Here is a 112145-nt window from a genome sequence, read left to right on the forward strand (position 1 = left end):
GGAAGCAAACAGAATGCTTGTCAGGGGATTGCTTGTCAGGGGATATGGCAACAACTTCATTTATTTAAGCGTAGTATGAAATTTGTCTGTTGCTTACCTTCTTCTCCAACGACGATCTTGAAGCCAAGAAACTTCTCATACCAGAAAATAGCTTCTTCGATCTTATCCCGCACTGCTGCATCTTCATTACTACTTGCTTCAAGTGTTTCAAGAGCTGCCACAGGCCATAAATAAAGTATAACACTGGGTTGGCATACTACTTGACATATAGATATATGACGACTTGTGTGAACGATCAGGCACAACAACCACCCAAAAGATGAAAGTAGCATGGGAAGGCTAGATAAGGTGTACCCTGAAGTTGCTCGGATACGACTGCGGTGTGTTCGTCTCTCTTGTCCCTCAGATCTGCAACCAAGTTACCGAGCCGCTTGATCCTAGCAGTGGCATCTGAAATCGACTCGGTGGCAAGTTTGCCCTTTGATTCCTCGCGCAATTGAACTGCAAAGGGCGGAGTGGAGTTTACACACGCACACACCAGACTTGAGCCTCCATAGCATGGTCCGGTCTCATGAAACAATCAATTGCACAATCATCTAGCAAGGTTAATGATGCAATGTGTGTGGTTTTCGGGTCAACACGAGACACAAAAACTGTACATATCATCAGAAATTCAGAGTAACAGGTAAATTAGGTGAGCGTTATCCGAAAACCGTGAACAACAGAAACGGCCACTGCTGAAGAAGGGGGGAAGGAACTGAACTGCACAGTCCTGGAGTCCACCACGTTACTACACTACCCAAAATGTGCCAGAGGAAGCTTGCAGCACGTACCAGAGAGAGTTTCGGCGAGCTGAGGTTGGAGGCCGCGCAACTGATCCTTGAGTCCTTTGAGCTGCTCTGCACCACTCAAACCGCACGGAGTCACTCGAAATGGTGGGGTTCCCGCGGGACTGAACTGGGATGAGGGAGCGGGAGGGTAGAAGGAGGGCGACGTGGGCAGTTACCCCGGCGCGAGAAGGCCTGGAGGGCGAGCGATCGGGCGGACGCTAGCGCGGCGTAGCCCGCCTCCCCGTCGCGATGCGCCGCCATCCGCCCCCGCAGCGCCGCCACCGCCGCCTTCCTCCACTGCGGATCCAGCCGTCCCGTCCCACCTCCGCCAGGCGCGGTGGCGACGGGGGCCGCCATCTGCTGCTCGGCCGACGACGTCATCCCCTGCTCGGCTCAAGCGGGCCCTGCACTCCTCCTACGACAACGGCCGGCGGTGGTGCCACCGGGTCCGCGGCGGCGAGCGTCTCTCTCTCTCTCTCTCTCTCTCTCTGCAGAAGAAATGCTGGGGGGGTTTCTGCGAGAGAAGAAAGAAGGGAATTAATTCGAGAAAAAAATTAGAGGGAACTCGAGAAACTTTTTGGAATTGGGGTTTGTGTTGTTGGAGCAAGGAGATCCGTAGTTGGGCTGGGCTATCTGTTTAAGATGGGTTTCGTTGCGAGTCGGGTCGTGGGCCAAGAAGGTACGTAGTCGGGCCGGGCTGGATGGTTTATTTTGCGAGAAAAAAAAAATCTACAAAGAACGCAATTGTTCCCGGGACAAGAAATGAAACGAGCTACGCTTAAGATTATAAAGTATTAAAGTTAATATAATCTCAAAAAAAGTATTAAAGTTAATAATAATAGTATTTTCCTAGATCCGTCTCTTTTCGGCCAATTGAAATCTCACGATGCGTGAAGAACCTAGCTAGATCTCAGATACTTTTTATCCAAATACTAATGGATGAAAGTGCCAGATTTTGGCACTAACTTCTCCAAGCATAAGTGCTAATAAGTTGGGTTAAATTTAGCTAAATTTTAAAATAATAGCATGTACATTAAAAAATGGAGTAAGTACTAATATATGTTAAGATTTAGCACTCAACTTCCTCGATCTCCTGTAACGGACACAGGAAGCGTGCGTGTGTTTCGCCTCATCCATGGATAATGAGCTAAGACTGAGAACTGGATAAGATAAAGATTAAACGACTGATCATCCACACTGGAAACACACAGACACAGCACGACGAACAGACCAGTCAGGGATGTATGGCCGCCGGTGGTGTAGGCATCGACATCACGCGGAAACGGACACGGAAGGAACTCCGTTCGGCTAATCATCATCAGGGATTACAGGAGAGCTCTCGTCTCGGCCGCTACTCTACTCTACGGGTCTGTTTGCTTTGCCGCCTACGGCGCCGCACCGCGCCTAAGGCGCGGCGGCCGATTCGGCCGCCACACCTGCGGCGCGGAAGGTGTGGCGCGGTGCGGCGCCGTAGGCGGCAAACCAAACACGCCTTACGTCTCTACTACCCGGCTTGTGCTAGCCATCCACCACCACCTGCAGCAGCGGCACAAAAGATCTGGCCCGTGCGATGCCGTCGCCTCGTTGAGCGGAGCCACACGTTGGCAAGCCCCCGGCCCGGCCCTTCGCCGTCGCGGCGCGCCGCCGGACTGTGTCCTCCACGCAACCGCCGCTCGCTCCGATTCCCTGCCCGGAGCACGTCGGCCAGGTGATGCCTGATTTGGTTGCCTTCCTGTTGCCCTCGCGCCGCGCTCCGTTCCCACGCAACGCATTCCCCCCGTCCCCCCCCCCCCCCCCCACCCCAAGCAGGGGAGAGGTATCCGCGACGGGAGCGAGCGCTGCCGCTGCCGTTGGGCTCGAATCTATGGCCGCCGCCGCCGCCCGTGTGGCGCACGGGAGCGGCCGCCTCAGCCGCCCGCGCCCGCCGCGGGTGGGGCTGCGCGGCGCGTGGGCGGTGGCCGCGGCCGCGGCGGAGGGGCCGTCCTGCCTCTACGTGGGGCCGATCGAAACCGCCAGCCAGGAGAAGCTGGAGGCGCTCTACCGCCAGGTGCGTTACTAGTTTGTTCCTGCTCGGTTTGATCAGTCGTTTCACCTGCACCTCTCGGATTCAAGGGAAACAAAAAAAACGGTTCTTTTTTCATCATACCTTAATAGCAGTCCACAGCAGCAAAAGCAGTCGATTGTTAATTGCACAATTGGAGATTGGAGTAGCCGTCACTAAGATGTTGATATCGTCAACCCTGTGCAGGCCAGGGATTCCTACTACAGCGGTCGGCCATTGATCGTCGATGACATGTTTGACAAAGTTGAGGTAAACTCAGACCTCTGTAACAAATCAAAATTAACTGATACCTAATCCTCCACACATTTAGACTTCAGCTCTGTCTTTTCACACATCAAACCCTCACAGTTGAAGCTCCGGCTGTATGGCTCCAAATCTGTTGTGAAATACCCCCGTTGCAGCCTCATAAGCCAGTCAACTTATGCCGACGCTGAGGTAACCTTTCACATTGTTACTCACTTAGAACTTGGTCCCATTCCCTCAACGCCAAGCCTAAGATGGCTTACACTTGATGTTTCCATCGGCCTTTGGGTATAGGGCAGGAGGACCAATCAATGTTTATGGCATTATCAAGCATCTGGATGCTGCTGCTCCTGTTTGGCACCTCGGCCTTCCTGGTTCCAAGTCTCTACACCCTGAGCCTTGCATTCGGAGACGCATTCGGAGCAAGGTACCTCTTGTACGGTACAAAGTCCCTTGACGCTATAACAAGAGTCAATGACCTGGCTTTAGTTGGACTGGGCTACCTGGTTGGCTACCCCATTGCATCTGCTTCTGGTAAGGAATCGATCTTAAGTGCTGTTACTTGGAGTTTATCCTTCACCATATCATGTGACACATATGTCTTAATTTCCACTCCTGGTGTTAACCATCTGATTGAATCTTTTTCCTTGGACAGTTGGTGCACTGCGAGGCTTATTGTCAAATAATTTGGTTGCACTGAAAGGCTCCTGCCCAAATTGTGGTGAGCAGGTCAGCTTTAGTTCTAGTAATGACAGTGATCAATTATTATTCTGTTTTTTTATCGTTTATCTATAATCATCTGGCGGCCTGAGACACTTGAGCATGTTGCTGTCAGGTATTTGCATTTGTTAAGACTGATAGATCCATTCGAGCACCTCATAGAGCAGAATGTCATGTTTGTGAATGCCCATTGGAGTATCGCACTAAAATCGAGGTATGTGAAATACCTGTCATTTTCAAACCACTTCGCGGTGTACATAAATTAAAGGATCACAGCACATACACCACCCTTGCTGTTTTACAGCGTCACAACACAGACCGCACCCTTGTTGTTTCCACAGACACCAGCTTCACAATGCAGATCAGTTGAAGTTCACTGAAAAACACCATCAGGCTACACTCCAGAGATGCAGCCCACATTCCCACCAAAGGACAGATTCCTCTGGTGCACTAATGAATATACAAGAAAAACTTACTGTGGGAGCTTTGATTCCGGATTTCCATAGGGTTTGGGAGTTAAACTATTTAGTGGATCTATATTTTTTGGCATCACAGAACAAAGTATATATATGTTTTCCTTGCGGTTTTGCTATGCAGAAATCATTATCAGGGCCTAGAGGAAGCTGGGTCTACGGCCGAGTTTATCTAGTGAAGCAAGGGCATCCTAGGAAACGGAAATGGATAAAAGACTAGAGTTCCAATGGCAGCTGCTGAAGAAAGTTAAGATATCTTTGCGAGATGGGCAGATGGCACTCTTGATTGACTGAATCATTTTTCAGATACCACTCTTATTGTTCAGGGAGGCTTATTGTATACGAATTCATTGAAAGATTGATCAAGCCATTATTTTGTAAAAACAAATAGTACATTCCTTTCTGAGATTTCCAAACACTGCAGATGAACCCATGTTGCATTGTACTCGTCTTTTTCTGTTTTAGATAAACCAATGATACAATGATAAAGGATCACTCCAGAAGCTACAAAGGCATCCATGCTATCAGGAGGGAGGATCAAAAGGCTGAAACTCTGCAGCAAATGTGTTTAATCATTTCATCAAAGATGTGTGTGAATTAATTTATTCTGGATACTCAACATCTATAAAGAAGTTACAAACTTGTTCAGATGCAATTAGCGGTATAGAAGTGTATATGAAGTTTTCGGGATTAATCAGTATGCTCTCAGCTGAATTTGCGAATCTGGGACCTGTGTTGATTCCAGATAACACTTGATTAACAGCATCAGTTCTACGCTCGAGTTCGGCTTCCATAAGATAAACCAAAGCAGCTTGAAAAGTTTTGGCAGTTGCAGAGCTGTTGGCTTGAACAGAATTTTATAACACTCCAAACTGGATGTAATTATGTATGTACATAGTGTACTTTACAAAGACTCAAAGATGTAAAAACTACAATATAAACACAAAACATTCAGAACTCCTGCCTCTTTACAAATCCCTCTGTGAACCTATATTATGTTACCTACACCTGCAAAAGAAAAAGGAAAATACTCTGTCGACTCAAACTGGTCTTGAAGAAGAGGCAGGCTTCCCCTTCATGGACGCTTTCACGCCACTGCTGTCCAAGCTCCGACTGCTCGGCCTCTTTTGTAGGTAATGGTGCCCTCCCTCCTTGGCGTCCTGGAGCTGTTCTAACGCTGTTACCACCTCATCCATGCTGGGCCTGTGCCTGGACTCCACCGAGAGGCATTGCAGTGCCAGAGCTGCAGCCTTCTGTGCCCTAGCGAGGGAGTACTGCCCGCCCAGCCGGGGGTCCAGGATACGGAATATGCGTCGCTTGCTTCTCAGGTATGGCCTAGCCCACTCCACCAGGTTGTGCTCCCCATGCGGGCGGTTCTTGTCCAGTGCGCGCCGTCCTGACAGCATTTCTAGGAGTACTACTCCAAAGCTGTAGACGTCACTCTTGGCCGTCAGATGACCTTCGCAAGGCAAATGAAACTAGTTAGTAGGTCCTGTAATTAGATTCCAAATGACTCTAAATGGGCTTTAGAATACTCCATAGGGAGTGGCAGCAGCATGATGGTGAACAATGTTTGAAGTGAGACCGTAAGGTTCAATATACAATCCTCACAATGCAATTATGTTTCAGATAGATTTTCTTAAATTTTGGCAATACAATTTCAACCATTTGAATGTGATTAATGGTACAAGGTGCATACAATGATTTGGAAACTGGAACAGCCGCAGTACCTGTCGCAAGGTATTCCGGAGCTGCATACCCATGAGTACCCATCACTCTGGTGGAGACATGACTCTTGTCGCCAGTTGGACCATCCTTCGCCAGCCCGAAATCAGAGAGCTTTGCATTGAAATTCTGCAGAAAAAGTATTGCTATGAGCTCAACTAATTAAGCTTCTTCTGTTGGTCCCAAAGGATAAGCCTATTGAATGTTGCATACCGCATCTAGAAGAATATTAGAGGTCTTGAAATCACGGTAGATGACTTTAGCATTATCACTGTGGAGAAAGGCAAGACCTTTAGCTGCAACAAGGGCAATTTTCATTCGTAGGTTCCAGGGAAGTGGCTGGAAATGGGAGCTCCCTGCATATTGAGAATTGAGACATTATTAGTATCATTCCTTCAAATTTGAACAATAGCAGTGATAAGCTAGGAGAAGAAAAAGACCACATGCTTACTTCTGAACAGATGATTCTCCAAACTCCCGCGTGGCATGAACTCATAGACAAGGAGCCGCTGTTCATCTTCGAGACAGTAGCCAACGAGCCGTACAAGATATGGGTGTGACAACGTTCCAAGGTAATTCACCTCAGTCTGCACATCAAAGGAGCAGCAGGAATGGCATGAAACGACAGGACACTTTAGCCCAACAAACAATAATTCAGTGTATTGTAGATACTAACCAGCCATTCCTTGTGGCCCTGGTAACCTTCCTGGTTCAGCTTCTTGACAGCAATGACCATCCCTGTGCCTGGTCTAGTCGGGGCAAGTGTCTTCTCATCGATCCAACCCTTGAAGACCGACCCAAACCCACCCTCGCCGAGCACACTGTCCGGTCTGAAGTTTCTGGTGGCAGTCCTGAGCTCATTGAAGGTAAAGGCCTTGACGTTTGCCGCCTCCAGAATCTCATCCTCGCTACGTGGGGTTGGCAGCATTGACGCCGAGGACGCATGGCTGCTGGAGCTGCTCAGGGCGGCCCCATTCCTACTGGCAAACTTGGAAGTTGCCCCTGCTCATCATCAAAAAAGAATAGAGTTTCAGACTTCTGTCCATCATATGAATATTAAGTTACGAGCATCTTATTACTGTGTATTTAGGAGTATTTGGTTTTCTTTCAGCATTTTAGGGAGACAAAGAAAAGTTCATGACCTCATGGGCGAAGCCGCGAAGTTATTGTTAAAAGGTCGCACGGAAAAGAAAAGGAACTTTCCTCTTTACTTCTAGAGCTCGGCGTAGGAACAGCTTAACTTTCAGCGCGGCAGTCAAGAACATTGAAAAAAAGGGCGCCGAGATTTAGCTAAAAAGTTGCATCCAGATTGAAGTTGGCGCTCACGATTTGACAAGTCATATGAAGTTAGCTGTACTAGCAAAACTAGCGCATCTAGTACACTGAATAACTCGTCTCCTAAAATGGAAAACGAAAGGTTTGGCCTTTGTACATGGAAGGATCCAGGAGGAAGAATCCAAGCTGAAAAGAGGCTTGCGGTTTTCTTTTGAGCACGCGCGGGCAGCACTAGGTGCCAAACCACGCGATCACGGGTGATGGATCGATCGTACTCAACCATGATCGATCCTACGCAACTAGAGTAATTAGCTTGCCTCAAGACAATAAAAAAATAACGGGAGTGGATTGGCATCGCCCTACAGAAACACTAGCTAGCTAGTGTCCAATCGAATGGAACAGTATAGAGGACAAAGAAAGAGCACAAAATTAACACGAAGCCAGGCCATGGTTGATTAAAGAAGTAAAATAAAGTGATCCGAAGAAGTAGTAGGAGAAGAGAAATGGAGAAGGTGGACCGGGAGGAGCCTGACCTGATGATGGGGAGAAGGCGCCGCGCGACGGGCTGTCGGAGCTGATCTTGGCGCCCCAGCAGTTCCCCATGGCGAAGCACGGAGCCGATGGACCCCCGGTGGAGACGGCGCGCCGGCTTCCGTCCGGGAAGCGTACCGGATCGGATCCCGAGAGTTCAGAAATGGAGCCGCGGAGGAAGCGCGAGCTCCGAGGGACTGGAAAACCCGCAGGTAACTCGAGGTGGCCCGATCCCCCCTCTCACTGAGCTCGGAGATTGGGGAGAAGAAAGAGGGAGGGAGGTGGCGAAGAGAGGAGGGAGGGAAAGGGCGGGGGGTTCCGGCAGAAAAGGCGATGGCTTTGCGCGGATGGACGGGACGGGACGGGGACGGGATGGATGAAACAACCAACCCAAGCAAGGGGGCGGATAGCTGCCCGCTATCCCTTTCCGGCTCACGCCCCCCGCGTTGGCCTCGAACCAAGGGGGGCTCAACTTTCCCACCCGCCCGGCCACCAGAGGCAGAGAGAGAGACAGGCAAGCGGCGAGAAAGGCAGAGCTCAGCTGGGGGGTGGTGGCCTGGTTGTGGTGGGGGATCAGGTCAGATACTGCCTGCCGCCGCCGCTCCGCTTCACTTCTAGAAGGAGGGGGAGGCAGCCATTAATGGCGGGGCGGGGAAAGGCGAGGGGTGGTGGTTGGGTCAGCCAGGAAGGAAGGCGGGGGGCGGCGGGGCCCGTTGCCGGTTTTGCTGGCCTCGTTGCAGCCCAGCCAACCGGGGTTTTACTCGCACCCACCTCCACGTGTACACTCACTGACACGTGGGCCCGATACCAAGTTGGGCACTCTACCTTTTTGAAAAATGCCCGGCCGCTGGGCACGCACGCCGTACGGCTCCATGGAGTCCAAAGGGCCGCAAGTTGACGGCTTGGGCGGAAGCCGCTGAACCGTGTGGAAGCGTTTGTTTTATTGTTTATTCGAAAAAACAAGTTGAATTCAAATTTGTTGTTCGTCACAGGGTCACAGGGTCAGACGTTTTCGCGGGCGCATGTGTGTCCCTGGCGACGCCAAGAGAGACGCGGCCGGACGCCCCCCGTGCGTCGTGTGAATCCGGTTCTTCCCGGGCTCCGTTTCGCTTTTTTGAATAATCGGAGGGGGGCGGTCGGAGGCGCCGCCGTCGTGATCGTTAAGCTACTAGGAGTATCTTAATTTGTATTTTGTCTCCTTTTCATCCCAACCGCCAGCAGGGACGAGGTCTCAAATCTCGATATGCCACACACGCAACGACGATAATAGTTCGTATAGGAGTATTTCCAAGGGCAAAAGCAACAAGTAGTAGTAGGAAATGAATCAAAACAGTTTGTGGGAGTATTGCCACTCAAAAAAAAAAGGTGTTTGGATCTCAAGCGCTAATAGATAGAAGTGCTAAACTTTAGCATTACCTTATTCAAACAGAAGTGCTAATGAGATGGTCTAAACCTTAGCCAAGACTCGAAAAATTTTAACATATATATATATATATATATATATATATATATATATATATATATGTGCGCGCGCGCGCTAACATGTACTATAAATTTATAAGTAGCACTCAATTTTAACTCCTTCGAACATACTCCAAATCTTAATGCCAGGCGCATGTTCACACACAGCGATGGTTCACGTTTCCAAGCGCAATCAACAAGTAGGAAATAAATGAAATCAGTAGTAGGTGATTGTTGAATAATTTGTTATATAATTTTTTTCTCCAAATATAGTACTACTTGTTATGTGACCCTCACCTTGTAACCTAGTAAGCAGTACTGTATGCAGCTGACTATCTAAATTCACTCGCTAAATTAGTAACTTGCATACACCCTCGATGATGAAGTAGGCTCATTGGCGTGCCTAGGCCCGTCACCGTCCAACCATCAAGCAATCTGTCAGATGTGCGTGGTGTATGGACAAAAATGAGCTTTTTTCGCGGCCGCAAATCGCTCCGTCTGATGCAAGCGCGCCAAATCGCGATGGCGACGAGGCAACCACTCGCGCTCCGTCGTCTGACGGATAGCATTTCGTTCGAGATTATTACTTTAATTAGGGACCGGGCTGGCTAACCTCATCAGGTCGGCATGACAGAGCAGCAAGTGAAGAAATAAATAAAAATGCTCCGATTATTCCTACCTAGCTACTCCTAGGTACATGTGTAGGGTGTCACCTACTACTCCAAGAAATTGTTGGTAGGAGAGAAGGAGGGGCTTCGACAAATATATAGTTTTCCATCCGTGCAGTGCAGTGTTCAACGAAACGGTAGGTGGTCTCTGCATGCTAGGGGTGTCTTTTATTATCCATTCCTTTCGTTTTAAATTACTAGTTATTTTGTTTTTTCTAGATGCACATAATTTATTATGCATCTGCAATAATTTATATTTTATTATACATCTAGAAAAATCAAAACAAATAATAATTTAAGATAGAATGAGGCCCTATTTGGCGCGGCTCCTTCCGGCTCCGGCTTCTGCACTGTAGCAGGTGGAGCCGGGGGAGCCATGTTTTGCAGCTTCACCGGCTTCCACTGGCACCTATACAGAAACGGCTTCGGCTCCATGGAAGCTTCAATGCTGGAGCTGTTTAGGAAATGACCGTTTGGTGGAGCTCCTCAAAAAGCCGCTGGTGGAGCTGCTCATGCCGTGCCAAACGCACAGGCCCTGAGTAGTACTCAAGTCAATAATTTTGGCGTAGTACAAGTCAATTTATGCACATAGAAAAACCATCGGTTTTCCTATTACACTCCATGCACATGCGCAGCATCGAATTGACTTGTACGCCCGGACGGTAGTCCGATCCTACAGGTAGTAGGTCGATAGGTTCGGTTTGGTACATCTCCAACGCGATTCTCTCCATGGAATTGTATATTTGTACTATGCGACTCGCGGTGAGACCGGGCAGGCGAGCAGCCGGCCGGTGTGAAGCTGCGTGCGCGTATAGGTGCTTGCATTGTTGACAACCGCAGATAGATCCGAGGGAACTTTGTGTCATCTGCCTGGGCTCCAGGGGACACGCACGCAGCCTCCAGGGTGGTAGTACTCGCGAGCGCGCGCACACACCACCACGCAAAATATTTTCGCAAAACCAAGGGTCCAGCTGCACGAATATGCTGCGTGTGCAAGTTGGAAGCGTCCACTATCCTAATTTAATACTATATTAATTAAAACTGAATGGAGAGAGTAATTAATTAATTACTCCTGCTGCTCCGTCCTGGGACTTAATTTTCTGGCGGCGCTGATGCACTGTGCCGTAGCCCGTAGGGTACCCGTTCGTTAAAAAAGAAAAGAAAAAGAGGTGGTGAACAGCACACGTTAAGATGAGACGTATGGATCGGAGTCCACGCTAGCCGGATGCGAACAAATAAGAGAGTACATTGATTATAGTAGTACTTCCTTCGTTTCAAATTATAAAATATAAATTATCTTGGTATTTCTAATGCTATGTAGATTCATAGCAAAATTATGCAACTTAATTTGGAACGGAACGAAGAGAGTATTAGACAATCCGCAGGCCGGCGAGATTAGTACCATGCAGGCTAGCACCGTACTATAAAATAGACATGTGAAGGAGCACTACCTGATGAAACGAAGCAGGAATCGAATTGATGGCAATTCGTTGTGTGCTATGTCGGCACGGCAGCCGAACGTGTATTATTATGTGTACTATGTATGTGTACAGTACACGATACGTACCCTCTGTTATTTGTGAGGCCGTGCGTCGTCGTCCTTGCTGCACCGCGATGCATGCAAAAATGGGACGAATCACGCGCGCGCGGCAGCAGGGGTCAAACTATAATCACGGGATCATATCATAGCCCGGCCGTCGGCCGGGTACATATGATTAAAGCAGATGGCAAGTGTCCGTCCTAGTCAACGGCGGGGGGGGGGGGGGGGGCAGCAGGGCCACGGCACCCCCCAATTTCGCAAAAAAAAATTAGGCCCCCTCATCCTTCATCGAGTAGCCACGGCAAAGCCCATAGACAGTATCGCACAAGCCCAAGAGAAACCCCGGCCCCACGGGAGAGGGTCACCGTCGCCATCGCCCGTCGCGACCGCCGGCCCAGGCCATGGCTATCGGCTGCTTGTCTTCCCTACCGATGAGCGGAATCACGAGCCTCGACGACGCCGGACAGGAGCGACGCGCGGAGGCGGAAAGGAACCAGCAGGCAGCCCCCACACCTAAGGTGAGGAACGAGCAACGCTGGGAACGAGGATTCAGTATTGCATATTTGCATCTGTAGTCTGTAGAGCACTAGAAGCTAAGAAAAGAAATATGCCTTTTGTAAAATGCAACTAGCTTTTGTGAATGGGCTATGGTTCCTGACTACATGCCTACACGAACACCATAAAAATTTGGTGTCAAATACACTTAATGGCAATATTATCTAATGTATGCATATTGATTTTGGTCTTCCGGCCCCTTTGGAATTTTTGCTGGCTCCGCCACTGGTCCTAGTGCACACTGGGTTCACATTACAAACCCCGGCCGCGTTCCCTTGATCGAATTGAATCTGGAAAATCGGAAATAAATCTCGATCGAGGAGAAATGTTCATTGTCCCCGTGACGGCCCCAATGCAAAAGTCGTCGTCAGACATCACCGGCACCGGCACCGGCACCGGCAGGCAGCAGGCAGAAGGGCGGGAGAGGGGGAAAAAGTGGATGAGCAGCAGCAAACGTTGGTGCACGTGAATTATTTATTGCTACCCGTGTATGAATGGAGGCGGCCCGAGTCAACGCTATACGCTGTGCCAGGGCCAAACTTTAATTCCAGGTCAGAAGGTCGCTACTACAGTATATGGCGGCCCGTCTGTCTCCCTGCTGCAAGAGTTGGTGAGCCTTTCCCTTCTTTTTTTTTTAAATTTGGTTTTTCATTTCCTTTTCAAACTCTCTACTGCTATAGTAACATTTGACAATTTCTATGCTACGTGCCCGCTCGGCCTTTCCAATATTTGTCTTATTTTCACCCTCGGCGAGATGTTGGCCCGCTACGTCTTGTCTGGGCCATGAACCTCGTTCCGCGCTTCGGCCCGGGGCACAGGCCTATTATGCTTTTTCGGTCTGCTGGTGCCTGGTGCCTGGTGCCAGTCAGCCCACTATTTCTTCTTTTGCCTTTTCCCTTCTCCCTACTTCTCTTCTCCACTAATATATGTTTTTTATTTCTTTTGGCTTTAAGTGTAATGTCCCTTTTGGAGCAATCGTCGTCTTTACTCGACAACTTTAGGAGCGTTGATTCATTATGTCGCATCCAACATTTTTATGTACTTTTTCCAACATGTTCTGTTATTATTAAATAAGTTGCATGGAATATTTTATAATTTTACAAGAATATCACTTCAGCCTTTTCTTGTTGGCTCGATATTTCTTCTTAACGACTGGATTTTCCCTAAGACATGTGAATTTTATTTTTTTGTTGATCCCGCATTATATTCAACATTTTTATTAAGTTGCCCTCAAAAAAAATATTTTTATTAAGTTAATTTTGTTTCATTGATCATTTTTTTACTAACACAAGCTAATTTAAAAATTATTTTGTTCCTTTAAAATTTTCATTAATAACTGGCACCGCATTTCTTCTGACAATGGTTACAGATTCCAGCTAACCTAATGTTTGTTTGTCGATTAAACATATTTTTAGTGCAGGGAGCGAGGCAGGGAGCCTACTGCATGTGAAAAGCAAAATGAATATCATTAGAGCTTGCTGGGTTGGAATTTTTCCTTCTTTATTCTTCATCATACCCACTCTGTTCTGCTGGCAACCAGTAGCAGTGCTTTTCTCTCACATTAAATTAGCACCAGCCACTAGTCAGGCATCAGTATTTGTTGGGATCTTTACTTCTTAGATGTCCAAACAGGAAGCATGAACAGTATGAAAATGGCAATAAAAATAGGCTCGAAATTCTTCAGTTAATAACCAGAAAATTCAACCCTTTACACTGTGGAGAGAGGGGGCTATTTATACCCCTGACCCTCGGCCAGATTTCCCCAAATTGCCCCCTTCCAATCCACGTACAGCTCATTTACAGATGGTTTCAGGGTAAAATTATAAGGTGAGAGGTATATAAATACGACCTTCTCACGTATTCACGTTTTACATGCATGTCTGCTCTCGACGAAGGTCTTGGAGTCCTTCGTCTGGCCTGTTCCCCCTTTTGATATCCTTCGGGCTTCAAGATCCTTCGCAGGTCGATACCCCCGATGGTTCTGTCTTCAAGCGGTCGGTCGTCACCTCCTTGTCCGAAGGTGAGCGTTCTGACCCCTCATGAGTCCTGAACCTCTGCCGAGCTCCAGGGCGACCCGACTGCTTCCTTCGGTGATCCGAAGATGGATCCCTTGGCCCTGAGCGCCTTCGCAAGCGAGAGTCATCCTTCGGGTGTGTTTGCCTGGTCGTCGAGGCCCTGCAAGTAGATTAGGAGACGTCCACGAGGGGAAGATCCACCTCCGGGTGTACTCCCGAAGGTCCAATCCCCAACAATATTTTTTTCTAACACGAGCTGATTTAACAATTATTTTGTTCATTTAACATTTTGAAAATTGGCACCGCATTTGTTCTGTGATCCAACAATGTGTACGGATTACAGCTAACTTAAAGTTTGTTTGTCGATTAAACATATTTTTAGTGTAGGGAGCTAGGCAAGGCCTATTGCATGTGAAAAGCACAATGAATATCATTAGAGCTGCTGCTTGGCTGGACAGTTAGACAGCCCAACTGCGACGGTACTTGTTATTTTTCCTTTTCTACTCTTCACATCATACCCAAATAGGAATACTGCGAGCCCAGCTGGTCACCTATCCGTCCTCATCCGTGTGAACTGTTCTTCAAGCTCCGTCTCACCTCATTCGCGCATTCAGGACTATAGATGGCCAACCGGGCCGCACGGCACGGCACGGGCCCGGGCACGCCGGAGCACGGCACGGCGAGGCACGGCCCGGCGGGGCACGGCGGCGCGGCCGTGCCGTGCCGCGTAGTGCCGCCGTGCCGGCATCCCGGCCCAGGCACGGCCCGACGCCGGCGCCGGTGTGCCGTGCCGTGCCCTTGGGCACGACAGCACGACGGGCCCGGAACGGCGCCCGGAGGGGCGGCAGATGGCAGCGGCGGCGGCGGCCGGGGGCGACGACGGCGGACGCGCGGCGGCGGCCGGGGGTGGCGACGGGGACGACGGGCCCGGAGCGGCGGCCGGAGGGGCGGCAGATGGCAGCGGTGGCGGCGGCCGGGGGCGACGACGGTGGACGCGCGGCGGCGGCCGGGGGTGGCGACGGGGACGGCGGACACGCATCGGCGGCGACGGCGCGGGCGGCGGCCGCGGGGGACGACGGCGCGGGCGGCGGACACGCATCGGCGGCGACGGCGCGGGCGGCGGCCGCGGGGGACGACGGCGCGGGCGGCGGCCGCGGACGGCGACGGCACGAGCGGCGGCCGCGGGGGACAACGGCGCGGGCGGCGGCCACGGGCGACGACGGCGCGGGCGGCGGCCGCGGGGGACAACGGCGCGGGCGGCGGCCACGGGCGACGACGGCGCGCCGGGGTGGCGACGACGCTGGCGGCGGCCACGAGCGCCGAGAGGAGCTGCAGACGGCTGCGCGTGAGGGAGATGAGTAGATTAGGGTTTGGGTTTCCAAATTTACATGGGCTGAAGCTGTTAAAATGGGCTTTTCCCGTGCTAGGCCTTTAACCGGGCCGTGCCCGTGCTAGTGCCGCGGGCCGAGATTGCGGCCCAGGCACGGCCCGAGGTCTGGCACGGGCACGGCACTGGCCCGGTCGGTCACGGGCCGGACCGGATTCGGGCCGTGCTTTTTTGGGCCGGGCCCGTGCCAGCCCGTCGGGCTCGGCCCAGTTGGCCAACTATATTCAGGACCAGCACCCACACCCTGACGCCCACCCATGCCAGCCAGGCCCGTTTTTGGGCCCGTGCGGCCTGTGCGACCGCACAGGGCCCCCAAATTTTGAGGGCACCTAAAATATAATAAGTATACTAAGTGTAGTTATATAATGAACTTTATTTTAATTGTGTTTTGGCCCAATACGAAGCAAACTGTGGCCCAGATACATCAAAGAAGATGAAACGTCGTCCAATCTGCAGTTCGCGATATCCTTTCCGCTTCCTCGCCTGGGTCGCGACGCAGCGTCGCAGGACAGGCGGCACCGCGGCAGGCCTGTCGCGCACGACGTGTTCCGCCAATCCGCCTAAACGACGTCGCCGTCGACGCCCTAGTGCCCTGCATCTAGTAGACCGCTCGGAGATCGCGTGGTGGCCTGGCGCCCTGCCTGCCTGCCTGGCCCCGACGTCTCACGGCCATGGTTAACCTAACCGGTGGGAACCGGTCCGGTTTGACCGGTTACCGGTCAAACCGGTCCGGTCCGGTTCCGGTTTCGGCCGGTACCCAACCGGCCCAAATTCAAATTTTAAATTTGAATTCAAAAAATGAAAAATTCCCAAAAAATTCATAAAAATACTTCAAGGTGTGATGAATCTAATGGTGTCAAATTTTTTCAAAATTCATTCATTTAGTATAGTTTGTGGGAATTTAAAGTTAAATCAAAAAAGAAAAAGAAAAAAAATGGGCCGGCCCATGAAGGCCCACCGATCACACCGGTCAAACCGGCCGGTAAACCGGTCAAACCGGTCGGTAAACCGGTCAAACCAGCCGGTAAACCGGTTGCACGGGAGCTTTTGAATTTCAAACCGGTCAAACCGGCCGGTAAACCGGTCGGAACCGGTTGCATAGGAGTTTTTGAATTTATTTGAATTTGGATTTGAATTCAACCGGTTTCCACCGGTTACCGGCCTAACCGTTCCGGTAAACCGGTACCGGAGGGCGGCGGTTAGGCCGGTCCGGTCGAATTTTAAAACCCTGCTCACGGCTCACGCCTGCACCAGGTAAGGTTCCGCCCTGACACAATGTTGCTTTTTTAATTACTAGTTCCAATCCAAATGCATATATTAATTTTGTTGTTTCTATTGCTAGTCATGTCTTCTAGAAAATATGCATCTGGTTATCAAAAGCGTCAAAAGAAACAGAAGGAAAATCTGATATTGAAATCTTCTTGTGATAATCTTGAGGCCATCCTTAAAAGAGATGGAAAATCTGATATCGATGCTACTGAGCTGTATGGAGAGTTGAGAATTCTTCGAGATTTCTTTCCAAGAGAAGATATGGGTGCAATCGAAATTCTAAAGTTTTTGAAGCGGCATGATTGCTTTCCCAATGCAACAATTGCATATAGAGTTATGTTGACTATTCCAGTGACAGTTGCATCAGCAGAACGAAGCTTTTCTAAATTAAAGCTATTGAAATCCTACTTACGTTCTACAATGACACAAGAAAGACTTAATGATTTGGCCATGATAGCACTTGAGGGTGATCTGTTGGAGAAGATTGATTATGAGCGTATAATTGAAGAATTCATTTCAAAGAATACTCAAAGAATGACGTTCTTCAAGTGAAGATCATGCAAATTGCAAAGAAGAGTTGAATAATGAATGAATAGGTATGTTAATTCTTGAAATATCTTATTTGCATGCACTATGCTATAACATATATGTTATTTTTATAGTAATTATTAGCCCACTAGGGCCGTGGTTCATAATTTCGCACAGGGCCTCCGGATTTGCCGGTACGGCCCTCATGCCAGCATAGTACCGGCCAAGCTTATCGTCGACGGCCGTCGTCTCCCGCGAGTCGCGAATCCTCACCGCACGGAGCTGGGGAAGATGCCTCTGACTGACATGATGAACTAACTACGGTGGCACAACAGAAACCGGGTGATCAAAACTCACTCGATCAATTATCGGTCAGCTTTCCGCTTAAGCGCAATGGCTCGCATTCAGACCATTTTTACTCCGATCCGTGCTATACTCGCTCGCTGCCTCGTAAACCGCGTCAAATTCCATTACACGCACGTGCCAATAATCCCCCAGCTGGTGCCGTGGCAGTCGCCGGCACGTGTCGGCGTGTCGCGCCGGCGCGCGCCCACAACGGAGAGCAGCACAGTTGTGTGCCTGACGCCGGCACAGTTGTTTGCCGGGCGCGGCCGCAGCTGCACGCCTGTCAAGGGGGGACAGGAGAACGTCGAGCGGGGAGACGGAGCAGAGGTGTCGAGGCGGCGAGGCCACACGTGCGCTCCCGCGGCGGCGACCTGCCGAGTGGATCGGGACCGGGGGCGGGGCCACCCCGACCTCCGCTGACCTCACCCGCGGGCAGGCCACCTGGCCCCCGGGGCTGCGACCACGGCGGCGCCCCACCCTACACGGAGGCGCCATGCAGTGCCAGGCGCCGGCCGGCCGCCCCACCACCCGCCGGCCCCGCTTGTCTCTATCCATCCCCCCCCCCCCCCCCCCCCCCCCCGCCCCGCCTTCATTGCATCGGCATGCATGCCAACTGCACACACCCCCATCCCCCGTCCCCCCCGCCGCGCCTATAAGTACCCGGCGCCGGGCAAGACAAGCCTTCACGTACAGGGTCGCTAGCGGGCACAGGCAGGATTTGCATCACCAGGCACAGGCAGGCAGGCTCAGTAGTAGTCGCCCGCCCGTTCTATATATATCTAGGTAGCTAGCTAGTGGTCCCCGGAATTGATCGGCGGGCATGGATGTGGTGGTGCAGCACCAGCAGCAGCCGCGGCTCCCGTTGCCGCCGTTTCACCAGCAGGCGGGTGTTCCTGTAGCGGCGGCGGGCGGGGGTGGCGGCGGCCGGCAGCCGCCGCCGCCGCCGCAGCAGCAGCAGCAGCAGAAGGGCGGAGGCGGGCGCAAGTGCTGCCCGCTGCGGCGGTCGCGGAAGGGGTGCATGAAGGGGAAGGGCGGGCCGGAGAACCAGCGCTGCCCGTTCCGCGGCGTCCGGCAGCGGACCTGGGGCAAGTGGGTGGCCGAGATCCGCGAGCCCAACCGCGGCGCGCGCCTCTGGCTCGGCACCTTCGCCACCGCGCTCGACGCCGCGCGCGCCTACGACGCCGCCGCCAGGGCGCTCTACGGGGACTGCGCCAGGCTCAACCTCATGCCCGCGCTCCCCCAGGCATCGGCGGCGGCGGCGAACAATTGCACGGTGGGCATCAAGGCGTCCCCGGCGGCGTCCCCGTCCTCCCCTGGACACCACCACCAGTACTACAACTACAAGCAGGACGAGCCCGTGATGATGGCCGCCGCGGCGATGACGCGCTCCGCTCCCAGCAGCTCCGCCGACGACGCCTCGCCCAACTCCAACTGCTGCTCCAACTACTCCAATTCCAGTTCCTCGGCGGCGGCGACCCCGACGGCGGCCATGCAGCAGATGATAGCGGACGAGCTGGCGGCGGCCGCGGACCACCACCACCAGCAGCAGCAGCAGCAGCAGGCGGAGGCGGACGACTTCGAGGACTACGTGACGCGGCTGCCCAAGGCGGAGGACTTCGGCCTCGGGGGCTTCCAGGAGGTGCCCCCCGAGGTGTTCGACGAGGCCGCCGGCGCCGGCATGTGGGACGACACCGTCGCCTGGCCGTCGCCGGCCATGATGCTCGACTACGCCCTGCAGGTCGTCCCTCTTTAATTGACCGGACGGCGACTCGATCACTCATCCGCCGATGACGCGCCGCCCTGCGCCAACTCGATCGAGTGTCTTGCTAGCTAGCTTCATCGATAGCCGGTCGCCGCCGGCCCAGCCAATCAGCGCCGGCCGCCGGCCGCCGGCGATCGAGGAGGGAGCTAGCGGGTCGATCGAGCTCGTGTACGTGGCGAAGTGGATCGACGCGCGCGCGCGAGGACATGATCTATATGCTCTTTTCTCATTTCCTCCTCTCTTCGTGTGGGTTCCATTTCGACAGATCTGCTTCAGGTTTGTACAGTATATCGACTAGTGTGTATGCATGCATGTATGTATGGTACAGTACGTATGAGTTGCGAGCTAGAGCTTGTACCGTGGTGCGGTACACAGCACCTGGCTCGCCGTAGGTACGAATACAGTAGTGGTATTGTATAGCTAAAAATACATATGCCTCGCGCGTGCGGGTCCCTTACATATATGTATGTATAAATGTACAGTGCTAATTAATGTGTGTATGATGTAATGTACATATATATGGTACTCTCTTGGCATTATTTGATCGATTAGCTACGCGCGCCGACACTGCATGCATGCACATCTCTTCTCTGATGAAGACAAGGTGGGGTCACATTCTGGAGTCCTGGTTGCGCCACGTCATTCCTTCGAACCTTTCTTTGACGCAGGATCTCGGCGGGTCCAACGTACCTGGGTTTCTCGAGAGTTCTCGAAATTTCTTCGGACCTCACTCCGTAGCTAGGTTGTCCTTTGTATCGCAGCCAAAAATAATCACAGCCGCCGTCCAGTGTCCTAGGTTTCCCGTTTGATCTCGCTCAAAATATCATCTCAGCCGTCAGATTATCGTCACTGTTAGATCATCGCCGTGTGATGTGATGGGCACTGCAGAATTTTTTTTGGAACTAAACAGTGCCAAATCATCGGCATCGAGTGGGACTCGGAAACTTCCACCGTGTGTTTGGTTGGGAGAAGGAGTCCAACCCGGATGGGTAGGACCTCTTTTTGGAGTGTTTGGATGGAGGCAGCAGGGGACGGAGCGGACCCAAGAGAGGTATATTCGGTGGAGATGCGGGTTGGATCTATCGCACGAAATCTGGCGGACGAGTTCGCTCCGCTCCGCTCTGACGCGGCGTCTCTCTCCCGTCACTGCCCCATCTCTCTCCCGTCTCTCCTCTCTGCTGCACCATGCCCCCATCTCTCTCCCGTCTCTCCAGCCCAGCGCGCGCTCGTGCGGCCGGAACGTCTGCAGGCTGCAGCGCCGACTGCTCCTGCGGCGGCGGCTCCGCGGCCGGGCAGGCGAGCGCCGCGGCGCGGCAGCCACCACCAGCAGCAGCTGCACGGGCGCGGCCAAGGCGGAGAAGGGCACCGGCGAGGGCGCCGGCGGAGGAGGCCATGGCGGCAGCAGCGCACAGATCTAGCGACGGAGGACATGGCGGCGGCCGGCGCGAGGGCGGGGCCATGGTCGGTCGGCTGGCGGAGGCCGCGGATGGGGCCGGCGGGCCGAGCGCGCGGCGGCCGGCGGCAAGGCAGGGCCGGCAGGCGAGGTGGGGGCAGCAAGGTGGGGGAACTCGCGCCGGCTGCAGCTCGGCCCCACGGCGCCGGAGCTCGCCCCGGCGAGCTGCGCGGCAGGCGCCCCCCCCCCCCCCCCCGCTCGGGCTGAGGAAGAAGGTAAGGGAGAGAGAAAAAAGAAAAAAAAGGGCGAGAGGAAAAAAAGAAAAAGAAAAGGATGAAAGCTTGACAGGTGGGGTTCATTGGTTGCAAGTGAGACCCTCACTAACGGTGTTATCATGTCATCCAACCCGTATTCCCAATTCCTTCAACTAAATATGGAATGGGTTCACTCTGTCCTCAAAATCAAAAGTGCAACCAAACAATGGATGAGTTGGCTCTGTCCCCAAAATCTGAATTGGATCCAACCCAACCTAGTGATCCGGCGACTAAACACACGGTCAGTTTGTTGTTTAGATCATCGCCATCAACAGAGACTTGGATCTTGGCAGACAGCTTTGATCCGCGATCCAGCACGGTGCGAGTGGTGTTGGCCTGCGCTATTGATGACATGACCTCATCTGACTTGCGCTGCTAACTTGGCCTGCGCTGCTGATGACATGACGGAATCTGGCTGCGCCGCTAATAATCCGGCCTGCGCTACTGATAACATGACGCGATCTGGCCTGCGCCACTAACCTGACCTGTGCTATTAAGCCTCTGTTTAGATCACAATCCGTAAATCTCGTAAACATAAAAAAAAACATCACATCGAATATTTAGACACATACATGGAGTATTAAATAAAATATATTTACAAAACTTTTTGCATGAATGGGCTGTAAATCACGAGACGAATCTAATGAGCCTACTTAATCTATGATTTGTAACAGTGATGCTACATTAACCATCCGCTAATCATGACTTAATCATGAATTAATTAGCATCATTATATTCGTCTCGCGATTTACAACCCATCTGTGCAAAAAGTTTTATAAATAGATTTTATTTAGTACTTCAAATTAATAAGATTTCATCGCAAAATTTTTGTGAGTTTCATCTAAACACGCCCTAATGACATGATGCAATCTGGCCTGCGCCGCTAACGCGGCCTGCGCTACCGATGGCATGCCGTGATCTAGCCTGCGCTGCTAACCCCACGTGGTCCGTTATCTAGAGCGAGACTCGAAATGTTTGGGTCGTCGCCTTCTAGAGAGATTTGGCAGATAGTTTCGGGCCATGTTTAGATGCCATAAAGGTAAAATATAAATTTTTTATAAATCGTTTGTATGCTGTGATAAAAATAGTCGAAAAATAAATCACAATATAAAAATGGACTGTAAATCGCGAAACAAATCTAATGAGCCTAATTATGACGTGACTAGGCACTAAATTGCTACAGTAATACTACAATAAACATGGTCTAATGATAGATTAATTAGACTCATTAGATTCGTCTCGTAGTTTACAAACGAGATTTATAATTAATTTTGTGATTAGTCTACATTTAATACTTCAAATATTGAAGATTTCCTGACAAAAACGCAAAAACACAAAATACAAAGTGATCTAAACACACCCTCAATCCCGCACCACGTTGGTGGCATGCGCTATACTGAGCCATGTGGTGTTGGTCTGCACTACTAATAAGATGACGTGATCTGGCCTGCGTCTATACTGAGCCATGTTACTGTAGCATCACTGTAGCCAATCATCGATTAATTACTGTCATTAGATTCATCGTGAAAATGTTTTGCAAATAAATTTCGTTTAGTACTCCATGCATGTGGGATTTTTTTCTCGGGAATTGTGTGTGATAGTTATGACAGAGAAATCGCCCAGTCTGCGCTATTAATGGCCGTGTTTGGTTTTTTTCATAGAATTACTGTAGCACGCTTTGACCGCTAATTTAGAGTATCAAATGGAGTCTAATTACAAAACCACCTCCACAACCCCCGTGTAAATCGCGAGACGAATCTAATGAGGCCTTTGACCGCGTGATTCGAGGATGGTTACTGTATCATCACTGTAGCAATCATCGATTAATTACCGTCATTAGATTCGTCTCGGAAAATTACACTCATCCCTGAAAAGGTTTTACAAATAGACTTCATTTAGTACTCCATGCGGACGTTCGTCTTTTTTGTGTAAACTTGATTTGATGGTTTACCAAACACGCCCAGTCTGCGCTATTAATGACATGATGCGATCTGCCTGCGCCGCTAACGCGGCCTACGCTCCTGATGGCATGACGTGATCTGGCCTGCGCTGCTAACTCCACGTGGTCCGTTATCTAGAGCGAGACTCGAAAATCTTCGGGATATTATTTGGGTCGTCGCCGTCTAGAGAAATTTGGATCTTGGCAGGTACTCGTTTCGATCCCACACCGCGTGTGTAGCGTGCGCTATACTGAGCCATGTAGTGTGGGTCTGCGTTGCTGATGACATGACATGATCTGGCATGCGCCGATAACACCACGTGGTTCATCTGCGCCGCTAATGGCGCTCGTTTGGAAAGTCCAATCCTTACCATCCATAGTTTCTCGAAAGTTCTTTATGCCTCGCCTACGTTGCCGCCACCAAACCACCACCCATGGGGGCTTAGACGCTTGCGCGTAAAGTCTAGATCTTGAGACATTGCTGCTCTAAGATGCAGGGGTTGAGCGGTGGGTTCAGATCCGAATACACGGGTAATCTGTTACAACGCAAATCAACGATGTTATAGCTGCATTGGTCGAAAAACAGTATAGTGAGATAACTGTCCAAATTAGACCTCCACCACCATGCATGGCAACAACCGGCAATAGTGAGAAGGGTATCGAATCCGGCAAAAAAATGTGTCACCTACGAGCAGAATCATCATGCGACGCTCGCAAGATGTTATCCACCACAAATCAGCAGTGGCGGACCTAGAAAGTTTCTGGAGCCCGGGCCAACATATCAACGATCAAAAACTGTCTGCCGTTGGCTCACGTTCAAGACCACTCACCACTGTAATTTTGCTCTGCAGCACTGTAGCTCCACTTGCACTAAAAAAAGAGCCAGGGCACGTGCCCAGGGTCGCCGGGGCCTGGGCCCGCCCCTGCAAATCAGTAAGGATCTATCTATCGCGTTACCACCGCCTATCTAGTTGTTGCTCATTACACAGTGCGACCGTCCTCAATGTGTAAAAGCATGCCCAGTTGAATAATGCACAATACTACTACTATATTTTTCCTCACTCTTTGAATTTAGGTACTTGAAAATATTCCAGAATTGGCAAATTGTACTAAAGATAGCACGGGGCACACCGGCAAACCCATCTTAGTTGGGTTGAGATTAAAGGAAAGCTATGCCTAATTTGAATCAAAACTCTCCGTAAGCATGTTGATATATACTAGTCTTTTAACTTTCGTACACGATTTGTCGACCGGTGCGCTAGGCTGAAATATAATTAATAGGATCAATTCGTGCGGTGCTCTAAAGTCTTAACAAATTACACGGGTTATATATTATGGCCTGGGGGCACGCACGGCCCCAACAAAGGAGGCGCGCGGCGGCGCTAGGAGTTGTAGCGTGATCTTGACTCGTGGGCTGGCTGGCTCTGGGTCCGGCCGGGGATCTATCCACTGGCAGGGGTTGAGGTTGAGGGTGGGCGCGGCACACGTGCCGCCATGCATGGATCGCGCGCTGCACTGTGCATGTTGATATATACGGAGTATCCTCATCCAACTTCTTCATCAGCTATATAATGCATGTGCGCACGTGCTCATAGAAACACACAGCGCGCGCGGGCATGCACGCCGACATGTGCGTACCAAATTAACGTTGCTGATGGCTGCTTGGCAGTTAGTTGGCACGGCACGCAGCAATGGAGCGTCAAGAGGTCCATCTGGCGGGTGGCTTTTCGCTTGCGTGCCTGTTTCACTCTTACCACGTAGAGTAGTGGTTTCTTCTGGCAGCAGCTTCGAGTCTTTGAGACGATCCGTGCCAGGAACGAGCAGATCAGGCGACGACGATCCCATCAGCAGCAGCGTGCGCGGATGCTCGCCGCGCCGGCCGGTTCAGCCGAAACATTGTACCGGGACGACGACGTACGTAGCTCCGAGCAGCATGCGAATTCGTGCCGCTCATAAATTGCGAGTACGCATGCACTGCGACATTGGTTACGCGCGCCCACACACGTGTCGATTTACGCGGCCGGGGCCCGCAACACCTGCGAGCTGGGAGCCGTGACATGCATACGAAGCTCCGATCCGTTGCCCGACCCACCACGGCCTGGTGGCTGGTGCCGTGGCGTCCGTCGTCCATCTATCCTTAGGCCAGTGCATGCCCACACCACATCCCGTACATGCATGGATGCATGCGACGCGAGCGCACGGCACAGAGCAACACTGTACCTACGTGGGCACCCGTTTCAGGCGCCCTTATTAGATTGTTGCTTTCCCAGATTATTGCTCCTCTTATTAATGGCCCTATTTAGTTTCCAAAATATTTTTTACAGTACCCGGCGCATCGAATGTTCGGACACATGCATGAATACCCGGATAACAACATATCAGGAGTCGACCATTAGGCTGTGTTTAGTTCGCAAAAATATTTGAATTTTGGTACTTTAGCATATTTCGTTGTTATTTGACAATTAATATCTAATTATTGACTTAATAGATTTAAAAGATTCATCTTGTATGAAACAGTTATACTGTGTAATTAGTTTTTTTTAACTATACATTTAATGTTTCATGCATAGGGTTTCTTGGATTATTTTTACTCAGGTTCTTCGAGCGATCCAGTTCGAAATCCTGCAAACTGACTGTGCAGTGATTAGAGTAACTCACTGATTGCTAGTTCCTGATCAAATGCTGTTTATATGATTTGTAGATGCTTATGTGCTTGGCATTCATGTTCTGATTTCTGAATAGGAAAGAAGAAGTAGAGTGGGCCCTGTTTAGTTCCCAAAAAAAATTCCTACAGTATCCGTCATATCGAATCTTTTGACACATATATGGAGTATTAAATGAAGTTAAAAAATAACTAATTATGCAGTCTAACTGATTAGCACGAGACGAATCTTTTAAACCTAATTATTTTATAATTGGATATTATTTATTAAGTAACAACAGAATGTGCTACAGTACCAAAACCTAAACTTTTTCACCAACTAAACACACCTGATCTTGTTCTGCCATGCTAGTGAGTGAAACCCCATCGAATAACGCAAGCTATCTGGCATGCTTAATTTGCACGTCTGGCGTGATTAGCATTACTGTCTCGTTTTGGAAGCAAGGTGGGTAATTTACGGCCTTAACGGATGAAGAAGGTTTATGAACCTCCTGAACTTCTCGGTTCTGAATTACTTGCAGGCGAGAACGTATCCTGTGTTACAAGGCCTCCTGAACTTCTCGGTTCTGAATTACTTGCAGGCGAGAACGTATCCTGTGTTACAAGGCCTTACGATGTTACCGTGTTACCGTTTGAAATTACACTTAAATTTGTGCATCTAAAATTCCAACAAAAATTCCAACACCGGATATGTTCTCCCTTGCAGGTCTCTCAGCAGGGGCATTTTAGTCATTTCGTGTCCAACTGCATTTCCTCCCGAGCTCCTCAACCAAGCCACGGCACGCCTACTCCCATCTCCACCGTCCGCAGCACACCACCTCGAGATCCGTGACATGGACCTCCCCTGGCTCGCACCGCCCGCCTCCTCATCACTCCGCCTTGTCTTGTCCTGCCACTCACAGGCTCAGGCTCGGCTGACGAACACTTGGCTCACACAGAAAACCCTCCACCATCTCTCGCCCCCGCCGCGCGATCCATCGCCGCGCCGCCCGAGAAGCGCCGGGAGATCCGAAGATGGGGGGAGGCCTGGAGGTCGACCTGTCGCACGGGGCCGTGGCGGCGCTGTGGATGTCGCTGCCGTCGAGGTGCCGCCCCGTGCTGCAGGTGGCGGACGTGCGCCACGTGCCGGACGGCAGCGGCCTCTCCCCTGCGCCGGTGCAGCGGTACCGCCTCGACCTCTCCGACGGCGTGCACTCGCAGCCCGGCACGCTCGCCGCCTCCCTCAACCACCTCGCCAGGGACGGGACCCTCCGCCGGGGATCCGTGGTTCAGGTCCTCGACTTCTACTGCGACTACCGCCGCAGGTGAAGGACCGATATCGATTTCCCCTTTCGTTTTTTATTGGTGGAGGTGGGGAGCACCGTACTTTCTGAACTGGGGAAAGAAAACGGTTCCATCGTGATCCAGTGATCTAGGTTTTGGTAGGGCTTTCTTTGTTTTTCTTGTTTTTTTGAGTGGTGAAATGTAGTACTGCAAAATCAATACAACTTGCATGCACCAAGAAGAGCCTATAACCTCCTATGGATTACTACTCAATTTTGGATAAACTGAAACGTTGTAGCATCAGGTCATCAAGATGTATTCGGTGATAATTTCGCAGATCTGTAAAATCCTTATCCAAAACCCCAATTAGTCTGGTGCTCCCATTTGCCCCCTTTCATTGGCTACAAGGTTCAGTTATGCGTGTGTGGAATATGCCTGTCTTTTGACATTTCCTCAGTAAAGTCGCCACCGACCTTAGTTCACACATGCAACAAATTGCCTAAGAAAATAAAATTGCAATCCCCTTCAACACGAATTAACTGTCCCACCAATAAGGCGTGCCAGATGCTGTTATCACTTCATGCCATAATTGTCCCACTGTTATTTCTAATCCACCTTGTGTTTACGGTGTGCTAAATGTTGGTCAAAGATAACTCTTCATTCTCGAGATGAGCTGCACCTGCACTGCACAGTAGCATCAAAAGGAGTTGCACACTTGTGCCATCCTAAATATTATTTAAGGTCATGCAGTTGGGAAATATGAGCCCATTCCTAGAAACATGTCTCGCAGTAACCTAAAGCATTTGTCAACTGTATCTAACAGTTCCTAGTGGCTTACTGCTTGGAAGTTATATTGATCATTCCTGCCTCCCTCTTACATCTTGTATTTTCTTTTTCAGGACCATCATCGTCATTCAGTTACAAATCCTGCAACCTGAGTGTGCTCTGATTGGGAGTCTCAAGCTCTATGAGCCAACAAGGAAATCTGGGGGGTTCAGCACTAGATCAATGAGATATGCTCCAAGGCTTGATTGTGAACCTTATTATGGAGGCCAACACATTGATCAGAGTGGTATTGCCTCAGAGGCTGAGGAAAGGACTAATTGCTTATCACATCACGGGTCTTTTGGTGGATCCAGTCTACCTGGTAGTGGCACGCTATGTTCTCTTGCTCTATTGGCAGAACCAGCTTCTTTGGCGCAAGATGAGGCGCGGTTCACGGAAATCATGGAAGCGGTCCTTAGGCGCAAATACCTATTCAAACTGAGAATCAAGGAGGAAACCTTTAATGGTGAGCAGCACGTGAAATCCAACATTGTTGGTGTTGAAAAGTTGGATGCGTTGGATGTGAGCCATCATCTCTTGAAAGAGATTGACAACCGTTTGAATGGCCTTTCATGCTCTGCTCCCGAGGACGCTTCGTCCGACAACTCAAATGTTGGTGGTGCCAGTTTGGGAGCCGGACAGGGCATGCAGACCCCCAGTCATGCCTATGATGGCTATACCACTGGTATGGGTGGTTCAGGTCCAGTCTGTCAGTAATCAGGGACGGTGATGGCCTGTGTTTTGTATGCAATCAGCCTGAGCACTGGGCTATGAAGTATGAAGTATGAGCTGTCCTGTCCGAGCTACTTGGCCGGGTTGGCCCAGTCTGTCAGCAGGGAGGGGTAGCTGAAGTCTGTGTTTCAAATGCAATCAGCCTGGGCACTGGGCCGAAGATTGCTTTGTCCAAGCCACTTAGTGCCTATCACGCAGGAAGTTGCTGAAAAGAAACCTATCAGATCAAGTAGTTCTGTGAAAGTGTGTGAACTTTGCTTTTGCTTAGGCGTCCTACTTTATTATGTATGTACAGTGGTTGTCTTGTCAGTTCCTATTTATAATCTGGAACCTGTGTTAGCAACATCAAGTACCTTAACGGGCTCTGCTCTAGCTATAGGTTTATGTTATGTACTAATCTGTTTGAATGTAATGCACTTGTGAGTCGGTGGTATGAGATGCCATATTTTTCTTCTTTATTTGAAATGTTCTGGTGAATGCCTTTCCGTTCTTTAATCATATCAATATCCCCAAGCAGTTCCAATTCCGTGCGCAAATACGCCAGCGGATTTTAAGAAGGTCTCCAACCGTCGGGCCCAGTTTAGAACGGCCCACAAAATCGAGGGCTATTCCCGTCATTTCGGTCCTCCTTCCCTCTCAAACCAAATTCAGCCCGTTCCGGCCCGGCGGCCCGTTCCGCCTCGAAACCAACAGCTTCTCGCGTAAGCCACCGCCGCCCCTCACCACCCAGCGAGAGTATCTGCGAGAATGCCCAAAACTAACTCCCAAAATCAATTTTTGGACATACAAAAGAAATTTCGTGCTCCAACAGTAGCCCAAAAACCTTCCCAAAATTTCCGTGCGTCCAATACTTCCCCCGTCGCGTCCCAGATTTCGGCCTGCTCTCGGCGCGCCCAATCCCGACGTTCGCGGAGATCCCAACAAAAATCTTTGTGTGCAGGTGTTTATCAGCAGCCCCCGCCCTTTCTTCCTCCCGTCGAGGATGCTGCTGCTCAGTTCTCGAGGCACCGTTGTTGGCTTCCCAAGCTGCCACCGCTGCCTGTTTCCCATCTGTGGAGGCCGGCCTGCAAGTTTGCTGTATGCATTGCCGCGGCCGCCGCGCATCAGGCATCGCCACCGCCCTCCGCCCAGGTCGTAGGCGTCCTCCCCTCCGTCGAGGCCGCTGTGTCGTCCTCTTCATCGAGCTTGCAGCATTGTCCTCTCCGTTCAGGCCGTAGTGACCTCCCTTCCAAAGCTTACATTTCACTCCAATTGAATAGCTCGTACATATTTTGATTTGCACTTCTTGATATCTCATTGAGTTCAAGTGGAGAGGATTTCTACTTAGTGTTGTCGTACTAGCTCCAAAAACCTGTAGCTGTAGGGTGGCAAAAGAAAAAGATTGCTAATCCATCAGAATTCAGGTTTATGATCTTGCATCGGCCATACTTTCAAAAAAACAGCGCACTTCCAAGGATGACATGGCAGGTTTTAAGGCTCTTGGGACAAAAAAAATAAGGCTACTGTTGGAGAAAAGACTATGGCCCCGTTTAGTTCCCAAAATTTTTGCTACAGTATCCGTCACATCAAATCTTTCGACGCATGCATGAAGTATTAAATATAGTTGAAAAAATAACTAATTACACAGTCTAACTGATTAGCACGAGATGAATCTTTTAAGTCTAATTAGTTCATGATTGAACATTATTTGTCAAGTAACAACGAAACGTGCTACGGTAATTTTTCGCCCTACTTTTCGCAAACTAAACGCAGCCTATTTCTTGAGCCTAAAATCTTTTGGGAAGGTGCTGATTCCATGTTTTTTGACCTATAAATATTAGGCACTTTTGGAGATGCTTTGAATTTGCCATTTTTTTTGAAGTAAACAGCAGGAGCACTGCTATATCAATTTAAGAGAGGAATGAGTTTGCCATTTCTCCCGTTCCATTCCATTCCCACTTCCGAGAATCTCGCCGCCCACCCACTTCACACTCCCCGTCGCGATCGGTCGCCTGCGGCCCTGCAACTGTGAGCTCCTTCCGGGCGCGGAAACGGGTGGAGTAGGGGGAGGAAGGATGGAGGTGGACCTGTCGCACGGGGCCGTGGCGGCGTTGTCGCGCCACGACCACGAGGCGGAGGGGCTGCGCCCGGTGCTGCAGGTGGCGGGCGCGCCGCGGCTCGTCGGCTCCTCCCCGGCGGCGGCCAAGTACTGCCTCGTGCTCTCCGACGGCGCGCACCTGCTGCAGGGCGTGCTCGCCACCTCCCTCAACCACCTCGTCGCCGACGGCGCGCTCCGCCGCGGCAGCGTCGTACGCGTCGTCGACTACGTCTGCAGCTGCATCCGGAACCAGAGGTGACGAGTCGCTCCCCTTCTCGAGTCTAATGCGGCTGAATCCCAAAGCAAGATTGCATTTTTATTTTTTAGTGCAGTGCTACTGTGCACTTAGTTACTGTGGAATGCTTAGTTTTTTTTTAAACCTTTTGTGATTTATGCTCCCTGGCTGTGATCTTAGCAATTGTGGAAATTGCATCCTGTGGATCCTCGGGGTGGGTGTTGCCAAAAAAGGCCGGACCATGATTAGGGTTTTGTAAACTTGTTTTTGTGCCTGGCGATGGCTATGCAAAAGCGCATCTTGTGCTGATTCAGTGATTCTCTTTGTTGTCTAATGATACACATCCAAGGGTGTGTCCTCGGCTGTTACAGCACTTTGGGCCCGAGATTTGTGGTCAGTGCTTACGCAGAAGCACCCTCCTTTTCAGCACTGATCTATGGTTGCCTTTACATGGAAAATCGGGGAATAGCCTGTGACCCTTGATCGGCATTGCCCTTTTAGGTTTGGTTTTGCAAATGAAGTTTCTAAATAGGCAGCATAATAAATATTGCCTGAAGCCCTGATCAGATTGAGTAATTCTGTTTTATGGATAGGGCCCTATTCTTTAGCCATGAACTGAAAAAAACAACTTAAATTGCAAGATTGTTAGGTTAAATTTGGAATTTGGCAGCAAAATAACCATATCTAGGGCCTGTTTGGATGGGCTAAAGTTGAGTGCTAAACTACACCTATTAGCACTCATACCCTTGCTAAAGTTTTTGAGTCTTGGCTAAAGTTTAGCCCACCCCATTAGCACTCATGTTTGGATAGTCTAGTCTCTAGTGCTAAACTTTAGCACTTTTTGGGCAATAGCACTTGGATCCAAACACCCCCTATTTAGTTTCGTTCCACATATTGTTCCACATAGATTTGATGTATACTTGTATGTACTAAATCAGATGGGTGCATCTTTCCATGTTTCTTGCATACCTGCATCCAAGGATACAATCATACAAAGGCATGGACTTTCCAACTTATCACCTTAGTTTTTTAAGCTAAATATTGTATGCTACTTCCTCCGTTCCAAAATGTAGGTCGTTTTGACTTTTTTATATTCATATATTTTGCTATGTACCTAGACATGTGTTATATCTAAGTGCATAGCAAACACTATGAATCTAAAAAAGCCAAAACGACTTACATTTTGGAACGGAGGGAGTATTATCTTATTTGTACTGTCATGTTACCTAAATGATTAAGATCTCAGCGTTGAGTCAAAATATATTCTAGTTGTTTCATCACAAACAAGCTCTGAGTTGCTTTTTAATACAAGTGTCATTCCTTTCTTTAATTCTTTGGGCGCTGGTTAATTTTAATTCAGCCATTTGTGTTCTGCAAATTAAGTTCATGTTTACTTGAAACATGGACATGGTAAATAATTTAATGGATTTATGTTTGTCAATTAAGTTGACCATTCTCTGTCTTCTTTTTCCTGCTGTGCCCTGGCTCTACATTCAGGGTCATTGTTGTGATCCAACTTGAGATACTGCAATCTGAGCGTGCACTGATCGGCAGTCCAACAAGTGAGGCCAATGCAACTCAACTTAATGTTGTGTCCTGTTCTAGTAGCCTAGGCAACGAGCCTTGCTTCATTCAAGGGGTTCAAGCTCAACAAGCTGTTAACATCTCATCATGTTATCCTGGACAAGGCTGGTTGTATTCTTCACTTCCTCTAAGGGCAGAGCATGCTTTGAGCAATTTGCCATTTGGTGGGTGTTATGGTTCTATGCCAGCACAGAACACAGTAGCTGCCAAGATGCAGCAGCTTTCACTGAACAATGATCATCAAAATCAGACGTTTGATGCTGCTATGACAAATCGGGCCTTTGGATCTCCTGGTAATGCCTGTGGAAGTCCCTTGACACCTTCATATCTGCTTTCACCTCCAATATCTATGGATAAAACCCATGTTCTTAGGAATGAATCTCCTCTTCGCATTACTCCAATTAATGCACTGAGCCCATACCTAACTAGATGGAAGATTAAGGCTAGGGTGACTGCAAAGAGTGATCTTAGGCACTTCACGAATGCCAAAGGTACTGGAAAAGTATTCTCCTTTGATCTTGTTGATGCAGAGGGTGGAGAAGTTCGTGCAACATGCTTCAATTTGCAGGCTGAGCAGTATTTTGATCTAATTGAGGTGGATAAGGTGTACTTGATATCTGAGGGGCCACTGAAACCAGCACAGAAGAAGTTTAACCCTTTGAATAATGATAATGAAATATTTGTGGATCACAGAACCTCTATAGAGATATGCTCTAGTGGTGATGACAGCATCCCTAAGCTGCAGTACAATTTCCAACAGATCAGTGAACTTGAGAATATGGGAAGTGGTGCTATTGTGGATTTGGTTGGGATTGTTATGTCAATTGGGCCTTCAGCTGTAATAGTGCGAAGGGATGGCGCCGAAACCCAGAAAAGAACTCTTCGACTGAAAGACATGTCTGGTCGGAGCATGGAAATAATCTTCTGGGGCAAATTCTGTGATGCTGAAGGACAGCAACTGCAGTTACTGTGTGATTCTGGTTCAAACCCTATACTAGCTCTGAAAGGTGGCCGCATCAATGATTTCAATGGCAAATCTGTGGTCACAATCAGCTCAACCCAGTTAAAAGTAAACCCAGACTTGCCAGTGACTGAAAGGCTGAAGCAGTGGTACATGGCTGGAGGAAAGATTGCTCCTTGCGTTTCTTTGTCTCAGGATATATCACGCATAAGCAGAACCTATGCGCTGAAAACAATTTCCCAGATCAAGGATGAGAACCTGGGGCGATCAGATAAGCCTGATTTTATCACTGTCAGGGCTGTAATCTCACATGTGAGGGATGATAACTTCTGTTATCCAGCTTGCACCTTGGAGTTTAATGGTAAGCGATGCTACAAAAAGGTGACAAGAAATGGTGATTGGACATGGTATTGTGGTAGATGCAATGAGAGCTTTGAAAACTGTGAGTACAGGTACTTGCTTATGTGTCAGATCATGGATCACACCGGCTCTACTTTTGCTACTGCGTTCCAAGAGGCTGGTGAGGCAATAGTTGGCTACACAGCTCATGAACTTTTCATCATTCGGAATGTATTTCAAGATGAGGCGCGGTTCACAGAAATCATGGAAGCGGTCCTTTGGCGCAAATGCCTATTCAAACTGAGAATCAAGGAGGAAACCTTTAATGGTGAGCAGCACGTGAAATCCAACATTGTTGGTGTCGAAAAGTTGGATGCGTTGGATGTGAGCCATCATCTCTTGAAAGAGATTGACAACCGTTTGAATGGCCTTTCATGCTCTGCTCCCGAGGACGCTTCGTCCAACAACCCAAATGTTGGTGCTGCCAGTTTGGGAGCCGGACAGGGCTTGCAGACCTCCAGTCATGCCTATGATGGCTATACCACTGGTATGGGTGGTTCAGGTCCAGTCTGTCAGTAATCAGGGAGGCTGATGGCCTGTGTTTTGTATGCAATCAGCCTGAGCACTGGGCTATGAAGTATGAACTGTCCTGTCCGAGCTACTTGGCCGGCTGTTAAACACCTGCCAGATGAAGTGGCTCTATGCAGTTTGCTTTTGCTTTAGCACCTACTCTATAATGTGCAGTAGTTATATTTGCGAGCACCAAGTTATGTCCCGGGAACGCAGTATGTCCTCGGCAAGCTTGCGTTACTCTGCAACCTATGTTTGTAAGCACTTCAATGGGCTAGCTTTTAGTTAATGTTATGTTCTAGAGTAGACTGTTTGTTCAGTTCATCGACGGTTTGGTGATATCATGGTTTTTCTTCAGCATGTGAAGTGTTCAGGCGGTTAACTTTTGTTTCCCCTAAAGAGTAAAGAGCAGTTGTTCAGGTGTAGAAACAACAGGAAGACTGCACAAAGGCTGCTTAGGTTGTTAACAGGTGCTGGAAACACGCATGACATTCCCGTTCATGTTGTGTAGATGTCATTTGGATTAACAGCTGCCCGTGTGCTCCGATCCTACTTTGACACGCTTCATCATAGCACAGCAAGCAACCATGTTGGCTTCAGATTTTGACAGCAACCACACTGCCACAACTTCACGCACAGCGGGTTAGCTCACCAGCTCAACAAGCTGATGCATCTGGGACCTGCAGGGAGCCTGAAATATCACGTGTTAGGCTCCGTTTAGATCAGTGCGTGAAAATACTAAACTTTAACACTAGCTCCTCCAAACGGTAGTGCTATTGGGTGAGCTAAAGTTTAGTCAAGACTTAAAAACTTTAGTATGCTAAAGTTTAGCATTCATCTTTATCTCTTCCAAACATACCTTAGTCTTTGTCTGGTTTCAGTCCGTATCGCCGGGCTCGAAGCGAGAATCGCATTAATAGACGATGCAATACGTTGAGATTGATCTCAAGATCAAGGATCATGATGAGCAGAAAGGACACAACGGACTCAGCAATGGATTCGTTACGATTGATTGACGTCGATGGCTCATAGCACAAACAACGTCCCAGCCCAGCCTCCTTCAGTCCGCATCAGAAAAGCTAACTAAATGGGCCAGTTCGCAAGGCTCCGGCCCATTAAGCCCATCGAAGAGGGCATTCCCGTCCTTTCCCGTCAATATTTTCTCTCCCCCTTCTGTTCAGTTTCCCACCCTCTCGGCGGAACCGCCGCCCCACCAAAAATCGAATCGGCTCCTCTCCCCTCCCCTCTCCTCCTTCCCTCGGAAGCCTCCAGAACCCCCCCCCCCCCCCCCCCCCCCGAGCGCGATGGCGGCGGCGGCGCAGCTGACCCCCGGCGGGGTGCCGGCGGTCTCCAGCCACGTCAACGGCGCCGAGACGCTGCAGGCGGTGCTGCAGGTGATCGACCTGCGGACTGTCGTCCACAAGGACAACCCCGGCGCCTCCGACCGCTTCCGGATGCTGCTCTCCGACGGCGTCTACTCGCTGCAGTCCATGCTCGCCACCGCCGAGAACCAGCGCATCCGGGACGGCTCCATCAAGAAGGGCTCCATCATCCACCTCCAGGAGTACACCTGCAGCACCATCCGGGGACGCAGGTCAGGGTTAATCTTTTCTTGCCTCCCCGGTTCGGATCGCAGATTTATTTGTTTCTTTGCTTGCCGCGCGCTTCTGCGAGATAGTTGGGGATGCAAACTTTGCAAAACTTCCGTAGGAGATTGGGATTTGCGGCTGCCGCTTTGAAATGATAGGTTGGGATTCTGTGAAGAGACGGTAGACAATGTTATTTGGTCGATGTGGTAGTAGTGTTCATGTTCCTTTTGGTCCAGCCTGAGGGAGTGAGGGGGAAATCTCATGCTCGTTGATGGGTTTCCACTATCTTTGAGTTAGCTGCCGGCTAGGTTTTTGTGTTCTTGTCCATGGAGTCTACAAAGTTTGCGGCTAAGTATATTCTCTTTCCTGCGCCTGTTGTGCTTCTCCGCGTGATTTTTTTTGTCCGACAATAGACATGGATGTTATTTCCCTTGGCATTTGCAATCTCCCAATGACAAGAAAACCTTCAAACATAGGAAACTTAATGTGCAGTGAAATGATTCTGTAGTGTTCTTGTGCCAGTGCTTAAAATTGAACAAGCTTTCATTTTGATATCCATGTCAAATCAGCAAAACATGTGCTGCTGTGACCATTCAAATGAGCTGTATAAGTAGCTCTGTTAAACAGGTCTGAACCTTCATATTCTTGTGGCCTAAGTCTGCATAATTGGAGAGCATGGAGTATCATAACAACAGAATACCATTCTGCTGATAGCATGAATTTTAAGATCTGAAGTGGGTCACTGTTGTTTCCTGAATATTTCAAGAATCGTTGTTTGCCTAACTTCTTTGGTTCTATGCCTTCAGTTAATTCTTAGAAATACCTATTCTAATAGAGTTGACTAGGCATCTTTTAAAGAGAGGAATATCCTGTCTGAAGTCTGAACGTTAGTTTGTATGCCTTGTTATCAGTTTGAGTTGACAATGCCTTTATCTTTTATTCAGGATCACTATTATTCTCAAACTTAATGTTCTGCAAAGTGAGTGCGAGATAATCGGAAGCCCCAAACCCTATGAGTTGGTAAACCCACCTACGGAGCAGGTCCCCAACTTACCGGCCAATGCTGCCCAAGTTAATAGTGGAGCATATTCCAGTGGCCCAGGCATGCTTGGATCTTCTGTTGCTCCAAGGGCAGCACAGGTTGCTAATAATGTACCACAGGGTGGATCCTACGGTGGTCATCCGGGTACGGTGAGCCCTCCAGCACAGGTTGCTAATAATGTATCACAGGGTGGATCCTACGGTGGTAATCCGGGTACGGTGAACCCTCCAATTGGTCGAGCAGTAGATCCTGTTCCCAATGTGTCATCTGGGGGCTCTTACGGTTCTTATGGTACAGCTTCAGCTCATAATACAATGAATGCTGACATGGTGCAGTCAAACTTGCAGCAGCATTCGCTGAACTCTCACCAGAACCAAAGGTTTGCAGTTCCTGCCATGGCTGGTGGCAGTTGTGCTCCTGTCAATACGATGAATGCTGACATGGTGCAGTCAAACTTGCAGCAGCCTTCACTGAACACTCACCAGAACCAAAGGTTTGCAGTTCCTGCCGTGGCTGGTGGCAGTGGTACTCCTGTCAATACTTATGGCCGCCCTGCACAGCCCTTTTTTCAGCAACCACCTCCAGGGCATATGAATAGAGGTCCTGCTACTAACAATGAAGCTATCCGTGCTATTCCAGTGGCTCAGTTGAACCCCTACCAAGAAAGATGGACAATCAAGGCTAGGGTGACTTCAAAGACTGATCTTAAACACTACAACAATCAGAAAGGTCCTGGAAAAGTCTTCTCGTTTCATCTCCTTGATGCACAGGGTGGAGAAATCCGTGCAACATGCTTCAATGTGCAGGCCGATCAGTTTTTTGACCTAATTGAGGTTGATAAGGTGTACCTGATATCTAGAGGGTCGCTGAAACCTGCACAGAAGAAGTTTAACCCTTTGAATCATGAGTACGAAATAACTGTGGATTTCAGAACTTCTATTGAAGTTTTCCCTAATGATGATAGCAGCATCCCGAGGCAGCAGTACAATTTCCATCAGATAAGCGAAATTGAGAACATTGAGGTTAGTTCTATTGTTGACTTGGTTGGGATTGTTACATCAGTTTGCCCTTCTGCCACAATAACACGGAAGGATGGTTCGGAAGCCCAGAAAAGAACTCTTCAACTGAAAGACATGTCTGGTCGAAGCGTGGAAGTAACCTTATGGGGGAAATTCTGTGATGCTGAAGGCCAGAAGTTGCAGTTGCTGTGTGATTCCGGTTTGAATCCTGTACTAGCTTTGAAAAGTGTCCGCGTTACGGAATTCAATGGTAGATCTGTGAGCACGATCAGCTCAACCCAGTTAAAAATAGACCCAGACTTTCCTGAGGCTGATAAGCTGCAACACTGGTATGCAACTGAAGGGAAGACTGCTGCTTGTGTTTCTTTGTCAGCTGCAAGTAGTATGGGCAAAACTGATATCCGGAAAGCAGTTGTGCAGATCAAGGATGAAAATCTGGGGCGATCAGAGAAGCCGGACTGGATCACTGTTAAAGGTGCAATTTCGCATGTGAACACTGATAGTTTTTGTTATCCTGCTTGTACACAGGAGGTGAATGGTAGGCAGTGCAACAAAAAGGTGATAAATAATGGTGATGGGACATGGCTTTGTGAGAGATGCGACCAGAGATTAGAAAAGTGTGAGTATAGGTACTTGCTGCAGTGCCAGATCCAGGATCACACTGGGGTCACCTATGCTAATGCATTCCATGAGGCTGGCTTGGAGATACTTGGCTACAATGCTGAAGAGCTTTACAACATAAAAGAAGAAGATGCAGAACAATTTGCAGAGATCATACAGGGGGTTCGCTGGCAGCAGTTTCTATTCAAGCTGAAAGTCTATGAGGAGACCTTTAACGATGAACAGCGTATCAAGTGCCAAATTGCAAAAGCAGAGAAGCTGGATTTATCGAGAGAATGCTCTTACCTTCTGAAGGCGATTGGTGCCCTATTGCAGGATGATACAGGCTCACCATCTGAGGTTCAAGGAGCCATGGCCTATAATGCTGGTCTCAATAACTCGGGCACTGGACAAAGCGTGCCAGTCTCCAACAGCGCCTACCCCACGAGTATGGCCACCCCAAGGTATGGTGAGTCTGCGAACCAGCTTGGGCAGCAAGCTAACCCATATGGCGGGGTGTCCGCTCCATTTTCAGCGACACGGAATGTGCAGACCTGCATGGCTTGTGGGTCCAGTGAGCACAACGGGCAGAACTGCCCTAGATATAGGCAGCAGCATCAGCAGCCTGCTGCGAGCACAGCTAGCTCCTACGGCTCTTCACCTGGCGATGTCGGCTCTGGCCTGTGTTACAAATGCAATCAGCCTGGGCACTTTGCCAGAAATTGCCCTGGTGCGGGTGCTGCGCCCCAGCAGCAGCAGCAGCCGTATGGGAGCGGCGTTGCATCAGGAGCATATGGTAGGCCGTCCTACGTTAGGGCTACGAATTACTGAAGTCGGTATCTTGCGAATCCAGTGTTCCTAGTTTTTGTTGAGATGTCGGTCTGTATGGCATCACAGCGTCTGTGTAAAGTAGATAACTGTTTCTTTTGTGGTTGTCTGAATCTGAACTATGTATGGATACTTTGATCAGTGTTTATATTCCTTTTTTATGCTTTTTTGTATGATGTTGTGTCATGTGTGTCGCTAAGCCTCGTTTTTATCTTTTGAATTCGTGGTCTGTAATTAGGCTAGCCAGCAGCTTTTAAACTCTAAAACTTATGTAAATTTAATCAGGCGCCAGAGTGCGAATCATCTTGAAATTATGAGCATTTCGTTTGCTCTCTTGTTTTCGCAGTAAATAATCCTTGAGGTTTATCTTGTTTGTAATGGTTATTTTGGTGGGTGTTTAGCTTCTGCTTGAATTACGTACGTCAAAGTTCGAAACTGCGCAAGGCAGAAACAATCTGGTCCTGGGTGGCTGGGCCGAAAGCCATCACGGCCCATCCGCCAATGCTATGGCGAATTCCACATCAATTCAGGGGGCATTGTGTAAACCGTAGCCCGTTCGTCTAATCGTCTTCGCCGTCCAGAAAAAAGGAAAAGCCCCTCGTCCCGCCCAGCCTAGGGTTCTTCCTTCCCGCCGCCGCACCGCTCCGACTCGCCTCCACGCCACCCAGGTAATTGCCAGCACCATCCGCGCCGATTTTCCTTCTCCCACCGGCGTACTCGTCTTATTCACACTCTTCTCTCTGATGGACGTCGCTGTCGTAGTGTGGAGATCAATGCGGGCTTCAGAATTTGAGATTCCTCCGTTGTTGTTTAGATCCCTCACAAGGAGCCAAGGATCGTTGTTTCGATTCGCGGATTCCTTTCTTTGCTCCGCCGTTAAGCTGAATTTTAGCTGTCAACGCTGAGAACTAGCAGACCCGCAGATTTTTTTTAAAAAATATATGGATCTGAGATTCGGTACATATAATAGGTCTCATTCAAGGGAATACTAAGTGAATTGGCTTTCAATTTATATGCAGACTGCCAGTTCTATTTCAAATCCATGGCGGAGGAAACCAATGTAAGCACGTGATTACTGCATTTCTCCCCTTATGTGCCAGGTTATATGCTCTCCTCTTCCTGGTGCCGTGAATTAATTGTGATTTGGTTCTTGTGTGGTCTTCCCCTTTCCTTTGCTGAAACAGGGAAAGAAGGAGGAGGAGGAGTTCAGCACAGGGCCTTTGTCAGTGCTCATGATGAGCGTCAAGAACAATACCCAGGTTGGTGGATTTCCACTGGAAACTACAATTCCTTCTTTGCTGTCTGTCTGCATTGATTTTTCTTGTCCAAGTATGAAAAGTATGTTTGTGTTGGAGTATATGTCAGTGTAATCTGGTACCATGATCCGCTACCCAAGGTGCCTGTCCTGCTGTGTCAAAACCCCACCACAGTGCCACCTCCTCCTCGTAGCCCTGAAACTTAGATCCATGGTCAGGTGTAACAATGGTATCTGTGTATCCTTTATCCTAGTTTGATTTTGCTATTGCATTTCTCTCTTATTCATTGGCTGAGACAAGTGTTAGCTCTGTTTATCCTGAACCTTCTGTTTGAGCAAATCATAGGAGCAATTAAAGTTTATAGCTGAAACATGTTTTTAGTTGTGATCCTCACATTAGATGCTGATTCTAACATTATTATTATTATTATTATTATTATTATTATTATTATTATTATTATTATTATCATGGAAAGTGATGCAGTAGCCTCAGTAATCATTATTGTATTTATATAACTTAACTGTGGAAAAAACTTTTTATGCATGGAAGTGATGTGGTATTGGTAGTCAGTATTGCAACGAATCATGATTTTGAAATTTGAATTGTATTACTAGTACCTCTCAATCATAGGGTTTCCTATCGATAGTACCTATCTACAGCATCATTTTTATATTATCTCCATCATCAATATTATATCATTTGCCAGGGTCTATTTTCTGAGTGGAATTATTGATTTTGCGCTAATTTAGTTCGTTTGATGTTGGCCCCATGCAGTCAAAAAGTGCTTCTCGCTTGCTATTTCGGTTGCCAGGAATTGTGATTGCTGATCTTTATGGCTTTGATGAATTGCAAAAATAAGCTATAAGATGTATGTGGTAACTTTCTTGCCTGCTTAATTGCTGCCAACTGCTGGGCAAGCAAGTACCATATACAAGGCCATATTTCCACCCATGTGACTTAAACTGTCATGTTATCCAAGGATATTTTTTCTACAAGTGTGGTTGCTATATCATTGTTGATTTAGTGCTGTATAGTTGTTTCTCTCTGCTTTTTTGCATATTATAAGAGATTTTTGTTGAATGGCATGGTGCTGACTGCAGATAGTGCTTGCAACCTCTCCTTGAGTCCTTATCTGTATTATGTGCTGTGCCCTATATCTTAGGTTCTTATCAACTGCCGGAACAACAAGAAGTTACTTGGTCGCGTGAGGGCATTTGATAGGCATTGCAACATGGTTCTTGAGAATGTTAGGGAGATGTGGACTGAGGTATGTGACCACATTCTTCTTGCTTCTGTATTGTTTCCTTGTCATGTATGCTTTGCTCATTTGTGAACACTTGTTGCTTGTGTTTCAGGTACCAAAGACTGGTAAAGGCAAGAAGAAGGCTCTTCCAGTGAACAAAGACAGGTTTATAAGCAAGATGTTCCTCCGTGGTGATTCAGTCATCATTGTTCTCAGGAACCCGAAATGAGTGCACAGTAGGTCTTTGCAAGTAGTTAAGTGCTATGAATTAGTCTGTATGCCAACTTGTAGCATGGGATTGCAATAGACGACGATTCCTGAGCCAGAATTAGCTGTGTATGTCAATGGTGGAGGGGGGTTGTTGGATGCTATGAATTGGTTTTACCTCTTGTAACTGAATTAAATTTGTAGTTTATGTTTGGAATATGGGCAAACTCCACTGTTTGAGTGCACAGCGCCATGAACCGATCGACTGTCTGCTTCCTCCTGACAATGGGAAATCTTTCTCGTTGATGCTAAGAGACCGATGAATGCATCACCCAAAATATGCAATCATGGTGAATCAAACTATTCTCAGTGGTATCATTGTCTTTGCTATCTCAGATCCATTTATGATGTTGGCCATATTACTCTGAACAATCACATTTCTGGAATGAATCATTCTTGTCTCATCTCCTGAACTCCTTGTGAAGGGTAAAAGTTTTCAGGAAATAGAGATACCAGGAGGCAGGAAATAATTGATTCATCTTAGTCCAGGTCATAGGATTAAAAGAAAAAAACTATTTTGGTCATCTTTCAGGAATACCAGGAGTTGAATAACAAATTTCATCCATCGCTTAGGATTGGAAATTCAGGTCTATATCAAGGCAGCAGACTAATGTATTTGAAATAACAAATTTCATCTAACAAAGGAAAAGACAAGACATGATGCATTGTTACATATAAAATAAAGAGAAGCATCGTAACATTTAGTGGATTATCAGTGTATAACATATGAGTATTAGCCTTTTGTACTTCATAAGACACAATGCTGGGTAATATGATTACAGTAGCAATCCGAACGACACAAAAAATGTTGTTTCTTAATGGCCTTATTTACCTTACAGGTATTATTGTTCCAATAAAAATCTGCAGTAGAGGAATGCACTATACTGATCAGAGTTAACCATTTTTGTTAATAGCATAGTCTCTGTGGCCGTTATATGAGGCATTTGTGCTTGCAGACGTTACTCTGATGAACCACATCTTCTGAATGAAACATTGCTGCTTTTCCCAGGGTGGAGAAAGAAAAAACTGAACTGGATCGCAGTGATGCTGTACAAATGTACAAGATGGAAACTGAAGCTAAGCATGAAGCATCAAATGAGATGAAAAAGAGTTCTTTTTTGCATTCATACCAAGTTACTACCATGGAACAACAAAATTCATTCAGAGAGTAAACAGCAGGACATGAAGAATCCATCCATCGATTCATTCATCAAAATTCCAAACTTTTTGTGTGGTTCAAATCAGTCACCCTTGGCCTTCCAATTCCTAATGATAGTAGCTGCTACTCTCATCTTATCCCGTCGTGTTTCAGTTTCCTTGAGACCACAAAGCAAAAGCTAAGCTAGACTGAAGAACTGAAGCAAACAAAGTAGCGGGCCGGCAGGAAAGAAGATGACAACGAACTGGGCTCATACAGAGGCGCCGATGGGCAAAAGCGGCGGTGAATCAATCGTCGAATGCTGCCGAAGAGGAGTTGCTGGGGTCGGCGAAGTGGGCGAAGCGCGTGGCGGAGGCGGTGGAGAGGAGCTGGTACTTGCGGACGCAGGAGCGGACGCACTCCTCCTCGCGCTTGCCGAGCGCCCGGCGGTAGAAGGAGACGACGCAGTCGGAGAAGCAGCGCTGCGTGAGCCAGTTATACAGCCGCATCCTGCGAGGCACCACACCGGGGTGGGGAGAACACGGCTCAGCGAGCGAGCAAGGAAAGGGCTCCTCGCGAGAGACAGAGAGGACTAGTTACGCGTCTCGGGTCTGCAGGCCGTCGGCGATGGCGTCCATCCGCGCCTGCTCCTGCTCCTCGTCGCCGGCGTCCGTGGCGGCGGCGGCGGCGGCGGCGTCCATGGCTCAGCTGTGTTTCTTGGAGGACGGGCTGGAGGAGAAAGAAGAAGAAGAAAAGGTAAGGGAAGGTAGAGCAGGCAGAGAGCCTGCCAAGTGCCTAGCCAAGAAGAAGAAGAGCCCTGCAGAAACAGAGATGCAGCCCATGGGTCCGAATACAGCAGGGCCATGGCCCGTATGGAAATGGACTAAGGGTAGGAAACCTTGGGCCGGCCCGTTCTTGAAAGGGCCTCAGATCCAAGTTCCTTGCTTTTTTTTTGCAGTATAAAAAGAAGTTCCTTGCTTGCAGTTTGCAGCACCAATATTCCACACAGAAACTACTCAGGTGAGTGAGGCCCCTGAATTGCATCTCCATTTTCCTTTTCTTGGCGCTGCGAGAGATTGAGAGAGATGGGCAAGATCACGGCAGCCGAATCGTTCGAGGCCGAGGTCGTCTGGCTAGGGCTGCCGCGGCGGAACACCATCGCGGTGAGCATTGAGATGGACAGGCCCGTGCTGAGCCGCACGCTCCACGGCTTCCTGCTGCCGCACCGCGCCGCCCGCAGCTTCCTCAACGTCGGCGCCGCCGCCGCTTGCAAGGTCGCCGCCGAGGATGCCTTCGACTGCCTCACCACAGGTAGAACAATCGTTGGTCTGCGGCGCTCTGCTCATCCGCGTCTCGTTTCCTATTTGAACAATTCGCTGACAGACTTTGGTTTCTTTGCAGGGGGTGTTTCGAGGCACAAAGTTAAGTGTTCAGTGAGTATCTATAGAGATCGACTTCATCCCCCCCGTCACAGATAATAACTGAATTTTGGGTTGTGTGCAGTGATGAGCTATCTTCAACTTAATTTGGTTACAAGACTTTTCATGTCTTGAGTTTTGATTTTTGAAAATTTAATTAAACGTCACTAATTATTAGTGATTGGAGGGAGTATACATAGTACTACATTGACCACTTGTTCGTACGTGAAAAATTCAGTGGCTAGTTTGCATCTCTTCCTAGTAATACATTTAACTCTTCCTATTACATGCATAGCGTACTAAAACAGTATCCTTTTTATACAGGTGAAGAACATGTTCAAGGAGGGTACATACTGGGGTATGTATTATTCACTGCAAACTCGATTGTTTTTTTTTTGAATTGGCATAAATCCACGATCTCCTTTAATTCACACACCCTACTCCAGCCCATGATACTTTTCTTTCTTCCACAAATCAAATACGCATGCAGGTGCTGCTGCTGGAGCTTTTGAGGCCATCGAGTATGGGGTGGAACTGATGCGCGGCCGTTCCGATTGGGTAGCCACACGAATACTCCAATGTTCTCTTTGAAGGAACCTTGTTTTCTAATGTCTGAAGAAATCTTCATCATTTATCCAATTGTTGTTGTTGTTGTTGTTTTTTTGTACTCGATCGATTGTACAGAAGAATGCGACGATCGGAGGCGCCTTAGCTGGTGCTCTCATCTCCACCGCCAACAGCACCCACAGAGGCAACAAGGTGATCAAGGATGCCATCGCCGGTGGCGCCATTGGAACAGCTGTAGAGTTCATCAGCCACCGCAGGCATGTCGTTTTCGGTCCCATCAGACTCGATGATACCCATGAAATTGTCCAAATTTGGGAGCCACCACGAAATGCCAATAAGAGTGGCGCCAAAATGGACAAACCATGGGAATTCAAAGACGCGAGCGATTGGATCAGTGGGATATGGGGCAAAGGACTGACGTCTCCTACACAACAACAGTAGCCTTTTGATAGAGCAAGCTGGCCCGACCTTTTTACAAAAAGGGTTCTCAAATCCACTCGCTCACACCATAATAAAGTCAAACTGTAATGTGATGTAAACCTCAATAGTATCAGTTGAACAATAACCCCTCCCCCTATAAAAACGAGGTTATAGTGAACATAGTCCCTATGGAAGGAAGAAAATAAATTGGGGAACTGAATACGACATGTGTGCTTTTGTGTTTTCAAAATGATGCAAATTCAGTAGCACATGAATCAGTAAACTTTGGTGCCGTAGATGGATAGATCATAGACGATGCTATGTAAAATGTGAACTTGAACAAAACTTGTTCAAGTAGAAAAAAAATAAAAGAATAAATCAGAACGTGCAATCAGCAAAATGTAACCTTTTTTTTTCTTTGAGAAAACTCGCAGGTACGACGAGGACAAGACGCAATCTTTTAGCCCGGCCCATTGTGAAAGGGATCCGGCGAGCTCTGGAGAATACTTGTGTGCTTTCCTTCCCCTGCTCAATCCTACTCTAGAGTCCCGTGTTGATTGATCGATACCAAATACTACCAAAGCAGAAGTTAAGTTCCTTGCTTGCAGCATCTGCATTTCTTCAAAAATTTAACCAAAAACCAAAGAGTTCCTTGCTTCTGCATGCCTTGGACGGAGTAGTATGTAACTTGTCTGAATGGTATTTATCTTGGTGCGTGCTCAGAGTCGCAGAGGGAGAAGGAAGAAGATATCGAGATGCCTGAGCTTGCAGAATGCTGGGTGGCGGCGGTGTGGCTGGGGTCGCGGCGGTGGTGGCCCAGCAGCGTCGCGGGGAGCTTCGCGGCCAGGCCCGTGCTGAGCCGCGCCGCGCACGCCTTCCGCAACGCCGCCGTGGCCGCCGCCTGCAAGGTCGCCGCCGAGGACGCGTTCCACTGCCTCACCACAGGAGGGGGAGATCCAAAGCACAAGCTCGAGCTTTCAGTAAGTGCATCAACATCGTACCAGTACTTTTGGTGCAACGTATATGCAGATGCAGTGGGATATATAGGTGGCTTACCTGTTCTTGATTTCTTGTGTCTATCCGTACATGCATTGCAGCTCAAGAAAATCTGCAAGGACGGAGCATACTGGGGTAACCGATCAACTGAATGATTGTTAATTCATTCCACCCTTCATCTCCTTCGTATCCGCTAACTCACACTTGTTTCTTCTTTCTCCGACAACAACAACAACAAAAAAATGCTTGCATTGCGTGCAGGTACGGCTGCCGGAGTTTATGTGGCCATGGAGTCGGCGGTGGAAGAGACGCGTGGCCGCACTGACTGGGTAATCAACCTTACTACCTGCTCCAATGTTTTGAATTGATCGATCTGCATCCGCGCTGTCTGCAGCGATCTTCCTTCCTTTTTTATAAATAATGTTGCAGAAGAACGCGGTGATCGGAGGCGCCTTAGCTGGTTCTGTCATGTCTGCTGCCACCGCCGGCAGGAGCGGCCACAGAGACAAGGTGGTCAGGGATGCCATCGCCGGCTGCGCCATCGCAGCCGCCGCCGAGTTCATCGGCCACCGCATTCGTGTCGATCTGGGTCCCGTCAGGTTTGCTGGTGGCACCAGAAGTAGAAGCAACCAAACGACCAAGGAAGGTCGAAATGGCGACGAACCATGGGAACGCCAAGAGGTTTTGGTCGCGGGCCGAGAAGTGGAGCTGCCTCTGCAATTCAGGACGGATCCAGCCCTTTCATGATGGGCCACGCAACCGGGGTGGACCTGACCGTTTAAGTAAAAAAGTGGTTTAGCCATTAAACATGTTTATATTTCCATAACGAAACACACTGAAGAGGAAACCTGTTTTATTACTCCCTGCCACTCAAATGTAGTATAGCGTGGCTCATAGGCCCAACCACCCCGCAACCGCCCATCTTCGGCCGCCGCTGCCCGTCGGCCGCGAGCGGCAGCGGCCTGCAGCTAAGCCGAAGCCAACTCAGCTCGCCTCCCTTCCCTCCCTCTCACCCTCCCTCTTCCCCAGCCCCAATCCATTGTCGCACCTCACTGCTCCTCTCTACGTCGTAGCCGGCTGCCGGTGTCACGACCCCAAAACACTGAGCGCGCTGAGCGCCGGCGCACGCATCGCGGCATGCCGCGTGTCGGCCTCGACGTCATCCTTCCTCGTACCACGCGTCGGCCATCCTCGTTCCACGCGCGCACGTCCTTATCCGCGACCTCGCCGTCGACCTTATCCCCTCTGCCGCGTTCCCCTTCCCTTTCCTCTCCTTCCTCGAGCTCGAGCACGAGCCGAGCAGAGCCACCCCCGACACCGCGTCGACCAACTCCGGCCGCCATCCCCTGATTCCGCGCGCCAGGGCCTGCCCTGCCCCTCACCGGACTCGATTGAGCCCAACCCCGGCCGGAATCGACCCCGTACCGGCCCGGCCGCCATTGCCGCCGCCGCCTGGAGCTCCGCTGCCGGCCGCGATTCGCCGCCCTCAGTGAGCCCCTCGCCGATTCCTCGCATGGGGAGCATCTCCTCGTCGTCCTCGACCTGTTCCCCTCCTCACCCGACCCCTTCCCTCGTCGTGCAGGTGCCCCGGCGGAGCTCGCCGTCCGCCGCCGCCTGGGCACGTCGCGCCGCCCCCTCGCCTCCTCTTCCCACCTTCCGAGTCGTCGGTGAGGTTCGCCGCTGTCCCCTCCACCCCGTGCGCGCCTCCCCTGACCTGTTCCGGCCCCGCCTTGCCGCGCCGCCTCGCGCCGCTGCCGTCGCCGCTCGTGCGCGCGCGCCGCGCCGCTCGCACGCCGCGGTCAAGGCCCGGCCTTGCCTTGACCCAGCCTGGGTGGGTCACTGGCCCGTGGGCCCTGCCTTTCGGCCTCTGGGCCGGCTCTGCGGGGTGGATCTAGCTTTTTTTGCTGAGTTTTCTTTGTGTAGTAATCTTGTAAATTGCGTAGAAAATCGTACAGACCTTGGAAAAATACAAAACTTGTTTTGTTGGGTTCACTCAGATCTACTCAGGAAAAATGTTGTTTTGCATGTTATCTTGCTGTAGATTTATCTATAGTTTTATCTTGCAAAAGTGAGTTTAATTCTTAGTTATTTGAGTTCTGCTTTAAAAATGTCAAACCAAATTTTTCTAGACTCTTTGTGAAGTGTAATTTCCAGTGGTCCAACTTGCTCATATGTTTTCTTGCTGTTTGTTAAGGTTTTAGTGTGATTTCGTATGCTCTGTCTGAAAATAGTTTAATATGAAACTTTTTGCTGTAAAGTGATAAAATGATAAAACCAGTTCTGTTCGCCTTGTGTTCATGCCTGGTATCTATGATTATTTTCTTAGATTTGTTTAGTTAAGTTTTCATACCTTTTCTGAATTATCTTGTATAGGACAGCTGAAACTTGTTATTTTTGTAAGTAATTATAGAAAAATTATTTTTTTGCAAATCCAATTTTTATGAGTTCTTTGTAATGTTGTTTGCTTGCTCAATTTATTCCATAATTGATGCTTGCTGTGTAAGCCATGTCTTTTAATTCTTATCTTGACTTTGGGATCATATGCATTAGTGTTGTTGTCAATCACGTGTGTTGCGTTCATGTGCCTTTGCATAGTGTTTCATCCATATTTCATTCATAGCATGTCATTTTCATGGTACCACATCCTGCTAATGCATACGCATCACTTCATGCATTTTAGTGACCGAACCGTCGGAGGTCGAACCCGTGGAGCCCACCGAGTTCGTTGAGCCTGAGCCCGGAGTCCAGTTCGTGGTCGAGCCCGAAGCTAACCAAGGCAAGCAGCTAAGCATGAATCCTTACTCCTATTTAATCTGAGTTAGTTAGTTATCTCATCGGGTAATATTGGGTTATATAGTATGTATGTATTGCATTCTTGTATATATATGCGTGTATTATCCTTTCTTGATTTGTTATCCCTGCTCTTGGCACTTGTTAGTCAGTTAATTACTTAACCTGATTAGATGCTTAGCTTTGCTTAGGGTACTCCTTTTGCTCGCTAGAAAGGTTAGATTGGAACATCACACCTGCTGGTTATCCTTGATCACACTTGAATAGTTGGAGTTCTGTTGGGTAGCAGTACCGAGATTCGAGCGGAATGGTAGGGCCTAAATAATGTTGTCACATGGGCATAGTCCGCTTGGATCATTTAAGGACCGTCCGTGAATGCCATCGACTTTGAGCACCTTTTCGTACTACCACATATCCAAATAATGGTACGGATGAGCCAATTACCTTCTTTGACTCGATTGTTGAGGCCCGGTCCCAGATGCGTGGCCAAGGGGCTATGTAGAGAGGCTTAGGGGTGTCCCCGATGGACCTAGGTTGAGCCTCGTTGGGAACAGTTGACACGAGTACCCCCTTATCCAACTTGGCCGGTTGGGTGAGCTGCTGTAACGTCCCAAAAAAAAAATTCACCAAAACAAATCACTCGCTAAAAATAATTTTCAAAAACTTTTTCGCCGCTGAGCTCGAATCATTTCAGAATCTTTTTCCGTTCGAGCTCCTAATCTCCCAAAGTCCTTCCCGGCGTTTCGCCGTCCAACACCGAAATCAATCGCCGTCCCTTCTCTTTCTTTTTCTCGTCCCGCGTGTTGTGCTGCGTGTCGCCCGACCGCTGCACGTGCTCGATCAACCCCGCGGTCACCACCGCACGTGGTCGACCGTCGCCGCGAATCCCGCCGAGCGCCGCTCTCTATCTCTTTCCTCCCTCTCTTCGTTTTCTTTTCTTCTCCTTTTTCCCTTTTTCTTTTTTTCTTTTCTTTTCTCCCTCCTTCTCCTTTCTTCTCTTTCCTTCTCTCTGCTCCCATCCACGCGCGCGCACCCCTACTCCCGGCCGGCCCCACGCGATCCACGTGCCGGGATGCTCGCCGCGCCGCTCGCCGCTGCCCGACCCATACCATTGCCCTGTGCTCGCTGCGCTACCCGTCGACAAGCACAGCACCGCCGCCTCGCCGCCTGAGCCCGCACTGCTCGCGAGCAGGGCTCGACGCCGAGCACAGCGTCCGGCCCCCTCACCCTCCTCCACCCGCGCTACCCGCCCCTGCGCGCCGACGCCCTCGACGCTCGCGCCGCTCCGTGACGCTCGCAAACGGCCAAGCTGGCCCCAACGCCATTAAAGGTGCCCACCGAGCTCGCCAGCCGGCCACCACCGCGCCCCCCCTCCTCCACCGCCTTGCCCCGCCTATAAATAGGCCCTCCACCGCGCCCTCGAGCTCCACAACCCTGGCCACCACCGCGCGCCTCCTCCCTGGCCTTGCAGCGCCGCCGCCCCGAGCTCCCCCACCCACCGCCGCCGGCCTCTGTGGCGCCGCCGCCTCGCCGCGTCCCGGCCCAAATCGAGGTGGGGAATGGATTTCCCTTGCGCCCTTTCCCCTTTTCCCCTCCTCCCCGGCCGCCGCCGGGCCCCAGGGCCGCCGGAATCACCGGCGCCCAGGGCGCCGTGCGCCCCCCTCCCCCTGCTCTGTTTTTGTCGTAGGGAGGAAGGAGAAGGGCAATTTTGCCCATACCCCCCTGCCGTTTCCCTTTTTCTTTAAAAGAACCCCCCTCTCTAGTTCCTTTCCAAATAAGGCCCTTCCTATTTTTCCTATTCACAAATAAACCATCCACCACATAGAAATAATTTTGAATATACCCCTGCTCATTTCCAGAGTAGCCCAGACATTTTCTAAAATTATAATCAAGCCCTTGTCATCTCCAAAATAATTATAAAGAAGCCCCTATATCCTTATTTAGCCCCTAAACACCTCGTTAACTTATCATTTCATGCGCCAAAAATCCTCCAATTACCTCCAAATGCGGCCATGCCATTTCTGATGTAATTTTGGCCGTGCCATTAGAAAATCACCCAAAAATATTATTCCTACCTCCATATCTTAAACTTCTTCTGATTCAAGCTCAACGATAAAACATTTATTTCTTTTTATTTATTGTGTGTTTATTTGTGTGCGCCGTAGATACCGTTGTGAACGAGGGAGAACCCGTCGAGGAGTTCACCGAGCAGTACCGCGAGTCGGAACCTGAAGAACCGTACCGTGACCAAGAACTCCCGGAAGGCCTTGAAGACGACAAGTTTAATCTCATCCTTTGATTGCATATTTCGACCCAGTTTTATAAACACAACCTATCGGCCTATTTTACAAAATTGCATATGTTTTGACTGCTGAAAACATGGTTGGATAGCCACCCCTTGATTTGTTATAACCATTCCTTGACCACATAGATTAATGTCTAAATACAAGTTAATCTATTTGGATGTTAATCGCTGCTGGAATGCTGCTTAGGATCTTGTGCTCATTTTAATTACACTAAAAAATGGTTACAACATGTTTTATAAAAGGGAAAATGCGTGAGTTTTGTGAAAGGGAAGTGGGTTATAAAAGAATAGAATTGTTAAGATGGGATGGGTGGATGGCATTTCTGTGTGAATTGTCATATAGGAGGCTCGTACCTTTGTGGTTGAGCAGGAAGGTTGGGAGATATCCATCCCGTTGCAATTAAGGACCGAGTTGATGTGTCATCTTGCCTAACTCACTATCGTGCAAACCACTTGACCGTTGTGTATAGCAACGGCTTAGCATAAACCCCACTAGTTAGTCTGATAGCCATCATGAGAGCTGAGAGTAACAGGTGATCAAGGAGAAGGGATAAGGTCGTGGTGACTTATGCCCCGGCTAAACCTCAGTGATAGGTCAATGGCCCCTTGGTGGAGTCCGTGTTGGCTAGTCAGGTCTAGCTAAGGTGGGTAATGCCTCTGTTGGGATCTGCACTGACACTAAGGTGATCGTGCTGTGGTACCCCACTTGTGGGTAAAGTTGTACACCTCTGCAGAGTTTAAAACCTATTCGAATAGCCGTGCCCATGGTATTGGACGAGTTATGGTTTGGTCACACAACTAAACTTTTGGGATGGATGTTTTCATGGTGTGAGTTGTTTTGGGATGGTGTCCGGCAGTTGTGCCGTGAGCTACTGCAGATGGGGAGTCCGGTAGCAATAAAATTTGGATCCTTTGTGTAGGATCAACCCCACTCCTTATTTGGTTAAGTAAGAAACTGCTTTAAGAAAACTCTTTTCAAAAATAAACCTCTGCTTGTGTAAAATCTAACTTTACTGCAAATAAACCACAGCCTTATCCTTAATTTATCCTGAGCATATTTGTGTTACCCCCTCCGTGGATGGGGTTGGACTTGTTGAGTATTTTTGTACTCACCCGATATATATTTGTGGTTTTTCTTCAGAAGAAGATCCTAACTTCAAAGACGTTGAGTAGAGGTTGCGTCCGCACCCAACCTTGCCTGTGGTGTTGGTCCCTTGCAAGATGTTTCTGCTAGCGTATTACTCTGAGCCTGAGCTGGAGACCGTCTGGGTCGTGCTTTGGTGTATCACCATAGCTATTTTATTGCTTATTATTGTTTGTATCGAGTGTCCGCCTCCTCGGAGGTTTGTACGGTGACTGAACTATCTGTTGAATAAATGTGTTATCAGCCTCCTGGGACTGATATTTGTATCACATTTAGTCTCTACTTATATGGGGACGCTTCAGCTGCATGGTTCTTGTGTCGTGTGGGTAAAGTAGTACACCCTTGCAAGATTTTAATCAATTCGAATTGCCGCGCTCTCGGTTATGAGCAAGCTCTTTGTTCGTCGAATTCCTCGTAGAGTGTTTCGGTATTATTGGCCTTGGTTCATGTCACCTCTGCAATCAATTGTATTTCATATTATGCTTCTAACCAACTAAAATTATCTGTGGTTGGACAATAATAATTAATTCTGCTAGGTGTTAGGTTAGAGAGCTTATGCTATGCAATAATTATTTAACCTTAAAGCCTCATTTGTTGAGCCTGTGCATGATCCTTATTTAGTTATTTGCATAAGACTTGAGAGTATCTTTGTACTCAGGTTGCTTTCTAAACCTAGTTGCAGGTGAGTCGGAAGTGGTGTTCGGCCACTTCTACCCCGCTGATCCTAATGCGGGGGAGGAGTAGGTCGTTGTGGCTGTGATGGTGTCCTTGAGCAAGGCATCATTATCTTAATATGTCTTTATCGTAATCGAGCTTCGTGAGAGCATGTAAATATAATAAATTCTAAGTTTCTGTTTAATATGTCTTTCGTGAGCCCAAGGCTTGTAATGGAAGTTAGTTTGAACCCTCCTATATCGAACCTGTATTGAACTTTGGTAATGTAAAACTGCTCTTGTGGTTCATCGGTACTGTGTATGCGATTGTATAACGGTACGTGTGGTTAATCCTGGGCATGTGGAAAATACGTACCGGGACTACCGGATTTGCGATCGTTTTAGGTGAATTGTGTTGATTAAGTACCTCTAAGGTGTGGATTAACACGTGGCATGTCGAGAGACTGACACGTGTTAACTCTCATCTTAATGGATTAATCAATAATTTTCACCTAAACCGAGTGCAAATTGAGCGGTTCTCACAGCCAGGGCCGGATCCGGGCTCCCATTCACCGGATCTGAGCGTCCTCGAGCTAGATCTGGGTGTGCCCCCCTTCCCTCGGCGGGAGTCGCCGGGGGGCCATGCCGCACTCGACGGCCGCGTGTTGGCTGTGGACATGGGCGGCAGCGAGGACGACGCAGCCCCATTGGTGTGCCCCGTGTAAGTTCTGGTGGTGCCAGCGGTAGGCTTGCCCATTGCACGAGGGCCCGGGTGCTGCGGCGGCCACATCATCGTGGTTCCTTGCCCCTTGCCGCTACACTCGCCCCGTGGGTGGCCATGGGAGCATGGCCATGTCGTTGCACTCCCCGTGGTGGGCCATCACGTCTTAGTGAGGGCTGGGACCGGCGCCCTCGCGGCTCGGCAGCCGGCGGCCGATCTTCGGCCTGGGGTGTCGCCCCCGGCCCCTCCGCTGGCGCCTGGGTGGTGGCCCCTGGCTCCAAGCGCCTCTCTCGCTGGGTCAGCCCCATCCTGCCCAGCTGCGATGGACGAGTGCTGGTGGGATGTTGCAGCTGCTTGCAGCATGCAGGAGTTTGGTGAAAACTATGCGCGCCTCTTCGGGTTGACAACGGCGACATCATTTGGCGCCATGTGACACCACGTCAAGGGGTATGGATCTGAGTGGCATAACTTAATAAGTTTAGAGTGCCAGATTTCGATTTTGCGAGTTCATGAACCTATGTGACACCTCGGAACAAGTTCGAGGACCGTTTGTGTATTTAACTCTTTCTTAATCGTAACGACACACGTTGAGACACTTGCATAGGCAGATGAGGTGGTGCCAGCAGACGAGCTTCTGCGGTGGACGTGGGAGCTCACTAGATCAGTTGACGATGGGTCTAAGGCGGACGATGGGGGCTCTGGTCGCACGAGGTGCGAGCATAGTTATTAGAACCGAACCAGACCGGCCGGTTCGACCGGTTAAACCGGAGCCTCTCCGGTTTGGGTCATGTAAAAGATCAGGCATGCATATAAACCGGATAAACCGCTCGAACCGCCGGTTTTTAGGCTGAAACCGGTAGAAAACCGGGTTAATAAACCGCTACAGACCGGGAAAGACCGGGGCCAATGGTGCAGCGGTAGCAACTCGTGAGCAGGGGGAGGGGGGCGCTGAAAATAGAGCAAGGGAAAGACCGGGGCCAATGGTGCAGCGGTAGCAACTCGTGAGCAGGGGAGAGGGGGGGGGGGCTGAAAATAGAGCAGGGGAAGGGGGGCGCTGAAAATAAGCCAAAAATGGCTTAGGCGTTGGAGTGGGGTTCGAACTAACCACCTTCAAGGGAAAGGATTGAACCATCAGACCATGGTTGCATTAGTGATTTTGATAGATACCTCATTCTATTTGAACGTGTTGAACCGCCGGCCTAACCGGTTGAACCAATCAAACCGTAAACTGAGAGCTTGAGCGGTTCATTGTCCGGTCCGGTCTTAATAACTATGGGTGCGACTACGACGGCGGATTAGACTGACGGAGGCGGTGGCGGCGACCGAAGCATGAGCTGTTGCGCTTGACTGAAGGACGCGAGCAATTGCTCCTTTTCCAGTGACACGGAGCGGGGGGCCGCCATCCATGTTTTGACGGGAGACGGGGTCCATCGAGCATGTCCACTTGTCCAGTAGCTAGCGTCACTGGCTGACACGCAAACAAGCAGAGGCCAGCCAGCCACGGCAAGAAAACAAGAGGAAGAAGACCAAAACCGTCCATGGAGATATGCTTATTTCGGCCTTTTCGACAATTTTTTTTTGAAAAATAGCTATTCCACAAATTGTATGGCAAGTTCTGCATCAATTGCATAGTCACTTGGCAAAAATGGTTCAAAAGCCTGAGCAATCCTTGTCCTAGTTGGGCTGATACCTTCAATTGTGGAAGGTTTTTTTCCTTAGGTAATGAAAGGTTTTTTTTCCTTAGGTAATGAATGGTCATATCATCTAAAAGCACATTTGTAGTTCCCGAGGTATAGAACTGGTATTGTTGGACTGTGATGCAAGATGCCATTAACTAGTACTCTGCCCTTAAAAGATGGGGGACCCATTAGCTACGGAATCTATAAAACCTATATAGTTAGTCCCTATTAGAGATTTCTCTCAACATACAAGCTATCCACCTCATCAATACACTATTGCATGCAATTAAAACCCATTAGCATTTTGTTATCCACTTCAACATGTCCTGCAATCCACTAATATTTAATTATAATAGTTTATTCATTTATAAAAGTAATTAGAATATATATAATTACTTCATTCATCCACGTCAACATGACCATTAGGGTCCATAAGAATTTATTACTATTTTTCTGTTCTTTAAATCAGCCACGTCACCTTCATTATTGTAACCATCCAATCAACTTTGTGCATGTCCTATATCTATAAAATGCATGTCGTATTCGTTTCTTTCTTCTCTAACCAAAGAATAACTCAAAAATTTATTATTTTTCATGCAAGAGATTTCTCATAATCTCTACAGATGCACCATTTATATGAGCTTTTCTTTATTAAAAAAATCTATCATCTTTTTGTTTTTTAGCAAACTCGATCTAAGTTCTTATTTGTCTTACTATACATGCTCTCCATAGTGTTTTATTTAAAAAACTATTGTATTTTTATTATAGTTTATTGAAAAGCTCTCTCAAATCCTGCAGCAACGCGCGGGGAACCATCTAATAAGCTATTCTATAGCCGGCGCGGAGTATACTCTTTATACACACTTATATATAAATTAATGACATACTGGATTATGCGCAGACAGCCATTTCAAATTCTGGTGGCGTATATTTTTATGTATTGCTTTATTTTCTAAGACGTCATTGCTTGGTTTGTACTTTCTCTGTTCCAAATTATATATATATATATATATATATATCATTTTATTTTTCTATATACATAAGTTTTTATTAGGGAAAATAGTGATTAGAGTACGGTGCTCTTGAGAATTTTTATGATTTATCTATTTTCTCAGCATGTCTCGTAAGGATTAACGGATACTTCAAAACAAACATCTCAGCATTGCAAAGGGACATTTTCAGTCTAGGTCTTTGTTGGTGCCTTCGTGGTGTGCTTTCATGGACCTAGGCCTAACCCAATACCATGTGAGTCGTTTTACAGGAAGGACGTGGGGGCTCAGACTAAGACCGAGTCAGGCTAGACTCACTATTAGAAGCTGTTTCTGCCGTGTCAAATGGTTCGAAGAGGAGATTGCACGCGCAACTTCCTCCTCGCTCGTAGCAGTACTTCCTGCATGCTCAGACTCCCCATAAATGCATAGTCCGTTTCTCCTCTGGCCCAGCACGGCAAACTGAACCATCCAGCAGCTGCACAATGGCTGCTGCAACGCCACGATCCTCCTTCCATGGGGCTGCAGCTCCAGCCATGTGGTGCCTCCTACTCATTTTCCTAGTGCCAACCGTCGCCACCGCGTCGACTGTGGTCTCCGGCGCCGCCGAGACGTCGTCGTTGATCAACGGCAGCTGCATCGCGGCCGAGAGGGACGCGCTGATCTCCTTCAAAGCTGGCATCACAAGCGACCCCAGCAGACTGCTGGAATCGTGGCGAGGTCGAGACTGCTGCCGGTGGTACGGCGTGAGGTGCAGCACCCGGACAGCCCGCGTCGTGAAGCTCAACCTCCGCAACGATTACTTCGACGACGATTTTTTCAGTAATGACGACCGAGTCGTTCATGGGCTGCGTGGGCAGATAAGTTCATCGCTTCTTACCTTACGCCATCTCAAGCATCTAGATCTAAGCGGAAATGCTCTCGGGGGCAACATGTCTATACCGGAATTCATCGGTTCTCTCAGGAGCTTGACTTATGTCGACCTCTCTAACATGAATTTCATTGGTCGAGTACCTCCTCAGCTAGGCAACCTCACCAAATTGGTATACCTCGACATTCACAAGGATTTCTTTTATGCAGATGCATTTGCATATGCATATTCATCAGATGTTTCATGGTTGGCAAGTCTGCACTCACTGGAGTATCTTGACATCAGCAGTGTGAATCTTAGCGCAGCAGTTGGCTGGGTTCATGCGGTGAACAACCTTCCAAATTTGAGAGTATTGCATCTCAGCAATTGTGGACTTAATAGTTCAACTCCGTCACTTGGACATTATAACCTTACGGTTCTGGAGGAACTTTACCTGCCCAGTAACCCTTTTAACAGTCCCGCTGCACCCAATTGGTATTGGGATGTAACTAGCCTTAAGGTTCTAGACATTGGAGGGTGTGAATTGTCAGGGCCCTTTCCTGATGAGTTGGGAAACCTGACCATGTTGGAAACCCTTCACATGGAATGGAATGACATCAAGGGGATGATACCAGCAACACTGAAAAACCTCTGCAGTTTACAGACGGTATACCTCGCCGACAACAACATTGGTGGTGATATAACAGATCTAATGGAGAGGTTACCAAACTGTTCCTGGAATAGTTTGCAAGAGTTAAATTTGTTTGAGGCCAACATCACTGGCACGACATTAAAATCAGTACTCAACCTCACTGCCTTAAGCATACTTAATCTTCAGGAAAATCATTTGAGTGGTTCTGTGCCTAAGAAGATAGGAACACTAAAATATTTGACTGAACTGCATATTGGTGGTAACAGCTTGAGTGGTGTGATATCAGAAGCCCACTTCTCTAGTTTGATCAATTTGGAGTCCATTGACTTTTCTCATACTTATCTTCAAGTCAAGGTGCACCCGGATTGGGAACCTACGTTCAACTTGGATAGGGCATCCTTTTCATCTTGTCATTTGGGTCCCCAGGTTCCTAATTGGCTTCGATGGCAAAAGAGCATTTTTGAGCTTGAGATGTCGGACGCAGGTCTCACTGGTAGGATCCCAGATTGGTTTTGGACTACATTTTCAGATGCCATGCATCTAGACCTCTCTTACAACAAAATTAGCGGTGAGTTACCACTTAGTTTGGAGTTCATGTCAGTACAAGAGCTCTTTCTCCAGTCAAATCGTTTAATTGGTTCCATACCACAGTTACCAAGAAGCATTACGCTATTGGATATCTCCAAAAATTCATTGAGTGGACATATGCCATCAAATTTTGGAGCTCCATATTTACAGGTTGCAGTTCTCTTTTTCAATTATATAACCGGGATCATTCCATACTCGATTTGTCAATCGCCTCACCTGCGGGTTTTAGATCTATCGAACAACCTTTTAACAGGGGGACTACCTAATTGTGGCAAAGAAGACCTAAAACAAATGAACCCATATGGCAAGAACTCATCAAGGATCAACTTTGCAAATTCTTATAGTTTGGAAATTCGTATTCTCCTACTAAGGAACAACAGCCTTTCAGGTGGATTTCCATTATTCTTGAAACAATGCCAAAATCTTGTATTCCTCGATCTAACTCAAAACATGTTCAGTGGGAATTTACCTACATGGATAAGTAAAAACATGCAAAGATTGGTAATGTTGCGGTTAAGATCTAACAACTTTTTTGGTCATATTCCAATTGAAATAACATGGCTTTTTTCTCTTCGTATCCTTGATCTCGCAAATAACACTTTTTCTGGTATTATGCCACGTTCTCTTGAGAATTTGAAAGCTCTGACTACCACTGTTACGGATTTAGATACAATAGATGATCCTTTTCTAGAAGTTCATCAGTATACATATACAGTCTCACCATCTGATGAGTCCAATAATGATAGCTTATCATTGGTAATTAAAGGGCAAGTGCTTGAGTACAGAGAGAATGCCATATATTTTATGAGCATCGATCTTTCTTGCAACAGATTAACCGGCCAAGTCCCGGAAGAAATAGGTTCACTTATTGGGCTGGTAAATCTGAACTTGTCATCAAACTTCTTAAGTGGAAATATCCCGTATAAGATTGGCAATCTTCTATATTTGGAGTCTCTTGACTTGTCCAACAACCAACTTTCTGGTGAAATTCCTTGGGGATTGTCAGATTTGACTTCACTGAGCTATCTGAATTTGTCCTACAATAACCTATCAGGCAGAATACCTTCCGGACATCAATTAGACACTCTCAAGACAGATGATCCTGCTTCAATGTACATTGGCAATTCTGGTCTTTGTGGGCATCCACTTCCAAAGGCATGTCCTGGAGATAATCCAGCACAAGATCCCACCAGGTGGCATGAAGATGACAGCTCTCAATTGGATTTCCATCTTGGTTTAATCGTGGGATTCTTGGCGGGACTTTGGATAATATTTTGTGGTCTTTTGTTCAAGGAGACTTGGAGATACACCTATTTTAGCCTATTCGACAAACTATACGACAAGGTGCACGTCTTCTTTGTAGTCACTTGGGCAAAATGGTTCAGAAAACTAGGTACAAACTGAGCATGTATTAAAGGCACATCTATGGCGTACCGATTGGAATGGTACCTGTGACTGTGGACCTTTGGATTTTAAGTAATGAATCGATCACATCACCACGGCAATATTAGAAGCTTTCAAGGTGTTAAACTATAATAAATGTGTGGTATATTGTTGTACTGTAAATCTGTAATGTAAGATGCTGTTATTTGTAAAACAACCTCCACAATTGGCTGTGTGACCTGCTTGTCTTTTGGAATTTCCACAATATATTGGAACTAATGGCCTCTGTTATCCAAACATTTGGCGATTCCATTTTACCTATTACTTTGTGGTTCTGAACATGCTGCCGCTGTTGTCAACAGGACAGCACATATGGATTCTTTCATGATTTTCTTAATAAACTTGTGAACATTTTATTTTTCGCGAACAATAATCCTACTGAGAGGAGGGTCCATTTGCATTTTTTTTGTAGAGCAGGCTGGCCCAGCCCGGCCCGACCTTTTACAAAAAGGGTTCTGCTTCCAAATCCACTCGCTCACACCATAATAAAGTCAAATTGTAATGTGATGTAAACTTCAATACTATCAGTTGAACAACAACTCCCTCCCTCTCTAAAAAGGAAGTTATAGTCAACTTAGTCCCTAAAGAAGAAAATTGTGGAAATGAATAAGACGTGTACTTTTCTGTTTTGAAAATGATACAAATTCAGTAGCACATGAAATCAGCAAACCTTGGTACCGTAGATGGATAGATGATGCTATGTAAAATTTGAACTTGAAAAAAAAACTTGTTCAAGGAGAAAAAAGTTAAAAGAAGAAATCAGAACGTGCAATCAGCAAAATTTAAGCTTCAGAAAACTCGCAGATACGAGTACGACGAGGACAAGATGCAGTCTTTTAGCCCAGGCTCATTGTGAAGGGCCCAGCCCGCTCTGGAGAATACTTGTGTGCTTTCCATCCCCTGCTCAATCCTACTCTAGAGTCCCGTACTCCCGTGTCGATTGATCGATACCAAATTACTACAACTGCAAAGCAGAAGTTAAGTTCCTTGCTTGCAGCATCTGCGTTTCTTCAAAAAATAACCAAAAACGAAAGATTTCCTACATGCCTTCGAGTAGTATGTAGCTTGTCTGAATGTATCTATCTTGATGCATGCACAGAGTCGCAGACGCCGTGGTGAGTGGTTGGATGTATGCTTGAAAGTAGTATGGGGATTTTTTTTAAAAAAAAACAGGTTCATAAAAAATAGGCCTATGTTCGGGTTCATATAATAGATATATGAAAAAAGCAGGAGGCAGAGTTGTGGTTAGAGACCATACCGGAGGAATAAGCATGACTTAGAAGTCGCGGTTGACTGGAGTAAACGTTCTTGCGGGGGGAAAGGTTTGAAGAAGACACTGCACGCGAAGGTATTGGTGGAAATTAAAGTGCTTTGGAAGATGAAAATACCTCCTTTTGGTGGAGCTACCAATGGATTCTTCTTGCCAACTAGTAAAGCTGGATTGAGACGTCGCCACGTGACACACGAAAGCTGCTGTGAGGACTACTGTGGCTCATCACCTGATGACCTGAATGCCTGTTCCGCGTTGCTTATGAATGCTCCTTTGCAAGAAGGTTCTGGGGATGCCGTCAAGGTCCTTAACGTCCATTGACGCGGACACGGACACGGACGTATTGTTAGGTCAGGCTGTTTCACTTTTGGTGATGCGGCCTTGTATTGCTAGTGTGCGGAGTTTGGTTGGTCGGGGCTTAATGGCCGCAGGAAGGGCAAGCTTGGAATAATCCAACGTGGGCAGCGAGGCATGTCACTAGTAGTATGATGGAAGACCTGCCGTCTGTGCTTAGTTCCTTGCCCTGTTTACATGCTGACAGTGATCAAACCACCTAAGCAATTCTTCAAAGCCTTCCACATGTGGCCACTGAAATGTGGCCTCTAGCTTCAGTGGCCATCATGGTGACATTCTCTGCACAGCAATGAGCGCACTGGGATCTTTTACAATTTGTTTCGTAATGCAAACTCTGCACCTCGTTGCTGTGCGAGAATGTCATATCACCGCGTACCCCAGTGCGCTCCTGGTCTGGCCCTTGTACAGACTGGTTGTGTGATGTTGGAATCTTTGCTTCTTAAATGTCCATACAGGGAGCATGAACAGTAAAAAAGATGACAATGAAAGTAGGTGTCGAACTCTCCAATAATGATTAGAAAATTCAACCATTTACACTGTGGAGAGGGGGGCTATTTATAACCTTAGCCCTCGGCTAAGTTTTCCTAAATTGTCCCATCCCAACTCATTTACAACTCACTCTTAGCCGGCTCCGGGATAAAATTACAAGATGAGATGTTTACAAATCCGACCTTCTCACGTATTCGAGAGGTGTACAAATCCGACCTTCTCACATATTCACGCTTCACTCACATGTCTACAACCGACGAAGGTTACAACAACCTTCGGGGACCTCCGAGAGTCAGAGCCATGAAGGTTCCATCAACGAGCAATCAGCCGCCACCTTCGTTCCCGAGGTTGATCACCTGACTCGAAGGTCCTGGTCTTCGGACTTGTGCTTCTGTGCAACCCTTCGTCACCTTCGGCCGGACGGAAGCCATATCCTTCGTACCGAAGGTTTTGGTGTTTGCGCTTGCGCTTCTGGGGAGTCATCTGTTACCTTCGGCCTACAGAAGGTGACATCCTTCGCACCGAAGGTCATGGTTTTTGAGCTTACGCTTCTTAGTGTTCATCCGATACCTTCGGCTCTGCAAACAGGTTAGGGAGCATTTCCGAGGGTGGGGGCTTGACCCGAAGGTACAATCCCCAACATCTGAGATAGCCACCAGGGATTGTATAGTAATCCTGCTGTTGATCAATAAAGCTCCTGTTATTACCTCTAAAAAAACGTGATCGATCGATCGCTACACTTGGATGAATATACTCGGAGAAGATTAAGGTGATAGTGACGTATTGGCGTACCACTACAACTATTAAAAGCCAAAGAAATGTCCAATTGAATAATGCACTCCCATATCATACATTTCTTTCGCAACGTCACAATCCGTTTCTCTTTTTAGTTTTTTCAAAGACCCGGACAGGTTCCGGTTTATAAGTAGAAATTAAACGCAACAAAGTGCGGAGTGCAATAAGCTGGCCACTGCTCCCTTGGACGGCACACGGCAGATTCAGCACAATGGCCGCAGCGCCATAGCCCTCATTCCATGGAGCTGCAGACATGTGCCTCCTACTCTTCCTACTTGCAACAACCATCGCCGCTTCGTGCGTCGTCTCCGGTGCGGAGTCGTCGTCGATCAACGGCAGCTGCATCGCGGCCGAGAGGGACGCGCTGCTCTCCTTCAAGGCCGGCGTCACGAGCGACCCCAGCGGACTCCTGAAATCGTGGCGAGGTGAAGACTGCTGCAAGTGGTACGGTGTGAGCTGCAGCTCCAGGACAGGTCACGTCGTGAAGCTCGACCTCCGCAACGATTTCATCGAGGAGGACTTCGACGCTGGGCTGCGTGGGGATAAGTTCATCGCTTCTTGCCCTACGCCATCTCAAGCATCTAGATCTAAGTGGAAATTATGCTCTCGGAGGCAATATGGCTATACCGGAATTCATCAGTTCTCTCAAGAGCTTGACATATCTCGACCTCTCGAACATGAATTTCGTTGGTCGAGTACCTCCTCAACTAGGCAACCTCACCAAACTGGCACACCTCGACATTCACACGGATTTCTTTTATGCATTTTTATCAGATGTTTCATGGTTAGCAAGTCTTCACTCTCTGCAGCATCTCGACATGAGCAGTGTCACCCTTAGTGCAGCAGTTGGCTGGGTTTATGCAGTGAACAAGCTTCAGAATTTGAGAGCACTATATCTTAGCAATTGTGGACTTAATAGTTCCATCCCAAAACTTCCACACCATAACCTTACGGTTCTGGAGGTACTTGACCTCTCCGATAACCCTTTTAATAGCCCTGCTGCACCCAATTGGTACTGGGATGTAACTAGCCTCAAGTTTCTAGACATAGATGAGTGTGAATTGTCAGGGCCCTTTCCAGATGAGTTGGGAAACCTGACCGTGTTAGAGGGCCTTGATATGGGATGGAATAAAATCGAGGGGATGATACCAGCAACACTGAAGAACTTGAGGGCCTTGACCATGTTAGATCTAAGTGGAAATGTTCTCGGAGGCAATATGCCTATACCGGAATTCATCGGTTCTCTGAAGAGCTTGACTTATCTCGACCTCTCGAACATGAATTTCGTTGGTCGAGTACCTCCTCAGCTAGGCAACCTCACCAAACTGGCATACCTCGACATTCACACGGATTTCTTTTATGCATTTTTATCGGATGTTTCATGGTTAGCAAGTCTTCACTCTCTGCAGCATCTCGACATGAGCGGTGTGACCCTTAGTTCAGCAGTTGGCTGGGTTCATGCAGTGAACAAGCTTCCAAATTTGACAGCACTATATCTCAACAATTGTGGACTTAATAGTTCCACCCCGAAACTTCCACACCATAATCTTACAGTTCTGGAGGTACTTGACCTCTCCCATAACCCTTTTAACAGACCCGCTGCACCAAATTGGTACTGGGATGTAACTAGCCTCAAGGTTCTAGACATAGAGAAGTGTGAATTGTCAGGGCCCTTTCCGGATGAGTTGGGAAATCTGACCATGTTAGAGACCCTTGATATGGGATGGAATAGCATCGAGGGGATGATACCAGCAACATTGAAAAACCTGTGCAGGTTACAGGTGGTATACCTCGCCGAAAACAACATTGGTGGTGATGTAACAGATCTAATAGAGAGGTTACCGAACTGTTCTTGGAATAGCTTGCAAGAGTTAATTTTGTTTGGGACCAATATTACTGGCACGACTTTAAAATCGTTACTCAACCTCACTGCCTTAAGCACACTTTTCCTTCATCGAAACCACTTGAGTGGTTCTGTGCCTGTGGAGATAGGAACACTAAAAAATTTGGCTGAACTGCATATTGGCAATAACAACTTTAGTGGTGTGATATCAGAAACTCACTTCTCTAGTTTGACGAATTTGAAGTCCATTGACTTTTCTCAAACTTATCTTGAAGTTAAGGTGGACTCGGATTGGGAACCTCCATTCAACTTGGACAGTGCATTTCTTTCATCTTGTCATTTGGGTCCCCAGATTCCTAATTGGCTTCAATGGCAAAAGAGCATCTCATACCTTGTGATGTCGGATGCAGGTCTCATTGGTAAGATCCCAGATTGGTTTTGGACTACATTTTCAAATGCCTGGCTTCTGGACCTCTCTTATAACCAAATTAGCGGTGAGTTACCACTTAGTTTGGAGTTCATGTCAGTAGAAGAGCTTTTTCTCCAGTCAAATCATTTAATTGGTTCAATACCACAGTTACCAAGAAGCATTAAGTTATTAGACATCTCCGAAAATTCTTTAAGTGGACATCTGCCATCAAATTTTGGAGCTCCATATTTACATGTTGTGGTTCTCTTTTCCAATCGTATAACCGGGATCATTCCATACTCAATTTGTCAATCACCTCACCTACGGATTTTAGATCTTTCAAACAACCTGCTAACAGGGGGACTACCTGGTTGTGGCAAAGAAGAGCTGAAACAAAATAACCCATCAAGCAGCAACTCGTCAAGGATCAACTCCGCAAATTCTTATAGTTTGGGAATTCGTGCTCTCCTTCTAAGAAACAACAGCCTTTCAGGTGGATTTCCTTTACTCTTGAAACAGTTCCAGAATCTTGTATTCCTCGATCTATCTCAAAACAGGTTCAGCGGGAAGTTACCTACATGGATAAGTGAGAGCATGCAAAGATTGTTAATGTTACGGTTAAGATCTAACAACTTTTCTGGTCATATTCCGATCGAAATAACATGCATTTTTTCTCTTCGTATCCTTGATCTAGCAAATAACTCTTTTTCTGGGGTTATGCCACGATCTCTTGAGAACTTGAAAGCTCTAACTACCACTGTTGTGGCATTAGATACAATAGATAATCCTTTCCGAGAACTTTATGAGTATACATCCACTGCATCTGGTCAGTCTAATAATGATAGCTTATCATTGGTAATTAAAGGGCAAGTTCTTGAGTACGGAAATAATGCCATATATTTGAAGAGCATTGATCTATCTTGCAACAGGTTAGCCGGACAAATCCCGGAAGAATTAGGTTCACTTCTTGGGCTCATAAATCTGAATTTGTCATCGAACTTCTTGAGTGGAAATATCCCGTATAAGATTGGCAATCTGCAATTATTGGAGTCTCTTGACTTGTCCAACAACCTACTTTTTGGTGAAATTCCTCAGGGATTATCAGATTTGACTTCACTGAGCTGTCTGAATTTATCCTATAATAACCTATCAGGCAGAATACCGTCAGGACACCAACTTGACACTCTCAAGACAGACGATCCTACTTCAATGTACATTGGCAATCCTGGTCTTTGTGGGCATCCACTTCCAAAGGCTTGTTCTGGAGATAATCCAGCACAAGAAGATCCTGCCAGGTGGCATGAAGATGACAGCACTCAAATGGATTTTCATCTTGGTTTAACCGTGGGATTCTTGACGGGACTTTGGATAATATTTTGTGGCCTTTTCTTCAAGAAGACTTGGAGATACGCCTATTTCAGCCTATTCGACAAATTATACGATAAGGTGCACGTCTTCTTTGTAGTCACCTGGAAACAATGGTTCAGAAAACTGGGTACAAACTGATCAAGCAATACAAAGGCACATCTATGGCATGCCGATTGGACCGGTATCTTTGATTGTGGAGCTTTGGGTTTTCTATAATGGATCGTTCACATCACCACGGCTATGTTAGAAGCTCTCAAGTTATAAAACTATAATAAATGTGTGGTATATTGTTGCACTGTAAGTCTTTAATGTAAGAGGTCAGTAATTAATTGTAAAACAGCCTCCACAATTTGCTGTGTGATTTGCTTGTAATTTGGAATTTCCATAATTTGTTGAAACTAATGCACTCTGTTATCCGATATCCATTTGGCAATTCCATTTCACCTCTAACTTTGAGGTTCCGAACATGGTGCCGCCGTTGTCAACACGATAGCACATATGGATTCTTTCATGATTTTCTTAATAAACTTCTAAACACTTTCTTTTTCGTGGACGATTCAACCAAGAGGAGGGTCCATTTGCAGTTTTTTGTTTTCGAATTCACTCGCACCACCATGTGCGTTCTTGGTTGAGCTTACATCTCGTGTAATTTTCAGTAAAAAGGAAAAAAAAAGTTTCTGATACAGAGGAACCTGTTTTTCGAGGGTACTAGACTACTAGCTGTAGAGCAGTTGGCCTCGCTCCCGAGCTCGAGACAGATGACACATGGCGCTACACGAGAGCCAACACTCAGTAGCCAGTAGCTTGCACGCAGTGGGCACATTCTGGACCGTCCATTCTTGCACGGACCACACGGGGCGAGGAAGAAGGGGACGGCTCGTCGCCTTGTCCGCAAGCCCTGATCGATCAGGCATAGGGACAGTGGCTGACACGCGAGCCAGCCCAGCCGCACCGCGCCATGGAAAAGGGCAGAAGAGGGCCAATCCATGCCATGGTGGCGCGCGCGCCTCACGCGAGTAGATGAGCTGTGGCCGCCTGTTGTTGGAGCAGCAGCAGCAAACAAGGGGGAAAGCCCTCTGTCCGTGGGGATTGCCATCGGTTTCGTGGCTTGGCAGCCACCGCCACCGCCCTCTCTCTTTCCCATTCTTTATCTTCTCCGAGGCGAGGGAGTCTAGTGCCCATCTCACATTGTCACACAGCTGGGCTGCCAGGGAAGGAAGAGAAGTGAAGAGAGAAGGCAGGCAGGATGCCCCACAGCCGCTTCTCGGGGTCGCTCCGCTCGCCCAAGATCGACGTCGTCATCGACATGGGGAACCCCTTCCTCAACCGCACCGTCGACGGCTTCCTCAAGATCGGCGCGGTCCGTCGTTCCCCTTCTCCACTTCCTCCTCTCTTTTCCTTCCTGCACATCACGAATTCGCAGTGTGCCTGGGTGCCTCATATCTATCCGTATATTCTAATCTAATCGATCCCTGATCTTGTGTTCGATCCTTGATCAGGTCGGCGCTTGCAAGGTGGCCGCCGAGGAGACCTTCGAGTGCCTCCACAGAGGTTCTCTTCTGTCTCTGCTTCCTTCCCCCTTTTCCCTTTTCATTCATTGCCCTTCTTCCAGTTCAGTCCTTCTGTATTCTCCTTGCTTTGTTTACTTTACTTTTACCTTTCATTTTTTACAAAGGAAACGCATTATGTTTGAATAAAACTGGTAGTCAGTCCAGGACCCTTCACCCTTGTTAGAAGGAAAAGTTTTGATTTTTGGTGGCACACACGTCAGATTGATGCTCCTGAAACATTTGGTCATTATAACCAGACTTAATGGAAAACGGACTGCACACTCTTGCCTCTGCAATTAACTGCAGAGACTGAAACGGTGGAGCAGATACAACTCCATACTGTAATTTGTATGGCCAGCATTTGGCATTCAGTATTATACTGAATTTTCTGCACATTTGTGCAGCCTGCATTTGGCATTCAGCCTTATCCTGAATTTCTGCACATTTGTGCAGCTAGCATTTGGCATTCAGTCTTCACTCTTGATGGTTGTTCCTGAAGGTGCCATTAGTTCTGTACATAGGGCCTGAGCCAGTGCGAAGTGGTGTTACTACAACGGATCTTAATTAATGCACTCATTCTAGCTATAGGCCACCTTGTACACTTATCTTATTTCTTGTTGTCTCTTCCTTATATTGCCATTTGTTACTTGCTTGAGTACTTGCTAACTCTCCTCCTTTTAATTAAATACTTGGTTGCAGGCTTTAAGTTTGTCCTATGATATTTCAGATTAATTCTAGTATGTATTCTTGTTGTGGCTGAAAAGATTATGGGACGCTTGCACTCTTTGTTGCTATATTTCACAGCCAAACAGGAGAAGTTGGTACAGTGTACCCTTCTATGTGCACACATAATAACAGAATTTTCTTTTCTTTCTTTGCAGGGGATGTTTCAAAGCACAAGCTTGAACATGCGGTAAGTATTTTTGTGGCGTTCATTTCCCTATTTTTGAACTATTCTAGCTTCATGCCCTTTTTGACACTTGAAGAACATACTGTGGTCCAATGTTCCTAGGCCCTGCTGGTTAGAGGATTCTACACTTCAACTTCCTAAATGTTTTTAATAAGGATGCTCTTACATTATCACCCATGGATAATGATTTACTTGATATTCCAAAAGCACATGTAATTTTGCTTTTTTTTAAAAAAAATCATGTAATGAGTACTGCAGATCTCTAGCTATAGTCTCAATTCAGTACATTGTCATTTGCGGCTCCTCAGGATAGAAATGTAGAATCAAATCCATATGTCTCTTTTGCTTATTGCTACATGCTTGTGGTTCTGTTGGTTTATTTCTTCATAGAGTAATTTCCTGTTTGCATTACACTAATATGCTTTTCTCTTATGAATATCTATGCAGCTAAAGAACATGTTTATTACTCCCTCCGTCTCAAATACAGTATATCATTTGGAAAGAATAGCATGATATATTATGAGGAATGCCATCTTTTATCCAATATCCATTTGGGTTGTTGTTCACCAGTAAAATGCACTGGGGGTCCTTAAACTAGTTGACCTATTCTGTTTAGGTCTATGAACTTCGAAAGTTCATTTTTAGGTCTACGATCTATTCAAGTGTGTCACTTGAGGTCCAAAACGCCTCTGACCGTCTACGTGAACCCACCACGTCGGATCCAACGTGAACTATATATTTGCACATGCACCCTCCCGAGCCGAGCCCTCCTCAATTCTCCCCCGTCCTTTCGCCTCCTCCTCTGCTCCCGCACCACCGGGCCGCAGCAGCCCCGCTGCTCGGCTCCTGCCTGGCCGCCGCGCGTGCCTCGCCGGCTCACACGCGCGCAGCCCTGCTGCGCCGCTCGCCGCTGCGCCAGCGTCCTGCCGAGCGCGAACCACCTCCGGTGGACCCCCGCCACCCTCCCTCCTCTCCTCTCTCCCTATGCGGCGCGCGGGAGGCGGAGCAAGGCCTAGGGCCCAACGGTGCGCGCGGGCGACGCGGGCCAGGAGGCGCGCGAGGGGGAGGCCCAGGAGTGGCGCGCGGGGCGCCACGCGGAGGAGTGGGAGCGGCACGCGTCGGCGCTCCCCTGCAGCAGGGTAGTGGCGCGCAAGGAGCAGGGGAGGCGCGCGCAAAACCAGGTGACGGCCAGACGGACCGGCGCGGGACCGGCGGCAAGCGGGAGGCGGAGCGGCCGGTGTGGGCTCACGAGTGAAAGCATCTAGGCCCTCAAGGTATGTTTCGGTGATTAATGACAACCATTATTGTGACTAATGAGTTTGTGCGGCTTAATGAAATCTTATCGCTCATTGGATCATATGTTAAAGAGGCCCCTCAATTTCATTATTCAAAAAGGCGATCTCGGTATTCAACTCAAGTATATAACAAGACTAAGGATCTTTCTAGTCCTAAGTGTCACAAGGTTGAGAAGAACACTTAGGTTAGTATAGGTTTTATAGTTTTGTAGGGGTCGCACTATTAACAGGGGTTAAGGCCAAGTAACTTGAGCATGGACATGGTCAATCAAAAATAGATGCACACATTGGTCACTCAGGTTATTGGAAGCTCAAACAAGTACTATTCAACTCATATCTCAAGAATATTTGGATTTCATTCAAGACTCAAATCAAAACAGACAAAATGAGGAAAAAGTCTTATCACCGGTTTAACCGACGCCTTCAAATTTCTATACGTCGGTTAAACGCTGTCACTGAAGCATGGACACTGAGTACACCGGTTAAACCGACGATATTTGAAATTAACGTCGGTACAGTTGTCCAGAACGTTGGTTTTCCAGGGGTTTTCAGGCTTACACTCACCGGTTAAACCGACGAAGGATTTGAGTTAGCGTCGGTGCAGTTGTCCAGAGAGTTGGTTTTTCAGTTGATCAGTGGACAACTACACTCACCGGTTAAACCGATGATGCGTCGGTTAGATTGTCAGGGCCGTAACGGCTAGTTTTTCAAAAGGGCAGTTTACATTCATCGGTTAAACCGACGATGACTTTTGGAGGGCCGTCGGATTAACCGGCGATTGCGTACTTTTCTGGCAGTTTTTCTCCAACGGCTCTATCCGCATGAGCTGCCTATATATACCCCTCCAATGAGTCATTTTGAAGTCTCTTGACACCAGACAACACTCATACACTCATTCTATTGTTGAGAGCCACCTTGAGCTTCACAGTCCACTCATTTGATCATTCAATCATCCAAGAAGCAAGGCTAAGGCCTTAAGTAGGGAGAAGCTTGTGTGCATCCGTTCTTGGTGATCGGTTCTTGCTCAAGTGAAGGCCCTAGCTTGTTACTCTTGGTGATTGGCATCACCTAGGCGATCTTGGTGATCGGGGGTGATTCTCTCGGAGCTTGCCAAGGATTGTGGGAGCCCGGAGAAGAAGGATGTACGTGGCTTGAGCTCCACCACGCCGGGATGGTGAACTGAGACTCTTAGTGAGCACCCTCGTCTTGGTGACTTGGGAGATGACAAGACTCTTACTGAGTGTCACAACGTGGATTAGGGGTGTGTGCCAACACATCGATACCACGGGAAAAAATCCGGTCGTCTCTTGCCCACTCTTTACATTCAAGCACTTACTTTCATGCAATTTATTCATGTGTTTGACCCTAGAGATCATAACTTATCTCTACCTTGCTTAGCTTTATATCTTATTGTATCATTTATAGCTTGTGTAGGTTGCTTAGTTAGCTGGTTGGTGAATTGAGCCTTTCTAGTATTGCATAGGTTAAGGTTGCTTTGTTTTGTTTTGTTTTAGAAATTTGAAAAAGGCCCAATTCACCCCCCTAGGTCCATCGATCCTTACAACGAGCTTGCGGGGGCGCGCGCCGAGGCACACGCGGGCGCGCGGATCCTGGCAGTGGGCAAAGCAGGCGGCAGCGCGAGTCCTTCCCGGCGCACACGGGCTCTCCTCACCCGGCAGTGGTGCTTCCCCTGCCACGGCGCCTCCGCTCGCTTGCTCGGCCGCCTCTGCCCGTTCGCGCTTCCCCTCCTCCTTTTAAGTGCTCCACCAATCGCGGCCCCAAACCCTAGCCCCCAAATTTCCTTCTGTTCCTCCATTGCCGCCGCCACGAGCTCCTTCCCCGACGGCCGCCGCCGTCGATTCGTCCTCTCCGGTGAGCCACTCGTCGATTCCTCGCACCCACAGCTCCTCCTCCCTCCCCTCTACCCGTTTGAGCCCTCACCCTGCCCTTTGCCTCGTCGTGCAGAGTTCTCAGCGTCGAAGCTCCGCTTGCCACCACCATTACCTGCCCTGCGCCTGGCCGGTGAGGCTCGCCGCACCCCGCACGGCCCATGCGTGCGCCATCCCTGCCCTCGCTCGCCTCCTTTGGCGCCTCGCCGCTCGCCGCCGCTGGTCCGGCGTCGTCCGAGCCAGACCGTGCACGCCGCGTCCGGCCTCGCCACACGCTGACAGCGAGTCAAGGCCTGCAGGAACAAAGTGGAATGGGTAAATTTGGGGGAGGAGAGGGGGTGATTTGCATATATGTCCCGCTCCCGCAATAGGCCCACTCCATGTTGGATCCGACGTGGCGGTCCACGTAGGCGGTCAACACTGGTCGGAGGTGTTTTGGACCTCAAGTGACACACTTGAATAGATCGTGGACCTAAAAATGCACTTTCGAAGCACTTTCGAAGTTTATGGACCTGAACATAACAGGTCAACTAGTTTAAGGACCCCAGTAAATTTTACTCTTAATTTAAACCATCTCGTGCCGTCTCTGATGCGCACACAATTGACTTGATTGGGATATATATGTTGTATGACAGTTTGAGGAACTGGGGATGAATTGGATACTGTGACAAATCCTACCACTATCTTTTTATGCTTTCGAAATTGTGGTGCAATGTGTACTGTAGTGAACCTGACGATATCGAGCTCATAACATGACATGGGGTGGTGGCGTTACACGTACGAGCCAACACATCGCTTTCACACGGAGCGGGCTTCATTCTGGGCCATCCACGCTTGCACGGGAGACGGGGTCCATCGAGCATATCTACATGTCCAGTAGCTAGAGACACTGGCTGACACGCAGGCAGGGCCAGCCAGACGGCAAGAAAACGAGAGGAAGACCATTGCACTGCAGTCCATGGAGGGCACTCCATGGAACAGAGTGACGTTTTGGGTTATGCAGTCGGTCATGTTTGTTAAGTTTGGATTTTTTTCAAATAAAATATGGGTAGACCGTAGATTTCTCTCAGAAATACCTTCATATATATGAAAATGATAAGTTTGCTGTAGTTTATAGCAGATACATAAAAAATACTACCTCCATTCTTAAGTATATGACACCATTGATTTTTTTGCTCAAACTTTGACCAACTATTTTTGTTTAATCAATTAGTCATATGAAATAAAATGAGTATCACTAGATCTGTCATCAAAGTCACTTTAGGTTTAACTTATAGATTCATCTATTTACACAATTTTTTGTATAAAAACTGAATAGTCAAACGAAAGAAAAAAGTCAATGGTGTCATAATATATTCAAGAACGGAGCTGTACGTAGTAGTTGCTAGAGTTGTATTTAGATTTCAGAGGGCATATTAATATCCATAACGTCATATTGATTTGTCCCCGGAGGAATAAGTATTGACTTTAAACTTGTGGTAGACTGGAGTGACGTTCTTGCGAGGGCAAAGGTCTGAAGAATACACTGCACGCGATTTCCTCCTCGTAGTAGTGGTAACAGTCACACGTCCAACGTGATCGATCGCTACTCTTGGATGAATAATATTCAGACTAACCTAAGGTGGCAGCAGTGACGTATCGATCATACCACTGTAATGACTATTAAAAGCGAAAGAAATTAATGTCTGATTGAATAACGCCTCCCATACCATACATACATTTCTTTCGCAACACCACGATCCGTCTCTCATCCCAGCACCTGCAAACGGAACCAGAACAGCACAATGGCTGCAACGCCACCTTCCTCCTTCCATGGAGCTGCAGCTGCAGCCATGTGCCTCCTACTCTTCTTCCTCACGTCAACCGTCGCGGCTTCCTCGCCGCCTGTAGTCTCCGGTGCAAAGACGTCATCGTCGTCGTTCAACGGCAGCTGCATCGCGGCCGAGAGGGACGCGCTGCTCTCCTTCAAAGCCGGCGTCACGAGCGACACCAGCAGACTGCTGAAATCGTGGCGAGGTGAAGACTGCTGCAAGTGGTACGGCGTGAGCTGCAGCTCCAGGACAGGCCACGTCCTGAAGCTCGACCTCCACAACGGTTTCTTCCAAGAGGATTTGCTCGTCAATGACGACCGCCGAGTCGTTCATTGGCTGCGTGGGCAGATAAGTTCATCGCTTCTTGCCCTACGCCATCTCAAGCATCTAGATCTAAGTGGAAATATTCTCGGAGGCAATATGTCTATACCGGAATTCATCGGTTCTCTGAAGAGCTTGACTTATCTCGACCTCTCGAACGTGAATTTCGTTGGTCGAGTACCTCCTCAGCTAGGCAACCTCACCAAACTGACATACCTCGACATTCACAGGCATTTATTTTATGCACGTGCATTTTCATCGGATGTTTCATGGTTAGCAAGTCTTCACTCTCTGCAGCATCTCGACATGGGCGGTGTGAACCTTAGTGCAGCGGTTGGTTGGGTTCATGTGGTGAACAAGCTTCCAAATTTGAGAGCACTATATCTCAGCAATTGTAGACTTAGTAGTTCCATCCCGTCACTTCGACACCATAACCTTACGGTTCTCGAGGCACTTGACCTCTCCCGTAACCCTTTTAACAGTCCAGCCTCACCCAATTGGTACTGGGATGTAACTAGCCTCAAGGTTCTAGACATAGAGAAGTGTGAATTGTCAGGGCCCTTTCCGGATGAGTTGGGAAATCTGACCATGTTAGAGGCCCTTGATATGGGATGGAATAGCATCGAGGGGATGATACCAGCAACATTGAAAAACCTATGCAGGTTACAGGCGGTATACCTTGCCGAAAACAACATTGGTGGTGATGTAACAGATCTAATAGAGAGGTTACCGAACTGTTCTTGGAATAGCTTGCAAGAGTTAATTTTGTTTGGGACCAATATTACTGGCACGACTTTAAAATCGTTACTCAACCTCACTGCCTTAAGCACACTTTTCCTTCATCGAAACCACTTGAGTGGTTCTGTGCCTGTGGAGATAGGAACACTAAAAAATTTGGTTGGACTGCATATTGGCAATAACAGCTTTAGTGGTGTGATATCAGAAACTCACTTCTCTAGTTTGACGAATTTGAAGTCCATTGACTTTTCTCAAACTTATCTTCAAGTCAAGGTTGATTTGGATTGGAAACCTCCATTCGACTTGGACGCGGCATTTCTTTCATCTTGTCATTTGGGTCCCAGATTGAAATGTCGGATGCAAGTCTCGTTGGTAGGATCCCAGATTGGTTTTGGACTACATTTTCAAATGCCTGGTCTCTGGACCTCTCTTATAACCAAATTAGCGGTGAGTTACCACCTAGTTTAGACATCATGTCAGTAGAACAGCTTTTTCTCCAGTCAAATCATTTAATTGGTTCAATACCACAGTTACCAAGAAGCATTGAGTTATTAGATATCTCCAAAAATTCTTTAAGTGGACATCTTCCATCAAATTTTGGAGCTCCATATTTACATGTTGTGGTTCTCTTTTCCAATTGTATAACCGGGATCATTCCATACTCGATTTGCCAATCGCCTCACCTGCAGATTCTAGATCTTTCAAACAACCTGCTAACAGGGGGACTACCTGATTGTGGCAAAGAAGAGCTGAAACAAAGTAACCCATCCAGCAGCAACTCATCAAGGATCAACTCTGCAAATTCTTATAGTTTGGAAATTCGTACTCCTTCTAAGCAACAACAGCCTTTCAGGTGGATTTCCTTTACTCTTGAAACAGTGCCAGAATCTTGTATTCCTCGATCTAACTCAAAACAAGTTCAGTGGGAAGTTACCTACATGGATAAGTGAGGGCATGCAAAGATTGGTAATGTTACGGTTAAGATCTAACAACTTTTCTGGTGATATTCCGATCGAAATAACGTGGCTTTTTTCTCTTCGTATCCTTGATCTAGCAAATAACTCTTTTTCTGGGATTATGCCACGATCTCTTGACAGCTTGAAAGCTCTGACTACCACTGTTGTAGCATTAAATATAATATATAATCCTTTCTTAGAACTTTATGAGTATAGAACATCAGGATCTGGTCATTCTTATAATGATAGCTTATGGTTGGTAACTAAAGGGCAAATGCTTGGGTACAGAGAGAATGTCATATATTTTATGAGCATTGATATGTCTTGCAACAAGTTAGCCGGTCAAATCCCGAAAGAAATAGGTTCACTTCTTGGGCTGGTAAATCTAAATTTGTCGTCAAACATGTTGAGTGGAAACATCCCGTATAAGATTGGCAATCTGCAAGCATTGGAGTCTCTTGACTTGTCCAACAACCAACTTTCTGGTGAGATTCCTCAGGGATTGACATATTTGACTTCACTAAGCTATCTGAATTTATCCTACAATAACCTATCAGGCAGAATACCTTCAGGACATCAATTAGACACTCTCAAGACAGATGATCCTGCTTCAATGTACATTGGTAATTCTGGTCTTTGTGGGCACCCACTTCCAAAGGCATGTCCTAGAGATAATCCAACACAAGAACCCACCTGGTGGCATGAAGACAACAGCTCTCAATTGGATTTCCATCTTGGTTTAATCGTGGGATTCTTGGCGGGACTTTGGATAATATTTTGTGGCCTTTTGTTCAAGAAGACTTGGAGATACGCCTATTTCAGCCTATTCGACAAAGTATACGACAATGTGTACGTCTTCTGTGTAGTCACGTGGCTACAATGGTTCAGAAAACCAAGTACAAACTGAGCAAGCATTACAAAGGCACATCTATGGCTGCCGATTGGACTGGTACCTTTGACTGTGGAGCTTTGGGTTTTCTGTAATGGAGTCGTTCACATCACCACGGCAATGCGGCAATGTTAAAAGCTCTCGAGGTATAAAACTATAATAAATGAGTGGTATATTGTTGCACTGTACATCTTTAATGTCGAGGTCGTTAATTAATTGTAAAACAGCCTCAACAATTTGCTGTGTGATCTGCTTGTAATTTGAAATTCCACAATATATTGAAACTAATGCACTATGTTATCCAATATCCATTTGGCGATTCCATTTTCACCTCTTACTTTGAGGTTCTGAACATGCTGCCGCCGTTGTCAACGATATCACATATGAATTCTTTCACGATTTTCTTAATAAACTTCTAAACACTTTCTTTTTCGTGGACGATTCTACCCAGAGGAGGAGGGTGCATTTGCAGTTTTTTGTTTTCGAACTCACTCATACCACCATGTGCGTTCTTGGTTGAGCTTACTTCTCGTGTAATTTTCAGTAAAAAGGAAAATAAAAGTTTCTGAGACAGAGGACTCTATTTTTAATACCTTTGTCCCAAAATAAATATAATTCTAAGACCGAATATGCAAACCAATATTATGTGTAAAATTACAAAAATGCTCCTTGTCTTATGTGATGGGTAGATGAAGTGTTAGTTGTCCTTTGTGAGAATCTTCAAAAAATTATTTTATCTTTTGTGATAGGTGGATCAAAATTTGTATTTTTTAGAATAAATTTTGAACTCTAGAATTGTATTTATGTTGGGTTGGAGGGAGACTGGGAGTACGTGCTTACCAAGCATGCAGTGGCGAGGGTACTAGCCGTAGAGCAGTTGGCCTCGCTCAGTCACGAGCTCGAGACAGATGACATGGCGCTACACGAGAGCCAACACACAGTAGCCAGTAGCTTGCACGCAGTGGGCACATTCTGGACCGTCCATTCTTGCACGGACCACACGGGGCGAGGAAGAAGGGGACGGCTCGTCGCCTTGTCCGCAAGCCCTGATCGATCAGGCGTAGGGACACTGGCTGACACGCAGGCCAGCCCAGCCGCTCCGCGGCGAGGAAAAGGGCGAGAAGAGGACCAATCCCTGCCATGGTGGCGCGCGCGCCTCACGCGAGTAGATGAGCTGTGGCCGCCTGTTGTTGGAGGAGCAGCAGCAAACAAGGGGCAAAGCCCGCTGTCCGCGGGGATTGCCATCGGTTTCGTGGCTTGGCAGCCACCGCCACCGCCCTCTCTCTTTCCCATTCTATATCTTCTCCGAGGCGAGGGAGTCTAGTGCCCATCTCACATTGTCGCACAGCTGAGCTGCCAGGGAAGGAAGAGAAGAGAGAAGGCAGAGGCAGGATGCCCCACAGCCGCTTCTCGGGGTCGCTCCGCTCGCCCAAGATTGACGTCGTCATCGACATGGGGAACCCCTTCCTCAACCGGACCGTCGACGGCTTCCTCAAGATCGGCGCGGTCCGTTCCCCTTCTGCACTTCCTCCTCTCTTTTCCTTCGTCCTGCGCATCACGAATTTGCAATGTGCCTGGGTGCCTCATATCTATCTGTATATTCTAATTTAATCGATCCCTGATCTTGTGTTCGATCCTTGATCAGGTCGGCGCTTGCAAGGTGGCCGCCGAGGAGACCTTCGAGTGCCTCCACAGAGGTCCTCTTTGCTTCCCCCTTTTCTTTATCCATTGCCCTTCTTCCAGTTCAGTCATACTGCATTCTCCTTACTTTGTTTATTTTACTTTTACCTTTCATTTTCACAAAAGAAAATGCATTATGTTTGAACAAAACGGGTAGTCTCTGTTCCATAGCCCAGGACCCTTCGCCCTTGTTAGATGGAAAAGTTTTGATTTTTGGTGGCACACACGTCGGAGATTGATGCTCCCGAAACATTTGGTCATTATAACCATACTTAAATGGAGAGCGGACTGCACACTCTTGCCTCTGCGATTAAGTGCAGAGACTGAAACAGTGGAGCAGATACAACTCCATACTGTGATTTGTATGTCCTGCATTTGGCATTCAGTATTATCCTGAATTTTCTGCACATTTGTGCAGCCTGCATTTGGCATTCAGCCTTATCCTGAATTCGTGCACATTTGTGCGGCCAGCATTTGGACTGAAATGACAAGAAAATTCTGATGTTGTTCCTGAAGGTGCCATTAGTTCGTGCACAACGGATCTTAATTGATGCACTCATTCTAGCTACAGGCCAGCTTGTACACTTATCTTATTTCTTGTTGTCTCTTCCTTTTAATTAAACTAGCAAGGTGGCCCACACTAATAGCGCGTGTAGCTAGTTTTTTATTTAATTCTTTAAAAATATTTACATTGACAGAAGAGATGTATTTTGTAATTTATTTACCTCTCATTTGCTCTTGTTGAATATTATACTACTTGCAGCTTTCTATGCATAAGAGTTCATATTAATCATCACCTTTTATGTTGCTTTATTCTATATTATAGTTGCATATTTTAGTACTTAAACCTGCAAAATCTAAATTTCAGGATTGAATTCAATTTTGGATCACCTTGAATACGGATCAAATTGTACATAATTGTATTCATATAAAGTTTTTTATAATTATGAAATATATTTATATGTATTTAATAGTTATGTTTGCCAACAATTTGTAACTTAGATGTTGGAGTTCGATTTGTATCTTGCAATATTTTGATTAATATTTAGCGAAAATATATCTAGTATAGTTGTTAGAGCACTTAAGTAGCATCTAGCAGATCTAGACCTGACTCATCATCGGAGCGAAATAAAAATGATCATGGATTAGACAAAAAAAAGTTATGTTAAAAAATAAGTTGAGGCCTCCTGCTGGCTTTGGTAAATAAATGTTATGCAAAACTTATATATATATATATATATATATATATATATATATATATATATATATGCGTGCTATGTTAATGCATATATGTTTTAAATTTTTTATTTAACCAAACCTATTATTATTTTTCCAACTTTGGTTACTGCACAATTTATTTGTTTTTAGCCCATATGACTGCATATATTGGTCTACTTTAGAGTTTTGTCATCTCGGTGATAGATAGTTCCATATATATCTTTGTTGTTGTTTCTAACTCTTTTCTTTATTTTTCATTTTCTCTAGCAATTTTTATTGATTTCTATGTCTTCTATTTTGTTCCTCGGTATATTTGAAATCGATTAGTGTGTATCGCATCCGATGCATCTAATGGAGAAGTTTCCTGTTTAGTATTGTGCCTCAGGGTTTTTTTTTCTGAACGAAGAGGAGCATCGACAACATACATTTGTTTGAATCATTTGATTTTGTACTATAGGCAATCGACTTTGAGATAGATTAGCAGGGCTTCAGGTCTGTATCTTTGGCTAAAATAATTCCAGTTGTGGCTTCTTTGATGGAGCAGCTTTTTTTATGGATATAGAGTTGTTTTAAAAACCGTTCGGTAGAACCGCTGCTTCTATTTTTTCATGAATATATGAAAGATGTCAAATGTCCAACAGGACATGGCTATAATTTAATATTTTTCTCATTCTAATGATATTATTTATAGACTAAACCAATAAATTTACTTTTGTCCTTTTCTTTTGCCCTCATTTTCTCATTTTTCCTGCCTTCTTTTTCTATTCTCCTTTTTCTACTTTCCTTACCCGTTCAATCTTGGTGTTTCTTTATCTTTTTTCTCTTCTCTTTCTCTATACTTTTTAGAGGTATCGATCACATTTGTGTTCCATGCCTAGTGTGTACTTATAGAAAATTAGATGGAGATAATAATGTTAATAATTATCTATGCTATTTGATTCCTCACATGACTAACTCCCGGATTTTTCCCATGCATCTATTTAGATTGAGCTAATAATAGTCACATTTATTTGTAGGTTTCGGTGCTTTACCCTTTATCCCAGTGATTATTACTTGTATGGAACTATTATATGCCCATAGAATCATAATTCTTTGTTGACCACCATCACATTAGTTTGTATACCTAAAGTTGTTCAAGAATATGCAATATTTATGATGATAATTCTTGTTGGAGAAAGTATTGGTTCTTTAGCGGATATTTCTCTCACATTAATTCGTCTGCGTATTCATTAGCCCACACTTACAATCATAAGGTGCCAATGGTCTTGCAATAGATTGCAATATGTGAAACTCTGTGCATCATCATTATTTTTTCGGCCCTATCTTGACGTTTGGTTGCTCCAGAAGAAATGGATTGATTGAGTTCGGCAATGATTTTGAGTAGAATCCAGTGTGTTTCATGCAGCTGCATGTATTGCATGACGTTCTTGAGACTCAAAAAGTTGTGATTCGGAATCTCGGGCAAAGACTATGGTCGCGTCGTAGTGTAGGGCGTTCCAAAGATTTTTCAAAGCAATTATCTCTTTCAATAGTACCAATACAATACAACTATGGCCGTGTTGTCACGCTTATGCTGCTGCCATTTTTTTTTTTACATCTTTAAGGAAGGTTAGTGCGAGACATAGATGGTAACATGAGTTTTTATGTCATGCGGACCCTGTATTTAACTTTAATTGGATACAAACACTTTTTTGTAGTTTAAAATATTGCATCTCATTAAATTAGACATGGACTCTTTTGTCCAATTTAGATCGTTAGATCTTCATTAAATCGAATGGTGTAAATCCTATACACAAATACTATTTAGATCTTCGTTAATTTGGAGTATTTATTAACTTTATTTGCCATGAAACTCAAACTTGGATTTTTTATTATTGCATTTGATACTATTTATTTAGCTATTTTTCTTCTTAATATGATTCATAATCACTACACATATCAACAATAATTTTTTTATTCTAGTTCTTGCATTTATCTATTTATTAATCATATTTGATGACAATTTTTTTATACTTTTAATTTTTAATTTAGCTATTTGGCCAATAATAATTTTTTTGTCGTGTGCCAATGCTAATTTTTTAATTTTTTAATTCCGAATTTGTTTATTTAGTAATTGTATTCAACATGGACTCTTTGGTTAAGTCCTAATTTCCTTATTTTTTAATTCCAAATTAAGCTATATTTACTAATCGTATTTGGTATGGACTCTTTGTCATGTCTTTTTTTATTTTTTAAATTTGAAATTAGCTATTTATTAATCGTATTTGACATCTCATCGCGTTTCTTTACTCCATCATCATCACAAAATCGTCCGTCCATCCATCTTCGACATCCCTTCACGTCGGGCAGTGCCACGACACCGGGGCACATCGCGTCGGAGGCTCCCTCTGCCAGCCTGTTGCCTGCGACCACCGTGCTGCTAGCTATCAGTAGTTGGTAGGAATTCAAGTCAACACTATCTCTTTGCAAAGAGGTATTAACAGTCCAGATTAATTCTAAAACATATGTTTTTCCATCAAGCTCACGTATTACCCATGCCCCCTCTTCTTCAATCGTCCAGGGCGCATAATCCGTTTGCAAAACTCTTAACAGGTACTAACAATATGACATACTAAAAAATTAGTCAACTGACAACAGTTGGACAGTCATAGAATAACGTAGGAATTTCTAGACCCTCTCGACAAACGTGGTGGTTTGTTTTAACACTCCCTTAATAATATAATAGAATTTATACTTTTAATTTTAAATTTAGCTATTCAGCTAATATTAATTTTTATCTAGTGGTAATGCTATTTTTTTAATTTGATAATTCAGAATTTTCCTATTTAGTAATTGTATTCAACATGGACTCTTTGATTAAGCCCTAATTTCCTTTTTTTTAATTCCGAATTAAACTATTTACTAATAGTATTCAGCATGGACTCTTTGCCATTTCTTAATTTTCCTTAATTTTTTAAATCCGAAATTAGCTATTTATTAATCGTATTTGATATGAATTCTTGAGTTAGTTTGAACCGTTAGATCTTCATAAAATCCAACGGTGCAAATTCTTCTTTTTTTTAGATTAATGTGGGAATTTCTAGACCCTCTCTACGAACGTGGTGGCTTCTTTTAACACTCCTTTAATAATATAATAGATACTTGGTTCCAGGCTTTAAGTTTGTCCTAGATATTTTAGATTATGGGTCGCTTGCACTCTTTGTTGCTATATTTCACAGCCAAACAGGAGAAGTCGGTACAGTGTACCCTTCTATTTGCAGTTTTGCACACATAATAACAAATTTTCTTTTCTTTCTTTGCAGGGGATGTTTCAAAGCACAAGCTTGAGCATGCCGTAAGTATTTTCGTGGCTTTCATTTCCGTATTTTTGAACTATTCTATCTTCATGCCCTTTTGACACGTGGAGAACATACTGTGGTCCAAGGCCTTGCCAGTTAGAGGATTCTACGCTTCAACCTATTCTATCTTCATGCCCTTTTGACCCTCTTACGTTACCACCCACTAGTCTATCAATCCGTTCTCACGCACGGGCTAATTATAATTAATATAAAAAATAAAGTTTATAGCTAATAATTATGATTATCTATTTCACATCCTCTTTGAATTGATATTCTTATCTCTTCCATCATACATGAATACATGGTGACATATATCGTGGGTACTATTTTTATATAAATAACAACATAAAATAATGTATTAATAATGATAGGGATAGTAATTTAGAATTCTATATTGGTGCACTTTAATATTTTATTATAATTATATAATTTAGATTCAGATTTAGGGGTTTCTTTAACTCTTAAGAATGATAAAATTGGATAACTTATATCAAATTTAGGGGGTTATTTTTATTATTTTTATAATGGCATGGGTGGGTAGTTTACACAAAGATTAGGGGGGTTAATTTATATTTTTTATAATGGCAGAGGTGGCTAATTTAGATACATGTTTAGGGGTTACTTTGGTCTATTTTCATTATGGCAGAGGTGGGTATTTTATTAGAAAAGATAACAAATTCAATGACTATTATGATTAGAGTTGTCTGATTGATGGCCGGATATTTCTAATTTTTATGAGAATTTTTAAGATTTCTCATTTTCTTTAAAGTATCCACATAGGATCACATGGAGGCTCGAAAGAAGCCTCCAATTAGTAATAGTAAGATGGATAGTGATTTACTTGATATTCCAAAACATGTAATTTTATTTTAAAAAAAATTCATGTAAGAGTACTGCAGAGATCTCTAGCTATAGTCTCAATCCAGTACATTGTCATGTGCGGCTCCTCGGGATAGAAATTTAGAACCAAATCCCTGTGCCTCTTTTGCTTATTGCTACATGCTTGTGGGTCTGTTAGTTTTTTTCATAGAGTAAGTTGCTGTTTGCATTAAACTAATATGCTTTTCTGTTCTGAATACCTATGCAGCTAAAGAACGTGTTTATTACTCCCTCTGTCTCAAATACAGATTTGGAAAGAATAGCATGATATATTATGACGGGTGCCCTCTTTTATCAGATATCCATTTGGGTTGTTGTTCACCTTCAATTTAAACTACCTTGTGCATGCCGTCTATGATGGGCACATAAAGTCACACTCTGAAATTTTTGGATTTCACGATGTGATTAAAATTAAAAATAAAACAACAATTTTCTCATAATTTTTAAAAGTTTGCCAATATTTATTTTTTTTCAGGGAAATTTTGTAAAAAAATAATAATAATTGGTTGTTTTTCTAAAACTAAATAAGGTTGTTTTGTTGCATTCATGCTGATTGCATCGTTTTATTTGTTTGAGTTTTCAATTTGAATTTGAATTTGAATTATTTGAATTTAAATTTGAATTGAATCGCTTGTTGCTAAATTAGAAGGCTTTTCCTCTTCACTCTCCCTCTCTTTCTCCTTTGCAGCCCACCTTCACTTTCTTTTGGCCTGGCCATTCTCCTCCCCTCCCTTTCCCTTCTCTCACTTTTCTTTTTCTCCCGGCCCAACTTCTCCCCGCGAAGCCCAGCCCAGCCGGCCCAGTTACCTCTCTTGGCCAGACGGCCCGCTCCGCCTTCCCCCTCTCCTCTCACGCCGACAGGGTGACCCCACCTGTCGGGGTCCTCTTCTACCCCGTGCGCAACCGGGACTCGATCCCGAGTTCGGGTGCGGCACGCGCCGCCGCGACCTTCCTTGGCCCGCACGCCAAGGATCCCCGGCTTTGCCCTATAAATAGCGCCCTCGGACGCCCCTTGGACCTCCTTTCTACCTGTGCCGCCACCTCCAAGCCTAAACCCTAGCCGCAGCCGCCATTGGAGCCCGAGAGCTCTATGCCGCCGCCGATCCGCCGTTCCGCCGCCTATCCTCGTCGGCCACGCAACCCCGGAGCTCCGCGTCGTGGTGAGCAACGTCTCCAGCCCCCTTCCCCCTCCTCTCTCCCTCTGTTCCGCTCGCTTGAGCTCGCCGTCGCCGCCGTTCCGCTCCTCGCCGCCGCGTGCCCCGGTCCGGCCTTCGCCTCGACCACCGAACCCCAAGATGAGTTCCCCATCTCTCACTCTCTCCCAGGCCAAACCGCGCTCGAACCCGTGTCTGGAGTGCCGATTTCAGCAACTCCGGCGACCCCCCGCCGCCGCGGTAATCGCACGTCGTCGTCGCCGCTCCGCCTCTAGCCGTCGCAAGCCCCTGTCCGGCCTCCCACTCGACCAATCGATCCCCTAGACGCGTTCCGTGTGGCCCTAGCTCACTCCTGACCCAAACCCGAGTCGAAGTCAAGCCCCGAGTCACCGATTTCGGTCAACTCCGGCGAACTCGCCGCCGCCCGCCGCCGCAGACCTTGTCGCCGGCAGCCCAGTGCCGCTGCCCCTCCTCCCGATCTGACCAGGATCGTTAGATCGAGATCCAACGGTCCAAGTCCAATCTAACTTGAGTCAACAGATCCAATACCGGTCAACCCTAGGGTCTTTTGCAAAAGAGCCCCTCTGTTTCTACAAAATTAACCCGCTGTCCACAGCAGTTCAAAAGTGTTAACAAATCAGTCTTTTCTTTTCTGTTTTAGCCCCTGTTATTCTTATTAATTGAACCCGACATCCAGGAGCCCTGTTTTGCCTTCTAGCCCCTGTAGTTTAGGTTTAATTTTGTTTTAGCCCCTGGTTTCTTCAAATCTAGCCCCTGAAAGCTCTGTTTCTTCACAATTAAGCCCCTAGGATCTTGTTTTAGCCATATCTTCTTCGTTTTAGCTCCGTTTTCATCAATTCTCGCGCTCACGTGATCCTTGCAACGTGTGCGATAGCTTTATAACCCTGTTGTCCTATGTGAGCACAGTTTTCTGTGTCTTGCAAATCTTTTCCGCTAGCTCTTAACTCTATAGTTAATCGCGACTAAATCCCTGAAGCACCGTTTATCCCATAGAATCGCCGTTTTAGTTCCGTTTTTCTGTGTTTCTTGCGCTCTCGTAACCGTAGCAGCGACCCCTATCCTTTAGTACGCTCTTTTAAAGTCTTTCTTCTATTTTGATGTATTGTTCTTAGTTGTTCTTTTTGTTTGTTTTGTATGTTTGCTCGGTGATTGCTTCGAGTAGAAAGATCGTTGTTCGAAGATTGAAGAATCAAAATTTCCAAGTGAGCCAGAGCTGAAGAACAGTAAGAGTAGCTTTTCATTGGTGAAAGGCAAGTGACCCTAACCATACTTCTATCTATGCTTTATTTACAAGAGTACTATGATTTAATTGGAACATGGAGAACCACCCAAGAAAACCGTACAACCACAATATTATATGGCTCTGGTCTTATCTAAGTAATTAGATGAACTATATGTTGTGTTGGGGTTGTTTTGCTTGGTGGTTATGAGTTTGTGTTGTGGAGCGGGTGAAGGAAGCTGTATCTTCTGAGGGACCGCAAAGGCAGGGACCAACACATACAAATAGGGATTCTTCGGAAAGGCCTCGTAGCGTCCCTATGCAATCACACCTCGGAAGTGTGGTATTGTGCCTAGCTAGCACATGCGTGGTTGGGTTCAAAGTTCTTCGGAACTTTTACGCGAATTGTGGTGAAAGTGTACAACCTCTGCAGAGTTAAAACTAACCGGTTAGCCGTGCTCACGGTCAAGAGCGGCTTGGACCCTCACATGATTAATAAACTTAAAAATGGATTTAAATCATTTTCTGGTTATTTCTTGTGGCCTTGCTGAGTACCAACCATAAGTGTACTCACCATTGCTTACTGCTGCTCAGAAGGAGAAAGTTGTGGTGAAGTCTTTTTGAAGATGTTGCTGAGTTCTAGGCGTACGCAACCCCCAGTCGATTGCCTGCGAAGTTGAAGCTATCGTTTCCAGGATAAACTGTATAACTCTGATAATCTTTTAATTATTGCTTTTACGTGATACTGTTACTGATTATTCACTTATAATGTCTCTATATATATGAAACTTGATCCTGGCATACATATAGCTATGCATTCGGTTTTGTACTTAAAACCGGGTGTGACACATAATTGACTTGATTGGGATATATATATGACAGTTTGAGGAACTGGGGAAAAACCCTTTTGCCGGCCATTGTGTGCCCGTGACATGGCTCACGGCAAAAAATCTTTTTGCCGGCCGTTGTGTGCCGTGTGCGTTCCATCGTGTGCTACACACGGCAAAATTTTGCCGTGGGTGAACCCAAATGTGTTGTGCCCCGTAGTGAGATGGATGTGCCTGATGATGCTGTGACAAATCCTACCACTGTCTTTTAATGCTTTCGAAATTGTGGTGCAATGTGTATTGTAGTGAGCCTGATGATATCGAGCTCATGACATGACATGGGTTGGTGGCGTTACACGTACGAGCCAACACATCGCTTGCACACGGAGCGGGCTTCATTATTCTGGGCCATCCACGCTTGCACGGGAGACGGGGTCCATCGAGCATGTCCACTTGTCCAGTAGCTAGAGTCTAGAGACACTGGCTGACACGCAGGCAGGGCCAGCCAGCCAAGGCAAGAAAACGAGAGGAAGACCAATGCAGTCCATAGAGGGCACTCCATGGAACAGTTTATAAAAGTGACGTTTTGGGTTATGCGGTCGGTCATGTTTGTTAGGTTTGGATTTTGGAATAAAATAGTGATAGACCGTAGATTTTTCTCAGAAATACCTTCATATATATATGAAAAGGATAATTTTAATTTGCTGGTACATACAAAAAAGTTACCTCCGTTCTTAAGTATATGACACAATTGATTTTTTGCTCAAACTTTGACCAACTATTTTTGTTCAATCAATTATAGTCAAGTGAAATAAAATGAATATCACTAGATCTGTCATCAAAGTCACTTTAGGTTTAGCTTATAGATTCATCTATTTACACAAATATTTGTACAAAAACTGAATAGTCAAACGAATGAAAACAGTCAATGGTGTCATATATACATTCCAGAACGGAGGTGTAAGTAGTTGCTAGAGTTGTATTTAGACTTCAGAGGGCATGTTAATGCCCATAACATCATCAATTTGTCGCCGGAGGAATAAGTATTGACTTTAAAGTTGTGGTACTCTCTCCGTTCCAAGTTATAAGTCATTCCAAGAATCTTGGAGAGTCAAAGTTTTTAAGTTTGACTAAATTTATATGACAAGATAATAATATTTATGATATCAATTAAGTATCATTAGATTTTTTGTTATCTATATTTTCATAGTGCACCTATTTGATGTCATGAATCTTTATATTTCTCTCTGTAATTTTGGTCAAATTTTGAGATGATTTGACTCTTCAAAATTCTTGGAATAACTTATAATTTGGAACGGAGGGAGTAGACTGGAGTGACGTTACATGCGAGGGCAAAGGTTTGAAGAAGACAGTGCACGCGATTTCCTCCTCCTAGTAGTGGTAACAGTAACACGTCCGACGTGATCGATCGCTACTCTTGGATGAATAATATTCAGACTAACTTAAAGGTGGCAGCAGTATCGATCATACAACTGTAATGACTATTAAAAGCGAAAGAAATGTCTGATTGAATACCATACAAACATTTATTTCGTAACACCAACACCACGATCCGTCTCTCATCCCAGCAACTGCAAACAGAACCAGAACAGCACAATGGCTGCAACGCCACCTTCCTCCTTCCATGGAGCTGCAATTACAGCCATGTGCCTCCTACTCTTCTTCCTAGTGCCAACCGTCACCGTTTCGCCTGTCTCCGGTGCAGAGACGTTCAACGGCAGCTGCATCGCGGCCGAGAGGGGCACGCTCCTCTCCTTCAAAGCCGGCGTCACGAGTGACCCCAGCAGACTGCTGAAATCGTGGCGAGGTGAAGACTGCTGCAAGTGGTACGGCGCGAGCTGCAGCTCCAGGACAGGCCACGTTGTGAAGCTCGACCTCCGCAACGATTTCTTCGTAGAGGACTTTGACGGTCTCCATGATGACCAAGCCGTTCATTGGCTGCGTGGGCAGATAAGTTCATCGCTTCTTTCCCTATGCCATCTTAAGCATCTAGATCTTAGTGGAAATATTCTTGGAGGCAATATGTCTATACCGGAATTCATCGGTTCTCTGAAGAGCTTGACTTATCTCGACCTCTCGAACATGAATTTCAGTGGTCGAGTACCTCCTCAGCTAGGCAACCTCACCAAACTAGCATACCTCGACATTAACAATGATATCTTGGATGCATATGCATTTTCATCGGATGTTTCATGGTTAGCAAGCCTTCACTCACTGGAGTATCTTGACATGAGCTACGTGAATCTTAGTGTGGCGGTTGGCTGGGTTCATGCGGTAAACAAGCTTCCAAATTTGAGAGGACTTTATCTCATCAATTGTGGACTTAATAGTTCCATCCCGTCACTTGGACACCATAACCTTACGGTTCTGGAGGAACTTCGCCTCTCTCATAACCCTTTTAACAGCCCCACTGCACCAAATTGGTACTGGGATGTAACTAGCCTCAAGGTTCTAGACATAGAGAAGTGTGAATTGTCAGGGCCCTTTCCGGATGAGTTGGGAAATCTGACCATGTTTGAGGCCCTTGATATGGGATGGAATAGCATCGAGGGGATGATACCAGCAACATTGAAAAACCTGTGCAGGTTACAGGCGGTATACCTCGCCGAAAACAACATTGGTGGTGATGTAACAGATCTAATAGAGAGGTTACCGAACTGTTCTTGGAATAGCTTGCAAGAGTTAATTTTGTTTGAGACCAACATTACTGGCACATTAAAATCGGTACCCAACCTCACTGCCTTAAGCACACTTTTCCTTATGAAAAACCACTTGAGCGGTTCTGTGCCTGTGGAGATAGGAACACTAAATTATTTGGCTGAACTGCATATTGGCAATAACAACTTCAGTGGTGTGATATCAGAAACTCACTTCTCTGGTTTGGCTAATTTGAAGTCCATTGACTTTTCTCAAACTTATCTTGAAGTTAAGGTGGACTCGGATTGGGAACCTCCATTCAACTTGGACAGGGCATTTCTTTCATCTTGTCATTTGGGTCCCCAGATTCCTAATTGGCTTCAATGGCAAAAGAGCATCTCATACCTTGTGATGTCGGATGCAGGTCTCATTGGTAAGATCCCAGATTGGTTTTGGACTACATTTTCAAATGCCTGGCTTCTGGACCTCTCTTATAACCAAATTAGCGGTGAGTTACCACTTAGTTTGGAGTTCATGTCAGTAGAAGAGCTTTTTCTCCAGTCAAATCATTTAATTGGTTCAATACCACAGTTTTTTTTGAACTGTATCGGGGGAAGATCCCCACCTACCCATTTCATTGAAACTTGTTAGTTCAGTTACAAGTGATCCTCGGCATACCGAGGTTGGAGATTACAGGAGGTTTGAGGGAGAATGGAGAGGAGTCAAGAGTGTGCAATCCAATCGCGCCAAGCACTGTTCTCGGCGGTGTGTCTTCTTCTGTATCTGCAGGACCAATCATCGATGTCCTTGACAACACGGCGTAGCACTTCCGAGGGAGAGTGATCTTGGTGTTCGAAGATCAAGTCATTTCGAGCCTTCCAAACTTTCCAAAGGAGTAGCATCATTATATCAAGTCGCAGGACAATCGGGAGAGTGGTGGGAGCGCCAAAGTCCCAGGGGCGTTTGAGGGTGGTGTCGGTCAAGACAAATTGCAAGCGGCACCAGACAGCAAGGGTCTTGGGGCAGTTCAGGAAGAGGTGTGTGTCTGTCTCTAAAGTGCTAGTGCAGAGTTCACAATATGATTCCTCCCTGGGCTTGATGTTTCTGTGGAAGAGTCGTGCCCGCGTGTTAAGACGACCGTGGTGCAGTAGCCAACCAAAGAATTTGATCTTCGTAGGGAGACGAACGCTCCATAGCCTGGGGACGTCAGAGGACTGAGAGGTTGCGTGGAGAACATGATAGGCATCACGGGTAGTGAAAGGTTCATGCTCCACAAGAGCCAGCAATCGAGAATCAGGCACATCCTGCAGGTCGACGTGAGAGAGGGAGTCTTCTAGGTCCACTAGTTCCCTCCTGGCAACATGAGTTAGCCGGGGGCGTAAGTGGTGATGGAGGCCATCATGCAGAACGGTTCGAACAGTGGCAATGTCGCGAACGCAGTGTGAAAACAAGGCAGGGTATCGCTCGGCCAAAGGAGTGTCAAGCAACCATTTATCATGCCAGAAGGAGACCCGAACCCCGTCCCCAATCAGAACTTTGGTCACGGACCTGTAGCGGGGAAGTTCGGCCAGGACAAGTTTAGGCAGGTATGAGTCGGGATTACTGACAAAATCAGAACCGGCATGGGAGAGAAACCAACGTTTCCAAGGCAAGGGCTCAGCCTCATGTAGCTTGTGGACAAATCTCATCAGTAGACAGTGATTCATGTCCTCCATGTTTTTGATCCCAAGGCCCCAGCATCGCGGCTTTGGCACACCCGCTCCCAAGACACCAAACATTTGGCACCCGTACATTTATCTTCACCAGTCCAAAAGAAGGCACGGCGCCTGGCTTCCAGCTGATCTCTGACGGTTTTTGGGAGGAGAGTGGACGACATGAAATAGATGGGAAGGCTGCCAAGCACAGCATTCACCAGGACGATCCGACCACCAGTGCTTAAGAGGCGTGCCTTCCATCCAGCTAGATACCGATCAAAGGACGAGAGCAGGGGTTGAAAATCCGAAGGACGCAGCTTGTGTGGTGAGAGGGGAAGCCCCAAGTAGGTTTGGGGGAAGGAGGACAGCGTACAGCCAAGAGCCGTGGCCATTTGAGCAGCAGTTGCGTCGTCCACGTTCATGGGAACAAAAGTGGATTTCTGGAAGTTGGTACACAGGCCGGTTGCAGTGGAGAAGTTGTCAAGAATTTGCTTCAAGGCAAGCATGGAAGGAACATCTCCTTTGGTGAGGATCAACGTATCGTCTGCGTACTGCAGCACAGGGCAAGGGAGGGAGTGATCCACAGGGTGGCAGAGGACACCGTCAGAAGAAGCACGTTGGATGAGCTTCTGAAGAACATCCGCGACAATGATGAAGAGGTAAGGTGACATCGGATCACCCTGCCTCAGACCACGTCGACAGGTGATCCACCTCCCAGGAACACCATTGAGCAGCACCGCCGTACGCCCACTATTTAGGATGCGAGCAGTCCATTGTCGCCAACGAGCATCAAAACCACGGGCCTGCAGAATGGCGTCAAGGCTCGCCCAGGAAACCGAGTCAAACACTTTTCTGAAATCAAGCTTGAGGACCGCCGTAGCAACATTCCTTTTGTGACAACAGCTGAGAAGGTCCGCGGCGTAGACAAAGTTTTCAGCGATACTGCGCCCGTGTACAAAACCAGTCTGATCCGGGTCGACCAGCAGGGGGATAAGCGGTTTGAGCCGGTTCACCATCACTTTTGAGAAGATTTTCATCGGGGCAGTTCTGCAATGAAATTGGCCGAAAACCATCGGCAGATCGAGCACCCTCCTTCTTGGGTAGGAGGACGAGCAGAGCACGGTTAAGGCCATCAAGCTCAAGACTACCATCATGAAATTCATGGAAGAGTTGCAGGACATCATCCCGTAAGGCCGACCAAAAATGCCTGTAAAAGGAAGGGCCAAAGCCATCAGGCCCTGGGCTGGCATGAACATCCATGGCAAATAGCGCACGGGTGATTTCCTCCATGGAGAAGGGCTCGGAGATGGATGCAGAGGCGACCGTCAAAGTAGGGTAGAGAGCACCGAGATCGAAATTCCAGGCGATATGCGGCGTACTACCAAGGAGAGCAGAATAGAAATTATGAAGGATGTCACTTTTTGCGCTGTGGGCAGTGGTGGTCACTCCATCGTGTTCAAGGCAAGCAATGGAGTTGTGCCTTCGGCGCCCACTCGCAGCAGCATGGAAAAATTTGGAATTTTCATCCCATTCCAGGGCGAGGCGAGTGTGGAAGCGCTGTCTCCAGAAAGCAAGCTTCTCCGAGTGCACATCACGCAGCCCCCGGACGGCAAGGCATCGGAGAGCGTTCTCATTAGGAAGCAAAGGACGCTGCTCCTCCAACAGATCAAGGGCGTTGATCAGCACCTTGGTGTCCTGTTCCCGGACGTCAATCGGTGAGAGACGACGAGACCAAGTTTTACAGGCATTCCTGCAGTGTTTTAGTCGCTGGGTGAACACCTTCCCGGTGTTCCCAAAGGCTGGGCTCTCCCAAGCCGCAAGCACGACCTGAGGAAAGAGGCGGTGATGCATCCAGGAGTTCTCAAAACGGAAGCAAGCACTCCGTGGAACATGGGTCGACGCCGAGACAAGGAGGGGGACGTGGTCGAAAGCAAAACGAGTGAGCGAGCGCAGCGTGGTGTTCGGAAACACCGCATCCCAGTCAGTGTTCACAAAGCAACGATCCAGATGCACCAGAGTGGGGACATCTCGACGGTTGCTCCAAGTGTAGGCCCGATCGATAAGGGGGATTTCAATGAGCCCAAGACTGTTGATAAGATCGTTGAAGCGATTTGCCTCGGAAGCGTTAAAACAGTCATTGTTCTTGTCGCCCGGACACTGAGTGAGGTTGAAATCGCCAAGGAGCATCCAAGGACCCTGAACAGTCGAGGCCACGGATGTAATCTCACTAAAGAAAGTAGGCCTATCTTAACGGACAGAAGGTGCATAGACATTAGTCAGAAAGAAGCACACTGCATCGACTGACAATGTGAAGGAGGCCGTCAAAGAGAAGGGGCGCGATGACACCGCACCCAAACTGCAGATGGATGCATCCCATGCGGTTAACATGCCTCCAGCAGCGCCCACGGAATCACGAGAGACACAATTAGAGAGGCAAGAGGGAAGGAAAGAGCTTCTTTTAACAGAGCAAGAAGAGGAGAGCTTGGTTTCCTGCAAGGTCACAAAGGACGGACGGACAGAGAGTAGCTTAGAGAGGACGTCGTCACACCGACTCTGATGGCCCAGGCCGCGGACATTCCACGAAACAAAGGACAACGTTCTGTTCATGGACAACACAAAAGGCACCAAGAGACGGAGGGACAAGGGACAACAGCAAGGTACGGAACAGAACAATTGATTAAGCACGGAACAACACATGAGCGCGTACAAGTTACACCGGCCGCCTCTAAACCGGGACCCCAACCACTGCGCTAGCCGAGCAAGACATCAGGCCGAACACGCACACAAGACAAGTACCAGACAACGGCACCAAACAACAACCATACAACAGACAGAGCACTATCCTGAACAACAGGATCAGGGTAGGCTAAACTACATCCTCTAGAAGGATAAACACAACACTGACAAGAAGCCGGGCACATCAGCCCACGGTCACCACCTCCTCCTCGGTGTCCGACAGGTCAGGGAGACCGCACACACGACCGAGGCAACGCAGCTTGTTCGTCGAGATCTTGGCAGGAGCGGGGCGCAGGAGCATGCCAGAGCTGGTGAGAGCCTCCTTCATCCTAGCAGAGGCACGTGTTAGGTCGAGCTGAGTGGCCTTGACACGCGTGGCCTTGGAAGTGGCGTCGATGTAGAAGGGGTCCTCCTTTGCGGCAAGGCGGCTGCTGCGGCGACGGGCTTTGGCAGCGGAGTCGTGCGCCCGCTTGCGGCGAGCACGACGGCGGCGAACGCTGACTTCGTGTTCCTCCTCTAGCAGCAAGTCCTCCAAGGAGGGAGCGCGCGAGGGAGAGCGACGAAGCACGTCCACCGGCTCGAGAGAAGGTGACGGAGGTGGTGGAGAAGCCGGGCGCGACGGGGTAGGGAGCTCCCGGATCGTCAGCTGTGGAACGCCAGTCAAGGAGAGGGCACGTGCCAGAGCGGACACCGCGCCTTCCACAAAAGTCCACAACGGGACAGAAGGGAAAAGCAAGGGGCCGAGCGAACGGCAAGTACCGTGGTCGTGTGAAGTTGTGCGCCCCGGGCTCGTGCGACAGACCCCCTGGCGGCCACGCGGTTGCTCCGAATGGCTGAGCGGGTCAAAACGCGCCGATGTCGCGCGCCGGGGAGGGAGGTTGTCGAAGCCGTCGTCGTCCCCCCAGTCGGAGAAGTCCGGCTCGGTGGGGAGCGGGGCGCCGTCAGGGTGCCCCCAGACCTTCACCACGCGAACCTTGGCGATGCCGGCCAGGCCGCCGCCCAGGTTGCGCAACACCAGGCCAGGGCGAACCAGAAGTTCGTTGTCGAGGAGGACCAACACCCGGACAGCCAAGTAATCAGCAATGTCCGCGCCGTAGTTGTTGTCGGGTCTGTGGTCACCAACGGTCCGGATACACTCCTTGTCGACGCAGCAGACGTGCCCGTACACTTGGAACGCGCGGGTGATGCGCTCCCGAGTCCAGTGCTCCGGCGGGTAGTTCATCGCCGCAAGGACCGCCAGGCGATGGTAGCGACAGACGAACCTGAAATCCGCCTCCTCGTGACGGATTAGCCGCAGAAGACGGCCCTCGTGGAAGAAAGGGCCGCGTCGCAGCGTCTCCTCCCGAAAAAGGGGGTGCCTGAACACCACCATCATGGTCCCGTAGGAAGAGGGCGCCAGCCGGACGGGAGGGTCGCCGCCACGTTGCTCTAGGGTAGTGCGGATGAAGAGCCCTGGGTCAGCACACTCAGGCTCGACGAAGGCGTAAGCGAGGCGCCGGCAGGGCTCCATGTCCACTGGGGGCATGTGGACCTCAACGAAGTCATGTCCGTTGGCGGCAGCATCGCTAGCAAGGGTGGGAGAGCGAGTGGGGATGAAAGGTGTGGCGGCACGCCAAGCACAGCGGGCGTGGGGGCGGCGAACGGTGGAGGCTGCAGTAGGAGGGGTGTCATGGACAAACCGGACTGCAGGAGCGCGGCGCTGCTCCCCATGAGCATGAGGGGAGAGAGCGAGGGAGTGGGTGGTGGGGGAAAGAGGGGAAGGTCCGGAGCCCGTGTATCGCCGGTCCACCGTCGGGGAGCGCCAGGACGCGGAGTCCCCGGACCGTGGTCCGAACGGCGCAGGCGCTCGTGGACGGGGCGGCGACGAGGAGTCCTCGCTGGAGGAGCGCGACGCTCGCCGAGCGACTCCCGCCCAGAGGGCCGACGGCCCTGCCATCGAGCACGTTGTGCTGCGGTGGCCGTAGCAGAGGCACTGCCGGCACCGGACTGGGTCTCTACACGCCTCGACGTGGTGATCAGTCGAGAGGCACCGGAAACACTGGTTGTGGGAGGGAGGCACTGAGCGAGCACGGCGATGTTTGCTGCCATCCGCGTTTTTTATAGCCGAGGGGGCGGAGGAGAGCAAAGCGAGGAGGTATGGTCGCGCCACACTCGGATTAGACGCCTGATGCGAGCCAATGGCGAGCGGCGCGGAGATGGTGGGGAGGGCGAGGTGACCTCCGTTCGGCGCGCTGGAAGCAACACCACCGGACAGAGAGTGAGTTGACGGAGCGCTGTGGGGTGATGAATGCACCAGTTCACCACTGAATATCCGGAGAGGAGGAGTGGCAGTAGGCGATCTATTTCCCCAGATATCAAGGAGATCTCCCGGAGCAGCAATGGCGCACTCACTGACAGGCCGTTGGGGCAGCGGCGCTTCTGACAGGAGGTGGGAGAAGAAGTGAATGTCGCCTTCCTTGGCTTGGCGGGAGGATGTGGGGAGGGTTTCGCAAGGTGGGCCGTCATGGGCCAGGGAGGGGGTGCCCGGCCCATTCCGGGGAATCCGCATTTCGAATTCCAGGGGTGACGACATCTTCCCGCTCAACTCCAGCAAGGTCGCCGGTGGCCATGGTGGAGGCTAGAGATGGGAAGAGGAGCAACGAGACATCCCCGACCTTGCACCTCCCCCGCGTGACAAGGAAGGACGCAAGGTTCTTGGTGGCCGCACTGTCAGAGAAAACTCCAAGACCACAAGACTGAACCTCGAACCGGTGGGGAGCTCTGGAAAAACGAAAACTCAGCGCGTTCTGGACTTGGAGCAAGGAAGGAGTGCAAGAGCCTTTCTCCGGTCGAACCCAGAAGGTAGCCCCCCTCGGCACCGGTTGACCCCTAGGGGCGGGGACGACGAGGTGATGAAAATGCAACAGAGCCAAGTCGCAGAAAGGCATACCTGTGTTCCACGGGTAGCGGCGTTGAGTTGCTGGGAGTCGACACGCCCTGGTGGAGTAGGAGCCCAGAGCATCACGAGAGATGCAAGTCCCACCCGCCACCGCTGACTGCAACACCAGTGGAGGAGGTGGCTTGGACGGAAGGGGCCAACTCCGGCCACGGCGCCGAGAACAGAGGGGGAGAGGAACAGTAGCCCCAATCGGAGCAAAGCAGGGAGAGATGGATTCAGGCGTTGAGAGGAGAGGTGGGAGGTCGGAGGCGAGACGAGGGTAGCTGGGAGACGACGGAGGGGCGGCTGCGGCCGGAGCGCAAGGAGCGCTCATTTGGTGAAAAATGGCCGCACTTCAAACATAGTTCAATACCACAGTTACCAAGAAGCATTAAGTTATTAGACATCTCCGAAAATTCTTTAAGTGGACATCTGCCATCAAATTTAGGAGCTCCATATTTACATGTTGTGGTTCTCTTTTCCAATTGTATAACCGGGATCATTCCATACTCAATTTGTCAATCACCTCACCTACGGATTTTAGATCTTTCAAACAACCTGCTAACAGGGGGACTACCTGGTTGTGGCAAAGAAGAGCTGAAACAAAATAACCCATCAAGCAGCAACTCGTCAAGGATCAACTCAGCAAATTCTTCTAGTTTGGGAATTCGTGCTCTCCTTCTAAGAAACAACAGCCTTTCAGGTGGATTTCCTTTACTCTTGAAACAGTTCCAGAATCTTGTATTCCTCGATCTATCTCAAAACAGGTTCAGCAGGAAGTTACCTACATGGATAAGTGAGAGCATGCAAAGATTGTTAATGTTACAGTTAAGATCTAACAACTTATCTGGTCATATTCCGATCGAAATAACATGCATTTTTTCTCTTCGTATCCTTGATCTAGCAAATAACTCTTTTTCTGGGGTTATGCCACGATCTCTTGAGAACTTGAAAGCTCTAACTACCACTGTTGTGGCATTAGATACAATAGATAATCCTTTCCAAGAACTTTATGAGTATACATCCACTGCATCTGGTCAGTCTAATAATGATAGCTTATCATTGGTAATTAAAGGGCAAGTTCTTGAGTACGGAAAGAATGCCATATATTTGAAGAGCATTGATCTATCTTGCAACAGGTTAGCCGGACAAATCCCGGAAGAATTAGGTTCACTTCTTGGGCTCATAAATCTGAATTTGTCATCGAACTTCTTGAGTGGAAATATCCCGTATAAGATTGGCAATCTGCAATTATTGGAGTCTCTTGACTTGTCCAACAACCTACTTTTTGGTGAAATTCCTCAGGGATTATCAGATTTGACTTCACTGAGCTGTCTGAATTTATCCTATAATAACCTATCAGGCAGAATACCGTCAGGACACCAACTTGACACTCTCAAGACAGACGATCCTACTTCAATGTACATTGGCAATCCTGGTCTTTGTGGGCATCCACTTCCAAAGGCATGTCCTGGAGATAATCCAGCACAAGAAGATCCTGCCAGGTGGCATGAAGATGACAGCACTCAAATGGATTTTCATCTTGGTTTAACCGTGGGATTCTTGGCGGGACTTTGGATAATATTTTGTGGCCTTTTCTTCAAGAAGACTTGGAGATACGCCTATTTCAGCCTATGCGACAAATTATACGATAAGGTGCACGTCTTCTTTGTAGTCACCTGGAAACAATGGTTCAGAAAACCGGGTACAAACTGATCAAGCAATACAAAGGCACATCTATGGCATGCCGATTGGACCGGTATCTTTGATTGTGGAGCTTTGGGTTTTCTATAATGGATCGTTCACATCACCACGGCTATGTTAGAAGCTCTCAAGTTATAAAACTATAATAAATGTGTGGTATATTGTTGCACTGTAAGTCTTTAATGTAAGAGGCCAGTAATTAATTGTAAAACAGCCTCCACAATTTGCTGTGTGATTTGCTTGTAATTTGGAATTTCCATAATTTGTTGAAACTAATGCACTCTGTTATCCGATATCCATTTGGCAATTCCATTTCACCTCTAACTTTGAGGCTCCGAACATGGTGCCGCCGTTGTCAACACGATAGCACATATGGATTCTTTCATGATTTTCTTAATAAACTTCTAAACACTTTCTTTTTCGTGGACGATTCAACCAAGAGGAGGGTCCATTTGCAGTTTTTTGTTTTCGAATTCACTCGCACCACCATGTGCGTTCTTGGTTGAGCTTACATCTCGTGTAATTTTCAGTAAAAAGGAAAAAAAAGTTTCTGATACAGAGGAACCTGTTTTTCGAGGGTACTAGACTACTAGCTGTAGAGCAGTTGGCCTCGCTCCCGAGCTCGAGACAGATGACACATGGCGCTACACGAGAGCCAACACTCAGTAGCCAGTAGCTTGCACGCAGTGGGCACATTCTGGACCGTCCATTCTTGCACGGACCACACGGGGCGAGGAAGAAGGGGACGGCTCGTCGCCTTGTCCGCAAGCCCTGATCGATCAGGCATAGGGACAGTGGCTGACACGCGAGCCAGCCCACAGCCGCACCGCGCCATGGAAAAGGGCAGAAGAGGGCCAATCCATGCCATGGGGGCGCGCGCGCCTCACGCGAGTAGATGAGCTGTGGCCGCCTGTTGTTGGAGCAGCAGCAGCAAACAAGGGGGAAAACCATCTGTCCGTGGGGATTGCCATCGGTTTCGTGGCTTGGCAGCCACCGCCACCGCCCTCTCTCTTTCCCATTCTTTATCTTCTCCGAGGCGAGGGAGTCTAGTGCCCATCTCACATTGTCCCACAGCTGGGCTGCCAGGGAAGGAAGAGAAGTGAAGAGAGAAGGCAGGCAGGATGCCCCACAGCCGCTTCTCGGGGTCGCTCCGCTCGCCCAAGATCGACGTCGTCATCGACATGGGGAACCCCTTCCTCAACCGCACCGTCGACGGCTTCCTCAAGATCGGCGCGGTCCGTCGTTCCCCTTCTCCACTTGCTCCTCTCTTTTCCTTCCTGCACATCACGAATTCGCAGTGTGCCTGGGTGCCTCATATCTATCTGTATATTCTAATCTAATCGATCCCTGATCTTGTGTTCGATCCTTGATCAGGTCGGCGCTTGCAAGGTGGCCGCCGAGGAGACCTTCGAGTGCCTCCACAGAGGTTCTCTTCTGTCTCTGCTTCCTTCCCCCTTTTCCCTTTTCATTCATTGCCCTTCTTCCAGTTCAGTCCTTCTGTATTCTCCTTACTTTGTTTACTTTACTTTTACCTTTCATTTTTTACAAAGGAAACGCATTATGTTTGAATAAAACTGGTAGTCAGTCCAGGACCCTTCACCCTTGTTAGAAGGAAAAGTTTTGATTTTTGGTGGCACACACGTCAGATTGATGCTCCTGAAACATTTGGTCATTATAACCAGACTTAATGGAAAACGGACTGCACACTCTTGCCTCTGCAATTAACTGCAGAGACTGAAACTGTGGAGCAGATACAACTCCATACTGTAATTTGTATGGCCTGCATTTGGCATTCAGTATTATACTGAATTTTCTGCACATTTGTGCAGCCTGCATTTGGCATTCAGCCTTATCCTGAATTCCTGCACATTTGTGCAGCTAGCATTTGGCATTCAGTCTTCACTCTTGATGGTTGTTCCTGAAGGTGCCATTAGTTCTGTACATAGGGCCTGAGCCAGTGCAAAGTGGTGTTACCACAACCGATCTTAATTAATGCACTCATTCTAGCTATAGGCCACCTTGTACACTTATCTTATTTCTTGTTGTCTCTTCCTTATATTGCCATTTGTAATTTGCTTGAGGACTTGTTAACTCTCCTCCTTTTAATTAAATACTTGGTTGCAGGCTTTAAGTTTGTCCTATGATATTTCAGATTAATTCTTGTATGCATTCCTGTTGTGGCTGAAAAGATTATGGGACACTTGCACTCTTTGTTGCTATATTTCACAGCCAAACAGCAGAAGTTGGTACAGTGTACCTTCTATTTGCACACATAATAACATAATTTTCTTTTCTTTCTTTGCAGGGGATGTTTCAAAGCACAAGCTTGAGCATGCGGTAAGTATTTTTGTGGCGTTCATTTCCCTATTTTTGAACTATTCTAGCTTCATGCCCTTTTGACACTTGAGAGAACATACTGTGGTCCAATGTTCCTAGGCCTTGCCAGTTAGAGGATTATACGCATCAACTTTCTAAATGTTTTTAATAAGGATGCTCTTACATTATCACCCATGGATAATGATTTACTTGATATTCCAAAAATACATGTAATTTTACTTTTTTTTTAAAAAAAGTCATGTAATGAGTACTGCAGATCTATTGTCTCAATTCAGTACATTGTCATTTGCGGCTCCTCAGGATAGAAATGTAGAATCAAATCCCTGTCTCTTTTGCTTAGTGCTACATGCTTGTGGGTCTGTTGGTTTATTTCTTCATAGAGTAAGTTCCTGTTTGCATTACACTAATACGCTTTTTATCTTCTGAATATCTATGCAGCTAAAGAAAATGTGCAAGGAGGGTGCTTACTGGGGTAATTAATTGACCAGTTTTTACAGTTTTCTTTTATAATGAGTTTTTACAGTTTGTTGTTGCAAACTCATATAAATGCATTGGCTTCTTTCCTTTCTTCTTTTACACTTTGGCTAATTCAGATGTTTGTTCCTTTCAAAAACCTTCAGATGTTTGTTTGTCTAATAAGCAGGTACTGTTGCTGGAGTTTATGTGGGCATGGTGTATGGAGTGGAAAGGGTCCGTGGTCGCAGTGACTGGGTAAGAATTAACTGAAATATGAATATTTCAGTTTTATTGTTGTTCATTGAACATTGTGTCAAGGAACTTTTATATGCCTTCCTGTTGGGGAAAATGTTACTTGCCCACTTGAAAGGTAGACCTTACTACAGATAGGATAAGATTTTTCTGTGAATGGTACAAGTGAAAGTTAAGGCGCTATACGGCACTGGTACCTTATACATCAAGATTTTCTTTGCAACATTTGTTCTCCCCCTCTTTGTCCAAAGATCACATAATTGTCATGTTAATTTAGTTTGTTAGAAATCTAACTGATGTGTATAGAAGATGATAGGTCCTTTTTTTCATTTTATCTTGAACAGTAAGGATATCCCAAGCTTCAGTTATGGAAAGTTCAGAACCATTGAGCACAGTATGATAACAATTTAGAATCTCCTCACCAAAATAACTGTAGAATCTGCCTGGTTCATTCCATGCAAGTTTTCAGTCATCTTTTGGTGTTCATTAACCCTCTTGTGTTCTGGACTTTTGGTTACCTGCAGAAGAATGCAATGATAGGTGGCGCATTATCTGGTGTCCTGATCTCTGGTGCCAGCAACAACCACAAAGACAAAATCATCAAGGACGCCATCACCGCTGGCGCAGTTGCAACAGCTGTTGAGTTCATCAACTACCTTACCTAGTTATGCAACTGCATTCGCAGTACCATTGTCGTACAATAACAATAAGAACTTCTTCAGTGAAGCCATGTTCGGTTCAATAAACCAGCATCTTCAGTCTTGGTTGCTCCTCGCCGCTTTTGCTTTGTGCAAATGCCCTACTCAACCGTTTTTCATTTTCTTTGAGGCTTGCAGTCATCACCGTGATTCTGTGACAATTTATTTGATTGAAGGAAAAATATATGTGCAAGTTGCGGCAACAGGGGAGAAAGAACCTTGCCCTGATTCCATTGCTGGTGCTATTCATCACCAGCAAGTGTCTGAACTTTTCTTCAATGTTGACGTTCCTACTCGGAAATAAGATGATGGTAATGCCCTGCGCCTGCGATTTCTGATCTTTAACTGACAGTGAAAAGAGTCGTTTTGCTCCAGTGCCAACACCACATCGTTGAGTAGATTTCAGTGCAGCCATGGAGGGACTGACGATTCGTGAGTGCTGTCCTCTCGGCTCTTGGTTCGATCTGCCATGGGCACGCCGGCGGCAAAGACTCGCCGGAGATCTGCGCCTGCACGTACTCGTGCTGCTACGACAGATTCTCTATTCTCTGCGGCGTCCTCTTCTCCGCACCTGGATGTGGACCTTCCTCGAGTTGAGGGTTTTGGACTCGGCCGCCATCGGTGTGGGACCGGTCCATGGCATGGCAGCTCGACTGGAGTCGCGCCGGCGAGCTTTGCCGATTGAGGGCATGCCGCCGGGAGGAGCTGCACGACGCCTTTCCCAAGAAAGCACTGATGGGTTCAGTTGTCGATCAGGGTATCTTGTTCTCAAACCGACTTATGCTCCCTTTGTGCTAAAGAAAAAGATAATCTTGACTGGCCGCGCATGATGTGTTCAGTTGATCACTTGATCGGAATCTCAACTCTGAATATCATCAGTGTGCATTTCGTAAATTACTGGAGGGAGAAACATGATAATCCCTTTTCCGGGATTGATTAATCTTGAGCCACGGATTACTGGGTAATGGGTATATATGACGAGAAACAGAAACTGAACTGACGACGAGGATCGCTTTGAGCTTCGTTTCAGAAGAACCGTGAGGCAAGAGCCAGGAATATATTCAGCTGCTGCTGCTGGCAATTCACTGTTCCAATATCTCCTTCCACGATGCTCCATCAACAATTCCTTTCCCCGAGAGGCATGTGGATCGAACCTGCAAGATTGAGAAGCGCTTTATCCTTGCAGGGCTCATCCGCCGCCGACTGTTGCGCGATGCCCCTCCGGCCGCAATAATTGGCGCACCCACCAATCACCCACTGTTCTGTTGTGTGCTCTCTCCTCTTCTGTTCTCGCCGTGCAAAGTTACACGACGGGCGTGGGCGCCCGCGAGCCGTCGTTTTCGTCATCAGCTTCAATGATTTTGCTTGCGCCCATCTGCAACTGCAATGCAGGTTCGATTAGATCTCTAGGCGGCGCAGGCAGTATGGAGACGACCCGTGCACAGGTGCGGCGGTCATGTCGCCCCCCCGATCGCACGAGATTCTGATTCGGCGTGTTCCTTGTTCTGTTCTGGAGAAGGAGGCCTCAGGTTTTCCGTCCGAGCGCCTGCCTCTCTGAATTATTGGCCCTGGATTCTGCAGACCTGAGCACTAACAGTCCAACACTACCTGATCAGTCAGGTTAGTTACGCTAAACTGGTACCAAAAGCGCCTAATTTTTTTATTTCTAAACCAAGGTGCTTATTGATGCCTCCAACAGTCGGTGAGTGGCAACCTTTTGCACAGTGCCCAGCACAAACTGTTCAAAAACGCTTCATTCATCACTGATATTTCTGCATGCCTCATCTCCTTGCATATATGCAGCCCTTCTTCATCCCATCCCTGAAAAAAGCAAAATGATTACATGTAACTTTGTGAAGATCGAACATCCTTGCTGCTGCGGTATCATGGCCGACAGACACCCAGCCTACATAGAGTGCTCGAGAGTAAAGCGAATGAAATCACTGCAGCAAAATTCCCTTTTCCCTCCAAAAGATCGCCGGCCTCTCTCTCTCTCTTCCCTCCTCCTCGGTCTGTCTATCCATATTCCTGCTCCCAAAGCTGGTGGTGGTCCCGAGCTCGCTTGCGTCCATTCTTTCCGGGCATCGCCATGCGTCCCCCGCCACGCCGCCGGGGCTATTTATACCCCTCCGCTCGCCCCCGCCATTCCTCATCACAAGCGAAGCAGAGCACACAAGAAGCAGCACTCCACCTTCTTCAGCCGCGCTACCTGCTTCCTTCCTCGCTCGTGATCACCGAGAGGATATGTCTTGCTGCGGCGGCAACTGCGGGTGCGGCTCCGGCTGCAAGTGCGGCAACGGATGCGGCGGGTAGGAATCTAATCGAACCTGGTATCATCATTTCGATCAATTCCATGGCGGAATCTGTAGCGGCTGATCGCCTGACGAATGTGTATGATCCGCGTGTATGCAGCTGCAAGATGTCCCCTGACGTGGAGGCCTCCTCCTCCACCACCACCACCATGGTCATCGCCGCCGCCAGCAGCAAGGCGTAAGTCGTGGGGAACGATCCTTTAATTTGTTTCGTCTCCGATTCGATCATCGCCGCTGCTGTGAGCCTGTGAATGTGATGGCACACCGTGACTGCCTGTGCGTGCGTGTGCAGGAGCTCCGGCGGGTTCGAGGCGGCCACCGAGGGCGGCGGCTGCGACTGCAACACCTGCAAGTGCGGCACCAGCTGCGGCTGCTCCTGCTGCAGCTGCAACTGAGGCGGCCATGCGCCGCCGCCATGGAGCACGAGGAGGAAGGAGAAGCCCCCGGCGTAGTATATAGTAGCAGCGCGTCTAAATAAGAACTTGCCAACTGCGCCATCCATCATCTATCGTGTCGTGTCGTGACATTCATGGTCGCCTGCCGTGTCTCAGCTGGGGTTGTCGATCTGAACGTCTCTGCTGATCGACGACGCATGCCGGTCGTCGATCTTAGCTTGTGTGTCCGTCCTCCTCGTGCACGCCACCTCTCCTTTAATATATGTATTTCAGAACTACCTGTGCGCCTCACTGCTTTCCTTCTTGCATCCGTGTGTTTGTGAGATGCTACCTGTTTCTGTTTGCTCCTGATTCCTGAATGCCTTGTTGAAACAACAAGTACTATATATGCAAACACTGAAGAGAACAGCATGTGGACAGAGAAAACAGTTTCTCTGATCAGACCATGGACAGCCATCTGAAGAAACAGAAACCAGGATCACGTTTGTGTTTCCCTGATCGTGCATGTGCAAACTCCTTTCAGCAGTAAGGCACTATCACAAATTTTGAGGGCAGAGGAGAATCTGAAGAGAAACAGGCAGCTATGTTTATGTGCAATCATGAATCATCGTCTGACGATTGTCAGAAGGCAGCATTACAAAAATGCCCCGGATGTGCGGCTTTGTTTAGTTCCCTTTAAAATTCCAAAACTTTATAAAATTTCTTATCACATCGAATTTTTTAATACATGCATGAAATATTAAATGTAGTTAAATAAAATAACTAATTACACAATTTATCTGTAATTTGCGAGACGAATCTTTTGAACCTAATTAATCTATGATGGGATAATAATTACTAAATACAAATAAAAATACTACAATATTTTACATCCAAAATTTTTTAGATCTAAAGACTCGTGAACACCGGGCGGCAGTGAACATATCTCAGTCGCAGTCGCAGAGAGCCAGCTGATCACATGCAGGGCCCATTTGATGCCCAAGTACCTGCCAAAGGCCACACCTTTCAAAACTCTGAAAAGACTCCGCAAAATGCAGAGTACCTGACAGCCGAAACAGCAACAGGGCGAGTTACAGTTTATGACTACTATTAATTTGATATTTTCCTTTTGTCAATGGAACGTGGACTTGTAATTGAGCCAAAAGAAAGAATATGAGTGCCTTATGAATTGTACAACTTAATTTTTTTTTCTCAAAAGTTCCGGAGAGTAATTCGACATAGTCAGAACTCTAAACCACTAAAAGGTTTCTGCAAATAGGGACTAACTTCATTTTAGGGACTAAACCAGCTGAATTTGTCTTTTTTAAATCCAAAATTTAATTAGGCAATTCCAGAAGACATTTCGAGTTAAATGAACCTTGGAGAAGACAGAAGAGAATAGACACAAAGAAAAAGTGAAAGCAGAAACAGATGAAGGAAAACAAAAGTTGGAGAATCTGTGAGTGTCCAGTCTAATCATGTCCAAGCATCCCATACACATGCATAGTGGTGCATACAAATCATCCAAGTTTTTTTTTTCAGCGCCTCTGTTTCAAGTCAATTGGACACTGTAAGTATTTAAGAAGTATCATGTACCCTTGCTGTAGAGCAGCAGTAATCAATAAGAATTCTCTTAGTCCTACTCTTTCCAACGAAAAATCATCTTGGTCTTCTTATTTTCTCTTCACGTTTTGAACGGGTTTCATTTGGAACTCTAGGGAATCTGAAACGTGTTTCTTTTTTCCCTTTCTCTTCAATCAGCTTTCTAACTGAGAAGTCCGTCCATAGCCACAATTTTATTTGCCGGGGTTCTGTTATTTTTCATTGGATGTATCACTGTCATGCTGATCCTGATGTCAGCAAAAAAATAACTAGCAAGGCAATTTTGAAGTGACACTGTCAATAGATTAGGAAACCTTGGGCCGGTTTTTTTATGCATTCCTTATCAATCAAGTTTAAACCAAAATGGTTAAGATTGAGCTCATCAACAGATCATTTTACTACTACGAATTGGAGGCTCCTTTTGAAGCCTCCATGTGAAGCCACCTAGAATCCTAGGTGGACAGTCTAAAAAAATAGAGAAATCCTACAAATTCTCACAAAAATCAGAAACATCCGGCCATCAATTCGACAACTCTAATCATAATGGCCATTGAATCTGTTATCTTTTTTAATAAATTACCCACTTTTGCCATTATGAAAATAGATTAATGTACCCCCTAAACATGTATCTAAATTACCCACCTCTACCATTATAAAAATAATCTAAAGTAACCCCCTAATATTCATATAAATTACCCACTTATGCCATTATAAAATAATATCAAATAATCCCCCTAAATTTTCATATACATTATCTAATGATAACATAATAAAAATTAAAATCAACCCCCAAATCTGAAACAAAATTATTTTATTATAATAAAATCATAAAACACATCAATATAAAATTCTAAATTACTATTTATATTATTATTAAAATATTATTTATGTTAGTATTTATATAAACATATATACTAACCATAAAGTATTTGTCACCATATATTCATGTACAAGAGAAGAGATAAGAATACTAATTTTCATGTTGTTTACATAGCTCAAACAAAGTGTTCAATTAAACACATCAAACATATATAGAGGTGTGATGCAAAGTGAGAAAAAATTGTTAGTAACTAAATTTGTTACATTTATTACAATTATATAGTGATAAATTTGTATCTTTGCGGTACTGAATTAGAATATTTAATTGGTTAAAGAGGGCGTGAGATAGATAATTATTAGATATCTCTAACTAGGCTGTGCGGAAGCACGGGTTGATAGACTAGTGAATACTAAATCCGGTACTACGACTTATGAGCAACCTTCATCACCAGCACTATACTCCACATCATCTGCACACAGTCAAACAACAAACAGATTCTCTCTAGCTATCAGCTATCATGGTACTAGTAGCCATAATTAACGTTGTTTTCTGTCCAACAACGTCACAAGGAACCAGCTAGATCACGCATGATGCAAGCTAAGATCCGGCAGGATATTCCTGGCGATTCATTGGCCCCATTATTCATACTAATATATTTCATCTCATTGTGGCACTGCCACACGTATGAATGCGTTTATATTGTATACAAGTGAGTAGCCCACTTGCTCCATTCCAAATAAAATTAGGTTTGAATTTGCATGTATGCAAGTAGTGCCACCGTATACCAAAAGAAAAAAAAACAAAGTAAAATAGCCTGGGGATTGACTTGGGGTTGCCCCCATCCAATCGCCGGCTTTGTTTAGGGCTTAACTCACCACTGCACAAATTAAAATGGGCTCTCTCTTGCACTGCAGGTGCTTGGGTGTACTTTCCCTACCGGTTAGTATAATCCTGCTCCTGATCTTTCCTTGGTTACAAAAGTCAGCGCAGGTGCGTGTAGTTTATGCACCAGTGTATGGTGATGGTCATGATGATGTGCTGCAGATGTGGGCTTGGCGTAGCATCAGAGAAACGGACAGACTTGTAATGCAACTTGATGAGCAGCAGGGCAACTTCTTCCGTCTCATTGTGCCGATCTGCATGTACTGGCAGTTGGTTTCAAGTGGAGCTTCAGTGACGCATGAGGCATCGCAACGAACTAACAAGCGATTGGCTCTTCAGAAAACACAAGGAAGAAGAATGCCAAAGGACAGTGTGATTTCAGACATCCAAATTAGAGGCTAGATGATGAGTTATACAGGAGTACTACAGTAGACTTGTTTGGATCCCAAAAACTAGCAAGGTGACCCACGCAAATAGCGCGGAACCTACCCTAGTTCTTTATTCTAATATTTAGGATTTTTTTACTTCAAAATAATAGATGCAGATAGTTTTGTTTATACAATGTCATTATAATTATTTTATCCTAAAAGTACAGACACAGATGCCATCTATTTTTTTCTATTGTCATGTTCTCTGCTGTATTTTTTTTAACATGACATAGGAGACAAATGAATTATCTTATATAGAAAAATATAGTTAGGGTATTTATCGAAAGTAAATAAAATATTTAATATTTATTTGACATGAATATTTCTTTTTTAATTTTTTATTAGCGATATATTTTTTCTTGAGTGTTTTAGTTACAGTGCGTAATAAATTATCTCTAGAATTTAAAAAAAATGGTGTGTTTTCCATATATATATGGCTAGAAGTGACAATAGACTTTATTTTCTTTGTCTTTCAATCACCCATTGATATAGCCCCATATCAACTAATTATATTGGCTCCGTTCGGCTGGCTGTGGCTGGTGGCTGGCTGGCTGTGGCTGGTGGCTGGTGTTGATTTGTTATGAGAAAAAAATACTGCTAACTGGCTGGTGGCTGATGACTAGTGCTGATTTGGTAAGAGAGAAAAGCACTGTTGCTGGTTGCCAGCAGAACAGAATGAATGCTTCTCATTATCGCTAGTGGTGATACCATGCTTTTGTAATAGCAACAGTGCAGTCCATGTAGGGTAATACTCAACCCAGTGAATGGGTTGAGATAACGTTGCGGCTATAACATGGTTGAACCATCCTGCTATAGTGCTATATTGCAATACCCCTAATTTCATACCCTTGTTACTGTTGCGCTTTTCAAGTCTTGAAACACTTATTGGCTTATTGCTTTCTAGATTGAACTCAGCTCTTAGCAATGTGATTCTTTTTTCTATCTTCTGATCGTACAATTATTCTCCATATGCTGTTATCCAAGTAAACTTATTTTTGCTAACAAAATCCTATTTTTCTACATGGTATTAGTTACTCGGCCATCACTCATCTTAGGATCAGGTCCATGCTTACTGTTTTCCTCTATTTTCTTTTTTTTTAATTTTAAAGTTAGCTATTTATTAATTGTATTTGACATGGACTTCTTCTAGACCATTAGATTTTTATAAAATTTGACGGTTCAAATTCTTTTCTTTTTTAGATTAATGCGAAAATTTCTAGACCCTCTCAACGAACGTGATGACTACTTTTAACACTATTATGTGGTGTTATATATGCTAGCACATGGATCACCACGATGTTCACCATCTAATATTGTGGACCACCACCTAGTTTGTGGTGGCATGGCAAGGTTTCTTTCTTTCCTCGTCATCCTCGGCTGTTGTTGTCTCATCTGTGATCGTTGAACTCTGGCAATAATCCATGAAATAAATTGAGACATTACCCCCTTAAAGAAGAAAAAAAGTATTGACTTGAGACACCCATACCAATCAACTAACCAAAGCGATTTTTGTTCGGCCCTCTTGCTCTCATCAGTCCATCCTCACGCCCCCACTTATGTTCGGGTACATTGCAAAGGAAATCTCCAACCATACCTTATTGTTGGTTAAACCGAACCAACTTCGATCAGAATTCGAGTTCAAACTTCAGAAGTTAATAAACACCAACTTGGATAAAAAAATCGAGTTCAAACTTCAGAAGTTAATCAACTGAAGTCACATATGTTCGTTTTGCATCGTTGTATGCTTATTCTCTAAGTAGTAATGGGATGTGCGCCTCCATCTATTCCCTCCTTGTCCCTCTTCTTGGTGTTGCTGATCTGCATCTCATTCACTCAGATTTGTGATGTATCAATCAATCTACACTTATATAGATTAATTGCGGCGCCTCAAATTAGTCTCAGCAAAGACACTCCTTTGTAGCAAAGAATCACAGATGAACTGCAAACGTGACAGGCATAGGGCAATAACAACCCACTAAAAAAATCTGGCGGCATTCTCCATGACATGCTTTGACACATATATATTTAGTTAGGATTACGTGAGAACCAGCTATTCCAAAGAATGTGATTTTTCGCATTTGTTAGTATTCCAATCATGGAATCAAGTGCTAGCCCTCTCGGTAAAGACTTATTTTCATGGAAGCATCGCATCCGTCTATTATTCCAATCATGGAATCAAGTGTTAGCCCTCTCGGTAAAGACTTATTTTTTCAATCATGGAAGCAAAGGAACGTGATTCACTAAAAAATTGTCTTTTAGTTTATAAATATATATGTTTTAGTTATATTTGATGTGGAATTTCTAGGTTTGTTTAGACTGTTGGGTTTTCATAAAATCCAACGGTGTATATTCTTTTTTTAAAATTTATATGTGTCTTAGTTGTATTTGATATGGACTCTTCGGGCTAGTCTAGACCATTAGATCTTCATAAAATCCAACGGTGCAAATTCTTCTTTTTTTATATTAATGTGAGAATTTCTAGATCTTCTCGATGAACGTGGTGGCTTTTTTAACACTATTGTATTAAGATAAAGATGTCTTAGTTGTATTTGATATGTACTCTTCGGGCTAG

At 47.0% G+C, this 112145-nt stretch overlaps 19 protein-coding genes and 1 pseudogene across 32 annotated transcripts in view; 16 read left to right on the top strand and 4 right to left on the bottom strand.

Moving 5' to 3' along the window:
• The window catches only part of LOC120697205 (respirasome Complex Assembly Factor 1-like), a 6417-nt gene extending 5104 nt beyond the window's left edge, over positions 1 to 1313 (bottom strand). Inside the window, exon 1 of the mRNA XM_039980357.1 lies at positions 1293 to 1313. The gene's annotated coding sequence lies outside the window, so the exon portion shown is untranslated. The remainder of the gene's footprint in view (positions 1 to 1292) is intronic.
• Positions 1 to 1348, bottom strand: part of LOC120697203 (kinetochore protein SPC25 homolog) — a 3239-nt gene extending 1891 nt beyond the window's left edge. For 3 of the 4 annotated variants that reach the window (XR_005684388.1, XM_039980355.1, XM_039980354.1), the window contains exons 1-4: positions 1007 to 1346; positions 834 to 899; positions 355 to 501; positions 98 to 214 (exon numbers count right to left, since the gene is read on the bottom strand). Coding sequence is in view for 3 of the 4 variants with exons in the window: in XM_039980355.1 (XP_039836289.1) it covers positions 98 to 214; positions 355 to 501; positions 834 to 899; positions 1007 to 1211 (535 nt within the window). In the remaining variant the exon portion in view is untranslated. Of the gene's footprint in view, positions 1 to 97; positions 215 to 354; positions 502 to 833; positions 900 to 1006 lie in introns of all 4 variants that reach the window. The other variant, XM_039980353.1, reaches the window with a different exon arrangement.
• Positions 1349 to 2352: 1004 nt separating this feature from the next.
• LOC120697204 (PGR5-like protein 1B, chloroplastic) lies at positions 2353 to 4976 on the top strand. Of its 2 annotated transcripts, none has more exons than XR_005684389.1 (7): positions 2353 to 2877; positions 3079 to 3141; positions 3241 to 3327; positions 3435 to 3669; positions 3791 to 3856; positions 3971 to 4069; positions 4453 to 4976. XR_005684389.1 is itself a non-coding variant. In XM_039980356.1 (7 exons), the coding sequence occupies exons 1-7, from the start codon at positions 2542 to 2544 to the stop codon at positions 4546 to 4548; spliced, it is 990 nt and encodes a 329-aa protein (XP_039836290.1). In that variant the 5' UTR covers positions 2366 to 2541; the 3' UTR covers positions 4549 to 4976. The 2 variants fall into 2 exon arrangements, 1 of the variants encoding a protein (XP_039836290.1); XM_039980356.1 differs by having other exon boundaries at positions 2366 to 2877; positions 3791 to 3864.
• A 192-nt stretch (positions 4977 to 5168) lies between these two features.
• LOC120697202 (receptor-like cytoplasmic kinase 176) lies at positions 5169 to 8524 on the bottom strand. The gene is made up of 6 exons (XM_039980352.1): positions 7862 to 8524; positions 6730 to 7055; positions 6505 to 6640; positions 6267 to 6409; positions 6059 to 6182; positions 5169 to 5787 (listed from the first exon to the last, which is right to left on the bottom strand). The coding sequence occupies exons 1-6, from the start codon at positions 7929 to 7931 to the stop codon at positions 5369 to 5371; spliced, it is 1218 nt and encodes a 405-aa protein (XP_039836286.1). The 5' UTR covers positions 7932 to 8524; the 3' UTR covers positions 5169 to 5368.
• Positions 8525 to 18333: 9809 nt separating this feature from the next.
• On the top strand, positions 18334 to 19918 carry LOC120701180 (dehydration-responsive element-binding protein 2C-like). The gene has a single exon (XM_039985321.1). The coding sequence runs from the start codon at positions 18448 to 18450 to the stop codon at positions 19378 to 19380; it is 933 nt and encodes a 310-aa protein (XP_039841255.1). The 5' UTR covers positions 18334 to 18447; the 3' UTR covers positions 19381 to 19918.
• Positions 19919 to 26588: 6670 nt separating this feature from the next.
• Positions 26589 to 28975, top strand: LOC120697207 (replication protein A 70 kDa DNA-binding subunit C-like). Its single transcript, XM_039980360.1, has 2 exons — positions 26589 to 27001; positions 27860 to 28975. The coding sequence occupies exons 1-2, from the start codon at positions 26712 to 26714 to the stop codon at positions 28500 to 28502; spliced, it is 933 nt and encodes a 310-aa protein (XP_039836294.1). The 5' UTR covers positions 26589 to 26711; the 3' UTR covers positions 28503 to 28975.
• Positions 28976 to 30420: 1445 nt separating this feature from the next.
• On the top strand, positions 30421 to 34643 carry LOC120697206 (replication protein A 70 kDa DNA-binding subunit C-like). Its single transcript, XM_039980358.1, has 2 exons — positions 30421 to 30849; positions 32327 to 34643. The coding sequence occupies exons 1-2, from the start codon at positions 30572 to 30574 to the stop codon at positions 34290 to 34292; spliced, it is 2244 nt and encodes a 747-aa protein (XP_039836292.1). The 5' UTR covers positions 30421 to 30571; the 3' UTR covers positions 34293 to 34643.
• Positions 34644 to 35502: 859 nt separating this feature from the next.
• LOC120697208 (replication protein A 70 kDa DNA-binding subunit C-like) lies at positions 35503 to 39681 on the top strand. Its single transcript, XM_039980361.1, has 2 exons — positions 35503 to 35877; positions 36817 to 39681. The coding sequence occupies exons 1-2, from the start codon at positions 35588 to 35590 to the stop codon at positions 39362 to 39364; spliced, it is 2838 nt and encodes a 945-aa protein (XP_039836295.1). The 5' UTR covers positions 35503 to 35587; the 3' UTR covers positions 39365 to 39681.
• A 214-nt stretch (positions 39682 to 39895) lies between these two features.
• On the top strand, positions 39896 to 42430 carry LOC120697209 (small nuclear ribonucleoprotein Sm D2-like). 2 transcript variants are annotated; one of them, XM_039980362.1, is made up of 5 exons: positions 39896 to 40029; positions 40381 to 40421; positions 40546 to 40620; positions 41780 to 41884; positions 41973 to 42430. In XM_039980362.1, the coding sequence occupies exons 2-5, from the start codon at positions 40404 to 40406 to the stop codon at positions 42087 to 42089; spliced, it is 315 nt and encodes a 104-aa protein (XP_039836296.1). In that variant the 5' UTR covers positions 39896 to 40029; positions 40381 to 40403; the 3' UTR covers positions 42090 to 42430. The 2 variants fall into 2 exon arrangements, with proteins under 2 accessions (XP_039836296.1, XP_039836297.1); XM_039980363.1 differs by having other exon boundaries at positions 39946 to 40029; positions 40332 to 40421; positions 41973 to 42328.
• A 793-nt stretch (positions 42431 to 43223) lies between these two features.
• On the bottom strand, positions 43224 to 44047 carry LOC120697210 (mitochondrial import inner membrane translocase subunit Tim9-like). The gene is made up of 2 exons (XM_039980364.1): positions 43866 to 44047; positions 43224 to 43775 (listed from the first exon to the last, which is right to left on the bottom strand). The coding sequence occupies exons 1-2, from the start codon at positions 43964 to 43966 to the stop codon at positions 43574 to 43576; spliced, it is 303 nt and encodes a 100-aa protein (XP_039836298.1). The 5' UTR covers positions 43967 to 44047; the 3' UTR covers positions 43224 to 43573.
• A 208-nt stretch (positions 44048 to 44255) lies between these two features.
• Positions 44256 to 45936, top strand: LOC120701181 (outer envelope pore protein 16, chloroplastic-like). Its single transcript, XM_039985322.1, has 5 exons — positions 44256 to 44576; positions 44667 to 44698; positions 45008 to 45041; positions 45174 to 45241; positions 45368 to 45936. The coding sequence occupies exons 1-5, from the start codon at positions 44351 to 44353 to the stop codon at positions 45689 to 45691; spliced, it is 684 nt and encodes a 227-aa protein (XP_039841256.1). The 5' UTR covers positions 44256 to 44350; the 3' UTR covers positions 45692 to 45936.
• Positions 45937 to 46276: 340 nt separating this feature from the next.
• On the top strand, positions 46277 to 47526 carry LOC120697211 (outer envelope pore protein 16, chloroplastic-like). Its single transcript, XM_039980365.1, has 4 exons — positions 46277 to 46650; positions 46768 to 46801; positions 46928 to 46995; positions 47096 to 47526. Exons 1-4 carry the CDS (start codon positions 46426 to 46428, stop codon positions 47411 to 47413), a joined length of 645 nt encoding a protein of 214 aa, XP_039836299.1. The 5' UTR covers positions 46277 to 46425; the 3' UTR covers positions 47414 to 47526.
• Positions 47527 to 57411: 9885 nt separating this feature from the next.
• LOC120697212 (receptor-like protein EIX2) lies at positions 57412 to 60675 on the top strand. The gene has a single exon (XM_039980366.1). It carries the CDS (start codon positions 57433 to 57435, stop codon positions 60439 to 60441), a length of 3009 nt encoding a protein of 1002 aa, XP_039836300.1. The 5' UTR covers positions 57412 to 57432; the 3' UTR covers positions 60442 to 60675.
• Positions 60676 to 63545: 2870 nt separating this feature from the next.
• Positions 63546 to 66705, top strand: LOC120697215 (annotated as a pseudogene).
• Positions 66706 to 67910: 1205 nt separating this feature from the next.
• On the top strand, positions 67911 to 70014 carry LOC120697221 (outer envelope pore protein 16, chloroplastic-like). Of its 2 annotated transcripts, none has more exons than XM_039980378.1 (4): positions 67911 to 68368; positions 68508 to 68559; positions 69440 to 69471; positions 69916 to 70014. In XM_039980378.1, exons 1-4 carry the CDS (start codon positions 68255 to 68257, stop codon positions 69979 to 69981), a joined length of 264 nt encoding a protein of 87 aa, XP_039836312.1. In that variant the 5' UTR covers positions 67911 to 68254; the 3' UTR covers positions 69982 to 70014. The 2 variants fall into 2 exon arrangements, with proteins under 2 accessions (XP_039836312.1, XP_039836313.1); XM_039980379.1 differs by lacking the exon at positions 69916 to 70014 and adding an exon at positions 69571 to 69847 and having other exon boundaries at positions 67917 to 68368.
• Positions 70015 to 74356: 4342 nt separating this feature from the next.
• LOC120700544 (receptor-like protein EIX1) lies at positions 74357 to 75990 on the top strand. Its single transcript, XM_039984798.1, has one exon. It carries the CDS (start codon positions 74437 to 74439, stop codon positions 75988 to 75990), a length of 1554 nt encoding a protein of 517 aa, XP_039840732.1. The 5' UTR covers positions 74357 to 74436.
• A 220-nt stretch (positions 75991 to 76210) lies between these two features.
• Positions 76211 to 77678, top strand: LOC120697218 (receptor-like protein EIX2). Its single transcript, XM_039980372.1, has one exon. It carries the CDS (start codon positions 76477 to 76479, stop codon positions 77383 to 77385), a length of 909 nt encoding a protein of 302 aa, XP_039836306.1. The 5' UTR covers positions 76211 to 76476; the 3' UTR covers positions 77386 to 77678.
• A 1025-nt stretch (positions 77679 to 78703) lies between these two features.
• Positions 78704 to 103231, top strand: LOC120697220 (outer envelope pore protein 16, chloroplastic-like). 4 transcript variants are annotated; one of them, XM_039980375.1, is made up of 6 exons: positions 78704 to 78873; positions 79013 to 79064; positions 101718 to 101749; positions 102188 to 102221; positions 102393 to 102460; positions 102982 to 103231. In XM_039980375.1, exons 1-6 carry the CDS (start codon positions 78760 to 78762, stop codon positions 103120 to 103122), a joined length of 441 nt encoding a protein of 146 aa, XP_039836309.1. In that variant the 5' UTR covers positions 78704 to 78759; the 3' UTR covers positions 103123 to 103231. The 4 variants fall into 4 exon arrangements, with proteins under 4 accessions (XP_039836309.1, XP_039836308.1, XP_039836307.1 ...); XM_039980374.1 differs by lacking the exon at positions 101718 to 101749 and adding an exon at positions 83568 to 83599 and having other exon boundaries at positions 78705 to 78873; XM_039980373.1 differs by lacking the exons at positions 78704 to 78873; positions 79013 to 79064 and adding exons at positions 100200 to 100647; positions 100787 to 100838.
• On the top strand, positions 89258 to 99707 carry LOC120697214 (receptor-like protein EIX2). 3 transcript variants are annotated; one of them, XM_039980369.1, is made up of 2 exons: positions 89258 to 90869; positions 98277 to 99707. In XM_039980369.1, the coding sequence occupies exons 1-2, from the start codon at positions 89321 to 89323 to the stop codon at positions 99422 to 99424; spliced, it is 2697 nt and encodes an 898-aa protein (XP_039836303.1). In that variant the 5' UTR covers positions 89258 to 89320; the 3' UTR covers positions 99425 to 99707. The 3 variants fall into 3 exon arrangements, with proteins under 3 accessions (XP_039836303.1, XP_039836302.1, XP_039836301.1); XM_039980368.1 differs by having other exon boundaries at positions 89260 to 90947; positions 98082 to 99707; XM_039980367.1 differs by having other exon boundaries at positions 89260 to 90939; positions 98074 to 99707.
• Positions 103232 to 103451: 220 nt separating the features above from the next.
• Positions 103452 to 106140, top strand: LOC120697222 (metallothionein-like protein 2C). 3 transcript variants are annotated; one of them, XR_005684391.1, is made up of 4 exons: positions 103452 to 103466; positions 103531 to 105464; positions 105568 to 105645; positions 105760 to 106140. XR_005684391.1 is itself a non-coding variant. In XM_039980380.1 (3 exons), the coding sequence occupies exons 1-3, from the start codon at positions 105400 to 105402 to the stop codon at positions 105860 to 105862; spliced, it is 246 nt and encodes an 81-aa protein (XP_039836314.1). In that variant the 5' UTR covers positions 105289 to 105399; the 3' UTR covers positions 105863 to 106140. The 3 variants fall into 3 exon arrangements, 1 of the variants encoding a protein (XP_039836314.1); XR_005684392.1 differs by having other exon boundaries at positions 103555 to 105464; XM_039980380.1 differs by lacking the exon at positions 103452 to 103466 and having other exon boundaries at positions 105289 to 105464.
• The last annotated feature ends 6005 nt before the right edge of the window (positions 106141 to 112145 follow it).

The sequence above is a fragment of the Panicum virgatum genome, chromosome 3K, assembly GCF_016808335.1.
Source record: "Panicum virgatum strain AP13 chromosome 3K, P.virgatum_v5, whole genome shotgun sequence".
In the NCBI taxonomy this organism is placed as follows: domain Eukaryota; kingdom Viridiplantae; phylum Streptophyta; class Magnoliopsida; order Poales; family Poaceae; genus Panicum; species Panicum virgatum.

What these genes read in the sequence shown, in the direction of transcription:
- LOC120697204 (XM_039980356.1), top strand. Translation starts at nt 2,542, where the DNA reads ATGCCTGATTTGGTTGCCTTCCTGTTGCCCTCGCGCCGCGCTCCGTTC. An exon ending in CCCCATTGCATCTGCTTCTG is followed by an intron (nt 3,670 to 3,790) that starts GTAAGGAATCGA and finishes TTCCTTGGACAG; the next exon opens with TTGGTGCACTGCGAGGCTTA. An exon ending in GCCCAAATTGTGGTGAGCAG is followed by an intron (nt 3,865 to 3,970) that starts GTCAGCTTTAGT and finishes TGTTGCTGTCAG; the next exon opens with GTATTTGCATTTGTTAAGAC.
- LOC120697202 (XM_039980352.1), bottom strand. Translation starts at nt 7,931, where the DNA reads ATGGGGAACTGCTGGGGCGCCAAGATCAGCTCCGACAGCCCGTCGCGC. An exon ending in AGGGCCACAAGGAATGGCTG is followed by an intron (nt 6,641 to 6,729) that starts GTTAGTATCTAC and finishes TTTGATGTGCAG; the next exon opens with ACTGAGGTGAATTACCTTGG. An exon ending in TCCGGAATACCTTGCGACAG is followed by an intron (nt 5,788 to 6,058) that starts GTACTGCGGCTG and finishes TGCCTTGCGAAG; the next exon opens with GTCATCTGACGGCCAAGAGT.
- LOC120701180 (XM_039985321.1), top strand. Translation starts at nt 18,448, where the DNA reads ATGGATGTGGTGGTGCAGCACCAGCAGCAGCCGCGGCTCCCGTTGCCG.
- LOC120697207 (XM_039980360.1), top strand. Translation starts at nt 26,712, where the DNA reads ATGGGGGGAGGCCTGGAGGTCGACCTGTCGCACGGGGCCGTGGCGGCG. An exon ending in TACTGCGACTACCGCCGCAG is followed by an intron (nt 27,002 to 27,859) that starts GTGAAGGACCGA and finishes TTTCTTTTTCAG; the next exon opens with GACCATCATCGTCATTCAGT.
- LOC120697206 (XM_039980358.1), top strand. Translation starts at nt 30,572, where the DNA reads ATGGAGGTGGACCTGTCGCACGGGGCCGTGGCGGCGTTGTCGCGCCAC. An exon ending in AGCTGCATCCGGAACCAGAG is followed by an intron (nt 30,850 to 32,326) that starts GTGACGAGTCGC and finishes CTCTACATTCAG; the next exon opens with GGTCATTGTTGTGATCCAAC.
- LOC120697208 (XM_039980361.1), top strand. Translation starts at nt 35,588, where the DNA reads ATGGCGGCGGCGGCGCAGCTGACCCCCGGCGGGGTGCCGGCGGTCTCC. An exon ending in AGCACCATCCGGGGACGCAG is followed by an intron (nt 35,878 to 36,816) that starts GTCAGGGTTAAT and finishes TCTTTTATTCAG; the next exon opens with GATCACTATTATTCTCAAAC.
- LOC120697209 (XM_039980362.1), top strand. An exon ending in GCGTCAAGAACAATACCCAG is followed by an intron (nt 40,621 to 41,779) that starts GTTGGTGGATTT and finishes CCTATATCTTAG; the next exon opens with GTTCTTATCAACTGCCGGAA. An exon ending in TTAGGGAGATGTGGACTGAG is followed by an intron (nt 41,885 to 41,972) that starts GTATGTGACCAC and finishes CTTGTGTTTCAG; the next exon opens with GTACCAAAGACTGGTAAAGG.
- LOC120697210 (XM_039980364.1), bottom strand. Translation starts at nt 43,966, where the DNA reads ATGGACGCCGCCGCCGCCGCCGCCGCCACGGACGCCGGCGACGAGGAG. An exon ending in GGCCTGCAGACCCGAGACGC is followed by an intron (nt 43,776 to 43,865) that starts GTAACTAGTCCT and finishes GGTGCCTCGCAG; the next exon opens with GATGCGGCTGTATAACTGGC.
- LOC120701181 (XM_039985322.1), top strand. Translation starts at nt 44,351, where the DNA reads ATGGGCAAGATCACGGCAGCCGAATCGTTCGAGGCCGAGGTCGTCTGG. An exon ending in GGCACAAAGTTAAGTGTTCA is followed by an intron (nt 44,699 to 45,007) that starts GTGAGTATCTAT and finishes CTTTTTATACAG; the next exon opens with GTGAAGAACATGTTCAAGGA. An exon ending in TGCGCGGCCGTTCCGATTGG is followed by an intron (nt 45,242 to 45,367) that starts GTAGCCACACGA and finishes TCGATTGTACAG; the next exon opens with AAGAATGCGACGATCGGAGG.
- LOC120697211 (XM_039980365.1), top strand. Translation starts at nt 46,426, where the DNA reads ATGCCTGAGCTTGCAGAATGCTGGGTGGCGGCGGTGTGGCTGGGGTCG. An exon ending in AGCACAAGCTCGAGCTTTCA is followed by an intron (nt 46,651 to 46,767) that starts GTAAGTGCATCA and finishes CATGCATTGCAG; the next exon opens with CTCAAGAAAATCTGCAAGGA. An exon ending in CGCGTGGCCGCACTGACTGG is followed by an intron (nt 46,996 to 47,095) that starts GTAATCAACCTT and finishes ATAATGTTGCAG; the next exon opens with AAGAACGCGGTGATCGGAGG.
- LOC120697212 (XM_039980366.1), top strand. Translation starts at nt 57,433, where the DNA reads ATGGCTGCTGCAACGCCACGATCCTCCTTCCATGGGGCTGCAGCTCCA.
- LOC120697221 (XM_039980378.1), top strand. Translation starts at nt 68,255, where the DNA reads ATGCCCCACAGCCGCTTCTCGGGGTCGCTCCGCTCGCCCAAGATCGAC. An exon ending in GCTTCCTCAAGATCGGCGCG is followed by an intron (nt 68,369 to 68,507) that starts GTCCGTCGTTCC and finishes ATCCTTGATCAG; the next exon opens with GTCGGCGCTTGCAAGGTGGC. An exon ending in CTTCGAGTGCCTCCACAGAG is followed by an intron (nt 68,560 to 69,439) that starts GTTCTCTTCTGT and finishes CTTTCTTTGCAG; the next exon opens with GGGATGTTTCAAAGCACAAG.
- LOC120700544 (XM_039984798.1), top strand. Translation starts at nt 74,437, where the DNA reads ATGGCTGCAACGCCACCTTCCTCCTTCCATGGAGCTGCAGCTGCAGCC.
- LOC120697218 (XM_039980372.1), top strand. Translation starts at nt 76,477, where the DNA reads ATGCAAAGATTGGTAATGTTACGGTTAAGATCTAACAACTTTTCTGGT.
- LOC120697220 (XM_039980375.1), top strand. Translation starts at nt 78,760, where the DNA reads ATGCCCCACAGCCGCTTCTCGGGGTCGCTCCGCTCGCCCAAGATTGAC. An exon ending in CTTCGAGTGCCTCCACAGAG is followed by an intron (nt 79,065 to 101,717) that starts GTCCTCTTTGCT and finishes CTTTCTTTGCAG; the next exon opens with GGGATGTTTCAAAGCACAAG. An exon ending in CAAGGAGGGTGCTTACTGGG is followed by an intron (nt 102,222 to 102,392) that starts GTAATTAATTGA and finishes TCTAATAAGCAG; the next exon opens with GTACTGTTGCTGGAGTTTAT.
- LOC120697214 (XM_039980368.1), top strand. Translation starts at nt 89,321, where the DNA reads ATGGCTGCAACGCCACCTTCCTCCTTCCATGGAGCTGCAATTACAGCC. An exon ending in TCATTTAATTGGTTCAATAC is followed by an intron (nt 90,948 to 98,081) that starts CACAGTTTTTTT and finishes ATAGTTCAATAC; the next exon opens with CACAGTTACCAAGAAGCATT.
- LOC120697222 (XM_039980380.1), top strand. Translation starts at nt 105,400, where the DNA reads ATGTCTTGCTGCGGCGGCAACTGCGGGTGCGGCTCCGGCTGCAAGTGC. An exon ending in TGCGGCAACGGATGCGGCGG is followed by an intron (nt 105,465 to 105,567) that starts GTAGGAATCTAA and finishes GCGTGTATGCAG; the next exon opens with CTGCAAGATGTCCCCTGACG. An exon ending in GCCGCCGCCAGCAGCAAGGC is followed by an intron (nt 105,646 to 105,759) that starts GTAAGTCGTGGG and finishes GTGCGTGTGCAG; the next exon opens with GAGCTCCGGCGGGTTCGAGG.